Source organism: Hylobates moloch, unplaced genomic scaffold, assembly GCF_009828535.3.
Source record: "Hylobates moloch isolate HMO894 unplaced genomic scaffold, HMol_V3 SCAFFOLD_22, whole genome shotgun sequence".
NCBI lineage: Eukaryota > Metazoa > Chordata > Mammalia > Primates > Hylobatidae > Hylobates > Hylobates moloch.
This window is the reverse complement of record NW_026652297.1, coordinates 8,756,496-8,900,674: the sequence shown is the minus strand read 5'-3', so window position 1 is coordinate 8,900,674 and position 144,179 is coordinate 8,756,496. Positions and strand designations below refer to the sequence as shown.

The 144,179-nt window shown below is 43.6% G+C and overlaps 2 protein-coding genes across 4 annotated transcripts; both read left to right on the top strand.

Moving 5' to 3' along the window:
* The first annotated feature begins 60,555 nt into the window (after positions 1–60,555).
* On the top strand, positions 60,556–83,280 carry RNF7 (ring finger protein 7). Of its 3 annotated transcripts, none has more exons than XM_032143475.3 (3): positions 60,556–60,846; positions 65,609–65,656; positions 69,154–83,280. In XM_032143475.3, exons 1-3 carry the CDS (start codon positions 60,672–60,674, stop codon positions 69,243–69,245), a joined length of 315 nt encoding a protein of 104 aa, XP_031999366.1. In that variant the 5' UTR covers positions 60,556–60,671; the 3' UTR covers positions 69,246–83,280. The 3 variants fall into 3 exon arrangements, with proteins under 3 accessions (XP_031999366.1, XP_031999367.1, XP_031999365.1); XM_032143476.3 differs by lacking the exon at positions 69,154–83,280 and adding an exon at positions 67,211–67,748 and having other exon boundaries at positions 60,556–60,839; XM_032143474.2 differs by lacking the exon at positions 69,154–83,280 and adding an exon at positions 67,211–67,748.
* Positions 83,281–93,661: 10,381 nt separating this feature from the next.
* Positions 93,662–135,024, top strand: GRK7 (G protein-coupled receptor kinase 7). The gene is made up of 4 exons (XM_032143478.2): positions 93,662–94,898; positions 96,397–96,834; positions 124,311–124,585; positions 133,306–135,024. The coding sequence occupies exons 1-4, from the start codon at positions 94,287–94,289 to the stop codon at positions 133,640–133,642; spliced, it is 1,662 nt and encodes a 553-aa protein (XP_031999369.1). The 5' UTR covers positions 93,662–94,286; the 3' UTR covers positions 133,643–135,024.
* The last annotated feature ends 9,155 nt before the right edge of the window (positions 135,025–144,179 follow it).

Sequence of the window (144,179 nt, the reverse complement as noted above, 5' to 3'; positions counted from 1 at the left end):
CCTGACTGCGTGGAGTGCAAAGCCTGGCTTGCCTGCTCAGCCCTTCTCCTCCATTCCCCCTTTGATCTACATGGCTGCCCCTCCCGTTCCTTCCAGAGGGCCTGTTCTCACACCACTTCCCTGGAAGGGCCACCGGCCCCTCCTCCACATCTGGAAGGCCCAGCTTGAAGGTCAGCACTTCGGTAATCACTGCAGGACCTCTGCTCCCGGCACTCCAGCCACCCCCACTGACCCCTCCAAGTGAGGTCCTCCTTCTCTTGGCTGCTGATGTGTCCCTGCCGTGAGGTCAGACCTGCTCTCGCCCATGCCTCCCCTCCTGAGGCCGGCTCACTTGGAGTGAGACCAGCAATCAGAATGCTGACTCCAAAAGCACTGGGTTTCAGAAAATATTCTGATGTTTTATCTTTTCTGAGACTAAATCTAGGGCTTGGATGTGAGGGGGAAAGAGGAGAGGAGAGGTCAGCATTGAGATGAAATGGGTAACTTGGGAAGCGGGCACCTGACAGACCAGATGGGGGAGCCTGGCACCCCAAACACATCTGGGCCGGGCCCCAACTCTTCCCTTTGTACTCTGAACTTCCAGATCCCCAGCTGGGGCTCCCTCTCTCCTTTCCTTCCCCCAAGCCTCCTTCCACCCAGCACCTCCTCCACTCTGCCCTCCCTCATCCGCCTTCCCCAGTCTCTCTAATCCTTCTTCACGGTGCCTTTGCTGGGGTCCCTGCCATGTCTCCCTGCTCATCCCAATGGAGGACCTTCCCAGAAGCAGCCCTTTTGTGGTAAAATTGTTCCTAAGTCATTGTTTTAAAACTCCGGTTCTTATCATCAGCCTCCACTACTTAATTATAAGGGCTAATCATAACTTGTTCAAACCAGTCCCTTCAGCAATATTCGATTATTTTTTTCACTGCAATCACTGTCATAAATACAATTAACATCATGACCCCAGGTGTAAGTATCAGCATTCATCAGTACCACCATCAAGGCTGTTTTTGTTGGGTGGGTTGCTTAAGTGGGGTCTCCATTATGATTCTGAATATCATTAAAATAATGGTCTCATGAGGTAATCATTATTATTTTTACTCCATAAGAGGCACTCAGACAATTTCCCTTCTTTTCTATTTTGTTAAAGAAGAAAAAAGAGGCTGGGTGTGGTGGCTCATGTCTATAGTCCCAGAACTTTGGGAGGCTGAGGTGGGAGGGTTGCTTGAGGCCAGGAGTTTGAGACCAGCCTGGGCAACATGGTGAGACTCGTCTCTACAAAAAATTAAAAAATTAGCCAAGTGTGGTGTCACCCACCTGTAGTCCCAGCTACTCGGGAGGCTGAGGTAGGAGCTTGAGCCTGGGAGCTTGAGGCGCAGTAAGCTATGATCACCCCACTGTACTCCAGTCTGGGTGACAGAGTGAGGCTCTGTAGGAAGGAAGGAAGGAGAGAGGGAGGGAGGGAGGAAGGAAGGAAGGAAGGAAAGGAGGGAAGGGAAGGAGGGAGGAAGGAGAGTAGGAAGGAAAGAAGGAAGGAAGGAAGGGAGGGAGGGAGGGTGGGGAGGAAGGAAGGAAGGAGGGAAGGAAGGGCTGGTTGCAACTAATTAGATTGATTTTCTGACCCAATAACACTGGGTAACCTGCCAGAAAAATCTCTGCCCTATAGGACTTTTCATGGAGCTTTGTACATGGCTGGAACTTTATAAGTTTGTCTTTAATTACCACTTCAATGCACACTTGATCCAAAGTTAATACTACTTTTTTTTTTTTTTTTTTTTTTTGAGACAGGGTCTTGCTCTGTCACCCAGGCTGGAGTGCAGTTGCATGTCTTGGCTCACTGTAACCTCCTCCTCCCAGGTTCAAGCAGTTCTCTTGCCTCAGCCTCCTGAGTAGCTGGGACTACAGGCGTGCACCACCATGCCAGGCTAATTTTTGATCATGTTGTTCAGGCTGGTCTCGAACTCCTGACCTCTGGTGATCCGCCCACCTGGGCCACCCAAAGCGCTGGGATTACAGGCATGAGCCACCATGCCTGGCCCAACGTTAATACTATTTTAAATGCTCTTCTAATGTTGTTGTCTAATAAGAGTATTCCTTTTCCACATAGACTTCTCTTTATGATATCCACTGTGATGCTGTTTTTTTCTTATACTCCAGTTTATGCTTGTAAGACCTGATGACTCCCCACCAAGAATCCTACCAGTTTCCTTGGAACCTTTGCTCATAACCATTCAAGATGAGTGTTACACACTAGCAAAAGAGATTTGCATCTGGGGCCTTCAACTGAGCAACCCAGAGATTGCCAGACTTGTGAGTTATGGTTTTAAAAATATTTCTTCAAACCTTAAAATTGAATATAAGCATATTATATCATGTGTTCCGGCTGTATTTCATGTGGTTACTGACTGATATGCTACAAGGTTTTCTCTAAGACAAAACAAAAACCAACACTATATTTTAAGTTAAATATTTCAAACATAAAATTGGAGAAAATATTAGAACTGACATCCATGGACGCGTGACCCAAATGTAATATATTTTTTTAAAGGCACAAAATTTGCAGATATTGACAAATGTATTATTACATATGCATGCATGTGTTTACCTGCAAAAATGGAATTACACTGTGTGTATGATTTTGTGACTCACTCTTTTACTCTCATTATGTTGTCAAGATTTCTCCCTGTTTATAAATTTTGACTGCTATCATATCATACATAACCTTCATTCTTGAAAGATAGTTTTGCTGGATATATAATTATAGATTAACTTTTTTTTTTTTTTGAGACAGAGTCTCACTTTGTTGCCCAGGCTGAAGTGCAGTGGCATGATCTCAGCTCACTGCAACCTCCGCCTCCCAGGTTCAAGCAATTCTCCTGCCTCAGCCTCCCCAGTACCTGGGATTACAGGCACCCACCACCACACTTGGCTAATTTTTGTTGTGTTTTTTGTTTTGTTTTGCTTTTTTTGAGATGGAGCCTTGCTCTGTCACCCAGGTTGGAGTGCAGTGGTGTGATCTCGGCTTACTGCAACCTCTGCCTCCCAGGTTCAAGCGATTGTCCTGCCTCAGCCTCCCAAGTAGCTGGGACTACAGGCATGTGCCACCATGCCTGGCTAATTTTTGTGTTTTTAGTAGGGACGGAGTTTCGCCATGTTGGCCAGGCTCGTCTCGAACTCCTGACCTCAGGTGATCCACCCCCCTCGGCCTCCCAAAGTGCTGGGATTACAGGCATGAGCCACCACGTCCAGCCAATTTTTGTATTTTTAGTAGAGACAGAGTTTCACTATGTTGGCCAGACTGGTCTCAAACTCCCAACCTCAGGTGATCCATCCACCTCAGCACCCAGCAGATTAACTATTAAAAAAAAAAAAATTCTATTATTACTAGTGAGAAATCATATATAGGACTTTACTTCTGAAAAGGGCAAATCAGATAATTCACACCAACCCTTTCACTGAAGACACACACACACACACATACATACATACATACATACATACATACATATTAGGCAAGGAATCCAAGAGAGGCTGGGAGAAGACCCAGGGAGGAGAACAGAGGCAATTATCTCTACAAGCATTTGATTTGTTAGAAGGCAGCTGAGAAGCTGAGAAACTTAACAGAGCTTTTGACAATCTTTCCAATGCTAGGAGACACTGACTTTCCGGGGAAGCCCTAATAAACTTTCTTGTGCTTTGATTTGAGACCATGAAGGGCCATAGCCTAAGAACAAAGCCAAACTGCAGGTAGACAGGTCCTCAAGGGACTATAGATTGATTTCTGATAATCTCAAGTCCTGAAATTAGATTGAAGGAGCCTGGATTGCTGGTGCCCTCATGGGTCCAGAAGCATATGAAAATACCCCCTGAAAGACAATTATAATGTCTTATGCCTTAAATTACAAATTACACCTGTAAACAAGTTTGTTTTTCTGTTTGGGGTTTTGTTTGTTTGTTTGTTTGTTTGTTTTTGAGACAGAATCTCACTCCGTTGCCCAGGCTGGAGTGCAGTGGCATGATCTTGGCTCATTGCAGCCTCCACCTTCCAGGTTCAAGTGATTCCCCTGCCTAAGCCTCCCGAGTAGATGGGACCACAGGCGTGTGCCACCAAGCCCAGCTAACCTTTGGATTTTTAGTAGAGACAGGGTTTTGCCATTTTGGCTAGGCTGGTCTCGAACTCCTGACCTCAGGTGATCTGTCTGCCACGGCCTCCCAAAGTGCTGGGGTAACAGTCATGAACCACCACGCCCACCCTAAAATCTTAATAAATGGGTTTAACAGCATTTTTGATAGATATAGAGAGATAATTAGTAAAATAAGGACAGATCAGAAGAAAATATGAAGAAAGAATGAAGCATGAAATAACAAAAGAAAGAAAAGTCAGAAGAAAAGGTAAGAGACATAAGTAGATAAGCTGGTCACTGTGGCTTGTGCCTGTAATCCCAGCATTTTGGGAGGCCAAAGTGGGAGTAACACTTGATGCCATGAGTTTGAGACCTGCCTGAGCCACCATCATACCCGGCTAATTTTTGTATTTTTAGCAGAGACAGGGTTTCTCTACGCTGGCTGGGCTGGTCTCAAACTCCTGGACGGCAGCGATCCACGCATCTCAGCCTCCCAAAGTTGGGATTACAGGTGTGAGCCACCGCGCCCAGCCTGATCCCAAGAAATTTTGAAATTTGAGTATTTGTACATGTAACATTTTTATTACAGAGAAGTATAACAGGATTACCTATAAAATCTTTTTTTTTTTTTTTTTTTTGAGATGGAGTCTTGCTCTGTCGCCCAGGCTGGAGTGCAGTGGCATGATCTCGGCTCACTGCAAGCTCCACCTCCTGGGTTCACACCATTCTCCTGCCTCAGCCTCCCGAGTAGCTGGGACTACAGGCGCCCGCCACCATGCCCGGCTAATTTTTTGTATCTTTAGTAGAGATGGGGTTTCACCGTGTTAGCCAGGATGGTCTCGATCTCCTGACCTCGTGATCCGCCCGCCTCGGCCTCCCAAAGTGCTGGGATTTCAGGCGTGAGCCACCGCGCCTGGCCTATAAAATACTTTTTAATACAAGATCTTACAGAATAAATAGAATGGAAATATAAGTAAAACACAAGAAGAAAAGGGAATAATGTAAAAATGTCAATTGCTAAAGAAGAGTTTGCTCATGTTCTCTGTTGTTGTGATATTCTGGTAAGTGATGGTGAGTATCAAATGGTTTGGTTTATATTCTATTTGATACACTTAAGGGAATGATATAACAGATTTTATTTTTAAATGTCACTATTTGCCATATTCCAAAAATCTCTTTTGAAAATTTAAAAGTGATGATGGACTGGTCCCGGTGGTTCATGCCTGTAATCCCTGCACTTTGGGAGGCTGAGGCAGGCGGATCACCTGAGGTCGGGAGTTCAAGACCAGCCTGACCAACATGGAGAAACCCCATCTCTACTAAAAGTATAAAATTAGCTGGGCGTGGTGGCTCATGCCTGTAATCCCAGCTACTTGGGAGGCTGAGGCAGGAGAATCACTTGAACCCGGGAAGCAGAGGTGGCAGTGAGCGGAGATCGTGCCATTGCACTCCAGCCTGGGCAACAAGAACGAAACTCCGTCTCAAAAAAAAAAGTGATGATGAAAAACTTAGATACCAACCTAAAAATGTGCAAGATGGTCCATAAACTTTTTAATATTCCTCTATGTTATTATGAGAACAAAAATGTTTGAGACCACTGCTCTTTGAGGACCAAATGTTTGACCTCCTGTTCTGTGAGCTACTCCCAGGCCTCTCGGTAACTCTTCCTTCCGGCCAGAGTCAGCCACGGAGGCTTTCAGTTGATAACAACCCAAGGGGCCCAAATGCCTTAGGACCTAAAGACAAGTTTGTTTTCTTAATCATAATTACTTGTTACAGTGTAGAAATACAATTTTATTTGTTGTGTTTTGTTTTGTTTTGTTTTGTTTGAGATGGAGTCTCACTTTGTCACCCAAGCTGGAGTGCAGTCGGGCGATCTTGGCTCACTGCAATCTCCACCTCCTGGGTTCAAGCTATTCTCCGGCCTCAGTTTCCCAAGTAGCTGGGATTATAGGCATGAGCCACCATGCCCGGCTAATTTTTATATTTTTTTTAGTAGAGATGGGTTTTCACCATGTTGGCCAGGCTGATCTTGAACTCCTGACCTCAAATGATCCACCTGTCTTGGCCTCCCAAAATGCTGGGATCACAGGCTTGAGCTACCGTGCCCGGCCTGAAATACTTTTTAATACAAGATTTTGCAGAATAAGTAGAATTGAAATATAAGTAATATGTCAATTTTTACATTATTCCCTTGTGGGCAGGAAAGGGTGCAGGTGGGCAGGGAGGCCTGTTGGGTAGCCATTGACCTCTAGGAGAGAGCTGTCTACCCAGGGGAGACAAGGGCCATAGCAGGGAGGGCAGCAAGAAGCAGTCAGACTCTGCATTATCCCACTTCCTAACAGATTGGATGTAGGGTACAAGAGAAAGGAAGAGTCCAGAATGACTCCAGAGTGGTATGTTCTAATATGTTGCTTTAAACATGCCGAGAAAGAGTTCCTCTCTGCTACATTCTTACTAATTCCAGGGCTTTGGAGTCACTTTTATAGAGGGCAGCTTTGAAATGTAAAGAAGAAGCAACACGAGGCTGGCAGGATGGTTCTGGGGGCTCTACTTGGTTGCATGTTCACCCTGAGACTTTAAGGAAAGAAACACAAAAACCACAGGACCCAGCTGGGTGCAGTGGCTGACACCTGTAATCCCAGCACTTTGGGAGGCTGAGGCAGGCAGATCACTTGAGGTCAGGACTTTGAGACCAGCCCGGCCAACACGATGAAACCCCGTCTGTACTAAAAATACAAAAAATTAGCCGAGTGGGGTGGTGCACACGTGTAATTCCAGCTACTCTGGAGGTTAAGGTGGGAGGATCACTTGAACCCCCGAGGCGAGGGTGCAGTGAGCCGAGATGGTGCCATTGCACTCCAGCCTGGGCGACAGGGCAAGACTCCATCTCAAAAAAACAAAAAACAAAGAAAAAAAAACACAGGACTAAACTGAAGTGAATGTGATCTTGACAAGAGGTCAGCTCATTCTCTTTTGTGAGAAATATCTCTGCCTAAATTGAACATAAAATAAAGGCCGTAACCAACATCAAGGTGTGTCAGAAACCCATTCATTTTACTTTGAACAGGATGCTTTTTAAAAAGTCTTTTTTTTTCAACCAGCCAAACAGAGAGGAAGTTCAACTATGAACCAGATTACAAAATCGTCTGAGGCTGTAACAGTGAAAACTACTTCAGGGAGGAAAAAGAGAAAAAAAGGTATTTTTTCTGTTGTTGTTTCAACTGTTCCTTCCACTTCCCTCATCTTCTAAATCACTTCCTTCTTTCATGAGCTGTGTGTTTCACTACTAAGTAGTTGCACCAAACAGAGAAAAACTCGAGTGGAGAAAAAAGAACACTCAATGTCTTGTGACTTCATGTAAACCAAACACCAAATGGCTTTGCCACGGCCATCAGAGGAATTCATCTTTGACATGTTCAACATTCCAAAAAAAAAAAGTAATGGGGCCTCAGCTGGTTTGGGAATATCTCTGCAATGAACAGCCTGTGGAATCTGATCAATTCAGCTCACAGACTTCTATCCTATGATATTTACTTAGAATCAGCAATTGTGTAATCTAGAAGGAATTTTAAGAAATCAACCACTCCGTAACCTCTGAACTGGGTTAGACCATATGAGAAGCTATCTAAGTATTAAAGATGGACAGCTAAGCGTTAGGGACCCGAATTCTATCCCTGACGTTTCCACTCATGTCTGGCTCTCAGAATCCTCTTCTGCAAAATGAGAACTTTTCACTCACAGGATCCTAAATTCCACCCCAGCTTTACCATTTTGAAATTCTAAAGAGACAACGCAAGATTATCACTGCGTGATCATGAACACAGTCTTTGGGAAGCTCCGTGTGGAGGCTAATCTAAATTTGTGTTGTTCTGTTTTAGTCCGTTTCATGTTTTTCTCTACCATGAGTCTAGGGGAGGGCAACTGGCCCTTATAATGAAGCTTGTCACCTTTTGGCTTTCTCTTCTTCAATATTCATCTGTTTTTCTGCAGTCTTTTTCTGTCCTGGAAATTATCCTTATAACTCCTCCGTGAAATCTCATTGAATTAGAAAATTACAAATTCTTATGATCCAAAATGTCAAATGAAAATGTAAAGTAAGAAAATTCATCAGACTGGCCAGGTGTGGTGGCTCAAGCCTGTAATCCCAGCACTTTGGGAGGCCAAAGCGGCGGATAACCTGAGGTCAGGAGTTCGAGACCAGCCTGGCCAATATGGTGAAACCCCGTCTTTACTAAAAGAAATACAAAAAAAATTAGCTGGGCATACTGGCAGGTGCCTGTAATCCCAGCGACTCAGGAGGCTGAGGCAGGAGAATCACTTGAACTCAGAAGGCAGAGGTTGCGGTGAGCCAAGATTGCGCCACTGCACTCCAGCCTGAGTGACAAGAGCAAAACTCTATCTCAAAAAAAAAAAAAAGAAAATTCATCAGACTGTCTCTGTTATCTGATACTGGCTAATAAAGGCTATTAATATAGCTTTTCTACTGGGCAGAGCTAGTTTTGGAAAGTCTATTAAAGGAAGAAAAAAAAAAAAGAACAAAGTGAGGTTATCACTTGTTTTTGACAGTGTCTTAGTCAGTTTGGGCTGCCAGAATAGAATACAATAAAGTGAGTGGCTTAAATAGCAAACATTTATTCCCCACAGTTCCACAGGCTGAGAAGTCTAAGATGAAGGCACTGGAGGATTCAGAGTCTGGAGAGGGCTGCTTTATAGATGGCCATTTTTTTCCAGTGTTCTCTCATGATGGGAAGAAGGCTAGAGAGCTCCCTGGGATCTCTTTCCTAAAAGTACTGTGAACCCAGGAAATCTGAGACAGGTCTCAGTTAATTTAGAAAGTTTATTTTGTCAAGATTGGGGACTCCCCTAGACACAGACTCAGGAAGTCCAGACGACATGTGCCCAAGGCGATCAGGGCACAGCTTGGTTTTATACATTTAAGGAGACATGAGACATCAATCAATGTATGTAAGAAGTGCATTGGTTTGGTCTGAAAAGGCGGGACAAGTTAACTTGAAGCAAAGGCAGGAAGCGGGGAGGGAGCTTCCAGGTCACAGATAGGCAATACACAAACTGTTACATTCTTCTGAGTTTCTGCTTAGCCTTTCCAAAGGAGGCAAATCAGATATGCATCTATCTCAGTGAGCAGAGGAATGACTTTGAATAGAATGGGAGACACGTTTGCCCTAAGCGGTTTCCAGCTTGAGTTTTCCTTAGTGATTTTGGGGGCCCAAGATACTTTCCTTTCATAATACAAATCCCATTCAATGGGGGTTCTACCCTTATGACCTAATTATCTCCCAGAGGCCTACACTTCCTGATTCCATCACATCGGGGTTTAGGGTTTCAGCATATGAATTTTAGGGTGACACAAACATTTAGTCCATAACAGAGTTACCATTTGGAAATATGTTCAGCCAAAAATTCTTCCACAGGAGTTGGGATTCCTGTGAAGATGAGAATAATCAGCATCTCCAGGACAAGTGGCCCTGCACTGGGCTGGATGTCCTCAGAGGGGACAGGAACTCTGGATCGCCAATCCTAACTTGGAATCTAGGCTCAATATCTTTTACCAGAAAGTGGTAAAAGAACAAAGCAGCATCTAACTACATCACACTGTGCAGCTAACTCAGCACTGCAGATAAACCAACGGGTCAAGATCTGTTTGGGAGTTTCAAGCCTTCTGAAGGCTGGGGTCAGGCCCTGACTACTCATATTTCTTGAGCCTTCCTGATTTTAAAAACCAAAATTAATTAATGGCAAAGAAGGTTAAAATAAATAGCATATTTGAAGACTTTATGTTTGATGCAATAACTCTCCTAACACACATAAAATCCCAGCGAATGCCTGCATAACATCATTAGGCAACAGTACCAGAAGGTGACTGTGACCCTTTGTAAATGTGACTCTTCCTATGTGTCACACCCCTAGGGTAGCCCTTGCAGGTGTCAAACCCCCTTAGAAGGTGGATAGTTTGAGAGAAAAGTTAAAAAAAAAAAAAAAAAGAGCAATACAACTACTCATCCTTCCGCTTTTAAATAACAGCATTGTTGAGGCCTGTCACGTGTGTCCCTGTGAAGAGACCACCAACAGGCTTTGTGTGAGGAATAAAGCTTTTTAATCACCTGGGTGCAGGTGGGCTGATTCCAAAAAGAGAGTCAGCAAAAGGAGATAGGGGTGGGGCAGTTTTATAGGATTTGGGTAGGTAGCAGAAAATTAGTCAAAGGGGGTTGTTCTCTTGTGGGCAGGGGCGAGGATCACCAGGTGCTCAGTTGGGGAGCTTCTGAGCCAGGAGAAGGAATTTCACAAGGTAATATCATCAGTTACAGCAGGAACTGGCCATTTTCACTTCTTTTGTGGTTCTTCAGTTGCCTCAGGCCATCTGGATGTATACATGCAGGCTTGGGCTCAGAGGCCTGACATTCCTGTCTTCTTATATTAATAAGAAAAACAAAAGAAGATAGTGGTGAACTGTTGGGGCGGCAAAAATTTTGGGGGGTGGTATGGAGAGAGAATGGGCAATGTTTTTCAGGGCTGCTTCAAGCGGGACTGGGGTGGCGTGGGAACCCAGAGTGGGAGAGATTAAGCTGAAGGAAGATTTTGTGGTAAGGGGCGATATTGTGGGGTTGTTAGAAAGAGCATTTGTCATATAGAATGATTGGTGATGGCCTGGATACGGTTTTGTATGAATTGAGAAACTAAACGGAAGACACAAGATCCGAGTAAGAGAAGGAGAAAAACAGGTATTAAAGGATTAAGAATTGGGAGGACCCAGGACATTCAATTAGAGAGTGCCCAAGGGGGTTCAGCATAATTACTCGCTTGGCTGGTGAGTTTTTGGGCTCTATGCTTGAATTTTTTATGTTATCATATACCAGGCCAGATTGATTTAGGTTAAAACAACACACTTCATTTACAAATATGCAGAGTCCTCCTTTTTCAGCAGTGAGTAAGTCGAGGCCTATTCCTGTCTTCTTATATTTATAATAGGAAAAACAAAACAAAACGGTAGTGAAGTGTTGGTGTCATGAGGGGAACAGGAAGCTGTTCGGTCTATTTGCAAATTGAATTTTGTGAGTAGGGAAAACTAGTGTGCATGTGCCTGTCCAATTAGCAGGTAAACACATGTAGGTGGAGGAGCCACAGAGGAAGAAGAGACCTTTTGTAAGGCAAAACTGGAAATGTAAAATGAAAAGATGAGGAGAAAAACTGATCTTGAGGGACAGAAGTTGGAAGGCTAGCTGCTTCTTTAGTTACCTTATTAGCATAAGCATTGCCTTGAGCAATGGGATCTGATGCCTTTTGATGGCCCTTGCAGTGAATGACCCTAGCTTCCTTGCAAGTAGAGCAGCTTTAAGAAGAGTTTTTATTAAGGAGGCATTAATGATGGAGGACCCTTGTGTAGTGAGGAAATTTCTTTCTGCCCATATAACAGCATGGTGGTGCAGGATATGGAAGGCATATTTAGAGTCAGTATAAATATTGACACGTAGTCCCTTTGCAAGAGTGAGGGCCTGAGTCAAGGCAATGAGTTCAGCTTGCTGAGAGGTAGTGGAGCAGGGCAGAGCAGTAGCTTCAAGGATAGATGTGGAAGATACTATAGCATAGCCTGCCTTTGCTGGTGAGTGGCAACTGGGCCTGGAAGAACTATCATCAATAAACCAAGTGTGGTCTGGGTGGGGAACAGGAAAGAGGGAAATATGGGGAAACGGGGAGAATTAATGGTTTAGTTAGGAAGGCAAAACCAGGTATCCAAAGGTAAAACTACCTAACCATGCGTAGGAAGGAAAGGAGTTGTTTTGTAGAAGTGGTTGGGGTTTGGAAGATTAGTGAGACATGATCAGCAGGGAGAGAACACGTGTTTTTATGAAGAATTATGCCGAGATAGGTAATGGGTGAGGAAGAAATTTGGGCTTGACTGAAGTAATGGGGGCTGTCCCTGAAACCTTGCAGCAGTACAGCCCAGGTAAGTTGCTGAGGCTGATGGGTGTCAGGGTTAGTGAAAGTGAAGAGAGGCTGGGATGAAGGGTGCAAAGGAATAGTAAAGAAAGCATGTTTGAGATTCAGAACAGAATAATGGGTTGTGGAGGGAGGTATTGAGGATAGGAGAGTATATGGGTTTGGCACCATGGGGTGGATAGGCAAGACAATTTGGTTGATAAGGCGCAGATCCTGAACTAACCTGTAAGACTTGTCCAGTTTTTGGACAGGTAAAATGGGGGAATTGTAAGGAGAGTTTATAGGCTTTAGAAGCCCATGCTGTAGCAGGGGAGTGATAACAGGCTTTAACCTTTTTAAAGCCTGCTGTGGGATGGGATATTGGCGTTGAGTGGGGTAAGGGTGATTAGGTTTTAATGGGATGATAAGGGGTGCATGATTGGTCACCAAGGTAGGTGTAGAGGTATCTTATATTTGTGGATTAAGGTAGGGAGACACAAGGGGAGGCTGTGAAGGAGGCTTTGAACTGGGGAAAAGGGGAGCAATGAGGTGTGGCTGTAGCCCGGGAATAGTTAGGGAAGCAGATAATTTAGGTAAAATGTCTCCACCTAATAAGGGAGCTGGGCAGGTGGGGATAACTAAAAAGAAGTGCATAAAAGAATGTTGTCTAAGTTGGCACCAGAGTTGGGGAGTTTTAAGAGGTTTAGAAGCCTGGCCATCAATACCCACAACAGTTATGGAGGCAAGGGAAACAGGCCCTTGAAAAGAAGGTAATGTGGAGTGGGTAGCCTCGGTATTAATTAAGAAGGGGACGGACTTACCCTCCACTGTAAGAGTTACCCAAAGCATCTGTGATGGTCCAGGAGGCTTTGGAGGCGATCAGGCAGTGTCAGTCTTCAGCCACTAAGCCTAGAAGATCTGGGAAGGAGTTAGTCAGAGAGTCTTGGGCCAGAGATCCAGGGGCTCTGGGAGTGGCTGCCAGCTGAGTTGGACAGTCTGATTTCCAGTGGGGTCCCACACAGATGGGACATGGCTTAGGAGGAATCCCAGGCTGCGGGCATTCCTTGGCCCAGTGGCCAGATTTCCAGCACTTGAAGCAAGATCCTGGGGAAGGAGGTCCTGGAGGAACGCCTGGCCACTGCAGTTCAGGCATTTTGAAGTTCTTCTGTGCTGGAGATGTGGCTGGGGTTTCTCTCACAGCGGAGGCAAGTAATTGCAACTCTTTTCTATTATTGTACACCTTGAAAGCGAGGTTAATGAAGTCCTGTTGTGGGGTTTCAGGGCCAGAATCTAATTTTTAGAGCTTTTTCTAATGTCAAGAGCAGATTGGGTAATAAAATATATATTGAGAATAAGATGGCCTTTTGGCCCTTCTGCGTCTAGGGCGGTAAAGTGTCCAAGGGTTGTTGCCAAATGGGCCATGAACTGGGCTGGGTTTTTAAATTCGAAGAAAAAGAGCCTTAAACGCTAACTGATTTGGGAGAGGTCGGATAAAGAAAAAGGAGCATTAACCTTGACTATGCCTTCAGCTCCAGCCACCTCTTTAAGGGGAAATTTTGGGGCAGGTCGGGGAGGGCTAGTCATGGAATGAAACTGTAAGCCAGACAGGGTGGAGGAGGGGTGGTGATAAAAGAATTATAGGGTCAAGGAGCGGAGGCTGAGGAAGAATTGGGACCTGGCTCGGCCTGGCGAGGAGCAGCCTGGGGAGGAGGGGAGAGGTCAGATGGGTCCATAGAAAAGGAAAATTGAAAAGACTCAGCAATGCTTGGGGTTGGGACTGAGGGGACAGGTGGGAGGGAAAGAAGGAAGATTTGGGATGAGTCGCACTGGGCACAGAGACTAGGGAGAGACCGATGTGTAAAAGAATGCCTGGACGTCAGGCACCGCAGACCATTTGCCCATTTTACGACAAGAATTATCTAGATCTTGTAGGATGGAGAAATTGAAAGTGCCGTTTTGTGGCTATTTGGAACCATTGTCGAGTTTGTGTTGGGGTCAAGCGGTATTGTAGAAGAAAATAAGGCATTAAGGTTTTAGGTCAGGTGTGAGTTGAAGAGGTTTTAAGTTCTTGAGAACACAGGCTAAGGGAGAAGCAGGAGGAATGGAGGATGGAAGGTTGCCCATAGTGAAGGAGGCAAGCCCAGAGAAGAGAGGGTAGAGACACGGAGGGTGGGGGTACTTGCCCCCCAGGGGAGGTGGTGCTTTCCACCAAGGTGAAGGATCAAGGCAGGCATCCCCGCAGTGATCAGACACCTCTGAAATGTGGGTGAATAATCAAGCAGGCTTCCCCGCAGTGATTAAACACCAAGGGAAGACTGTCTTCCAGAGTCCGTGACTGATGCCAGAGTTTTGGGTTCACAGTTAAAATGTGTCTCCTCTGTCTCTACCAGAAAAGGAAAGGAACTGAAATTAAGGGAAGGGAGAGATTGAAGGGTGGTGCCAAAGTTGAAAGGAGAAAGAGGTTGAGGGATAATGAGAGAGGTTGGAGAAGAGAATAAAAAGAGGCTGCTTACCCGATTTAAAATTTGTGAGATGTTCCTCGGGCTGGTTGATCTGAGGACCCAAGGTCGTAGGTGGATCTTTCTCATGGAGCAAAGAGCAGGAGGACAGGGGATTGATCTCCCGAGGGAGATCCCCCGATCCGAGTCACCAAATGTCATGTGCGTTTGTGTGAAGAGACCACCAACAGGGTTTGTGTGAGCAATAAAGCTTTTTAATCATCTGGGTGCAGGTGGGTTGAGTCTGAAAAGAGAGTCAGTAAAGGGAGTTAGAGGTGGGACAGTTTTATAGGATTTGGGTAGCTTGGGCTCAGAGGCCTGACAAGGCCCAAGTTACAACAGTCCTTTCAGCTACTAATACTCCATTACAGACAGAGGAGGCAGCCCTGAGCTTACAAAATGATGGGTTTATATGGGGGAGAGAAACCCTGGGGTTGTTTTTTGGTTAACTCTGCCACATATCACCTTGTGACGGTTATGGTACCGGACGGTGTAGGTAAAGTTTGTTTATGCTTTCCATGACCTCCCCTTGTGCGGTCTGGATGGTTTGTAATTGGGGTTTGCTTTATAGCAGTAAGGCCTGATAGGTAAAGTCTGCTGGCTTCACCGTGGTGCCTAGATAAGGGCTTAGAAATGTAAAAAGGCTTGGGGGAAGGGGAGTGGTATTGGCAATACCAAGAAGCTTTTTTGGGGGCAGTTTGTCTCTAACATTCCAGCCTTTTAATAGGTAATAGAAGAGGGACGCCATTGTCATTTGGCTACTTCCTGCTGGGAAGGGGTGACGGTTATGGGGGAGGGCTGGACGGTAGGGACTGCTGTTCTTGGAGCTGTTGGCATTCCTGGAGCAGCGTCATATTTTGTATTGTCCAGCGGGTGAAGGCTGATACGGTCCTGTAAAAACTGGGTTAGAAGGCATAGGAGACAGGAGCCGAATGCTGGAAAGAGAAGAATGGTTATGGCTGGGCCTAGGAGGGGCATTAGCCATGGAAACCAGGTGCTAAAGGACCAGGAGGGCCACGCTGGCCACTGGGGGACATTTTTCTTAATTTTTTGTGTTCAGTCCTTTAGTCTTTTTACAGCATCTTGCACTAAGCCAGATTGATTAAGATAAAAGCAACACTGTTTATCTAGAAAAAGGTAGAATCCTCCTTTTTTGGCTGTGAGTAGGTTTAAGCCTCTGCAGTTTTGAAAAACTACCACTGCTAAAGAATCTGTCTGTGATTGGAGAGTTGTAATGGATTTGGCTATGTCTGCCAAGCTATTTGTGAGGTCTTTGGAGAGGGATTGGTAATAGGAAACGGAGGTGGCTAATCTCACAATCCCAGTTCCAACTCCTGTAGTTATTCCGAGGGCTACTAACAGAGGTGTGAGTTGTATAGCATGGTGGTGTCAGATAGGGGTATTAACTGGGATTGGTAGGGCCTGGTCTCCTGGGGCAATGTTGATTTTTGGCCTGAGGAAAACCAGGGTGCAGGTGCCTCTCCAGTTAGAGGGGAGGCAAATATAAGTTGAGGTACCACAGAGGAAAAGTCTGCCTTGGCTTGGTAGACAGAACTTGTGGCATATGCTGAAAAGATGTACTATTTTGTTATTTTCATGCATCCATACTTCTAGGGTCCCGGCTAGGGCTGCTGCTGTAAGTGGTTGTAAAGGGGTGTTCGGTTTGGGCTGGGAGGCTTTGGGGCTGTTTTTCCCCAGTGTGAGAGGAAGCATTTTGTGTTTACTAAGATTCATGTGGGAGTGTGGCTGGATGTTGGGATAAGGAGACAGTTGCGGGTGGGGGGTACAGGAATGGTGTGTGGAGAGGGGAGCCAAGGGAAGAAGGATAAACAGATGAGATGTTGGCCGTTGTAGTACTCTGAATTTTTGTTAATGAGGTGGGAGGTGTCAAGGGCTGGGGGGCTGGAGAAAGGAAGCCTGTCTTTATTGTTGGCAGCTTTGAGAGTAGTATGTTTGGTGGAAGGTTTGAGTTGTAAGTTATAGTTTCACAGTTTGGAATTTAGGTGGCTGAGGGGACTGCCAGAGGGTAGATGTCGCTGGATGCACAATGATGCTAGATAGGATAAGATTGTGTGGGTTTTATTCCTAATATGGGTTCCTAATGTGGGTTTTATTACGGCTGTGGCAGGGGGATAGGTTGGGGATAGGTTGTGTAAGTAAGGATGTAAGATTGTAACTGCCAGACCAAACTCGCTAGCTAACTGGGGGGAGATTTTTGTTAATGCCTGTATGTTGAGTTTGAGGGGGCTGTTAATGAGGATTTTAGGATGGTAGGTTACTTGGGTGGAAGTTCAGTTATAGGTTGAGGCAGGGATTATATTGTATGTTGTGGAGTGGAGGGATGCGCAGAACCAGAAGTCTCTTTCCAGGGAGGAACTGGAGTTTTTTAGTTTCTGTATAGGGGTTGTAGGTATTGGTTGGGCTGAAAGAAGGGTTGCAGTATTAATTATGGGACAGGTTAGAAAGGCAGAGAGTGAGCAGAAAAGTAAATAGTTTGATTTTGCCCGGAGTGAAGCCATAGAGAGAGCCTTGGAGGAAAAGTTCAGTTATCCACTCGAAAAAGGCTTCCAGAGTGTTTGTCCATGGGTGGAACCAGGAAATATTCTGTGACAGGCATGAAGGAAGAGAGTGAAGTGGCAGGACAGACAAAAGCAGGGCATCTAGGGAGGATGTGGGAATGCTTGTTTGTTAGTGATTGTGATTTTTGCTATAAGGATAACGATTAGGCAGAAGGCTAAAGTGAGGGAGACTTTTTGGCTGGTATTCCAACTGGAAGGAGTTACACTATATAATTTTACTGTAAACAATAGGGTAAGTAGTATAATAGATGGGGAATGGAGGCCTCCTTGAGAGGAGGTGGCAGAGCATATATGTCAGTTTGAAGTTACGTTTTTTAGTGAGGTGAATAGGTGAGGGGAGAAGAAATACGGGTGGAGGAGGAGATACAGGGGACGTGCATTAATATGGAAGGATTGGTGGAGAGATGTCAGGATTCTGTCGGTTTGGCACTGGGGTAGGACTAGCTTCTGGTCCTTAACTCTCCAGCCCCACTGGAGGAAGGCTCCTTGTTGTAATAATGAGGCTATTTCAGTGGAGGCGTATTGAGGTTGGATTGCAGGGGTAATGAGGAGGAGGGAGGCAGGAGCGGAAGAAAGGGAGGCTTCTTTTGCTGCTTTATCAGCCTTTCTGTTCCCTCTTGAGGCTTTATCTGTTCCTGTTTGATGTCCCTGAGAGTGTATAACTCCCACTTCAGTTAGGAGGTGTGCGGCCTGAAGGAGTTGGTAAATAAGGGGGCCGTTAGTAATGGGGGCCCCTTTGGCAGTAAGAAATTCTCTCTCATGCCAGATGGCAGTGTGAGAATGAAGAATGTGATATGCATATTTGGAGTCTGTGTAAATGTTGACTCGTTTGCCTTTGGAGAGGGTTAGGGCTCTGGTGAGAGCTATGAGTTCTGTTTTCTGAGAGGAGGTTCCTTAGCTTCGATTACTCAGTTAAGGGAAACAACCGCATACCCAACACTTTTTGGAGGGCCAGTGGGCCCAGAAGAGGAGCCATCTATAAATAGCTGGTCATTGGGGTTGGTGAAAGGCTGGGAGGAAATGTTTGGAAAGTGTGGCTGCGGGTGATCTAGGATGTCAGGGTAAGAATGAGTAGGAGAGAAAGAAGACACAGGGAGTAAGGATGATGGGTTGAGGGGAGCACTGTTGGCAAGACTGAATTTAGGATTTTTGATAAAGACAGCATGGAGTAATTGTATTTGGGAAGGAAGAAGGGAGCCTAACGCTCAGGGGGAGAGGAGATCCTGTACATTATGAGGACTGTAAATGGTGAGATTTTGACTGCATGTTAGTTTTTTGCTCTTTTAGAGTTAAAGTGGCCGCTGCTGCTAGCCTTTTAAGACAGATTGGCCATCCTCCGACTGTGTTGTTTAATCGTTTAGAGGGGTAGGCTACAGGGAGCAAAGAAAGTAGGATTTCTTTTTTGTTGTCCTAAGACACCGAGGGCTGTTCCTCAGCTTTTGGCAGTATAGATAGTGAAAGGTTGGGAGATATCAGGTAAGGACAGAGCTGGTGTAGGGACAAGAGTGGTTTGGAGTTTGTGGAAGCTGGGGAGTATGTCATGTGAGGGATTTAGGGGTTTATTGAGAGGATCTTTGGCCGCTTTATAGAGGGGGTGAACTAGGAAGCACAGTTGGGAATCCATATTTTAAAGAAGGCTGCTAACCCTAGGAAGGAAAGGATTTTGCTTTTGGAGGAGGAAGCGGGTAGCTGACCTATTAATGCTGCTTGGGCTGGCCTCATAGCCCAGGCCTCAGGGGAAAGTTGAATTTCTAAGTAGGTCACCTTGGAAGTGGAGAGTAGTGTAGAGTTTTGAAAGGATGTCTCTGCCTAGGAATGGAGTTGGGCATGAGGGCAGGACTAAGAGTGAGTGAAGGAAAAGGTGTGCAGGGAGCAGAAGGGTGGAGCGGGGCTCGGGGTTTGGAGACTTGTCCATCAATTCCTATAACAGAGAGCGGGGAGGACTCGGTGGGTCCTGAAAAATTAGGTAAAGCAGAGTAGGTTATCCCGGTATTAATTAGAAAAAACATACTAGCCTTCCTGCCACGATCAGGGTTACCCTTGGCTCAGATGAAGTGATGGTAGTTGCCAGGGTGTTCCAGGGCACCGTCAGTCTTCAGCGGCAAGGCCGATGAGATCCCAGTAGCAGGTTTTGGCCAGCTCAGGAAGAGATCGGGGTGGTCCTTGTGGGGGTTGCTCACAGTCCGACTTCCAGTGGGGTCCTCCGCAGAGGGGGCACAGCCTGGTGGGCTTAGCTGGTTTAGGGCATTGTCTGGACTAGCGGCCTTCACTGCCACACTTGAAACAGGTGCCAGGTGGAGGTGGATTGCTAAGAGGTTTCCGTCTGGAGCTGTGGCCCCATGGGCCTGCAGAGCCCCTGATGACAGAGGTAAGCTTTGAAACTCTGCCTGTTTTTGCCTTTTTTTCCTCATCATGATTGTTAAAGACTTTGAAGGCTAAATTAAGAAGGTGGGGTTTGAGGGTCATTGTGCTGAATATTGGTGGTTTTGGCTGGGGACTGCCTTTGCACCAGTAGGCTGGGCAGGAGCCTGGTGATGAATGGTATCAGCATGTGCCTGAGCTAGGGTCCAGAGACAGTCCCTGTCTTCTGCGGTGAGGGTGGAAGAAAGGATAACATAGAGGTCATGCCAGGTTAGTTCATAAGACTGGGTAAGGTACTGAAACTCCCTAATATAAGAGACAGGGTCCTCTGGAAATGAACTGAGTCTTTTGTTAATTAGAGAGAAATCAGTGAGGGAAAAGGGAACACGAATTTTATCAATACCTTCAGCTCTTGCTACTTCCTGGAGAGGAAGCAAGGGAGCTGGTTGCCGAGCATGTTGGGCCTGGGAACGGGTGAGGGGCGGAGACGGAGAAGACTCAGAGTCAGAAGCGGGGTGGTTAGAGAGTGGGGGAGAGAGGGATAGAGCCGGAGCGGGGACATACGGTGGAGGATTATGATGCTGTTGGGGAGGGGGAAAATCAGCGGTATCAAAGGAAGAGGAATCATCGGCTGGGGCTGTGGGAGTGCGGGCAGGAGGCGAGTCAGGTTTGGAGAGGGCGAGGAGAATTTGGAAAGTAGAACAGGACTGACAGAGGAAAGGGCGGCTATGGAGGGTGAAGAAATCCTGAACATAAGGAATTTCAGACCATTTCCCATTGCAATGGCAAAAGTTGTCTAAGTTTTTGAGCACGTCGGAATAGAAAGTGCCATTTTCGGGACATTAGGAGCCACGGTCCAATTTGTATTGAGGCCATGCAGTATTACAGTAAAAAATAAGCCTTTTAGGGCGGATTTCTGAACGGAGGCTGAGAGCCTTGAGACTGAGGAGCAGACGCCTAAGGAGGGTGGTCTTGGAAGTGGTAGACTGAGAGGCTCTCATAGTGAATGGAAGGGGGATGGGGTAGAGGAAAAAGAGACTGCTGGTGACAAGGATGGCAGGAGAGGGCGTCCCCTTTCCCGTGGAACTTGTCTGGAATTGAGGAGGTAATCGCCAAGTCAGGCTTCCCTGAAACGGAGGAACCAGAGGCCCGGAGGCCGGAGAAAACCCTTGGCCCAGCGCTGGGTCTTTTGGAAACGGAGAGACGGACAGTCAAGGGTTCTGGGGAATGGTAACCGTCTCTTTTTCATTCACCCTGGCAGAGGCTTTGATGGTGGATGAGGTTGCCAGCAATGGGAGATTCTAGGAGAGTCTCTGGGTCTTCGGCAGCTTCAGGGAAGGGGAAGTTGGCTTGAAGAGGGGTGATGGGGAGAGAGAGAGAGAGAGAAAGAGAGTCCCTGTCAGAGTCTATCCCCTTCCTGGGTTTTGGAACCAGAATGTAAGGTCAGCCGAGAGAAAGGACGAGAGAGAGACCCAAGTTCAGGCAAGTAAGTTTATTGAACCTGCCGGGTGCTCCATTACAGACAGAGGAGGCAGCCCTGAGCTTACAAAATGAAGGGTTTATATGGGGGAGAGAGACCCTGGGGTTGTTTGTTGGTTAACTCTGCCACATATCACCTTGTGACGTTTATGGTACCAAGGGTGTAGGTAAAGTTTGTTTATGCTTTCCATGACCTCCCCTTGTGCGGTCTGGATGGTTTGTAATTGGGGTTTGCTTTATAACAGTAAGGCCTGATAGGTAAAGGCTGCTGGCTTCACCGTGGTGCCTAGATAAGGGCTTAGAAATATAAAAAGGTTTGGAGGAAGGGGAGGGATGTTGGCGATACCAAGAAACTTTTTTGGGGTGATTTGTCTCTAACACCTCCCTAAATCATTTTATGAAGCCAGTATCACCCAAATACCAAAACCAGGAAAGGACATAACCAAAATAGAAAACTACAGACAAATATCCCTGATGAACATAGGTGCTAAAATCCTTAACAAAATACTAGCTAACTGAATCCAACAACATATCAAAAAGATAATCCACCATGATCAAGTGAGTTTCATACCAGGGATGCAGGGATGGTTTAACATATGGAAGTCAATAAATGTGATACATCACATAAACAGAATTAAAAACAAATCACATGATCATTTCAATAGATGCAGAAAAAGCATTTGACAAAATCCAGCATCCCTTTATCATTAAAACTCTCAGCAAGGTCAGCATACAAGGGACATACGTCAACATAATAAAAGCCATCTATGACAGACCCACAGCCAACCTAATGCTGAATGGGAAAAAGTTGAAAGCATTCCCTCTGAGAACTGGCACAAGAAAAGGTTGCCTACTCTCACCATTCCTTTTCAATATAGCACTGGAAGTCCTAGCCAGAGCAATCAGACAAGAGAAAGAAATAAAGGGCATCCAAATTGGTAAAGAGGAAGTTAAACTATTGCTGTTTGCTGATGATATCATTGTTTACCTAGAAAACCCTACAGACTCCTCCAGAAAGCTCCTAGAACTGATAAAAGAATTCAGCAAAGTTTCCAGATACAAAACTAATGTACACAAATCAGTAGCTCTTCTGTACACCAACAGCTACCAAGCTGAGAATCAAATCAAGAACCCAATCCCTTTTACAATAGCTGTAAAAAAAAAAATAAATGCTTAGGAATATACCTAACCAAGGAGGCAAAAGACCTCTACAAGGAAAAGTACAAAACACTGCTGAAAGAAATCACAGATGACACAAATAAATGGAAACACATCCCATGCTCATGGATAGGTAGAATCAATATTGTGAAAATGACTACTGCCAAAAGCAATCTACAAATTCAATGCAATTCCCATCAAAATACTGTCACAGAATTCAAAAAATCAAGTATAAAATTCATATGGAACCAAAAAAGAGCCTGCATAGCCAAAGCAAGGCTAAGCAAAAAGAACAAATCTGGAGGCATCACATTATCTGATTTCTTTTTTCTTTTTTCTTTTTTTTTTGAGACAGAGTCTTGCTCTGTCACCCAGGCTGGAGTGCAGTGGCATGATCTCGGCTCACCGCAACCTCTGCCTCCTGGGTTCAAGTGATTCTCCTGCCTCAGTCTCCCAAGTAGCTGGGACTACAGGCGCCCACCACCATGCCCGGATAATTTTTGTATTTTAGTAAAGATGGAGTTTCACCATGTTGGTCAGGCTGGTCTCAAACTCCTGATCTCTGGTGATCTGCCCGCCTTGGCTTCCCAAAGTGCTGGGATTACAGGCGTGAGCCACGGCACCCGGCCTGATTTCAAACTATACTATAAGGCCATAGCTACCAAAACAGCCGTGACTGGTATAAAATAGACACATAGACCAATGGAACAGAATAGAGAACCCAGAAATAAACCCAAATACTTACAGCCAACTGATCTTCAAGAAAGCAAACAGAAACATAAAGTGGGGAAAGGACACCCTTTTCAACAAATGGTGCTGGGATAATTGGCTAGCCACATGTAGCAGAATGCAACTGCATCCTCATCTCTCACCTTCTACAAAAATCAACTCAAGATGGATTAAGGACTTAAATCTAAGACCTGAAACTATAAAAATTCTAGAAGATAACATTGGGAAAACCTTCTAGACATTGGCTTAGGCAAGGATTTCATGACCAAGAACCCAAAAGCAAAGCAATGAAAACAAAGAGAAATAGCTGGGACTTAATTAAGCTAAAGAGCTTTTGCACGGCAAAAGGGACAGTCAGCAGAGTAAACAGGCAACCCATAGAGTGGGAAAAAATCTTCACAATCTATACATCTGACAAAGAACTAATATCCAGAATATACAACGAACTCAAACAAATCAACAAGAAAAAAATAAACAATCCCATCAGAAAGTAGGCTAGACATTCTCAAAAGAAGATATACAAATGGCCAACAGACATATGAAAAAATGCTCAACATCAGTAATGATCAGGGAAATGCAAATCAAAACCACAATATGATACCACCTTACTCCAGCAAGAATGGTCATAATAAAAAAGTAATAGATGTTGGTGTGGATGCAGTGAACAGGGAACACTCCTACACTGCTGGTGGGAATGTAAATGAGTACAATCACTATGGAAAACAGTGTGGAGATTCCTTAAAGAACTAAAAGTAGAACTACCATTTGATCCAGTAATCCCACTACTGGGTATCTACTCAGAGGAAAAGAAGTCATTATATGAAAAAGATGCTTGCACACGCATGTTTATAGCAGCACAATTCGCAATTGCAAAAACGTGGAACTAACCCAAATGCCCATCAATTACTGAAGGGATAAAGAAACTGTGGTGTATATATATGATGGAATACTACTCAGCTATAAAAAGGAATGAATTAATGGCATTCACAGCGACCTGGATGAGATTGGAGACTATTATTCTAAGCAAAGTAACTCAGGAATGGAAAACCAAACATCGTATGTTCTCAATCATAAGTGGGAGCTAAGTATGAGGATGCAAAGGCATAAGAATGACACAAGGGGCCGGGCACGGTGGCGCATACCTGTAATCCCAGCACTTTGGGAGCCTGAGGGGGATGGATCACCTGAGGTTGGAAGTTCAAGACCAGCCTGACCAACATGGAGAAACCCTGTCTCTACTAAAAATACAAAAAATTAGCTGGGCATGGTGGCGCATGCCTGTAATCCCAGCTACTTGGGAGGCTGAGGCAGGAGAATCGCTTGAACCCAGGAGGTAGAGGTTTCGGTGAGCCGACATCGCACCATTGCACTCTAGCCTGGCAACAAAAGCAAAACTCCGACTCGGAAAAAAAAAAAAAAGAATGACACAATGGACTTTGGAGACTTGGGGGAAAGGCTGAGAAGAGCATGAGGGATAAAAGACTACAAATAGGGTTCGGTGTATACTGCTCAGTTGATGGGTGTGCAGCAAAATCTCACAGATCACCACTAAATAACTTACTCATGTAACCAAACACCACCTATTCCCCAATAATCTATGGAAATAAAAAAAATTTTTTTTTCAAAGGAAAGACTTAGGTGAGGAAGAACTTAAGTGAGGAAGAAGGGCCTTAATGCAAGCCATGAGCCTGGAGGTTTAGGTAGAACAAGAGGATGAGGGGAGGGCGGCCCTTGGCAAGAGGGGAGGGTCATAGTAAGGAAGAATTTGCATGTCAGGTGGAGAGTTTGTACTTAACCTAGTAGACATTGGGAGCCATTAAAGTCCTTTGTTTCCCAAGGAATTCTTTGCCTCAAATCCTTTTGTATCTAATATTATACTTATTTTATAGCTTCCTTTCAGGGCAGACTAGTGTCATGCTTTCCAGAGTTTACAAAGCAAATTCAACAACAGCTTCCCACATTTGACAATTGTTTTTGCTATCATAAAGTGTTTGGGGGGTGAATTTGGTCTTCGGTAGAAGAGTTCTACTTGTTTCAAAGTAAAGGTTTAGATTGGTCTACATCAGCCTCCTGGGTGACAAGTCCAGATGGTTTCCATTTGGCTCTGACTGGAAACAGTCAAACGATTTCCATGCCGGCCTCTTTGTGGACAAGAGGCTTTTGGCCTGCTGCTTGGAAAGTTGTCCCCACAATGCCATTGAGGCAAAACCCCCCATTAGGAAACCCGATGCCTATTATTATTCCTCTCATTTGGAGTGATAAGAACATTTAGAGCAATACAAGAACTTGACAGCTTTACACTGAGCAACCATTTATATGTTAATTAAGGAAGCAAAATATCTTCTTTCTGTGTTTGCAGGAGTTAAAGATTTTTGTCCAAATCAGTCTTGCCTCAGTGCACCCCTGAAGATGAAGAGTTATTAGAACAAGGGTCCTCAAATTTGAGCAGCCTCAGAGGTACCCAGAGGGCTTGTTAAAACACAGATTGCTGGGCGCCACCCCCCAGGTTCTGAGTGAGTAGGTCTGAGCGAGGCTGGACAGTGTCCATTTCTATCCAGTTCCCAGGGTGCTGATGCTGCTGGTCCGAGGATCACGCTTTGAGAACCACTGTTTTGGACTTGAAAAAATCAGACTGTCTGCTCCTGATTTATTTTACACAATGAAGAAAATCAGAGAGCAGAACGAGGCTCTGAGATGCCTCTTCTCTGCCCTGAAAACCACAGAACAGACAAGACTCAGTCCCATTTCCCTTCTGGCTTCTCTGTCTTCTTCTATACTGTCTTCTATACTTTCTTCTTCTATACTCAGGGAAGCCACCTCTGAGCCCCATGGCTCTCTGTACCGTGGGGTTACAGGAACTAGGAATCATGGGCCTGGAAGTTGATCAGTGCTCGAGTGGATGATGTCTGGCTTGGTCTATGCCTAGTCATAAACCTGCGAGGTCCACAAAGAGCCAAAAGATAGCTGAAGACTGGAAGTCACTGTGAGGTCGTCAGGAATAGCCAACCTCAGTTTAGATGGTTTCTCTGAGCCCTATTCAGCCAGTGCTGCCTTGTTGCCTCAAGGCCCCCAAAGTTCTTGAAAGGCCCCGTGAGGACTTGGGGTATCCTGTGCCTGTTCACTCCCAGCCCAAGCCCCACAGACAACCTCCAGGGCTGTTTCAGTTTTGGAGGATTTAGGACAGGGAGAGCCAGTAAGTGACTTAGGCATGTACATGGGGCAAAAATCCAAGCATAAAATGGTATGTCCACAAACTTGGGATTGATCAGAACCTTACTACAGTACCATGCCACCCAAGTGGCAAATACACTTCCCCAAATAAGGCATCGTTGCTTATATCATAGCCACAGTCCACAGAAATACCAGTGGCATTAAAGGAATGCAAAGACCAAGTTCAAAAGTCAAGATGTAATCTTGAAAACAGCTTTATTAGTTCCAAAACAGGAAGTTGCCAGTTATAATCCTGCAATTACTTTATTTGGGGCTTCATCCTGGGGTGACAGCTAAACAATGGAAACCTTTATAGAAAGGTCCCAAGGCCCAAGGTGTGAATCATCAAACACTACATTTTGCCTTCTTAAGTCCTATTATCAAGCAAACAGTTTATGTTCTGGTTTATAAAACTAGGACTTACACAGGAAATTACACACGTTCCTTTTCAATGGAAAGAAGCTATTTTTAACAAGTTAAAAAAAATAATTCAACCACAAGGAGAAGGTCCTACCAGGGCCTGGCATCCACAGATGAACATTTGAGTAGTGGTTAATCTGAAGCCCCCCAGAATGTAGGATGCCCACCTGTTCTGGCGGTCCCAGAAGAGGCCAGCAAGTGAAGGATATGGAGAGCCTCTCTGGGGGATGCTGGTTCCATGAAAATTTACACTTGACCTTTGAGTACTGGCCCATTTAGGAAACAGGGCTCTCCTTGGAAGAAATGAGAAGAGGTTTGTCAGCTGCGTTAAGAGAGGAGGTTCCACGCAGACAGACCACATGAGAAAAGGCTCACAGGAGGAAGGTGCCTGGCGTATTAGGCATCTGGAGGGGTGACTTTCGCCGTAGAGTGGTCATTGGGAAAGAGGCTGGAAATGTGACTGAAGAGGGCAGTGGACCCACATGACTGAAAGCCATGAATGCTGAGTTCAGGAGTTAGATTTTCTCCTGTGTGCAAAGGGGGAGACATGATGGTTTTGAAGCAGGACAGTAGCATAGTGAGAACTGTGTTTTTGAAAAGCATCTTCGGCAGTTTTGCAGAATGTGCTTTAGAGTGAGGAATAGCTACAGGATAGGAGATTAGTTATGGGCTTTTTTTTTTTTAATTTAAATGCATTTTATTTTTAGACAACCTATGTGACATGTTTTTTTTTTGTTTTTTTTTTTCTTAAAAAAACAAGGCCTTCACTCCACATAAATCACAGTCAAAATAAATGAAGGGCCCATTTATCTTAAGACCTGGTGTTTTGTGGATGGCAAGCAGCAGCCATTTATGACGATAGGTGATATATTCAAAGTAATTGCCAAATCTGTTAATATTTACCCATTTCTAAACCATTGTTAAAGAAAATCATATACAGGGTCACACCATCCTCACGGTAGTTCAGTAGAGCAACCATGCCATCAGGATTCATGTTTTCATCAAAAAAGAACTGGTAGTTTTTGAAATTAGCAAGGATGTGCTTGATTTATTCTGCAGCCCTACCATAAAAGGTTTTGCTCTTTCTGATCTCTCTTCTTCAAGTTCGCCTTTCATTAATTTTGTGTCATCTTTAATGTACTTCTTTTTTTTGTTGTTTTCTTCTTGAGATAGGATCTCACTCTGTGGCCCAGGCTGGAGTGCAGTAGTGTGATCATGACTCACTGCAGCCTTCACCTCCTGGCCTCAAGCAATCCACCCACCTCAGCCTCCCAAGTAGTTGGGACCACAGATGTGACCACCATGGCCAGCTAATTTTTTTTTTTGTACAGACCAGGTCTCTTCACGTTGCTCACGCTGGTCTCAAACTGGTAGGCTTAAATGATCCTCTCACCTCAGCCTCCCAAAGTGCTGGAATTACAGGCATGAACCACCTTGCCCTGCTGATGTACTTGTAGGAATCCTTTGTGAAGCTGGTTTCCTGCAAGTGATGGTTCATGACAATATCAACACCAACGATGACTTTGGGTGCTTTGGATACCTTTGCCCTTGGGGCCTTCAGAGGAGGCATTTCCACCAATGAGCAAATCATCAGTGTTACCCTCTGTCCTGGTGATTATCTTCTCCTCCACTGTCAGGCACAGTCTATCCACAATCTCCCAGATCTCATCAATGTCAGAGGGCTTCTCATCGTGTCTGACGAGGTCCACTGAAGGACGAGGACAACTGCACTAGCTTAGCGGGATTCTGGAGCAGTGTCGGGAGTTGGGGATGAGAGGGGAGCAGTAGGAAAAGCAGGAAGCTTTTACGCTGGTTCAGGCAAGAGAAGATAAAGTGAGGCTGCAGTGATAGAAAGATGGAGTCTTGATTTATTTAGAAGGAAGTAGCCAGTTCAAAGAGGGTGGTGAGAAAGATTCTGAAGTCCAAGACACCTGGGGAAGCTTGGCAATTGACCAAAGAGAAAATGAGAGGAAGCCCAAGGCTGGGTGGGCCCATACTGGGTCTGTGGAGTGGCTGCCAGGGAAGGCGTGCCATTGTCCTCCTGATCCTCAGGGAGACAGTGGTAGAAGGAAGGACACTTGCACATGAAGTTTCTTCACCAGGTTGCTCCCATTTCAGTGTTTCAGTGACGTATGAAATCCAGAGATAACGCTGGCAAGTGAGGCACTAAAACTGTGTCCTACGTGCCTCTACCACCACTATTTCACAATGCTTCCCAGCTGTCCTCACAGTGCTTCTAAGGGATGGGTATTATGATCTCTATTTTGCCAGAGGAAATTTAGATTCAGAGAAGTCAAGTGACTTTCCAGGGAGTTTCATAGCATTTTCCGGAGAGGTTTTAAACCTGGAGATTCCGCACATCTGACTATACCACCCTGCCTCTTGGGCACAACCAGGCATAGCTATGCCACTGCTAAATTCTCCCAGACGGAGGGGGTAAATTAAAATGGTCGTTGTTGGTGAGCTTGTTTTTGTTTCAAAGTAAAGAAATGTAAGTTTAGGTAAAAATAGGTTACGGTGAATACAGCTGGAGTGTATCAAGTATTACCAAGGCCTGAGCACATACCCACCCTTACTCCAAGGAATTTGTTTTCAACCTAGGGAAAAGAATCCAGTTTTGCTGGAACTTTGGTTAAAGCCCTGGAGCAGGAAGTTCCTGTACTGAGCAATGCCAGCCTTCCTATTATCTAACAGGGCCACCGTAACTCATTAGAGGTCTAAATTCTGGAGAGTGGTTTAGACTAGCATTTTCCAAACTGGTTATTTTTCATGGACGGAGATGACATTGTGACCTGTCTTATCATCAGCTGGAGGGAGACTTTGTTTGTTTTTCCCATGGGAGTACACATTGGACCAGGCCAATCACAGGCCTGGAAGTCCCTTCCTCTCCAAGGGCACACGTTGGTGCCACACTGGCTAAGTTAGGGATGTAGACTGGCTAAGATGATGTATTTCCTTGCAAAGCTGGGCAGCTGTAAAGGAATTTAGCTTTTGGCTTTCAGCCTTGGCCCTATTGGTCACCACTGCTTTCTATCATGCCAGAAGGGGACAAAAAGAAATGGATGCCACATGTGATCAGTATCCACATCGTTCATCATTCTGGGCAGTCAACTTATGTTTTCAAATGCATTTTTCTTTGTGAAGAGATTTTACAAATAGAAAAATCATATTTCATCTTGTTCACGAGTGGTCTCAAAGCATTATTAGCAACACTGTATTTGGAAAAGCACTGAACAGTGAGATAAAGTTTCTGTAACACGATTGCACTTTACACTCTATTAGTCATTGATTCATTTGATTCATTGAACAAACATTTATTAAATACCTACCATGTGCCAGATACTATTCTAGTGTGAATAATGTAGCACTGTTATATCATTCATGACAGCTGTCGTTTGCTATCATTCCCATGCCTTACTTAGATGTAAGGATGAATGAGATTTAGACAAGTTAGGCTTACCCCTAATAAAACCAAAAGATGGGCCAGTGTTCATCCCTCCAACTGTATTCTAAAGGAAAATAAATCCTGCCTATTTCCTTTTTTTTTTTTTTTTTTTCAAGACAGAGTCTTGCTCTGTCATCCAGGCTATGCAGTGGTGCAGTCTCAGCTCACTGCAACGTTTGCCTCCCGGGTTCAAGCAATTCTCCTGTCTCAGCCTCCCAAGTAGCTGGAACTACAGGCACATGCCACAACACCCAGCTAATTTTTGTATTTTTAGTGGAGATAGGTTTCACCATGTTGGCCAGGCTGGTCTCAAACTCCTGACCTCAAGTGATCTGCCCTTCTTGGCCTCCCAAAGTGCTGGGATTACAGGCATGAGCCACCACGCCCAGCCAATCCTGTCTGTTTCATCCAACAACCCAGCAGATTAGATTCATGTCCAAAGAAACCAATCAAATCCTTTTTTTAAAAGCATACTTTCTACTCTTTTTCCCCAATCGGCAACCTAGGAAGGCCTGATGTCCAAATTTATCTCCTTTTCCTGAAAAGTAAGTTTTCCCTCCAGGCTTGAAAACTTATGCTTGATTATCCTTGACTCTGTTCTCTTCCTTGCTCTAACCACGCTAGTTAACATTCACTTAATGTCAGCTTCATAAGGGCAGGGATTTTTGTCTCTTTTGTTCTCTGTTGGGTCCCTAGCACCTACACCACTGCCTGACACATAATAGGAGCTCGAAAATAATTGCTAAATGCTGAAGGAATTCAAGCCTTGTCTAGCTCCAGGGTTAGGCTCACGATGGTGGACATGGTGGACAAAATTAGTGTATAGTTAAATGATCCTTTAAAATTCCGTAATTTGCCCACATATTACAACATCTAGGCATATTATCTCTGAGTCCCACACAGTTTCTTCCCCAGTTTTGGAACAGATCACTTGGTCTTTCTTCAGCTGGGTCCAGATGAAGTAGTTGGTTAGTGTTTAGGGGGCACATATAACTCTAAACACTTGTAGGCCCCCAGAAAAAGTTCGAACTTGGGACTGCCAATTCCGATTTCCCATCTCATACTTACTGAGTGGATGAGCCCGCATTATGCCTGTGATTATTTCTTTTCCTCCATTCCCTTCCTGTATTTTTCTTTGCCAAACTCCTAAACTTGAACTGACATAAATTAAACGTGGACCTGATGCTGTTTCCCAGCACTGACAATAGACTCTTTAAAAAAGCTGTGTCGACGACTGACAAGGGTGAACCAACCCCAGGATCCCTGAGCCCAGTCATGAATTCTACAAAGGCAGGATGGTTCTTTCTCCTTCAGATTTTCTCTTTTAAAGCTCAAAAAGGTAGCAGCTTTTCAGCCTCCTTTAAAGGGCTGAATTCCTTCATAAGAACTATCACTTCCCCTAGATCAGTGGGCAACTCATTCATCTTCTTCCAGGAAATTTCTAGATACATCAGTTTTCCTCTTCAAAGTAAAGACAACAATCTAAATCTTAGATGGAATTTCCTTTCATGCAAAGTAATTTTGGGCTTCTTGTTCTAAAGAAGGAAGGATGTACTGAGTATAAAACAAGGACTTTAAAAATTATATATACAGTATTTCCTTGACTATACTGCAAATGCATCTACTCACACAAGTCTAGTAAAGTACAATCTAAAAGAATAAAGTCAGCTTAGCTTGTGATAAACAGGGGAACTATTGTCTAAAAATAATAAAATACTCTGATTTTCTTGTAGAAATCAAGAAGAAAATTGAAGGTCTGATGGAAGCTGGTCCTTGGTTAGTGAAGTTGCATTTGGCAGATAATGGCATAGATGGAAAAGGGAAAGAAGGAGAAAATGGTTTATTGGAATTCATTCAAACTTTAACATGGTAAGTAGCAAGTTAAGAGGCTTTATTTGTTCACCTTTTAAAACTAAGTGAATTAAATCATGGGGATAATTATTTAACTGCACCTTTTTAGCAGTTTCCAGTGAGGTTTTTCAGCTCTGAGAACCAAGCAGTGACCCATCTTGGTCTTGGTACCTAACGTGGCAAACAGTTGTGTGTGGACCATAAAGCAGTCTCAAAGACCTCACTAGAAGCCCCATTTTAAAAAGTTGGCAACCAAGGAAAAACAGGAAGTATATGACCTCCCGATTTTTCTTTCTTAAAGTCAGGATATAATGTAAAATGTAATCAATGTGACCTGAGGAAGAAGGGCGGCCTACTCAGGAGTGAACACTCTTTTCTGTTTGATTACAAAGTTGTCCCAGCCTCCTCAGGCAGAAGGACACAGCTATTCTCAAAAGCTTCTCAAAAACAGGATAGTTCCTTGCCATGTTTGTCTTGAGAATCTTAGGCATTTCCCTGTCCAGGTCTACTGAGTCCACATCCTCAGTGCGCCAAATAGGATTTGCAGCTACTGTAGAAAAAGCTTGCTGGGTGGAGACAACTCCAAGATATATAGTTTCAGGTAGTCGATAGTGACAGCACCATGGGGACAGTCAAGGGCAACAGAACACAGCCAAGACTTGAGGCTTGAGGGCTTGATGGATGGCTACTTATTATTATTATTATTATTATTACTTTTATTTTTATTTTTGAGACACAGTCTTGCTCTGTTGCCCAGGCTGGAGTGCAGTAGTGCGATCTCTGCTCACTGCAACCTCCGCCTCCTTAGTTCAAGCAATTCTCCTGCGTCAGCCTCCTAAGTAGCGGGGACTACAGGCATGCGCCACCGCACACAGGTAATTTTTGTATTTTTAGTAGAGACGGAGTTTCACCATGTTGGCCAGGCTGGTCTCAAACTCCTGACCTCAAGTTATCTGCCCCTCTCGGCCTCCCAAAGTGCTGGGATTGCAGGCGTGAGCCACTGCGCCCGGTCTACTTATTATTTTAGAAGAAAAAGATTCCTTCTCTGTCTGGGCATGGTGGCTCATGCCTGTAATCCCAGCACTTTGGGAGGCCGAGGTGGGCAAATCACTTGAGGTAAGGAGTTTGAGACCAGCCTGCCCAACATGGTGAAACCCTGTCTCTAATAAAATACAAAAATATTAGCTGGGCATGGCGGCAGACACCTGTAATCCCAGCTACTCAGGAGGCTGAGACAGGAGAATCACTGAAACCCAGGAGGCAGAAGTTGCAGTGAGCCAAGATTGTGCCACTGCATTCCAGCCTGGGGAAAAGGAGACGAAAGAAAAGAAAGAAAGAAAGAGAGAGAGAGAAAGAAAGAAGGAAGGAAGGAAGGAAGGAAGGAAGGAAGGAAGGAAGGAAGAAGGAAAAGATTTTTCTCTAATATACTTATTCAGGAAGGATGGGAAGATTTTCAACTTTAATAGCTTCTCTGCTTTTTCTATAATAATCCTATTAATAAGCTTCATTTCATTGCCCTTTTAATACAATGCAGATTTAATATATTGCTGATATATTATGCTTTTAGTATATTGCTAAAATTTTGTTAAGGATTTTTGCATCTATGCTCATGAAGCATATTAGTCTGTACTTTTCTTTTCTTTTTTTTTTTTTTTTAGATGGAATCTCGCTCTGTTGCCTGGGCTGGAGTGCAATGGCACGATCTCAGCTCACTGCAACCTCTGCCTCCCGGGTTCAAGCGATTCTCCCACCTCTGCCTCCCGAGTAACTGAGACTACAGGTGCGGATCACCATGCCCGGCTAATTTTTTGTATTTTTAGCAGAGATGGGGTTTCACCATGTTGGCCAGGCTGTGATCTCAAATCATCTGCCCACCTCGGCCTCCCAAAGTTCTGGGATTACAGGTGTGAGCTACCATGCCCGGCTGTACTTTTCTTTTCTCATAACACCTTTGTCTGGCATTAAGATCAGGGTAATTCTAGCCTTACAGAATGAGCTAATAAGTTTGCCCCCCTCTTCTATTTTATGAAATAATTTGTGTAGCATTGGCATTATCTCACCCTTAAATATTTGGTAGAATTATCAGTGAAAACATCTGGACCTGGAGATTTCTTTATGGGAAGGTTTTTAACAACAAATTCAATTTTGTTTGTTTGTTTGTTTGTTTGAGACGGAGTCTCTCTCTGTCACCAGGCTGGAGTGTAGTGGTGCAATCTTGGGTCACTACAACCTCCACCTCCCGGGTTCAAGTAATTCTTCTGCCTCAGCCTCCTGAGTAGCTGGGACTACAGGCGCTTGCCTCCATGACCGGCTAATTTTTGTATTTTTAGTAGAGATGGAGTTTCACCATGTTGGCCAGGATGGTCTCGATCTCTTGACCTCGTAATCCACTGGCCTCGGCCTCCCAAAGTGCTGGGATTACAGGCATGAGCCACCGTGCCTGGCCTAAATTCAATTTCTTTAATAGGTATAAGGCTATCCTGGATATTTTATCTTGAGTAAAGCTTTAGTAGTTTGTGTCTTTCAAGAAATTTATTTCATCTAAATTGTCAGATTTATTGGCATAAAATTCTTCGTAATATTTTCTTATGATCCTTTTAATGTCTGTAGCATCTATAGTGATGTCTCCTTTTTCATTCTTGATGTTGATTACTTGTGTTTTATCTTTTTCTGATTGATCTGGTTAGAAATTTATTAATTTTATTGGTCTTCTCAACAAGCCACTCTTGATTTTCACTACTGTTTTTCTGTTTTTAACTTTATCGATTTCACCTCTTGTCTTTATTATTTCCTTTATAATAATAGGAATTATTATGCTTACCTTGGGTTTAATATGCTCTTCTCTTTCTAGATTATTAAAGTGAAAGCTTAAGTTATTGATTTTAAATCTTTTAATTTTTCTAGTATAAATGTTTATATTAGCACTAAGCACTCCTTTTATTGTATCCTACAAATTTTGATATGTTATATTTTCATTTCATTCAGTTCAAACTATTTTCTAATGTTCCTTTTCATTTATTCTCTAACCTATGGGTTATTTAGAACAGCTCTGTTTAGTTTCCACATATGTGTGTATTTTTTCAGATATCATTCTGTTTTAATTAAGAGATTAAGAATCTCTTGATTCTTAATTAAATTCTGCTGTGGTTGGAAAATATACCTGGTGCAATGGCATGACCTCGGCTCACTGCAACCTCTGTTTCCCCGGTTCAAGCGATTCTCCCATCTCCGCCTCCCAAGTAACTGGGACTACAGGTCCCATGCCTGGTGTGGTCATGTAGTCCCAGCTACTTGAGAGGCTGAGGTGGATGGATTGCCAGAGCTCAAGAGTTTGAGATCAGCCAGGGCAACATAGCAAGATCTCATCTCTAGGGGAAAAAAGAAACACACTTGTTTTCTTTCTTTTATGGCCCAGATCTGATCTATCTTGGTAAATGTTCCATATGCAAGAGAAAAGAACTGTATTCTGCTGTTACTGGATTGAATGTCCCATAAATGTCAATTAGGTCAAGTTGGTTGGCAGTGTTATTGAAGTCTTCTATATATGTACAAATTTTTACATGTTCAATCAATTATTGAGAGAGGGGAAAATTGTGATTTTGTTCATATCTCCTTGTAGTTTAATCAGTTTTTGCCTCATGTATTTTGAAGCTCTGTTTTTGGGTACATAAACATTTTTGATTGTTGTGCCTCTTGATGAATTGACACTCATCATTATGAAATGGTCTTCTTTATCCTTGGTAATGCTCCCTACTTTGATTGATATTAATATAGCCACTACAGGTTTTTTTAATGAATATTTACATAATATATCTCTTTTCATCCTTTGGTTTTAACCTATCTGTGTTTTTATATTAAAATTGGGTTTCTTATAGACAGCATATAGCCGAGACCTTCTTTTTTTATCCATTTGACAATCTTTGTATTTTAATTGTTTAGACCATGATATTTAATGTGATTATCTTTATGGTTTTGTTTTTGATCTATCATCTTGCAATTTGTTTTCTATTTGTCTCATCTGTTCTTTGTTCCTTTTAAACTAGTTTTCTGTTGCTTTTTGGATTAAGTAATGTTTATAATTCCATTTTTATATCTTTTATTGGCTCGTGTGCTACACCTCTTAGTCTTCTTTTTTCTAGTGGATGCTCTAGTGTTTACAGCCTTCATCTTTAACTTATTACAGTCTACCTTCAAATAATGTTATACTACTTCACTTATAGTATAAGAACCTTACAACAGTCTACTTCCATTCTCTTCCTATCCTTTGTGATTTTGTAGTCATTTATTTTACCTTTACAAGTGTTATAAATCCAAGGATACATTGTTATTATGTCAATCTTAAGCCGTTGTTTTTTTATAGGAGTTTTTTATGTTTATTCAAGTATTTACCATTTCTGGCATTCTTTATTCCTTTGGCTATATTCATATTTCTACATGATATAATATTCTTCTGTCTGAAGGACTTACTTTATACATTTCTTATAATCCTGGTCTGCTGGTGATGAATTATCTAAGCCTTTGTGTATCTAACAAGTCTATGCTGCCTTAATTTTTAAAGTGTTTTTTTTTTTTTGGCTAGATACAAAATATTTGCTTGACAGTTAATACTTTTTTTTTTTTTTTTTTTGAGATGGAGTCTCGCTCCTGTCACACAGGCTGGAGTGCAGTAGTGCAATCTCGGCTCACTACAACCTCCACCCCCTGAGTTCAAGCGATTCTCCTTCCTCAGCCTCTTGAGTAGCTGGGATTACAGGCATGTGCCACCACACCTGGCCAATTTTTGTATTTTTAGTAGAGACAGGGTTTCGCCATGTTGGCCAGACTGGTCTCGAACTCCTGACCTCAGGTGATCCACCTGCCCTGGCCTCCCAAAGTGCTAGGATTACAGGCGTGAGCCACCGCCCCCAGCAGACAGTTAATACTTTTAAGATGTTGCTCCACTATCTTCTGCTTGTATCGTTTCTGAAGAGACATCATTTTTATCTCTAATCTTTTGTACATAATTTGTTTTTATTTCTCTGTATGCTTTTTTTCTTCTTCTTTTTTGAGACAGAGTCTCACTGTCACCCAGGCTGGAGTTCAGTGACGTGATCTTGGCTCACTGTAACCTCTGCCTCCCTGGTTCATACAATTCTCATGCCTCAGCCTCCCAAGTAGCTGGGACTACAAGCGTGCAACCAATATGCCCAGCGAAATTTTTTTCGTATTTTTAGTAGAGATGAGGTTTCACCATGTTGCCCAGGCTAGTCTCAAACTCCTGGCCTCAAGTGATCCAACCACCTTAGCCTCCCAAAGCACTAGGATTACAGGTGTGAGCCACCGTGCCCAGCCTCTGCCTGCTTTTAAGATTTTCTTTTTATCACTGGTTTTCAGCAATTTAAGTATGACTTGCTTAGTGTGACTTTCTTCTTGTTTTTTTCAGATTGGAGTTTGTTGAACTTCTTAGATCTATGCATTTGCAGTTTTCATCAAATTTAGAAAATTTTAGACCACTTCTTTTCAAGTATTTTGTTTTTCTATCACTCCTGTCTTTTATCCTTCTGAAACTCTAATTACATATATGTTAGGCTACTTGATTTTGTCCCACAGCTAAATGATGTTGTATTCTTTTTTTTTTTTTTTTTTGGTCTTTTTTTCCTCTGCATTTCACTTTGGGTAGTTTCTGTTGCTATGTCTTCACATATTGTCTACAATGTCTACTATGCTGCAAAGTCCATCCAATGTATTTTTCTTATCTCAGACATTGTACTTTTTAATCTCTGAAAGTTCAATTTAAGTCTTTTCTCTTTTTTTTTTTTTTTGAGACAGAGTCTCACTCTATCACCCAGGCTGGAGTGCAGTGGCGTGATCTCAGCTCACTGCAATCTCCACCTCCCAGGTTCAAGCAATTCTCCTGCCTCAGCCTCCCAAATAGCTGGAATTAACAGGCACCTGCCACCATGCCTGGCTAATTTTTGTATTTTTAGTACAGACAGGGTTTCACCATGTTGGCCAGTCTGGTCTTGAGCTTCTGACCTCAGGTGAACTGCCCACCTTGGCCTCCCAAAGTGCTGAGATTACAGGTGTGAGCCACCACGCTGGCTCAATTTGAGTTTTTTTTATATCTTCCATTTCAGTCTTCTTCATGTTCATATTTTCCTCTGCCTTCTTGAATATATAGAGTATACTTAAACGTTTTAATATCTTTGACTATTAATTCTATCTTCAGTATCATTTTTGGATGTTTTGATTGATTAATATTTGTTCCCAGTTATGTCAGATTTTCCTACTTCTTTTTTTAATAGAGGCCAAACATGGTGAATTTATGTTATTGGGTGATGGATTTTTAAAATTCCTTTTTTATTCTTTTTAATATTTACAGGCTTGCCCTCTGATGCAGTTAATTTCTTGGCAATAGTTGGATCCTTTTGAGGCTTCTGGGGTGGATTGTTTGTTTGTTTGTTTGAGACTCTGTCACTCACATCACTGTGTCACCCAGGCTGGAGTGCAATGGCACAATCTCGGCTCACTGCAACCTCCGCCTCCCAGGTTCAAGCGATTCTCGTGCCTCAGTCTCCTGAGTAGTTGGGACTACAGACGCGTGCCACTATGCCTTGCTAATTTTTGTATTTTTAGTAGAGATGGGGTTTGTCCATGTTGCCCAGGCTGGTCTTGACTTCCTGGTCTCAAGTGATCTGCCTGCTTCAGCCTCCCAAACTGCTGGGATTACAGGCATGAGCCACCGCACTCGGCCAAGGCTTGTTTTAAAGCTTTGTTTGGACACATCCAGAACAGCTTTTACTCTAGGATTAATTTGGTCCCACTACTGAGGCAATATGCTTTTTAGCTCTCGATGCCTCTGTATTAGGAGGTTTTTACCCTCTGGCTGTTGGGAATATTATCTGTTCTCAGCCCTGTATGAGCTTCAGGGGTTGTTCCACCTGCCTGTCCTCTGAGTGTTTCCCTAGCCTTAGCACTTTCCTCAAAAGTGTACTCAACCAAAGTTTTAGGGTAAACTCTCTGGAAAAGGCACAGAACTCTCTCTTTCTATAAGGCCCTCTCCTTTCCAGAATTCTGTCCCGTAAATTCTAGCCACCTTTACCCAAACTCTGAAGTCTGTGTCTCAACTCAGTGAGGCCAACAGAATCTGATAGCCCTCCCTCTCCACAGTGCTGGGACCCGGAAAGGCTCTCCAGGCAGTTAAGTGGGGCACTCACAGGGCTCACCTTGTGTGTTCCCCTTCTCAGAGCTTGTTGTCCTATCCTGCCTATTGTCTGATAACTGAAAACCATTGTTCCATATATTTTCTCTGGTTTTTAAAATTTGATTTTGGGCAGAGGGTAAATCCAGTCCCTGTTACTCCATCAAAAGCAGAAGTCCTTGCATCACTTTGTGGTCACCTATAATGCAATAGATGCTGTGAGTGTAGGTTTGTTACTCCTCACACCAACTCTAAGTCATAAATATCATTACTCTCATTTTACAGATGAGGAAACTGAGATTCAAAATGGGTAAGTCACTTGCCCAGAAAGTCAGAGTTGTAACTGTAAAATTGGGTTTTAGGCCTGGCGTGGTGGCTCACACCTGTCATCCTAGCACTTTGAGAGGCCAAGGCAGGTGGATCACCTAAGGCCAGGAGTTCGAGACCAGCCTGGCCAACATAGTGAAACCCCATCTCTACTAAAAATACAAAAATTAGCCGGGTGTGGTGGCCCGCAACTGTAGTCCCAGCTACTCAGGAGACTAAGGCAGGAGAATCGCTTGAACCTGGGAGACGGAAGTTGCAGTGAGCTGAGATTGCACCACTGCACTCCAGCCTGGGCGACAGAGAGACTCCGTCTCAAAAAAAAAAAAAAAAAAAATGAGTTTTAAACCTGGGTCTTACTGACTCAAAGTCTAAGCCAAGTTCCTTGTTTGAAGCATCCCTACCCTCCCAGAACCCTGGAGTACTCCCATGTTCCCCTCTCCACCCAGCTCACCCTCATTTCACTCTGATGTTTCTTGTACCACTCCTGGCTCTCATTCATGATGAGTGCCACCTGCCTCCACTGACCATTGTAGCTAATATCCTTGGTTTTGCATTCCCTTTCAACTACTCCTACTCTAGCGACCTGAACGACTTGAACTCATAATGATAACTTAGTGCAAATTTAGCATCCATTTAACTTGACTAATTTAAATATTGTATCATTGAACTCTTCCCCACTTTTTCAGCCTCACCCTATCTCATGGGCAGCTGGTAGCTTTCTGATGTGACTTGTGCAGTCGACTGCATGCTCACCTCAAGCACAGCTACCCGTCTCCATTTCCACCTTCTCAGGTAAACCCCCACTCTCCTGCTGCGCCTCTCTGCAGTGCTGACAGGCTGTGCCCTAGAAGTAGAAGCACCGTCTTTGCAGCCCCAGCCCACCCTGGCAGGCCCCAGTCTGGGCCAGCTGTAGAGAGAGCTGGAGGATGATCACAGACTTCAGGAGGACTTCAGGGAACAGATTTGTAGCTCCTCACCTTTCATCACTGGGGGCTCTGAATATCTAGGAAGAGGAGCTCGGTGGATGCAAGAGAGCCGAGGGGATTGTCCAGGGGCTGTTAGCACAGTCAGTTCCTGGAGTCTGCTTGCCTGAATATACTTGGAATGGCTTATGCATATGCATTTATGTTGGGGTAAAGTTTGATGATGGAGAATAGAGGACACTAACCACTCACCTACCTACTAGCCCTGGTCACCCTTGGTACTACTTGGGTCTATCCCCACCTTCAGGTTAACTAGTCCAGGGACAAATGATACCAGGACTTTTGTTTGTGATGAGGCCTTACCGAGCTTTGCTGCTTAAGTCTACCCCTAAAGACAATACCAGTGACTTCTTTGAGCTTAAGGCAGGAGCCAAATGGCCCTGCTGGTTCCTCTTGTTATGAGCGAGGCCTCCCTCTGATCGGCACTCATCCAGCAGTGGTCTAAGGGGCTGGCAGAACAGTATAATTACTTAAGGCTGACCTTTTATCAGATTTTGCTTTTGGCTCTGACCACACAAAACATGACAGCAGAACTGGCCACAAAATTTGTGGGGATCCAGTGAAAAATGAAAATCTGTGAGCCTTTGTTCAAATATTATGAAGACTTTCATGATGACGGTAGCAGAGCACTAAACCAGGTGAGGGGACATTCAGAGCGCCAGGCTGTGTGTGACAGGGTGTGTGAATACCACTAACGATGTACGTTAGCACCAGGGATTCCTTTCCCTTGCTTTTTTTTCAGCTGATATAAAATATTTAAATCATTTTGGGCCAGGTGCGGTGGCTCACACCTGTAATCCCAGCACTTTGGGAGGCCACGGTGGGCACATCGCTTGAAGCTGGGAGTTCGAGATCAGCATGGCCAACATGGTGAAACCCCATCTCTACTGAAAATAAATGTAAAAAAAAATAGCTGGGAGTGGTGGCAGCCGCCTGTAATCCCAGCTACTTGGGAGAATGAAGCAGGCTTGAAGTATTGCTTGAACCTGGGAGGTGGAGGTTGCAATGAGCAGAGATCATGCCACTGCACTCCAGCCTGGGTGACAGAACGAGACTCTGTCTCAAGAAAAAAAAAATCATTTTGTCTCAAAAAAAAAATCATTTTGTCTTCTTTTGTAAAGTGTAGGAATTGACAACTGCTGGAGATGAATGTGTATTTTGGTATACTTGAATCATGCTTCATGGTTATCCTGAAGCACACTGGCTGGCTGCACAGCCCTGCTCCACAGTCTACTTGCAGTGTAACCCTAGGCAGGTTAAATCACTTCTCTTTACCTCAATTTCCTCATGTATAAAAATGGGGATAATAATAGTGCCTAACACAAGAGACTGTCATAGGATTAAATGAGATCATGTATGTAAGGTGCTAAATATAGCGGCCAGGGATCCAGCTAGCACCTTTGTACAAATTAGAAAAAGAGTCCCTTTGCACAGATGAATTAAAAAGGCACCACCTCTGGCCAATGAATCAGAGGAAGTTCCCCTTCCAGGTCCATGCTTTGGAGCCCAGCATTTGGCAAGCAGAACTCTGCTGGATTTCAGCCCCACTTATCTTCTCAGAAGGCACCTTGTGCAGGGCACAAGCACTTAACCATGTGGGTGGCCCTGGTCACAGCTGGCGTGTAGTGAATGCTCCATCAAACCTTAGCTCATGTGAGGCTTCACAGTGTGGTGGTGAGATCCACGGCCTCTGGAGTCTACCTAGATGTAGAATCGTTGAGTTATGAAGTTTGTCTTCCTCACTTCCTGCCCTCCTTCTATGGACCTTCTGTTCTGCCTCACATCCCTGTTGTTCACTCATTTTGTCTGAAGACACTGCACACAGCCAGGCAGTTCAGGAAGCCAAGGCTGGTCAAATGCTGACTAGGCCGACTGTTTCCTCAAGAGCAAGACCTTTGAGAGAGTCTGGCAGGACCATTCAGCTCTGGCCTTGCATTCCGGCTGCTGAATCAGTGGAAAACATATACAATGAGCGAGAAAGTAGCCTCATATTCAATGTGGACCCTAACTGAAATTTCATACCTGCAGCCAATGGTAAGAGCTTGAAACTGTTTTATTGATAGTCATATAACTTCTTTCAGAGCAGAGGCCATGTGTCAAACTTCTCTTAATCCCTGCAGTGCTAGGTACATAATATGCAGGTAATAAGTATGCACTCAATATACCATCATTGGCATTGCATTTGCAAAATGCTTTCATAGAAATGGCTTCATTCTGTTTTCACTACAACCTTATGAAATAGGCAGAACAGCCTTTTTCAGGCCAGTTTTATAGATGAAGGAGGTGAGGGCACATAGCCTGCCATCATCACATGATCTGACACATGATTTGACAAGGGGTCAAAGCTGACCAGGAGTCCAGGCCTTTGCCCAGATTTCTTATTCACTCATGACGCCAGAGAGTCCCAAAGACCAGTCAGCAGTCCAGTGCAAGGCCTGTACTTTAAGAAATTTCCCATGGTGGCACATGCCTGTAATTCTAGCTACTTGGGAGGCTGAGGCACAAGAATTGCTTAAATCAGGAGATGGAGATTGCAGTGAGCCAAGATTATGCCACTGCACCCCAGTCTGGGTGACGCAGTGAGACCCTGCCTCAAAAAAATTTTTTTTTTCAATAGTCCTCAAAGAAATTACAAATGTAATGACAGTACAGTTTACTATTCATAAAACTAAAGTTATTTGATTTAAAGAGCTATCCTTTGTTTTCAGACTATGCCCTTCCTAATTTGATGTAAAAACGTTTGCTCGTTTACACTGTTGATAGTTGTTATTTCTTGACATACTAAAAGTTGCCAAACCTTTGTCTGTCCCTCTAAACTTTTGGACATTTGCTGGTATGTATAATCTAAACCAGGAAGTCCTGCATCACATTATATCATACCATATCTTTTGAGTAAATAAACGAATGAAGGATTTAAAGCAACCAAAAATCCTTATTCTACCAACTTACCTAGGAGAAGTATCCAAACTAGAGAGAGTAGATTGGTAAAAATTGGTTTCGGGGTATCTTTGGTCTCACATTGGGCCAATACATCATCTTGGGTTTGGGGTTGGGGGAGGGGGTTTAAAAAGAGAGATCATTCTCCAAAATAACTAGATTGAGGTTCTTTGAGTAACAATGCTTGACACAATGCCTGTGTGTGTGTGTGTGTGTGTGTGTGTGTGTGTGTGTGTGTGTGTGTGATTTTCTTTTGACAGCCTCATCAAATACTCTGCCCACTTAAGGGAAATTGTTTCCCTTGGAAACAATGTTCTGGGAGAAATGGCTGCTGCTAACATACTTGAAGTGCTGAGAGCCAGAAAGACAGGTAGAGTGTTTTCAGATTACGTGTTTCCCCTCCACCTGCCCACAGCCACGCACTCCTAAACGCTGTACTACTCACAACTTGCTCCGCTGTTTTCATTTAAGTAACTGGCCCAATCTATGCAATGACCAGGAACACTGTCACAGGCCAGCCATCATTGTGTCAATTTTCCCAGTGATTTGTGCAGAGTTCAAGAATTTCTAGGATGTCATATGTAGCCTTCGATCTAAGTAATGCATGTTTTTAAAGGAAAATTTTCTCTATTGCTTTTTTTCTCTCTTGCTCCTCTCATCCTTGCCTGTTCTCGAAGAAATGCTTCTCCCACTCTCCATTCTCCTCTCAGCCCAACCTGCAAAGAGGTCTCCAGATATCAATTGGAAAACTCAAGTAACTCCCCCCCCCATAAGATTTTGATGTGCTTTCTGGATCGTCAAAGGATGATTAAATTGTGATTGGCATAGGGAGAGCAGTAAGTCTTTTATGATCCTGCAATCCTTTGAAAAGGAGAGAATCACATGTGGAAGGAGTTGGTTCCTATGGCCACTCCTGCCCTCTCCATCGCCAGCATGCATGACCGGAATTAATGACGGCTGCTTGCCCTGCTAATGCAGAGGAGGTGAAGAAATGTCATTTTAAATGAAGCTCAATGGAAGACTTCATAAACAGATTTGAAAATGCAAATTCAACCTTAAGAAAAGTAGAAAGAACTCTTGGTATGTTACTGGGCAGGTCAAGCAGAGAAAATTAAGCAGTCCAAGCCTCTGTCTCTACCATTTCCTCAGAATGGTCTTAGAGACATAGCATAATCATAGATTGCATTTTTCTTTTAATGCTCTAGAGTTTTAGATAAAAGAATTATAATGATATTACTGTATATTATATTGACATTTTTAAAACTGAAACTCCTACATTTTTAACAGCCAATCAAGTGATTCCATGATGTTTAAATTATCCCTTTGTTTTAGAGAAACAGAATATCTACTTTCTATTCCATTAGAGTTGAATTCAATTTCAGCAGAATTACTCTGTTAAATTTAGTTCAAATATAGCTTTAAGCTTGATAAACTGAAGGCAGGTTAATGCTTTCATTTTGTTTTTCCTGGCATCATAGTAACTTTTTCATTGTACATTCAGGGAGAAGACATTACAAGTCTGCAGGCAGTCTCATGACCATGACTGTAGTGAATGCTAATGACAGTCAGTCTCAGATGACTTGATGGAAAATGATTATCTCTGAGTACGTATTTGGAGCTGGAAAACATCATGCTTTGCTTAGTAAATGTTTTAATTTGCATAAATGAGAAGATAATTATGAAATATCCACCTGAAAATACAAATACTCATTTAGAAGGCATTAAAAAGTAATTTATACTTCAAGAAATAATTTTTTTCAAATATAGTAATATATATCATGAGTAGCCTTAATGCATCCCTCTCTTGAGCTGAAATAATTATGGTGTTTCTGATGGAACACTTCAATTGGATTGTTAGTTTGAACACGAAGAAGATTCCTCAAAACAGGGTTAACTGGTTGGGGTTTATAGGGAAAATATCTTCCCATTTAGCCCTAATGGCATCATTTTAAACATTAAAAGCAATTAGTAGTATTGCTGATTATAGAACTAATGTTCTTCAATTGATTGTTTCTTAACATTTGCAAGTTAACAAGCTAATTTCTAATTCTAATTCGTTCATGAAATCCAAATTAACAGCCTGAGGTCACTTACTTGGCTATCAAGGAGATCTTAATGACCTGCCTTTAATGATGGACCAGGCCCAATGAAATCTTCCTCAGAAACATTAGCAAGCTCATTTCATTAAAAAAAAAAAAATAGCTAGCGAAACAATAAGCTGTTATCCTGTCTTACTGCTTTTTCACTAACAAGAAAACAGAGTACTTAAGGAACATTTCATTTATTCATTCTTATTTCTTTCAATATACATTTGTTAAATGCCTGTCATGTACCAGGCCCTGTTCTAGACCTGCAGAGGAGAGTCATGAATTCCTGCCTTCATGAGGCATATATATGATTGTATATCTGATGGGGATCATACTTAGAGGAAAAATAAAGCAGGGTAAAGAGTGTGTCAGGGCATGGGGGTTGCCGTCTTAGTTAGGGTAGCTAGGGAAGGCTTTGCTGAGGAGGGACACTTGAGTAAAGACCTAAAGGAGTGATGGAGCAGGCCACGTGAATAGCTGAGAGATGAGCTTCTGGCTAGAAGGAACAGCAAGTGCCAAGGCCTTAAGGCAGGAGCCTCCTGGTGTGTTCAGTAAAGCAGCCAGCATGGCTGAATGGAGTGAGCTAGAATGGGAGAGTCAGAGGACAAACAATTTGAGATGCAAGTATGCAGAGCAGAAAGACTTCTAGACCCTTGTGAGGACTTTCAGGTGTAACTGTTGACATGGAAAGGCTTTTGAGAATGATAAACCTAGAAGTAACTTGATGTAACCCACGTTTTAACAGGATTGCTTCAGTTCTATGTTAAAAATAGACTATAGGGGACGCAAGGGCAGAACAAGGATTCTAGTTAGGGAGTTTTCTCTGGGAAAACTACACAGAGCCTTTCAGCAGACCCAGAACACCCAGCAAGGTGGAAAATGTGGGTTGGGGAGAAGCTACAAAGATGAGAATTAAGGAAAATTGTATACATCGAGCAGTTGAAACTCAGTCCTTACTACCACCCCAGGCTTGTCTGCCCTACTTCCAGAAGGCTGACAGCCATGTAGAAGATTGGGGTATTCCTTGAGAAATTGAATAGCCCTAGAAAAAGAAATTCTAGATGCTGACAACTGGCCATCTCCTCACCATTCAAAGAAGCCTAGCAGGTCAGCAAGCCCTGAACATACACGACAGCTGCCCATCAGCCTTTGTATGTCTTATGCTTCATTGTGAACAGATACCTGAGAACCTCCAGACACTTGAGGCAAGTCTCCAACACGAGAGACCAACCCTGAAACAGAGGGAATGAAGGAACCCTGAAGACACAGAAACAATGCATAAAACTAAAGAAAAACAAAAAAAGCTGTAACATTATAGCATTCTGAATGGAAGAAAAGATAAGGCATCCATAAAAAGGGAATGGGGTACTATGAAAAAAGAACAATTAGAAAATAAGAAAAAGTTTTTGGACAGTAAAAATGATAGACAAAATAAAATATTCTGGGGGAAAAAAAAGGGTAGACAGATAAAATCAAGAAAGTCAGCCCTCTGCTCCTCCAGTTCGACAGACAGCTGCATTTTCTCATGCAGCACCAGCTGTGCCCCTCAGACACCAGGGTGAAGGTGAAGGCCAGAATAAACAGATGTGTCCACAGTGGGCCCTGGTCACCAGGGCTGCTTTTAACTCTGGCACAGTGGATGTTGTCACCATCAATGACCCCTTCATTGACCACAACTACATGGCCTACATGTTCTAGTATGAGCATGTTCCAGTATGAACAAGGCCAAGTTCCACATGACCTCCAAGGAGTAAGACCCCTGGACCACCAGTCAGAGCAAAGAGGATGAGAGAGGCCCTCAGCTGCTGGGGAGTCCCTGCTGCACTCAGTCCCCCACCACACTGAGACTCCTCCCTCCTCGGTTTCCACACAGACCCCTGCAGAGGGAAGGGCTGGGGAACCCTGCTTTGTTGTGTACCATCAACAAAGTCACCTGTACTCAGCCCCCACCCCACCCCCCAAAAAAGAAAGAAAGCTTCAGAAGTGAAACAAAAGATAAGGAGATGAAAAATTGGTGAGAAAGTATAAGAGACAGAGGATCAACCTACGAACATCAGTGTCTAACTAAGAGTTTTCAGAAAGAGAAAACAGAGAAAAGTGAAGACAGGGAATTATCAAAGGAATAAATAAAGAACTTTCCCAGAACCAAGGAACATAAATCTGCATGTTGAAAGAGCCCATTGGGTGTCCAGCACAGGGAAATACAAAAAGTATATCATGATGGCATTCAGAACACTAGGAATAAAAAGGGGATCCTTACAACTAACTAAAAGAAAACAATTTGCATCCAAAGGACTGGGAATTAGAATGATATCAGACGTCGTAACTAGAAGCTAGGGGCAACAAAGTGCTACTGTGACAATTCTATGAGAAGTCTATACATTCCCAACTTCTAACCACGTATGAGGCCAAAATAAAGATGTTTTCAACATGCAAGCATTCCAAACATGTGCCTCCTCTGAGTCTATTCTTAGGAAACTTCCAAAGAACATGCTTGGGCAAAATGAGAAAATAAACCATGAAGACAGGCCAGGTGCAGTGGCTCATGCCAGTAATCCCTGCACTTTGGGAGGCTGAGGCAGGCGGATCACTTGAGGTCAGGAGTTCGAGACCAGCCTGGCCAACTTGGCGAAACCCCCTCTCTACTAAAAATACAAAATTAGCCAGGCATGATGGTAAACACCTGTAAGCCCAGCTACTCAGGAGGCTGAGGCAGGAGAATCACTTGAACTCAGGAGGTGGAGGTTGCAGTGAGCCGAGATTGCACCACTGCACTCCAGCCTGGGCGATAGAATGAGACTCTGTCTCAAAAAAATAAGTAAATAAAATAAAATAAACCACAAAGACAAAGAATGCCAAGTTCAGAAATCAGAAGGCCCAATACAGGACAGTAAAAAAGGGAGTCCCAGATGATGGTTGAGGTAAGCCCAAATTGGAGCAGAAAAGTAGAAGACTTTGGAAAGGAGAAAGACTTGGTTAAAAACTGAACTTATAGAGCATGTGAAATACTTAAGTATTTTGTCAACTGAGGTCAAGAGTTCAAGACCGGCCTCGCCAACATGATGAAACCCCCATCTCTACTAAAAATACAAAAATAAAAAATAAAAAATAAATACTTAGGTATTTTGAAAGAAATATTGATAAGTATATGAGAAATGACAGAAACCTGTCGGAAAATATTTAGAATAGGTACACAGAAAACTCTGCAAATGAAAAAACAGGCAATTATTAACTTAGACAAAAGATAGATATACAATGAAATATGTACAAAAATATACCAATGAATACACCAAGTGTTGGTTTAACTAAAAATTGTGATATATCTTTATTGGGAGGCTTGGTGAGAGGAAGTTACAAAAGTCAGTATGTAAAATTTTAAATGGAAATATCAAGAAATAATATAATAAACACTTTGTTTAAAATCAGGCAGTAAATATCATGAAAAACTGCTGAATAAGTTGAAAATGGCTGCCTCTGCAGAAGAGGACTTGGGGCCACGTGCAGTGGCCTACACCTGTAATCCCAGCACTTTGGGAGGCCAAGGTGGGAGGATCACTTGAGCTCAGGAGTTCGATACCAGCCTGGGCAACCTAGGGAGACCCCATCTCTAGAAGAAGAAGGAGAAGGAGGAGGAGGAGAAGGAGGAGGAGGAAGAGGAAGAAGAAGACAAGAAAAGAAAGAAGGAAGGAAGTAAGGACAGAAAGAGAGAAAGAGAAGAAAGAGAGAAAGAGAGAGAGAAAAGGAAGGAAAGAAGGAGGGAGGGAGGGAAGGAAGGAAGAAAAGAAAGAAAGAAAGAAAGAAAGAAAGAAAGAAAGAAAGAAAGAAAAGAAAGAAAGAAAAAATAAATTGGTCTGTTGCCCAGGCTGGAATCCAGTGGCATGATCTTAGCTCACTGTATCCTTGAACTTCTAGGATCAAGTGATCTTCCTACCTCAGCCTCCCAAGTAGTTAGGACTACAGGCATGTGCCACCATGCCTGGCTAATTTTAAATTTTTTGTAGAAGTTAGGTCTTGCCATTTTTCCCAGGCTGGTCTTGAACTCCTGAAACCCAAAGTGCTAGGATTGCAGGCATAAGCCACTAGCCACGGCACCCAGCCAAAAATATTTTTAAAGAGAGAATTGAAAAGTGCCTAGCTTTCTCACCATGTAATTTGCTGTTATATAACTCCAGGTCAATACCTAATGCTGGCTTAAATCATCTTAGTTTCCACAAAAGAAGAGGAAGTCTCATACACTTGGGGTATGCTTCATTGAAGAATGAGTAGAATTTTATAAGTGGAAAATAAGTAGAAAGGATGACCGAAAGTGTGGCATCCAGGAAACGTAATAGTCTTTTGTGAGCTTAGGTGACACATGAATCCTCTGAGGTCTCAGCTGGCCTCCATTCCACACTCCTGGCCCCATTTCAAATGGTCCGTAGCATATGAAACACCTCACGGCCTGCGCTGTGCTTCCCACACTTCCTCCTTGCCTCAGTGGTCAAGACTTTGACCTTTGTTTTCCTACTGAAGGCTTTGCCTTCCCCTGCTTTGGACCTGTCCTCTTTATATTTCTAACTCCGAGCTTTGTTTTTCTCCTTGACCATGATTTGTACCTGTTTCTGATTAAATATTGCATCATATAGAGATAGTGTTTGGCTACAGGTAACAGAACCCGCTACAGTGCCCTACACAGGTGGAAGAGGACTGGGCAGGTACAGCTACTGCACCACATCATCAATGTCCCAGATTCCTTCTCTCCTTCTCCACCATCGCCTCAGCAAGTGGCCCTTATCCTCATGGCTGCAAGGTGGCTGCCACACCTGTGACCTCTCATCTCCATTCCAGACCAGAAGAAGGAGAAGAAAGGACAAGGAGGAAGTGCTAGTATCTGATTTCTGGCCCATTCTTTTTTTTTTTTTTTTTTTTTTTTGTGAGACAGAGTTTCGCTCTTGTTGCCCAGGCTGGAGTGCAATGGTGTGATCTTGGCTCACTGCAACCTCCGCCTCCTGGGTTCAAGCAATTCTCCTGCCTCCCAAATACCTGGGATCACAGGCATGCACCACCACGCCTGGCTAATTTTGTATTTTTAGTAGAGACAGGGTTTCTCCACATTGGTTAGGGAGTCTCAAACTCCCAACCACAGGTGATCCGCCTGCCTCGGCCTCCCAAAGTGCTGGGATTACCACACCCGGCCTCAAGTTGTGACATTCTAAACCACATTGTCTTACACCTCCAGGTTCCTTTCCATATTCATCCACCTTGCCCTCCACTGCTCTTTCCTGTGCCCAGACTGATTTGATCTCATACCTGTACAACGATTTTCACACTTCAACCTCAATTTACCCTCTGGAGCTGAAATTCAGTACTATTTTCTAAAGTTCTTGTTTTTCCTCTCAACTGTATTTCTTGTTTTCCCTTCTACTTTTGGACTGTCCCTGGAGAAGCCTGGCCTCCAGAAACTGTAGTGTTAGGCACCTCCGGCCTTATAAGCAGGACCTGGCCGTATGGCTAAATGAGAAGCAGGAAGGAGGAGAAGGGAGAGTTCCATGAAAAAGAATATGGAGGAGGGGTTGACACAGGCTCTCTAATAACACATTAGGGATTTGGGTCTTTATTTTATAGGAAAATCAGTGAGAACTCTGGGTTTCAAGTGACACAAAACCAGTTCTAACTGACAAGTACAAAAGTAAATCTGTTGACTCCTGTAAGTCCAAGGTGCTTCTAGCTAAAAGTCCAGCTGGAATCAAGGGTTCACATAACGCCACCCACCTCCGTCTCCTGGGAGTTCTGCTGCTTTCTTGACTTGACTCTCAGGCAGGCTCTTTCCCACGTGGGGGCAAGTTGAGCAGCATTAGCCAGAGGGTTACATTCTGCCTGGTTAATAATCTCAAGGAGGAGCTCTTCTTTGGACTTGCACTGGACGACCATGAGTCACATGCACACCTGTTAACCAATCACTGTGCCAGGGAGATGAAATACACTAGACATCCCTGGGCTATGTGCATACCCTGGAGGGCAGGGGAGTGGAACCCTAAAACAAATTCAAGGTGCTGTTGCAGAAAGAAGCTCAAATGGAAGCTGGGTAGGCGGAAACAAGAGATGTCTACTAAAGAAAGAGGGCCAGTAATGGTGTTAGAGCTGGTAATGATAAGATCAGAATGTTGCTTTCAGATGATTAATCTGGAAGCAGGGTCCAGCATGGGCTTGGGGTTGGGGAAGTTTGGGATTAAGAAAACCAGTTAGGAGGCTACTCTATCATCCAGGTAAGAGACATGACAGTGAGAATGGGAAAGACAGGACAAGTGTAAGAAGTTACTTCAGAGGTAAATTAATTGTCAGCATCACTCGCACCAAGAAGGTATAAGGAAGAGGTATGAGGTCAGAGGAAAGTCGCTCCGCTAATAAGAATGTGGGAGAACGCCTCCCTCAGAAGCCTAAGACCCACTCCCTCTAATGTAGTTGTGAGATATCCTACCTATTTATGATTATGTTCTTTCCCCGTGCAGGTAAACTGCCAGTCTTAAAAATTACAGTCACTCCCCAAATCTCTTCAGATACCTTCAGATCAATTTGGAAAAATAGCAAGAAGTCTAATACTATCCGTAAAAAGAAGAAAAAGGTAAGTTCTTGGACGTCTGTGTCAGTGAGGAGCAGCCACCAGGGAGTGCTGTGTGGAGCCTGGGCCCTTGGGGCAGACGGCACCATCAGCTGCAGGTTTTGCATTTGATTATATGAGAATTTAGGTTCTCGCTCATGCTCCCCTAAACCATCATTCCAATCTGATGGATGATGATTGAACCAAGAGACAAGTACGTAAGAGAACAACAGTTTCCTCAAAGATTGGCACAGACTGGGCCTCACCTCTTTAATTCCCACCCCTACCCAAATCCTAGTTGCTGCTAGCCTGTTGTGGATCTGAAAAGATAAATTTACTTTTAAATTTACCTAAACTCTTTATGAAGGCTGTGCTACCTCTTAGGAGGTAATGCTTTATATGTGTTTATTCTCTACTGTAAGAAGTTGAACTCCCTTTTTTCTGTAATTTATGATTTCCTGTTTATTATTTCACAGACTAAAAACTGAATATGGGTGCTGTATTTCCATATGGATGTCATCTATTTCCATGGCCAAGCAGACATGCCTAGATAGATATTGCTTATTCTATAGTAATATTTTTCACTGTAACCAAGTCCCTTTCAAGTTCTCAAATTTGGTGATTATTGCATGAAAGTTTAAAGTCATATGATAATCCTGTCTTGTGATGATTACACTTGTCATTTTCTAAAATGTGGGTTTCACAAGTAGGCCTTAGTAAAAAAAGACTCAATTCTCTGAGGCTTCATCTTTCCTGCATATGAAATTTATAAGTTGAAGGAAGTCATACTTTTATCTAAGAAAGAAAGAATCCTCTTTCATAAACATACCTATAGTTGGGAACAATAAGAATGCTTGGAAATAATAACCACTTCCTAAAAGACACCATCCCTAAAAATGAGGATCCTCCCTAAATGAGGAAACTTTTTTTTTTTTTAAGACAGGGTCTTGCTCTGTTGCCCAGGCTGGAGTGCAATGGCGCAATCTTGGCTCACTGCAACCTCTGCCTCCTGGGTTCAAGCGATTCTCCTGCCTCAGCCTCCTGAGTAGCTGGGATTATAGGCGCGCACCACCACGCCCAGCTGATTTTTTGTATTATTAGTCGAGACAGGGTTTCACCATGTTGGCCAGGCTGGTGTCGAACTCCTGATCTCAGGTGATCCACCTGCCTTGGCCTCCCAAAGTGCTGGGATTACAGGCGTGAGCCACAGCGCCCGGCCACATGAGGAAACTTTTAATCCCTCTGCCCCACCATGAAGATGCCACATAGCCCCGTGAGAAATGGAAGAGGTGTGGTTGATTGATGTACAGATGACAGTGGGTGAGTTGGGTTTTATATGCCACAACAATATGGTGCAGGATGAAGAGCATGGCCTGGGCAGTTAGATGAACCTGAAGTCTCTATGGAGGAACCGCCGCTTTCCAGGTACCGAGCCTGGGCAAGTCGGTTCACCTCCTGCTCCTCAGTTTCCTCTTATGTAAGATATAGTTAAGAGTAGCAGGGCTGGGTGCAATGATTCATGCCTGTAATCCCAGCAATTTGGGAGGCTGAGACAAAAGGATCTCTTGAGGCCAGGACTTCAAGACCAGCCTGGGCAACATAGTGAGACCCCCTATCTCTACAAAAAATTTAAAAATTAGCCAGCTGTGGTGGCATGTGCCCATAGGCCTCGATATTTGAGAGGCTGAGGCAGGAGGATTGCTTAAGCCCAGGAGGATAACGCTTCACTGAGCTGTAATTGCACCACTGCACTCCAGTCTGGGTAAGAAAGTAAGATCCTATCTCAAAAAAAAAAAAACAGAGTAGCGCCTATCTCAATTGGTGAGCATTGAATGAGACCACACATGTCAAGCACTTTAGAACAATGCCTTGTTCATATTATACACTAAAAAATAAATATGAGTGGCTCTTATTATTGCTGCTGTTATTGTGGATGTTAGAATTGAGTGGTTCCCGTTATTTCGCCTATGACAACCACACGAGAAACAGGAAAGAAATGAAAAAAAGGAGACTTCAGACCTCTTCACTTTGAAGTAAAAATAAAAAACAAAAACTTCATTAATTCTACCTACAAATTTAACAAGTGCTAGCAAATTTGTGGAATCAAACTAACTGTAGGGTAAGAATGGTATAGTAAATTAGCTCCACTCTCCAGGGTCTTAGGATCTAGCTAAGAAGACAAGATCTTCGGCCAGGCGCGGTGGCCCACACCTGTAATCCCAGCATTTTGGGAAGCTGAGGCGGGTGGATCACCTGAGGTCAGGAGTTCAACACCAGGCCTGGCCAACATGGTGAACCCCCGTCTTTACTAATAATACAAAAATTAGCCAGGCGTGGTGGCACATGCCTGTAATACCAGCTACTCGGGAGGCTTAGGCAGGAGAATCACTTGAATCCGGGAGGCGGAAGTTGCAGTGAGCCGAGATCATGCCATTGCACTCCAGCCTGGGTGACTAGAGCAAAACTCTGTCTCCAAAAAAAAAAAGACAAGATTTTCTTGCATTAAAAGTGAACAACAATAAAGTATATGAGTTGGAAAAATATGTGTCATTAAGCAGGATAAGAAGCCGTAGAGTAACAAGATCAATGTAACAAACTTACCAGAACTGATGTATCACATATCACCATCCTGGCCAACATGGTGAAACCCTGTCTCTACTAAAAATACAAAAACTAGCTGGTCGTGGTGGCGCATGCCTGTAATCTCAGCTACTCAGGGGGCTGAGGCAGGAGAATCGCTTGAACCAGGGAGTTGGAGGTTGCAGTGAGCTGAGATCATGCCACTGCACTCCAGCCTGGCGAAAGAGCGAGACTCCATCAAAAAAAAAAAAAAAAAAAGAAATGAAAATAAAATTTAAAAAGACCTTTTTTGAAATTTGCCACACATATCTACTGGGTAGGAGTGTAAAATCAGAATATCCCTTTAGCGGGTCTTTTGGCAGTGTTTATTAAAATGAAAAATACATAGCTTTCGACTCGGCCATTCTACTTTTAGAAATTTGTTTACTGTCACATGCGTGCAAGGAAATATGTATGAGGATGTTCACTGCAGCACTCTTTATTTTAATGGGAAATAACTAAATTTTTCTTAAAGAGTTTCAGGGGAGTAAATCACAGTAAATGTATGTGGTAGAATACTATGCAGCCATTGAAAGAATAATGTGGATAAGTAAGTGCTTATATGGAAAAGTATCCAAGTAACACCATTTTTAAAAACAGGTGAGAGAATAGTATATGTGAAAAATTCATACAAAAATGAATTGACATAGTATAATCCAGCAATTTCACTTGTGTGTACATCTAAAAGAATTGAATGTAGCGTCATTAAGAGATATTTGAACACCATGTTCAAAGCAGCATCATTTACAATAAATCAAAGGTGGAAGTAGCCCAAATGTCCATGGAGAGATGACTGAATAAATTAAATGTGATCTATACATAAAATGGAATATTACTTGGCCTTAAAAATGAAGGAAATTCTGACACATGCTACAACATGGAAAAACCTTTAAGGATATTATGCTAAGTAAATAAGTCAGTCACAAAAAGACAAATACTGCATGCCTCCACTTAGATACAGTAGTCAAAATCAGAGACGGAAAGTAGAATGGTGGTTGGGAGGACATGTGAGGAGGGAGTTATTGTTTAATAGGTACAGAGTTTCAGTTTTGCAAGATGAAAAAGTTCTGGAGATTGTTTGCACAACACTGTGAACATACTAAACACTACTGAACTGTACAGTTAAAATGGTTAAGATGGTAAATGTTATGCAAATTTTACCACAATTTTTAAAAATTTTTAAATTGATGCATTGTGTGTCTGCTTGTACATATACAGGAATTTCTGGAGAGTCCATTAATGGTACTTGGGTTTTTATTGTATTCCTGTTTTACCGTTTTTATCATTTGTGAGCTGCCAATTTTTAAAAACTTAAAATTGTTCCATAAATTATGATGAGCTTGTGAAACATCTGTAACAGCACTCTTTGCTTGCTGTGTGACCTGGTGCCGAAAGTGTAGAAGAAGCACAGTAAATGCTGTGATTTCCTGGGAGGACATGAATATGTAGTGGCAGAGTGGCCAGTGAGAACACAAAGATGACTACATTTTTTTCTAAGCACAGAGGGCAATCCAGCTGAAGAAGGTAGGGGAAGTTCTGTCCAATTTCAGAACTGTTAACATGTGAGGAAAAGACAGTCCATGGGACACTTGGATGACTGTGCAGACCAATCTCACCAGAATCCTGCAGAGGGGTGCTGGGGATGGCCTTGACAGGTAGGTTGGGGCCATATTGTGGCAAGACTTAAATGAACAATCAGGACATTTAGATTTTGTTCTGATGATAATGTGGAGCTTTGGAACATTTTGAGCAGGAGAGTGTCAGGAGGTAGGAAAATTAACCAGGCATGTTAGATTGAATGGCAGTTAGACTGGGGAGGAAAGGCTGGGAAGAAGTCAGGACACTGTAATCCAGAAGCAGGGTGATGAGGTTAAGACTCCACAATAGGGAATGGAAAATTTGGTTGATTCTAGAAATTTCTAAAGAATGAACAGATAATTATGTATGAAGGGCTAGTAAGGGAAAGAGTCAGCAGCGACTGTGGTTTCAGACCAGGACAGTTATACCTAGGAGAGAATTACATCTCAAGCAGAGAAAGGGAATTGAAAGAAAGCTAAATTTTGCAAGAAAGGAAATGAACTCCCTTTCACCTGTCGAGTTTGAAGCAACAAAGAGCCATTCAAGCAGATGTCACCAATATCTAATAGAAAAACTCAGCAAATTTCAAAAAAGAGACAAAAGCATACACACAGTGCTATACTCCTCCACACCTGCAGCTCAAGAAGACTCAATGTGGAGCAATTGTAGACAAATGGATTAAAATCGATCCCCAAAACTCTACTTTCTCAGGAAAGTCACCAGGTTTCTAAAGAAGGCATCATGAGATTTAGGCATGGGTTTTTCTATTTCATTTTTCATCTATTCTGAAATATTCTACATCACTTCTTTTTTTACATCCGAAATTGATTTACGTCACACAATTGATGATTGATGTCTTAAAATTAATGAAATATAATGTTGGGAGGATTTAAGGAACTCTCCAACAAAGGCTGATTGCCTTGGTCAAATGTATGCTTTCAGTATGGGGTGGGGGTGTGTGTGTGTGTTGGGGGAGTGGGGTGGCAGGACTAATGATTTCCGGCCATAGCACCTTCACCTAAGACCAAGACAGGCAAATGAACTGGAGGGTTCCATCTGACCAAAGAAGACCAGAAAATGCTCAGAGACCTATGGACATGAACACAATTATTTCCAAGAAAAAAGATGAGCCATAACTCTTGTCTGACAAGTGTGATGGAGAGCAGACTTGCTTAGAAGGGCATTCCCAGGAGGAGATAGCGTATACATTTCGGGCTAGCTTTGATCTCTAGCCTCTAGGAACGATTTTCTTGCTTTGTCATTATGGTTCCAAACACTGTTCCCTTTGAGGAAACTACTCCAGCTCAACAAGCAAATGTCATCAGATTTGTTTTTGTGTTTCTTTCTTTCCCTAGTACAGGAAAGAAGTCCAGAATATGCCACTATAGCATAAGGATTATTTTGAGCTAAAGGCATTTGAGAATCAGTGGATGCAGAAAGAGTTGTTTTATTTTATTTTAATTTTTTCCCTGAACTTACCTGCCTAAAAGCAATGCCTCTCAAAAGAATTCAACTGTCTTAAATTCCTTCCCAGGAATTTCAAAACCAAGGAAGATTGACCCTATCATTAGAAACAAGAAGCTGGTACTCGGATAATAAATCACCTAATAGACTTTGTCACAAAACTATCATATCTCCCATCTATTCTCCCAAAGGCCTGTTTATCTTTTCTGAATGTTATTTCCCAGAAGTGCCCTTTCTCCTTCTCCCTTTCCTTTATTTAGACAGTATATAAGCCCCAAATTCTAATTGCTCCTTGAGTCATAACTTTCTGTGAACTCTGACTGCTTCAGTGAATAAAAATCTATCTTTTCTCCTGCTAAGCTGAGTTTTGTTGGTTTAATTTGCAATCCCCCGAATACTGAACCTAAGAGGGTAGAGTGAAAGTTTTACCTCCCTGGCAACAGGAAAACTTATTTTGTTAAAGATGAATGGCACAGAAGGGGGAAATGATGGTCGGAGTGAGGACCAAAGAAATAACAAAAATGTCCACTTGTACTGAGACAACTTTTTCCTAAATATTTACTAGTTAGTCCTTAAATATTTTGCTTAAGAGAAGTCCTCAAAATGAAAGAAACTACATCTTCAATGTACTGAGCAGAAGGAATGGAGACTGTGCAGCTGAGGAAGCCAGGCCTGAAAAATAAGTGTGGGTTGTGTCGCCACACACCAAGGACTGGTGAGAGGAACAACGCACAGCGGTGGAGCGGGAACTGAGCAGGCCATGAGGAGGACAGATATTTGTTTTGCTGCATTCAAGGCCGCCTATAGTTCCTGCCCTTTGGGTGCTCATGATGGCAGACAAGCCCTCATGAAGGTGAACCAAAGAAGGGTAATCACAGGGGACCCGTTGGCCCCGCCACGCCTGAACAGCTACTGCAACCTGAACTTTCTGCCTCACTCCTGCTTTCCCTTCTCCCCATGCATGCTTGCTTGTTGCACTGAACTCTGGCGCATCACTCATTCCTGTTCTTTTGTAAGGAGAAAAAGTTCTCCTGACATGCAATGTGTCAAAACCGTACTCATCTCCTCCACCTGCATTCCCACTTCCCGCCCCTATGCTCCTTCCTGGCTTCTTTTTTAAATTTCATTGCAGCAGACACCTCTCTTCAGATTTCATGCCTCAGCAATGGCACATACCATTCCTCCAGCGAAACCATTCTTTTCCTTTTCACCATTTCATCCTTTTGTCTTTCAAACTTCTCACCAACTCGGTGCGTTTTGTCCTCCTCTAGTGCCAGCCTTCCTTCTTTGTTAGATACCTAGCATTTACAGCAATCTCTAGGTAGATGTGTGGTCGTTCAGTAAGAAGAGAACACGTTTTGTGTGCTCACTCCAATGGGTGTCTGGCTTATAAAGTAGGTGTGGTCCAATTCCTGTCTGCTGCCACCGTTGTGCCCTGCTCTGGTCAACAGCTCAGAGAGGTTTGCTCTCTCCACTGGCCCTGAAGGCCTCCCATGTTCCCCCAGTTCAAACTTCACCTCTCTCATGAGGCTTTCCCTCACTGCATCCTGTATCCTCACAGCCCTTAACACACCACTCAACAAATATGCATTTACATCTAACCAAATGTGACCCTGTGTCCATATTTATGTTTCTATATATTAACGCATTCTTGTTTCCCCTGCCAGGCTCCATTAGTCTGGTTAGCTTTTGCCCATGTATCAGGAGATGAGGGGATGGGGAGAGGCTCAGAATCCAAACTTGACAGAGTAGGTGTCCGCCACTAGGTGATGGTGGGGTCAGGCATCTCCTTAGGCTGTCTGTGCTTCTGTTTTCTTTTCAGCAGAGATACCTGCTTTCTTGGAAACACATGTGATGGTCAGCTAGCCGTAGAAGCACTACTGTAATAACGATGTGATCTTTGTCATTTCACTTTTTCGGACCTCACTAGTCCTACATATAAAAAGAGGAAGTTAAACTAGCTCAAATGTACTGAGCAGAAGGAATGGAGATTGTGCAGCTGAGGGAGCGGGGCCTGAAAAATAAGTGTGGGTTGTGTCGCCACACACCGGGACTCCTGGGATCCTGACCTCTTTTAGGGGTCAAAAGAGGGCAAACTAGTTGCTTAACAATATTTAGAGCTATTTCTCTTTTCACTCTCATTCTACGAGTGTACACCGGAGTTTCCAGCAACTACATGGTATGTGAAGTCATCCCTCTAATGATAACCTGTAATGAGGTTATTACTGTGATTTTTAATGAATACATTTTAAAATGTTTTAATTTCTTAAAAAGCAAACATTAATCTCTATATATGTGTGTATACATATACAGGAAATGTATGAATATATATGCATTGTATATATGAATATACATATATGCATTGTATATATGAACATACATATATGCATTGTATATATGAACATACATATATTCATTGTAACTATTCATTGTATATATGTATATACATATATTCATTGTATGTATGTATATACATATATTCATTGTATGTATATATATATTCATACATGTGTGTATATATATATATTTATACATTTCCTACATAAATAAAAGTTCTTTAATGTACTAATAATTTTTAAGTGAAAAGGAGCCCTGAGACCAAAATGTTTGAGAATCACTGAACCAGATTTCTAGATCTTTAAGATCATTAATTCACTCAACAAATAATTGTGCCTCCTGTGGCCAGGCATTTTGTAGATACCGAGGATAACGTGGTGGTAACAACATGTTCCCTGCTCTGATAGAGTTTTACATTTGGGAGGGAAGAGACAAACGAATAAATTAACAAGGAGAGCAGTAGGTTTAATGAAGCCATAAAGCAGGACACATATTCCTGCACAATCTGTGCGCGTGCTCAGACATAACACCCCACAGCGCAGCAGGCAGATTCAGCGGCGTCGCCCCGGAAGAGCCCGAGCCCTCTCAGTTGCCCTAGGACGGCGAGGGCGGGGCCTGCTCGCCCTCCGGCGCTGGCGTCAGGTGACGTCACTGGGCCGCGCCAGCCAATCGTGGGCAGCCGGGGTCTAGGCATCATGGTGGCTGGCGGCCTGCGGGTGGCGCTGTGGCCCGTCGGGCGGCCCCACAGAGCCGCCCTAGCCTCCCGCCTTCCCCAAGCCAACGTCTCCGCCGTCGGTTCCGCGGCGCCGCCATGGCCGACGTGGAAGACGGAGAGGAAACCTGCGCCCTGGCCTCTCACTCCGGGAGCTCAGGCTCCAAGTCGGGAGGCGACAAGATGTTCTCCCTCAAGAAGTGGAACGCGGTGGCCATGTGGAGCTGGGACGTGGAGTGCGATACGTGCGCCATCTGCAGGGTCCAGGTGATGGGTAAGCGCTGCACGCGAGGCCAGGGCCGCGCTGCGGCCTCCGGGAGCCGACTTCGGGGTTGGGAAGGGACGGGCGTCCGCCAGAAGCCTCGGAAAGTGCCCCGCCTGGGAGAGTGGGTGGAGGTCGCCCTGCCCCGGCGCCGGAGGAACGCGGAACCACACTCCTGCTGCGGCTCCTGAGGGCTGCGGCCGCCGCCTGGGGCTGCGGGGTTGTGCAACAGGCGCCTGGCGCCGGGTGGTTGGTGTCCTAGGGAGAGAGACGGGCAATAAACGGAGGTAAACAAGGTAATTTCAGGTAGTGATGGGTGTGACCAAGAAAGTAAAACCGGGTGATTGTTGGGAACTAGCCGGAAACACTTCGGTTTGTGTGGCCAGCCCCAGCCCCTGCTCTAAAAGCTCGTCACAAGGTGGTCAGGGTAAAGGCCGTGATTCAGCAGTGAACTTTAATAGTCTTGGTCACCACGAAAGTGATGGTCCGGAGTCATCTTCCACAAAACGACACCCTTAGTTCTTCTCGAGGGACGCAGGAAAGTGTTCACAGCCATTGCATTTCCGGATTAGCTTACCGCCGCTCTTCGAATGGTTTTTAAATCCGGATTGATCTAAGACGGGTCAGATAGCACTAGCGTGGCTTGAAGGGGACAGTGTGGTTCAAGAATATCTAAGTTTCGTGGAAGCTGAAGAATTGTAAGCCCTTTTTTCAGAAACGTAAAACTTCACCTCCATCACACCCCCTCTCCATATCGGATGCCATTTCCTGGAGAAGATACTGTGCTGCTCTGAGTCATGCCTTTGTGGAGAACCCTCTTACAGATATGTCTTCTTTCTGTGATATTTTGAGTTAAAATATTAGACCAAGCGAAACTTTTCAGAACAGCTTAATCTTGTTATATTGTATATGGTTCTAAGATCTCAGACCACTTTGAAAAGCAGGTGCTACTTAAATGCAAGTTGTATTTTCAGATAGGGCATTTAAAATTACTATGAGAGCATCTTCAGTGGAGTTCTTTATTGAGGGTAGTTAAAGAAAACGGACATTTCTGTCGTTTGAAAACTGTGACTTGTCTTGAAAAATGAGAGAATTGGAGAACATAAAGAGAATTGCTCACCTTAAGGGGGGTGAGACTTTAAACATACCTGAATCAAGAGATTTCTCAGTTTATGCTCTTTTGTCTTTTATTCCTAAAGGCTTGTTTCAAAGAGGGTTTAAAACAATTGGATTCAGATATTTTTATCTCTTTCTTTTGAAAGACCTTGATATTAGACATGACCCACTTATTTTACATGGATCACTTGAGCCCAGGAGTTTGAGAACAGCCTAGGCAACATCGCAAGACCCTGTCTGTACAATTAAAAATAAAATAAAAAAACTGACCAGGCATGGTGGCCTCCAGCTACTCTGGAGGCTGAGGTGGGAGGATCCCTTGAGCCCAGGAGGTCGAGGCTACAGTGAGCCTTGTTCCTGCCACTGCCACTATACTCCAGCTTGGGTGACAGAATGAGACCCTGTCTCAGCAACAAACAAAACGCATTAGGCTTTAAAAGTATCTAGTTTATTTGCCAGCAATACAGCTGTCCCTGCCCCCACTTAGGAATCATAATTTCCAGTTTGGGAAGCATTTTTAACTGATCCAGGAGACCCTTTTTTTTTTTTTTAAGACAAGTTTTGCTAAACATTTTATCTCCTAAATAAGTTTCCTTTAGTTTAAAGGAAACTAAGCTTTCACTTAGTTCCCTTCCAGTTTAAAAATAATGTTCCCAAAGGGTATTTTCAAAAGATTTATCTCCCAAAAAGCTATTTCCTCCCCAAAGGAAAAACATTTTTAAAGAGTAAGTGGAAATGTATAACCTGAAATAATGATTGAAACTTGGCAACAAATAAACTTTACTGAGAGATTTTAATGTAGGTCAAAGTATAGGCTATAAATGACACATTTCATCATAAACTTTCTAATTATAGCAGGTATTCTGCTACTACAGGGTCAGTCTTGCGTATTTACAACAGCTGTACTTTGGGTTCAGGAAAGTATTCTAGGCTAGACCTTTGTATTTTGTTTATGAGGTGTTAAAACCCACTTAGAGGTCAGGTGACAGCAGAAGGAAATTTTTTTTTCCAGACTTCTAGTCCTTACCCTAGCATCATTCTAAAAGGTGTTATTGTACTCCTTAGAAATGTACTGTTCTAGATTCTAGGAAGATCATTAAAGCAATTTTTCATCTTTTATCTGAAACTTTAGGAATTTGTGTAGATTTGGGTCAGTTTTGATAATCTACATCAGAGCTCTAAGTGTAATTTAGAGATTCCTAGATTCAGCAACAAGAACCCACTTAGTTCCCTTTCTTTAGTATTTGGAATTTATCTCACACACTTGTGATTTATTATACTTTCTGCTCCCAAGACTTGCCTGTCAGCCCATTCTGATATGGATAACACTCTCATCTTGGTTTCCACTCTCCTCCCTTCATTCAGAAAGGAGTGATGATTGCACAGTGAGCAAGTGCTGATGAAAAGGGGAATAGGTTTGCTAGTACAGCCAGTTATAATAGCCAGAGTAACCCTTCATGACTGTATCACCTTGGATATTTCACATAACTTTTTGGAGCCTTATTTTCCTAATTTGTAAAGAGGCAGTTGGGATCACCAACCTTAATATTAAAATTCTGTGATTGCACAGAACTAGCGCCAGATTCAGGTAGGATGTCTTCACTGTTATATCACAACCCTCATGATATTTAGTTGTTGTCTACGTCCCCATTTGCTGGTGAGCCCCTTGAGACCCAGCCTTGGTCATTTTGGTGTCCCCAGTGCATAACTCCTTGCACAGAGGAGATAGTAATTGTGGGATTGAAGAAAACCTCAGGAGGCAGTGGTTGTTTTTAATCCACACTGAAGAGACTAGGGCAGTGGTGTTTTTTTAAGGGTAAGAGCATGTGGCGAGGAGCAAACAAATGCCTGAGCAGAATCCAATATAAGAAGAGAAGCAGGCTTCACCTTCACCGTGTTTCTATTTTTACAGGATTATTTTTCCCCTATTTATGTTAAAAGCTATTTTCTGTTGGTTCGAACTTCCTTTTACCCAACTGTGACTCCTCTTCCAGCTAGCGAATGAGTCCATTTTTGGTCCCTAAAATATTCTATATTACTTTTTTCATTAAGCTGATAGTATTCCAAATTGAATTTTGGAAACTTCTAGTACAGCCTTTAGGATCTCATTTTTAGTATTTACACCTACTCCACTATATTAGAAGTTACTATAAGCTCACTGGGCATGCTCATGGGCAGTTTATTTTCAAGACATCCTTTTAAATAACCCATACATATAATGTTAGTATTTGTTTATATATATATCAAGAAATTCTAGAAGGATACCCAAGAAACCAGTAATAAAGTAATTTATTAAAATACTTTACCATTGTTGGGTAAATGCTTTGGGCTCAGACTTATCTGTAAAGGAAGTATTTTCTTTGTTTTTTTTTTTTTTTAAACTTTTATTTTAGGTTCAGGGTTACAAGTACAGGGTTGTTACATAGGTAAACTTGTGTCACAAGGGTTTGTTGTTTATGGCTTCATGAAACGAACCTTATGTCACAAGATTTGTTGCACAGATTATTTCATCACCCAGGTATTAAGCCTAGTACCCGTTAGTTATTTTTCCTGATCCTCTCCACCCTCCACCCTCCACCCTCCGAAAGGCCCCAGTGTGTGTTGTTCCCTGCTATGTGTCCATGTATTCTCATCATTTAGCTCCCAAGCATTTTCTTACAAAGAAAAAACCTGAAGTGTTTAGGGATATCTAGTATTTACTTATTTTATCTGTAAAATTCTCACCAGTTTGTATCATCCCCACTTAATATATAAATACCTCACAGTATTGTCCGTTTTTTATAGATGAGGGAATTGGAGTTTGTAATTGGTCCGAGGCCATGAACCTAATAAATGCCAGTGAAATGGGATTTGACTGTAGATCTGGCTCCACAGCCCTTGCTTTCCCCTCTGTGTCTCACTGGCTTCTCACCAGCCTTGTCTGAATGACCATCAGTAGCAACCTATTGGAAGCATACAAAGCAGTTCATTTTAGAGGAACTCTGAAGTGTCTTAGGGTAGAAAGTAAAAAGTTACTTCTTATGAGTTACTGAAGGAAAGCTTCTGTCAGTAAGTATGGATGACTTCAAAAAACTTGTTTATGAAAGAATCAATTTTTTTAATTTAATTTTTATATAAGTTATATATTCACACAGTTCAGAAATTGAGGAAGGTATGTATATTACCTGGAAGAGGAGTAAAAACTCTCCTTCCCATTCCAAACCCTCCCAGTAAACTTTATTATTAGTTCCTTGGGTATCCTAGTGTTTCTTGATGTATGTATAAACAAATGCTAACATATATATATGTTTTATTTAAAGGGTGTCTTGAAAATAAACTGCCCATGAGCATGCCCAGTAAGGGTATAGTAACTTTGAATATAATGGAGTGTGGCATATTTTTCTCTAGTAGTTTTCTCTATTGGCACTGTCAAGACATCTTTTCATCAGAGCTTATAAAAATAGAGGATTTGTTAACCCTTGTGAAATTGCTCCTGGTTATTATTAGTAGAATGCCTTGTACTTTATTCCTCTTTAAGTAGTTATGTTCAGATGAGAAATTAATAGTATGAGTCTTTATTGCCATCTCTAACCCTTAGGGCTTTTGACTTTGAAGTGTCTGGTTTTTAGAAATTGTATTCTGAGCATCAGAATGAGAATTGCTATTTGTTTACTTTTAGATGCCTGTCTTAGATGTCAAGCTGAAAACAAACAAGAGGACTGTGTTGGTATGTTGTAATTTCGTTCTCTTGCTTTTTCAACTGAAGGTTTTCTCTCAGTAGGGATGTTTGAATTTGAAATTAAGATTGACTTTATCAATACACAAAAATAAACTGTAAAGCAGTGATCCATTATTAATATAAAATATGTTGGTTCTCGAAAGAGTTTAATGGAATGAACCTGCAAATCCTTTTATTGCCATAATTAAGAAGAATTGGTTATATATTCCAGACATGGTCATAATAAACATTTTGGTAATCAAAAATTAAATATTTTCTATTAAGAAAATTATAAAATCAGAAATTTGTCAAAACATTATTTGAATTTTGGCTGTTATAGGTCACTTTTGGTTCTAATAATGCATTTCACTTTTCAATATTGTTATAATACAGTATTTAACTTTAAAACCAGAGTAGAAAAATTCTAAGTCTCAAGTATGTTTTTGGAATGTGGTTTGTGTATCAAATTTTCTTTAGAGTCTTAGACTACGAAAGTTGTCGTAGGCTAAATGTTTTAGGCAGTTTAAAGATTTTTATGCCCTAGTTCTTGAGGTGATCAAGTCTAGATTGCTATATAAACATGTTTATAGATTTTCTTAGAATAAAAGATTGGCTTTGTATTTTGTGTTTGCATGGTGTACATAGAACACAAATACATGGTGTACACAGAACTTAATATTGATTCTTGCAGTTTTGATCCAGTTCTTCCTCCTGAAACGCTTAGAATGTTTCACCCTTGCTTCCTACCCCCTGTAGCCAATTTTCATAGGAATTCTTTTCTTTTTTTCTGCCTTATTTCTTTCATTTAATCTTTTTCTCTTGTCATATAGCTCAGTTGATCAAGCAAGGGACAGATGAATCCCAAATTTGAGATTGCATTCTAGATTGTGGATGATTTCCCTTGTTTTAAAGTTTTTCTTTCATGCTGCTTGTTTAAAAAGTATAAATTTGGGAATCATGAGGGGCAGGCCACTTTCTTTGATCACAGAGAGACTTCTCTCTCCAACCAGCCACTTTGAAAAGTTCATCATCATATGAGGAATTGCACTGCTTATGGATGACTTAACACAGTTCATCACTTCTAGAAAACAGCTCAGCTCAGATGCACAACTGAATGTTTAGAAGCCTACTGCATACTAAAAACATTTACAACTCATTCTGTCTTGGTAAATAAAAATTGGAAGGACATTTTTCCATAAAATAAAGCCCAGAAGATCTCTCAGGTCAGTGCATGACTGAGAAGGTCAGATCTAAGGAAGGTTCAAGTCCTTTCATCTCCTAACTTCAAGAAGACAGCATGTGGAGCTGTGTAGGAACTAGGGGTCATCACATCACCCGTAGATTCTAGAACAGGGATGGAAAGGCTCTCAAACAGTGACTTATGTCTCTGTGTAACTTACACATTTTAAGTTTCTGTCTCTTTATACATAGAAAAACATTATTTTGGCCAATTAACTATCTTTTTTTCAAGATTATTATTTGTAATATAAAATAAGCTATAATTTTGAGTTCAGTATTTAAATTGAAATATGTAATGTCAGCTCTTCTTTTTCTTTCTTTTAGTGGTCTGGGGAGAATGTAATCATTCCTTCCACAACTGCTGCATGTCCCTGTGGGTGAAACAGAACAATCGCTGCCCTCTCTGCCAGCAGGACTGGGTGGTCCAAAGAATCGGCAAATGAGAGTGGTTAGAAGGCTTAGTGCAGTTGTTCAGAGCCCTGGTGGATCTTGTAATCCAGTGCCCTACAAAAGCTAGAACACTCCAGGGGATGAATTCTTCAAATAGGAACCGTTGGATCTGTGGTCCTTTGGGACTCATCAAAGCCTTGGTTTAGCATTTTGTCAGTTTTATCTTCAGAAATTCTCTGCGATTAAGAAAATTTATTAAAGATGGTCCTTCCTACCTCTGTGGTGTGTGTCGCGCACACAGCTTAGAAGTGCTATAAAAAAGGAAAAAGTTCCAAACTGAATCACCTTTATAATTTACCCATTTCTATACAGCAGGCAGCGGAAGCAGTTTCAGAGAACTTTTTGCATGCTTACGGCTGATCAGTTAAAAAAGAATGTTACAGTAACAAATAAAGTACAGTTTAAAACCCAACTCTTACTCTTAATTTGTTCCTAATAGGTATTTTTGGCAGGGAGAGGGAGCAGTCCATGAGATCTTTATGTGATACGAGGATTTTAAGTTTGGGCCAGTGAACAGGGTAAATAAAATTTAACTTTTGGGCATATGGAATTTTGATTGCCTTTAAAGTTACTATTCTCTATCATTGATTCATCAAGAAAACCTAGATCTGCACTCACCTCACTGTTCAATCATTGAGTAGTAAAGGACAGAAGTATTTTCTAGTTCTGGTCAGATGATGTAATTTTTTTTTTTTTTTTTTTTGAGGTGAAGTCTTGTTCTGCTACCCAGGCTAGAGTGCAGTGGCATGATGTCAGCTCACTGCAACCTCCGCCTCCCAGGTTCAAGTGATTCTCCTGCCTCAGCCTCCCAAGTAGCTGGGATTACAGGCGTGTGCCACCACACCCGGCTAATTTTTGTATTTTTAGTAGAGACGGGATTTCCCCACGTTGGCCAGGCTGGTCTCGAACGCCTGACCTCAGGTGATTCACCTGGCCTCCCAAAGTGCTGGGATTACAGGTGTGGGCCACTGTGCCCGGCCCAGATGATATAATTTAACTGTATTTTAGGTAACATGTTAATGAGGGAAAATGTTTACCAGTGTAGCATTGGATCAAAAAGTTTATCACACAATGTTTTAATAAATGGTTTATTCTGCTTACCTTATTTGAATTGTCATTATAATTTTATGTGCAACCGTAAACTTAATAAACTAATTTGTCAAGTAAATAATTTGAAAAAATTTATATTCATTTGTGCTTTCATTTGACAGTAATAAAATTTAAGGTTTATTACCTGGAAACAGTGCAAGAAAATACTAAACTTTATCAAACTGATTCACACTGAGGGGAGGTTATTTTGTAACAAATAATGGACCACAAGTTCATTTTGGATTCTTCTGTAGTAGAGGCTACTGATATGAATTTAAGAAAAAACCTTAGAGTCTTAACTTTTCACATCTGCAGATTAAGTTTGCCATTCTGAATTTTTAAATCTAAGGGATGTGGATACATGGAATGTTTAAAAAGGTAACAATTAGAATAAAAAATTAAAATTACGTATGCTTTTATATGGGTTACTTTTTATTGATCACATTTCTCTGGAAATTTTTGCTTTATATTTTTTCACAGTTGTCTTTCCAGCTACTGAAAAAATTATACAAATATCTTTTACCATTTAAATGGTTATCATTGTGCAGTGAACTGTTTTAGTAACTTTCTGTTTGACCTTTTTAGAAGGTTGCATCCTTAAAATGTGAACCAGATACATGGCTTTGCATTGAAGAGGAAAGCAGTAGAATGTCAGGTTACTTTAGGCAGTGTGACAATATATAAATGAAATGTGGAGGATGGTGATAACGATTTGATTTTCCACACAGCAAAACCACAGTCCTGCCACCTAACAAAGCCCTGTTTATGCTACACACCAGCATCTGAGGGAAGAGGAGGCACTGTGACAAAGCAGCGCTGATGCTGCCCAGCCTGCGATGATTACAGCTCATCTGCACAGCCATCTGAAAGTTTAATACATATTCATCAGAGGGAACATGCTGGGACAATTTTGGGTTCCAACACAAAAGTTAAGCATCAAACAGGTTTTTCTTTCCATTTGATTAAATGATGCTGATTTTATTTTATTCTTGCATTAGAAACAAAGATTAGTTATCTTTTGCTATTTAATTTTCCATCTATGCAAATTGTGTTATTACAGCTGACCGCTATCAGTAAATCTTAACTCTGTTGGTCCCATTGCTTCCTTTTTTATAAAAATACTGTGTCCCCCTTTACTGTCGTGAAGTGAAATTCATAAATATATTTCCTACACATAGAATTTAAATGTATATAATTGTTATATGATGATAGAACTAAAAAGAACTTGTAATTCAGTTGTATTTCAATATAGAAATGCTTGGACATGGCCGGGCACGTTGGCTCACGCTGTAATCCAAGCACTTTGGGATGCCAAGGTGGGCGGATCACCTGAGGTCAGGCGTTCCAGACCAGCCTAGCCAACATGGTGAAATCCCGTCTCTAACAAAAATTGGCCGGGCGTGGTAGCAGGTGCCTGTAATCCCAGCTACTTGGGAGGCTGAAGCAGTAGAATCACTTGAACCCAGGAGGCAGAGATTGCAGTGAGCCGAGATCGCACCACTGCACTCCAGCCTGGGCAATGAGTGAAACTGTCTCAAAAAAAAAGAAACACTAAAGTAACTGTAAGAAAAAGCACTTTGCTGCTTTTTAAGTTATTGCCATGGAGCCAGGCACGGTGGTGCACACCTGTAGTCTCAGCTACTCTGAAGGCTGAGGTGGAAGGATTGCTTGAGCCTAGAAGTTTGAGGCTGCAGTATACCATGATCATGCCTGTAAATAGCCACCACACTTCAACCTGGGCAACATGGCGAGACCTTGTCTCCAAAATAAATAAATAAGTTATTGCCACGGGGTAGTGTGGAGAAATGAACGTTTAATGCTCTGCAATGAAAAGGAGAAAATTTCAGTGTTTAGTAAGCCCTTGTTTGTATTTATTTATTTTTTAGAGACAGAGTTTCACTCTTGTTACCCAGGGTGGAATGCAGTGGCGCAATCTTGGCTCACTGCAACCTCCACCTCCCGGGTTCAAGTGATTCTCCTGCCTCAGCCTCCTGAGTAGCTGGGATTACAGGCATGCGCCACCACGCCCAGCTAATTTGTTGTATTTAGTAGAGACAGCGTTTCACCATATTGGTCAGGCTGGTTTTGAACTCCTGACCTCAGGTAATCCACCCGCCTCGGCCTCCCAAAGTGCTAGAATTATAGGCATGAGCCATTACACTGGGCCCAGCCCTTGTTTTTTAAAAAAAATTTAAAGAATAAAATATTACTGATTTGGCTATAAGGAAAATTAGAATTAAAGTACAAATATATTTTAAATTTTAATCTATTTTGTATTGAACATTCGAATAGTATAACAAAATACTGAAAAATGTTTGCATGGAAGTTCCTGTTTTCCATCTTTAAGTCATTCCATTTCTGCCATCATTAGGTTTTGTTCAGCAAAATATGTCTTACAGGGAAAGTATTTTCTTTGCATTTTAATACTCTCACTTAGTGGCAGTACAGCCAGGATACCCGGATTTGAATCCTAGCTCCACCATTTATTTGTGTGATTTTAGGCAAGTTACTTCACCTCTCCATACCTCAATTTCTTCATGTGCAAGGTAGATAATAATAACTATAATAATTCTTGGCTGGGCGTGGTGGCTCATGCCTGTAATCCCAGCACTTTGGGAGGCCAAGGCAGGAGGATTGCTTGAGCCCAGGAGTTTGAGACCAGCCTGGGCAACATAGTGAGACCTCGTCTCTACAGAAGATAAAAACAAAATTAGTGGATGTGGTGGTGTGCACCTGTAATTCTAGCTACTCAGAAGGCTGAGGTGGGAGGATCGCTTAAGCCCAGGAGGTCAAGGCTGCAGTGAGCCATGATCACGCCACTGTACTCCATCCTGGGTGACAGAGCAGGACCCTGTCTCAAATAGTAATAATAATACTTACCTCTTTAGTTTTTTTTTGAGGATTGAGGACTAACTATATAAATTTAGAACAGTATCTAGCACATGGTTAAGTGCAACTGTTATTGTTCCATTGTAGTCACTTTTAGAAGCACTTTTAATAGAAGTGTTACTTTAATATGTTTTCAGTTATGAAATAAAATACTCCTAACTATTCTCAATAAAAATTTTGCAAGAAAAAATTGTTGTGAACATGATTAGATTACTTGTAGCACTGTTTTTGTGAACAATGGTAGTAAGACCTCAATAACTTGCCTGTTTTTCTAATCAGTCAACATGATTTTCAGATTTTATTTTTAAATTTTTATTTTATATTTCTTACGACAGGGTCTCTCTCTGTCTCCAAGATTGGGGTGCAATGGCATGATCACAGCTCACTGCAGCCTCAACTTCCCAGGCTCAAGCAATCCTCCCACCTCAGCCTCCCGAGCAGCTGGAACCACAGTTGCACACTACTACACCCAGCTAATTTTTTATTTTTTGTAGAGATGGGGTTTCCCTTTGTTGCCCAGGCTGGAGCTGAACTCCTGAGTTCTCAAGCGATTTTCCTGCCTCAGCCTCCTAAAGTGCTGGGATTACAGGCATGAGCCACCATACCCAGCCAAGATTTTATATTAAGAAAAGGTTTTAGTGAGGTCTCATTTTAATTTTAGGTTTTCCATCTTGGTAGAAATATCTTGCAGTGAGCCGAGATCGCGCCACTGCACCCCAGCCTGGGCGACAGAGCAAGACTCTGTCTCAAAAAAAACAAAAAAAAAGAAATATGAATATAAAAATAAATTTTTTGCCTAGTTGATTTTGGGACTCTTCATATGCTTAGAAAATTAACCTTTTTCTATTAGGCTGGCACAAAAGTAATTGCGGTTTTTTTGCCATTAAAAGTAATGGCATAAACCATTACTTCTGTTGTTAAAACCCTCAATTTTCATTTTCATAGCCTTTCAGAGTGAGAGTAAGCTTTGCAATCAACCTGCTGCTTTCTCTTATCTGTACACTTGATAAATCTGAGTCAGTGGTTGGAACGGCATCTGCTTTTCCTGTATTGGTTACAAGCAAGCACTTTGCCTGGGTGAGTGTAGCTGCAGTATAGCATAGAATTAAGACTACAGTTTCAGAGTCAGCCCAGCTTGAAATGTTGACTCTATCATTTACTAGCTGTGTGACCTTGCACAAAATCCTTAACTTCTCTGTGCCTGTTTCCTCAACTAAAATGGGATAACATTGTTATCTACCTCATAGAGTTGTTATGAAGATTAAATAAATGCATTTTAACTGCAAGAACAGTGCTTGAAACAGCACTCAACAAATGTCAGCCATTATTATCAATCACTACTGATGCTGGTAATCTGTTTGCCTTAATTATAGTATTGCCTTTAAGAAAGGAAAATTGTTTGCAGAGATACTTCTTGTAAGAATTATGATGTGTGTGTGCAGCTACAACCTGTAAAAAAATTGCCAACAGAGTTTTCGGGAGAGTGGTTTATAACCTTTTTTTTTTTTTTTAACTACCCCAACACATTCCGATCAGCAACAATGGGTTCTCCCACAGTGGTTCCCAAAGAAGTGTGTGTGTACCAAGCAGGGCAGGGAATAGAGTTAGAGAAAACTGCTCAAGTGAGTGCAGTGGCACACACCTGCAGTCTCAGCTATTTGGGAGGCTGAGGCAGGAGGATTGCTTGAGGCCAGGAGTTTAAGGCTGTAGTGTGTGATGGTCATGCCTGTGAATAGCTACTGCACTCCAGGCTGGGCAACACAGTGAGACTCCATTTCAAAACAAAACAAAAAGAAAAAAAAACTGCCCAGATGAAAATCTTGCTCAGAAACTCTTTAAACTATTTCAGCACAGGTGAAATGTTCTGTGCTGTTTGCGTTTTATCCGAGCCTCTAAGGAGATGCCTACCAACTATGTAAATGTATTGGGACTTAAACTCTATAGTAGTCATTTTTATACCTTCATTGTAAATTAACCTCTGCCATACTAACTCTAGCTCTGCTTTTTCTACTTTTACAGAAATTATACATTTTTAATATTATATATTTATAATTAAAGTTTATTGCATGCCTGCTATATATGGAGCTTCACCATAATGACAGAGAATTTTAATAAAAATAACTCTTCTCTCTTCAGAGACTACAGGGTCTGTTAGGGAATGTTAGCTTTACAACAGAATTGTAAAGTATAAAGTGTTGAACCTTCTAAGAGAAGTAGAAGAGAGAAACTATATTCTACTACAGCATTACACCGTATGTGACTACAAGAACCATTTCTTGTGTGGATTATAAAAACCTGTTTCTATTTTATTTAACAACATGTGGTTAAGTGGTATGTGTGGGGTATGGGGGGTCTGCCCACTGACAAAAAGACCCTATTAAGGAAGAAAATAACATAATCATTTCTTTATGTGTATAGATCTGTGTTGTCTAATAGTATAGCTACTAGCCACATGTAGCTATGTAAAATTTAACTAATTACAATGAAATTAAAAGTTCAGTCCCATGGTTATACTAGCCACATTTCAAGGGCTCAGTAGTCACATATAGATAGTGGCTTCCATATTGGATATTACAGAACAGAATATTCCCTTCAGTGAAGAAAATTCTATTGGACAGCACAATGTCGATGATCCATTCTATCAGAATTTCAGAATCATGGACACCTCAGTGATATATCAAAATGTGTTTTAAGTGACCTTCTGCATACCTTCAAAAGATTATCTTGAAACTAGGATATTGAACATGAGCCTTACTTTACTAATTACATCTTATCCTTAAAAGGAAAGAAGTATATGTTTTTAAATCTTTAGCTGCCAAATTCACTGGACCTGGAGAAAAAAAAATACAAAAATTCCAAATTATATGAAAAACCTCAATGTTTACTATCAAAAGGGATTGTTGACATAGTTTCCCATTCTTTAGATTTTGTAAGAATTTCTTCAGTTTGCAAAATGACAATATTTTAAGCTATAAATTCATGTAGCTGCTTTTGTGTCTTTAATAGATGTATAGCACTGGTTCTCAACCAGGGGTGATTTTTGCCTCACAGAGGACATTGGGCGATGTCTGGAGACATTTGTGGATGGCCACAACGGAGTGGAGGTGCTACCAGGATCTAGTGGGTAGAGGCCAGGGATGCTGCTAAACATCCACAAGGCATAGGACAGCCCCACAACAAAGAACTGTCAGGCCCCAAAATGTCATCAGCAGTGAGGTTGAGAAGCCCTGATTAATAATAACTTATATACATTTTGATAATATTTTTGGGAAGTTAGAATTCCCTACTAGAAATTTGCTAAAATATGGCCATTGATAATAATCAAACGTGTATAGCCCTTATTATGCATCAAATTCTTTTCTAAGAACTTTACATATATTAACTCACTTAATCCTTGCAAAAACCCTTTCTATTATTATCAACTCTTTCTACAGCTAAGGCAATGTAGGCACCAAGAGGTTACATAACCTGCTGCTATGGACCAAATTGTGTCTTCCCAAAATTCAGATGTCGAAGTCCTAACCCCCAATGTGATTATATTTTGAGGCAGTTGGTGGCTTTATAAGAAGAGAATGAGAGGGATATCTCACTTTTCTTGAACATACCCAAGAAAACTATGTAGGGATACAGTGAGAAGGCAGCTATCTGCCACCCCAGGAGAGAGCACTCCCCAGCCATCAACCCTGCTGGCACCTTGATGTTAGACTTGCCAGCCTCCCAAATTGTGAGAAAATACATTTCTGTTGTTTCAGCCACAAAACCCAGTCTATGGCATTTTGTTTGGCAGCCCAAGCTGACTAATACCTGCCTAAGATGACACTGGCGGAAGGAAAATAGTCTGAATGCAGGCAGTCTGGCTCTGGAATCCACATTCTTCACCACTTGCTTAACACTGTCTCAGTAGGATACCTTCTCTGAATGTATTTTCCTCCAAAATTGCTTTTTTAAAGTTTGTTCACATATTTCAGTTTTTAGTTCTGTAAAGCTACAAACAAACTTCATTTATAGAGATATTTTAGAGCTGTATATTTTGTTTTCAACTATTAGCCAAACCATTTCGTGGTGTTCTATACAATTTTTTTGTGTTTTAGTACAGTGGTTCCCAAATTCTTTGGCACCAGGGACAAATTTCATGGAAGACAATTTTTCCACAGTGGGCTGGAAGATGGTTTGGGGATGAAATTGTTCCACCTCAGATCTTCAGGCATTAGATTCTCATAAGGAGCACCCAACCTAGATCCCTCACATGCACAGTTCACAATAGGGGATGTTGCAGAAAGTCAGGAACCCCAAACGGAGGGACTGGCTGAAGCCATGGCAGAAGAACATACATTGTGAAGATTTCATGGACATTTATTAGTTCTCCAAATTAATACTTTTATAATTTCTTACACCTGTCTTTACTGCAGTCTCTGAACATAAATTGTGAAGATTTCATGGACACTTATCACTTCCCCGATCAATACCCTTGTGATTTTCTATGCCTGTCTTTAATCTCCTAATCCTGTCATCTTCGTAAGCTGAGGAGGATGTATGTCGCCTCAGGACCCTGTGATGATTGTGTTAACTGCACAAATTGTTTGTGGAGCATGTGTGTTTGAACAATATGAAATCTGGGCACCTTGAAAAAAGAACAGGATAACAGCAATGTTCAGGGAACAAGAGAGAGAACCTTAAACTCTGACTGCTGGTGAGCTGGGCGGAACAGAGCCATATTTCTCTTCTTTCAAAAGCAAATGGGAGAAATATTGCTGAATTCTTTTTCTCAGCAAGAAACATCCCTGAGAAAGAGAATGGATCTCTGAGGGGGGGCCTCTGAAATGGCTGCTGCAGGGGTTGGATGTCTTTTATGGTCGAAGCTGTAGGGATGAAATAAGCCCCAGTCTCCCGTAGCGCTCCCAGGCTTATTAGGATGAGGAAATTCCTGCCTAATAAATTTTGATCAGACTGGTTGTCTGCTCTCAAAGCTTGTCTCCTGATGTTATCAATGACAATGCATGCCCGAAACTTCACTAGCAATTTTAAAGATGTTATCAATGACAATGCCTGCCCGAAACTTCACTAGCAATTTTAATTTCGCCCCTGTCCTGTGGTCCTGTGATCTCGCCCTTCCTCAATTTGCCTTGTGATATCTTATTACCTTGTGAAGCACGTAATCTCTGTGACCCACACCCTATTTGTGCACTCCCTCCCCTTTTGAAAATCACTAATAAAAACTTGCTGGTTTTACGGCTTGGGGGCTCATGGAACCTGCCAACATGTGATGTCTCCCCCGGACACCCAGCTTTAAAATTTCTCTCTTTTATACTCTGTCCCTTTATTTCTCAGACCAGCTGACACTTAGGGAATATAGAAAAGAACCTACGTGAAATAATCGGGGGTGAATTTCACCCGATATCTGGCTGAATTTCCCCCGATAGGGTTGGCGCTCCTATGAGAATCTAATGCTGCCGCTGACCTGACAGGAGGCGGAGCTCAGGCAGTACTGCTTGCTCACTGCTCCGCTCCTGCTGTGAAGCCCAGTTACTAACAGGCCAAGGACTGGTACTAGTCTGTGGCCCAGGCATTGGGGACCCCTGTTTTATTATACTGCTGTCATATCTGATCTAAATGCAAATGTTCATATGCTAAAAAGGGAATTTATGTTTGTTTTAAAACACTAAGAGCATATGAAGATATCATTGGTAAAAAATAGTATATTAAAATAATTGGTACAGTTTTCATAAATGCTAAAACAATATTGGAGCAGATTATTACTAACATTTATCAATAGTTTCAAATTTGGTTCCAAGAGCAGATAACGTGGTGAAAGTGTTAAGCCCTTCTGCTCATGCAGAAGTATAATGATATCTCAATCCTGGGGGTTCCTTGAAAAATCAATTACGTCTTTGATAAAGCCAGGTTTAATAAAGAGATAATGGTGCATAATATAAGAAGTTAATTTTGTGTTTGGTATGGTATCTTCTTTCAAACACTAGTCAATCAGCTGGCAATACACTTGGCAACAAATAACAGAAAACCTCTGCTGCTTAAACAGATAGGGGTGTTACTGTCCCGCACAATAAGAAGTTCAGGGCTGGTACAGCAGGTCAGTGGTGCCATCAGAAACCAGGCTTTCTGCTGTCTGCTCTTGACCATGTCAGAGTGATGGCTCATTCTCCTGCCCTCTCTCTCATGTTCCCAAGATGAATGCTGTACTTTCAGACAGGCCTCATATTTATGTTCTTGGGAAAAAGGATTTTTTTTTTCTTCAACAAGACATTGACTTGAACTCGGTGAAGGGCTCCCCTCACCAGTGCCTTTTTTTTTTGTCTTTTTTTAGACAAGGTCTCACTCTGTCACCCAGGCAGGAGTGCAGTGGTGCGATCTCTGCTCACTGCAACCTACACCTCTACCTCCTGGGTTCGAGTGATTCTTGTGCCTCAGCCTCCTGAGTAACTGGGATTACAGGTGCATGCCTCCCCGGTGTCTTTAGTCTGTAGCTCACTGGCCAGAATTATGTCACATGGGAAAAATCAGAGATGAGGTTTTTGGTTTTCCAGCTTTCACAGTAGAGGAAGAAAAGGAAAAGAATAATTGGGAATGGATGTTGAATGACTCCACCTATATTATCAGCCACAATTGATATTAACAATTAACAATTGCTGATACTTTGGTAGTTGCTGCTACATATAATTTCTTTTCAGAGCCTCTTAGAATTGGAATCTTAGAGATTGTTTATTCTCTGATATGACATCTTCATGTTTATATTTTTGAATATGCCAAATTGTAAAGCAAAGTTTTTTTTAATGGGCTTTTAAATGGACACGTCCATTATGACACAAATTTGGATAGTCCTTAAATAAAATTATACATCTCAAAATATAACTACATATGGAAAAAATATGATGTTACATAAGCTGTAACACCACTTTCAGGTATTTTCCAAACTCGAATTTTATGCCGAGGTTCTAGAGAGTACCTGTTCTCTGTATTTTGAAACTCTGAATAGAAATAGCATGTGGAGGCTTTTACAAATAAAATGGTTGCTTGTATACTTGTCCTGACAAATTTAAACTGTTTGGAAAGCTGTAAATCCAATGTTCTTAGCCAGGTGCGGGGGCTTACACCTATAATCCTAGCTACTCAGGAGGCTCTGGTGGAAGGATCACTTGAGGCCAGGAGTTTGAGACAAGCTTGGGCAACATAGGGAGACCCTGTCCCCATCTCTAAAAATGAACGAATGAATGACTGAATCTAATGCTCTTACCCAGCAATTTTATTTCTACCACTGCTGCCTCAATGTCTCTACAACATTTAGCTTCTCTATTAAAGAATGCAGTCAGTCAGCAGAATACTGCCTGAGAGGGCCATATCCTCAACAAGATTTCTTAAAGAGCTGGATATTGGGCAAAAGAATTGAAAAGATGTTTCACAAAAGAAGAAGTCTAAATAGGCAGTTGGCACCTGAAAATGTATGTGCCCATTATGCCTCATCAGAAAATCAAATTAAAATCACAATGAAACACCACTATATACCACCCTAGAATAGCTCAGATTAAAAAGACTGATAACACTAAGTCTTGATGAAGACATAGAGGAATTGGAACTCTTTCATTCATTGCTGGCAGGAATGAAATATGGAATAACGACTTTGGAAAACAGGCAGTTATTTTTAAAACTTAAATATATACTTACCCTATGATCTCTTCTACCCTATCATCTATTCTTAGGTATTTGCTCAAGAAAAATGAAAATACACATCCACAAAAAGACTTACAAAACAATCTTCAAAGCTGCTTTTTAAAATGTTCATATTTATAATAATAGCCCCAACCTGGAAACAACCCAAACGTTCATCAACAGAATAATGACATATTCATAGAATGGAACACTACTCAGCAGTTAAAAAAAAAATGGTGGCAAGCACAGTGTCTCACATCTGTAATCCCAAGCACTTTGAGAGGCCAAGGTGGGCAGATCACTTGAGGTCAGGAGTTCAAGACCAGCCCAGCTAACATGGTAAAACCTCATCTGTACTAAAAATACAAAAATTAGCCAGGTGTGGTGGTGCATGCCTGTGATCCTAGCTACTCAAGAGGCTGAGGCAAGAGAATCGCTTGAACCCAGGAGGTGTGGGTTGCAGTGAGCTGAGATCGTGCTACTGCACTCCAGCCTGGGCGACAGAGTAAGACTCCATCTCAAAACGAAAAAAAATGGGGGGTGGGGCTGGGAACAACTGATGCAGGTGATAGCATGGCTGAATCTTTATAATCTTTAGATTACGTTGAGCAAAAGAATCCAGGCACAAAAGACTACTTAGCTGTATGATTCTGCTCTCATGAAGTTTGAGAACAGGTAAAATCTATAGGGATCAAAATCAGAATGATTGCCTCTCAGCGAGGAGTATTGACTGGAAAAGGGCATGGAAAAGCTTTCAGCAGTGAGGGAAATGTTCCCTCTCTTGATCTGAGTGACGATTACATGAATGTATACATTTTACAAAACTCATTAAAGTGCACATGTAGGATGTGTACATTTTACTCTATGTGAAACTAACCCGAATATTTTTTAAAAAAGAAAGAGACGGCAATTATTATTTAAGACCATAACCAACACCCTTTTACATTTGCTACTAAATGGAAAATATAAGAAAATGCATTAATGGTGTTCCATTTGTCTTATTGTTCAACTCTTCAAGAAATCATTCAAATCAAAATAATTGTGTTTCTCATCCTGTTCTGGTCCCCTGTGGAGGTAACCTGAGAAAGCTCCTTGGAGTTCATTAGAAGGGCCACACTTTCAAGAAGTTTCTCAAAACTCAGGAGAAAAAAGTAATGGAAGAAGTGATTTTTTTAAGGGAAAAAGTTTTATTAATTCCATCTCTCTTCTAGAATATTTTTCAGGGTTTTAAATGTACAAAGTCTTGGAGCTACCCCCAATTATAAGATGAAAATTTTAGTGTAGCCTGAAATTCCTCACTGAACTCTGAACTCTCACTTTTCTGACAATACGCTTAGATCTTCTTAAGGATGAAAAATATGGGCTTGGATTCTTCCCATACCTCACACTTCAAATAGCCCTTGATGACCCTGAGGCCGTAGTGCTGTGTTTCGGTCAAACAACAGCCCAGAACCGAAGTTTTGTGAGGTGCATAAGTCACTCTATTAAAGCACAGGAGTTCTGGAGTCCTCCCAACTTCACCATTCCCTGCTGTTAGGTCCTTAAGGTGAATGCAAAGTGAAAGGAGCAACTTTCAAAGTTCTTGCTGTAGTCTCCACCCTTAGCTCTCAAACCCACCAACTAACCCAGCAAAGTCTGGGGGGCCTCAGATCAGCCCAACCCTCTGCCAGCTCCGCCTTCACAGACGAGGGATCAGGGCCCCAGTGCTGTGCCTAAGACCTCCTTTAACTCAGCAGTAGCCCAGTGGAAGCTGCAGGATCCCGAATCCAGATCCACTGTGTGTGGCAAGACCAGCACCCCTCCCTGCCCCCAACACTGTCCACCACCATCTGCTTTGAGTCCAGCAATCTCATCCTGCCCCTTTATTCTAGTTAGATACCTCAACACAAGAAACCCAGTTTTCCAGCTCAACTCACATTCTCCTAACTCTAATTCCAAGTAGGTCTTTACATTCCCTTTTATTCCTGCAACTCCCACCCCTTCCTGACTTCTGAAACTGGTCCTCTGTGCCCTCCAATATTTACACCAACAAAATTTCCACCATCCTCTTCCCTTCCCTACAAATTCCCTCCATTTTGTTTTCCCTAAAACCTGGTTCTCCCCTGAGGACACTGTTTCTTCTGCAACACTTCTGCTCCCCTCATCCAACTGGACCTGGCAGCATGCAAGACGTCTTCATTTCTCTTCATTGCTGCTCTCCCTCCTTCCCTAAAAACACCCAGCTTTGAATCTCACGTCACTGGACTCCAGCAATCACTGTGTCTTCTTGCAGCCCCACAAATCACTCCCTGAGTTGCTAGCTCCCAGCTCTCCATCACTACTCTTGATAATTCTTGGTGATTTCAATACCCACATAGCTGATGCTTCTCATACCCTGGCCTCCCCATCCCCTGATCTCATCTCCAGTGATGTGCTCTCCACTCCTGCCTTGACTGCCACTCACTCCAGTGGCCACACCCTTAAGCAAGACTCCTCAAGAGTAGCTTACACTAGCTGCCTCCAATTCATTGATTCTCTGTTGAACTGACTCTCATAAGGTTTTCATCCCACCACTTCCTAGAAACTGCTCTTGTCAAGCATCCGCATGACCTCCAAGTTGTTAAATTCACTGACCAATTCTCAGTCCTTATCCCACTGACCTCTCAGCAGCATTTGCCATAGTTGATCACTCTTTCCTCCTTGATACTCTTTCTTCCCTTGATATCCAGGATCCACATGCTGTCTCTCCTAATACCCCACTGCCCTCACCTCCTCAAACTCTAGGGCTCAGTCCTTAGATTTCCCCTCCCTCACCCCAGAGTGATCACACCCAGTCCTGTGGCTGTAAAGGCCATTTATATCTGGGGTGACTCCCACTGAGTATCTCCAGCCCAGGCCTCTCCTGTGGGTTCCAGACCCATAGATCTTGTAGACTACTCAAGATCTCCATTTGGCTGTCTCCCCGGCAGGTCAAATTCAACACGTACAAGACTGAGCTCTTGATCTTCCTGACACCCTGCTCCTCCAGAGGATTTCCCACCCTGTTTATGAGAAATTCATCCCTCCAGTTACTCAGGCCCAAAACCTTGGAATCACCCTTGCTCCTTTTCTTTCTGTCACACCCACAATCCATCCATAAGCAAACTATCTTCCCCCTCCCCTGATTTCTCACCAGGTTTACTGCAGCAGCCTCCAGACTGGTTTTTCTGTTTTAACCCTTGCCCTCTTCTGTCTGTGATCCTGTTAAAATGTCCATCTGATTGTTGAAAACTTCCAGTGGCTTTCCATCTCACTCAGAAGGAAAACCTAACTTCTTGCAGTGATTCGTACGGCCTCACTGCTCTGCTCTGTTTCCTCCCTGAGGACATTTCCTGCTGCGGGCCCCTCACTCTGGGCCACCCACACTGGCCTTCTTGCTGTTTCTCAAGCTCACCAGGCTTTGAGCCAGCTGTTCCTTCTTCCCTAAGTGCTCCACCCTCAGGTAGTCATACGGCTCACGCCCTTACCTTCAGGAGGTCTCGACTCGCATCATTTTCTCAATGCAGTCTTGCCTGACCACCTATTTAAAAGCGAAGCCTTCTCCCTGGTGTATCTCAGCACCTCCCTTCTCCTTCCCTGCTTGATTTTTCTTCACAGCACTTACCACCATCTGTGGTGGGCTGGAAAACATGGCCACAGTATTTTGCAGCTACTCCTATCACTCTGGGCTAGGCTTATGACCAGTAGAATGTGGCAGAAGTAACGGTGTACCAGCTCCAGAGCCTAGAACTGAAGACATCTTGCAGCTTCTGCCTTCACCCTTTTGGAAAAATGCCCTGAGGCCATCATGCTTTGAGGAAGCCCAGGAGGAAAGACTGCAGAGAGGCTCAACCACCTCGGCTCTCCCAGCTGAGCTCAGCCGCCCACCGATCCCCCAGCTGAATGCAACCATAAGAGCAAGCCCAGGTGAGACCAGCAAAGAGCTGCCCAATCAAAGCAAATCTGTATATTTGTGGGATAAATGCATAGAATGAATAGACAAATGAAAGATAGGCCAGAGCTTTGTGTGGATTTTAGTTAATATGATTTAGTACGCAGTCCTACTTTACGAATTCTCTTTTATACATCAAAGTTATTACTTGCAATGTGCTATCAGGTATGAGGTGTTTAAGTGTCACCAACCGAATCTGATGTTGCATTTTCTTTACCATAGCATATGTCAAGGGTCAGGCCCACACTGTATATGGAAATAAGACTTTCATCTCATTTGCAAATGACTATAATGTTACTATTGTTTAACAAAGTTGGGGTGTTTAAATATTTTAAAATATTCTTTAACATAACTTCTCTACCCCACCAGTGGACATCTAACTGGGGTCTACATGCTTAACTTAATTTTTTCTTTTTGGTTACAGGATGCCACCGGCCAATTTTTTTTATAATTTCCTTTTCTCTCCATCCGTTATTTTTTCTCCATGAATGTGAAAGCAGACTCACCAAAATTTCTAGTAAATACTTAGTACTCCTTCATTCCAGAATACAAAGTCTTTTATGTTCTACTAAAAATAACTTTGACTTTTATCCACTTGTTTAATTCATTATTATAACCATAACACTTTTTTTCAAATAATTCCCACATTTTCCCCACATATCAAATCTATGTTTTGTGGAATGTCTTTTGCTTTTTTGTTTGCTAACATTGCATTGTTTGCTCTTCTCTAATAATCTGTGTCTTCTAATAAAATCTCTTACTTTGCAGAGCATTGCTTAGCGGATTTTTAAAATCTCATTGTGTGAACACATACAGTTCATTTGTATATCTGCCATAATCCATTTCCAGATGGAATCTCTCTCAGGAAGTATTTTCTATTTCCTTCAGATATACCAATTACTTCATTTTCTCTCTTAGCTACTGTGACTCCTTAAGAAGAATATCTTCTGTTATGAGAATGCAGTCATTATTAAAACAATTAGAGTCTTGTTTAGAGAGGAAGATGTTTATGTCATGCCAGATTATAGCCTAAGATTCAATATTTATGAACTTAATTTATTATAGAAATGAGGAGTTTTAAGCAAGCATACAGATTCTTTCACCCCTATAAAAGCATGTGCAACTTCGCCTATCTTAAGTAGCCTCAAAAGCAAAATTTTTCACCTTCTATTCTTGGTATGACATGTAAGGAAGGTCAGGCTTCCTGTTGATAAAAAGATTTCTCCTTCAGATGCACAATGATTGTTTCATTATCAATTGGAACCGAGCTGAACTGAATGCTTAGTTTTATACTATGATACCATGCAAGGCTTATAACTAAAAATCTGTTGGTTTTGTTTTTTGTTTTTTTGTTTTTTTTAGACAGGGTCTCCTTCGCACTGTCACCCAGGCTGGAGTGCAATGGCGTGACCTCAGCTCACTCCAGCCTCCAATCCCCAGCCCAAGCAATCCTCCTACCTCAGCCTCCTGATTAGCTGGGACTATAGCCATGGGCCACCATGCCCAGATTTTTTTTGTATTTTTAGTAGAGACAGGGTTTTGCTGTGTTGCCCAGACTAGTCTCAAACTCCTGACCTCAAGCGATCCATCCACCTTGGCCTCCCAAAGTACTGGGATTACAGGCATGAGCCACCACGCCCAGCAGAAAAGTCTGCTATTTTAAAGAGAAACAGAGGACAAGAATCATTTGTAAATATCTCAGCTTTCTCCTTTGTGTGTCACACTAGATTCTTTTACCCCCAAGCTTCTCTATGCCACAGGGACAATGCTGAGTGAAAAGTACCCTGAATGGACTATGAGACCCTAAGTTCCTAGTCTAAACCCAGCATCTAAGTTTCTTCTGGTCTGTTTTCTTCATGTACAGGAAGAGCTTAGACTAAGTACACACTATGATAATATCCATTCTATTTAACTCTGTGATTATTGGATAATTGGAGTTAATAGGAAAGTGAGTGGTTTTCACCTGACATTTCCTGAAAGTTAGAAAATGAATTGTTCCCTCCTCTATGTTCCCCTTGGATTTGGTGCCTACCTGTGGACCGGCCTCTAACCACACTGTGTCACGGTTATCATGGTAAATGGGGCCACCACACATAGACCCCTTGCAACAGACCCACCCTCTTGTGCTGTCTGAAGAGCTGCCCTTCATCCTAAGGCCAATCCTTCCCCTGTGCTTTGAACATGCCTCGTCTGTCTCCTCCGGACACGTACGAAAAAAAAAATTTAACCTTGCCCTCTATTCGGGACCCTTCGTCCCTTCCTGTTAGCCTTTTTTTTTTTTTTTTTGAGACGGAGTCTCACTCTGTTCCCCAGGAGTGCAATGATGCAATCTCGGCTCGCTGCAGACTCAGCCTCAGCCTCTGCCTCCCGGGTTCCAGCGATTCTCCTGCCTCAGCCTCCCAGGCAGCTGGGATTACAGGCACCCACCACCACGCCTGGCTAATTTTTTTGTATTTTTAGTAGAGATGGGGTTTCACCATGTTGGCTGGGCTGGTCTCGAACTCCTGACCTCAGGTGGTCCACCCACCTTGGCCTCCCAAAGTGCTAGGATTACAGGCATGAGCCACCGCCCCTGGCACTTGTCAGCTTTTAACAAGCACAAACACTACCATTAATTTTTTCTCCCTTCTCTCGCAACCCCTCCAGCTGCCCATCATATGTCTCTCCCTTTTCATGGCCAAAGTTCTGTGGCTGCAGCCTTCACTTCTCCGTCTTCCTTCCCTCCTCAACCCTCTCCAGTCAGGCTGAGAGTCCTACGCCAGGAGCCAGTGGTTTCCATCCATCCTCCTTTCTTTCTCCTCATCATCTCAGCCTCTCAGCAGCATTCGATGCAGTTGGCCACTCTCTCCTTGGCTTTTGTGGCACCACACTTTCCTGCTTCTCTCCAGCTTCCCTTCTCATTCCTTCCCAGCCTCCCTTACAGGCTCATCCTCTGAATGATAAACGTTGAATGACCTCAAGGCTCAGTCCTTGTCCCTCTTCCAGTCTCACTCCCTTCTCTCTCCCAGGTGGGTTCTTCAATGCCTACATCAATTATCACCTACTCCCCTGTGGCTCCCAAACATGCCTTTCCCGCCAGACCTCTCCTCTGAACTCCAGACCCTTCTATCCCACTGCCCACCTAACATCACTACGGGGACATCTCCCAGGCACCCCAAATTCTGCATGTTCCAAACTGAACACCTTCTTCCAGGTTTTCCCTGTCTTGGTGAATGACATAACCATCCTCTAGCTCTCCTAAGCCCGGATTCACCCCTTCATTTCTACCTCACCCTCCATAATCATCAACTCCTGACCATTTTGCCTCCTGAATAGCTGAAGATTCCTTCTGCTTTGTTCCGTCTTGACAGCCAGCATCATGACTCACCGGGCTGCTGCAGTAACCTCTCTTCTGGACTTCCTGCACCCACTCTATTCATTAAGCAGCAGCCAGTGGTGTCTTTGAAACACAAATATATCCACATCATATGGCTAAACACTCTAGTGGTCTCCCATTGTTCCTAAGAGAGAGGTCAAATCCTTAAAAGGATGGCCTAACTGATAATGGTACAGGAGTTGGTCATCATCCTGTTTGTTCTCAGACACTTTCTCTGACTTTGGCCTTCTCTGATCTGTATCTCCAGGGGCTCACCCCATGCAAGCTCTGCAAGTGACATTTCCCCGCCTCCCTTGCCCTCTGGCTTCTGGCCAGGCTCTGCTAATGAGGAAAGACACCAGGGCATCTCTCCCCATCTCGCTCAGCCTCGTGTGTGACCTCTGGGAGTGGCTGCATCTCCGATCTTTCAGCTCCCATGTGACAGCCTCTCCTGCAGTCCCAGCTCCTACCAGACAGCTCCTGTATTACTTTCCTGTGGCTGCCATAATGAATTATCACAAAGTATTTTTGAAAAACCAACAAGCTTTTGTTTGTTTATTTGTTTTGAGACAGAGCCTTGTCCTATCACCCAGGCTGGAGTGCAGTGGCGCAATCTTGGCCCACTGCAACTTCTGCCTCCTGGGTTCAAGCCATTCTCCTGCCTCAGCCTCCCGAGTAGCTGGGATTACAACCGCCCGCTACCATGCCCAGCTAATTTTTGTATTTTTAGTAAAGATGGGGTTTCACCATGTTGGCCAGACTGATCTCAAGTGATCTGCCTGCCTTGGCCTCCCAAAGTGCTGGAATTACAGCGTGGTTAAAGGCTGTTCTAGAGGTAGGTATCAAATCCAAGGGGCACATAGAGGAGGGAACAATTCATTTTCCAGCTTTCAGGAAATGTCCGTTGAAAACCACTCACTTTCCTATTAACTCCAATTATCCAATAATCACAGAGTTTATAAAATATGTGTTACCTTAGTGTTTACCTAATCTAAACTATTACTGTACATGAAGAAAACAGACCAGAAAAAAATGTAAGTGCTAGATTTCGACTAGGAGCCACTACACCTGGCCAACAAGGTATTTTTGATTACTTCAAATTATTAAAAGTGTGGCCAGCTGTTGCTGGGAAGGTAAAGACCCTTTTGCTGTACTTTCCAGTAGAGGGCTTTTACTGAAAGAAAAAAGAAAAAAAAAAAGACACCTTTGCTGTGGAAGGATTCAAATCAGATGTTGCCAAAAGAAGGCATATAAATGGCCAACAAGCTTACAAAAAATACTCATCACCACTAATGATCAGAGAAATGTAGATTACAGAATGAGATACCACCTCACGCCAGTCAGAATGGCTACTGTTAAAAAGTTAAAAAACAACAAATGTTGGTGAGGATGTTGAAGAAGGGAATGCTTATACACTTTTGAGGAGAATGTAAATTAGTACAAACTATATGGAAAACAGTATGGAGACCAGGCATGGTGCTCACACCTGTAATCTCAGCCCTTTGGGAGGCTGAGGTGGGAGGATCACTTGAAACCAAAGAGGTCAAGGCTGGCTGCAGTAAGCCGTGATCACACCACTGCACTCCAGCCTGGGTGACTGAGTGAGACCCAGTCTCGAAAAAAAAAAAAAAGTCAAAACCAGTATGGAGAACTGCCATTTGGTCCAGCAATCCCACTATTGGCTATCTCCTCAAAGGAAAAGAAATCATTATATTAAAAAGATAACTGCACACATATGTTTATCACAGCACTATTCACAATAGCAAAGACATGGAATCAAACTAAGTATTCGCCAGTGGGTGACTGGGTGAAGAAAATGTGTGTGTGTGTGTGCACGTGTGTGTGTATACATATCCATACATGGAATACTACTCAGCCATAAAAAATAGTGGAATCGTTTTCATCAATGTGGATGGAACTGGAAGCCATTATTATGTAAGTGAAACATCTCAGAAAGAGAAAGTCAAATACAGCCTGTACTCTCTCAATAATCAGTAACTAAATAATGTGTACATATGTACTTAGAGTGTCGAATAATAAACACTAGAGTCTAGGAAGGATGGGAGGGTAGGAAGGTGGGAGCAGGGGTAAGGGATAAGGAATTCATGTGTGTAATGTACATTATTCAAGTGATGGCTACACTAAATGCTTAGACTTTATCGTTATGTAATATAGCCACATGACAAAGCTGGACTTGTACCCCCTAAATCTATTTTTTTTTTTTTTTTGAGACTGAGTGTTGCTTTGTCACCCAGGCTGGAGAGCAGTGGCACAATCTAAGCTCACTGTAATCTCTGCCTCCTGGGTTCAAGCAATTCTTCTGTCTCAGCCTCCCGAGTAGCTGGGATTACAGGCACCCGCCACCATGCCTGGCTAATTTTTGTATTTTTAGTAGACACAGGGTTTCACCATGTTGGTCAGGCTGGTCTCAAACTCCTGACCTCAGGTGATCCACCCGTCTAGGCCTCCCAAAAGTGCTGGGATTACAGGTATGAGCCACTGCACCCAACCCCTAAATCTATTTTTAAACAACAACAACAACAAAAGTTGTTGAACAATCAACAGCTTGAAGCTAAGGAACAACCTGGATTCTTTGGGTATTTTGTTTTATTTTATTTAATTAATTGATTTATTTTTCCTGAGACAGAATCTTGCTGTCACCCAGGCTAGAGTGCAGTGGCACTATCTCAGCTCACTGCAACCTCCACCTCCTGGGTTTAAGCAATTCTCCTGCCTCAGCCTCCCAAGTATCTGGGATTACAGGCATGCACCACCATGCGCGGCTAATTTTTGTATTTTTAGTAGAGATGAGGTTTCACCATATTGGCCAGGCTGGTCTCGAACTCCTGACCGCGTGATCCGCCCACCTCACCCTCCCAAAGTGCTGGGATTACAGGCGTGAGCCACTGTGTCTGGCCTCTTTGGGTATTTTAATGCTAATGTATTAGTCTTCTTCAGAACTTACACTGCTCAAAATAGCTTCTCTGTGTTTCTAAGACCATATAGCACTGCACTATATTACTTCCTAATTCTTGATCTTCAAATAGATATGCTATTGGACCATGCAGAGAATTGTGCATTTTAAAGGATGGTGAGTTTCTTATTAGAAACTTAGCTTTACTATTTTCCTTAAACAGTTAATCTGAGGATGTATTTTCAGAGAGAAAACTTTAAAATTGAGAACATGTACACCATTAATAATGCTTTAAATGATGCAAAGGGTAATGAAAGACCCGGGCAAGGGCCTTTTTTTCTTTTCCCTAGGTTACAAAATGCGTCCTAAAAATACTAAAATATTTAAATTGCTTTCTACTGTCATAAAAGTTATGATTTTCCATTCAAAATGAAACATCCCTTAATCTAAAATAAAAGTTGAGGCCGGGCGCAGTGGCTCACGCCTGTAATCCCAGCACTTTGGGAGGCTGAGGCAGGCAAATCACTTGAGGTTAGGAGGAGTTCAAGACCAGCCTAGCCAACAAGGTGAGACCCCATCTCTACTAAAAATACAAAAATTAGCTGGGTGCATTGGCATATGCCTGTAATCCCAGCTACTTGGGAGGCTGATGTACGAGAATTGCTTGAACCTGGGAGGCGGAGGTTGCAGTGAACTAAGATCATGCCACTGCACTCCAGCCTGGCCAACAGAGTGAGACTTTGTCTAAAAAAAAAAAAAAAAGTTGAAAAAATGAAATAAAAATAAAGAAATATATCCTCTTTTCATATGACAGAGGTTGGTCTTCTTTTTGTGGTAGAATATAGTAAATTATTGAGTTACAATAGTGTGTTAGAAATCTTGCATGATATTTAATAAATCTGACCTCCCTGTCTTCTGGCTGCATGGGGCATCACAACTTTCCAAGGTCATGTGCAAATGCTGAATTGGCTGCTGTATACTAGGTGTGCATGGGACACAGGAACCCATCTTCTTCTACATCGCTTAGGCCTTTCTCCCCTCCAATCTGCATATTAGAAAAGCAGAATTTTGGACTAAATTTTGATGATTGATGGTCATGATTTATTATTATTATTATTATTTATTACTATTATTATTTTGAGATGGAGTCTTGCTCTGTCGCCCAGGCTGGAGTGCAGTGGCACTATCTCAGCTCACTGCAAGCTCCACCTCCCAGGGTTTCACCGTGTTAGCCAGGATGGTCTCGATCTCCTGACCTCGTGGTCTGCCCACCTCGGCCTCCCAAAGTGCTGGGATTACAGGCATGAGCCACCACACCCGGCCTGACGGTCATGACTTAAAAGCTAATACTTTTTGATCACTTCTTTGTGCCAGGCATTGGCATTTAATTCTCTCAAAGCTTACCCAAGAATCAACATTTATTACCTGTTTTATAAATGATGAAACTAAGGCTCAGAGAAGTTAAGTAACTTGCTGAAAGTCACACAGCTAGGACTTGCTAAAGCCAGGATTCACATTTCCCAAGCAGTGCTGGACTTAGTGCTGGTAACTGTTGGGCTGCATCTCCAACCCCCGGTTTCTGGTACGTTTCCCCACTTGGTGCAAGGGATGCTGATTGTGCCCAGCACTTTTGGCAACGTGTGTGCTCTGCTTCTAATGTAAGAATTCAATGCTGTTCTTTAATTGAACCTATAATTACTGTTTCATTAAGTTGGGAAAATCTCTGGATCCTATTGTTAGCAATCACAGAAAGTGTTCCAACTGGGCGTGGCAGCTCATATCTGTAATATCAGCACTTTCAGAAGCCGAAGCAGGTGCACTACGTGAGGCCAGGAGTTCGAGACCAGCCTGGGCAACATGTCTCCACTAAAAATACAAAAATTAGCCAGGTGTGGTGGTGCACGCCTGTAGTCCCAGCAAATCGGGAGGCTGAGGTGGGAGGATCCCTTGAGCCCGGGAGGTTGAGGCTGCAGTGAGCTGAGATTGAGCCACTGCACACTAGCCTGGGCAACAGAGTGAGACCCTGTCTCAAAAAAGAAAAAAAAGAAAAAGGAAAGAAAAAGAAAGTGTTTCATTTTCAATAGACCTTCAAGCAGTTCATAGCATACATGTTCACCAGTGAAAGCATGTTTTTCCCCAGTGATAAGCTTAAATATCTCTGTGATATCAATGCTACCATTTTCTCAAGGTTCTACCCTGCTAGGCTGCCACCACATTCCTAAGAACCGCGGGGAAAAGTCTTTGAAGTCCTTGAAGCCAGGAGTTTGAGATCAGCCTGGCAACATGGCAAAACCCTGTCTCTGCTAAAAATACAAAAATAAGCTGGGCGTGGTGGCGGACTCCTGTAGCCCCAGCTACTTGAGAGGCTGAGGCAGGAGAATTGCCTGAACCCAGGAGGCGGAAGCTGCAGTGAACCGAGATCGACAGAGTGAGACTCTGTCTCAAAACATATAATAATAATAATAATCGTCATCATCATCATCATCATCATCATCTGGTGACAACAAGTTTAAATAATATTTGACACAAAATATAGAAGTTATAAAATGATAATATGGTACCTACCATTATTTTTAAAGTTTTGCTCACCTGACAATACAGCGAAAAATCAGTCTGAGAATTTCTTTGGAGGAGCAAAAAGTAGCACATGTGGCTACTTAGCATTTGAAATTTGGCTGGTTTGAATTGAAATGTGTTGTAAGCGTAATGTACAAACCGGATTCTGCGAACTCAGGACACACACAAACAAAAGAACGTAAAATATCCCATTGGCAACTTTTACATCAATTACATGTTGGAATGATAATATTTTGGATATACTGAGCTAACTAAAATATAACTATTAAAGTTAATTTTGCCTGTTTCTTTTATCATATTAATGTGGTTGCTAGAAAATTTTTAATTACATATGTGGCTTCATATTTTCTACTGGACAGTACTGGGTTAAGTGATTACTTAGGGATAAAAGAAAGTATTCACGTGAGTGCAATCAAGCAGTTCATAGCATACATGTTCACCAGTGAAAGCATTTTTTTCCCCCAGTGATAAGCTTAAATATCTCTGTGATATTGGCCAGGCACGGTGGCTCACGCCTGTAATCCCAGCACTTTGGGAGGCCAAGACGGGCAGATCATGAGGTTAGGAGATCGAGACCATCCTGGCTATCACAGTGAAACCCCGTCTCTACTAAACAAAATACAAAAAATTAGCCGGGCGTGGTGGCAGGCGCCTGTAGTCCCAGCTACTCGGGAGGCTGAGGCAGGAGAATGGCGTGAGCCCAGGAGGCGGAGCTTGCAGTGAGCCGAGATTGCGCCACTGCACTCCAGCCTGGGCGACAGAGCGAGACTCCGTCTCAAAATATATATATATATATAATATAATATATATATTATATAATATATATATTTTATATATATATCTGTGATATCAATGCTACCATTTTTTCAAGGTTCTACCTTGCTAGGCTGCCACTACATTCCTAAGAACCACGGGAAAAGGCATTTGCTCCTCCGAAGAAATTCTCAGACCAATTTGTCACTACTGAACAATGTGGACCGGGGTAACATATAAAGAACAGAAGAGTATCCAACATTTCCCATGTTGGTTTCAAAGCAGACAGCATGGTTCAGAGCAGCGGGCTCCGGTGCAGATCGCCCATCTCCACGGCAGAGGTGATCGTTTCCAGCGCAGCGGTGCAAAGCCAAAGGGCACCCACGAGTTCATTACATAATTCCTGGTAGCATGAGGCCAAGTGTGTATCTGCTCTAGGGGAACAGTCGGAGGCTCTGACAGGCAGAGCAAGGCGGTCATGACTATGTTTTCACAAAGTGTATGCTAGCGGTTGTTTGTTTAGAAAAAGACTGACCAGCTTTTTTTCCCCTCCTTCTCCCTCTCTCTTTTTTTCCCTTGTAAACACTTTGGCATAATACTGAATGACTTTGTTTTTAAGCTGCCTTAGCCTTGCTTTGTGAAGAAAAAGCCTGAGTATCCTTTCCCTGTGGGACACAGGTTGTTATTTTTGGAGCAGAAGTTCTTAGCCTGATCTCTGTCTAGATCAATTTCTGTCTTGAGGCCGAGGTCTGTGACAGCTCCCAGCGTCCTCCGTGGAAGGAAGCTTCCTCGCTTGGTGGGGCGCATAGGCAAAGATGTCGAGGGGCCACGTCTGAAACTTCACTGCTCTTGGCTCCACGTGAAGGCTCCTTGGCATTTGGAGTCTGCTCGTTAGATTGTACCCTTGGAACAGTCGCGACCGCATGCCGTGAGTGGCATGCTTTCTGTCTTTGGGATCATGGAAAATCCTTGTCTCATTCAGAGCCCAGACACTCCAGGCCAACTCCCTTCATTTCAGGAATATGGCTTTTTCTGCTTATACTGCTTCATGGTACGTTTTGGGTGGAGATGGCCCCCTCTTTTAACCGAAGGTACTCCAAGTCACAGACTCCTCAGAGCTAAGAAAGCTGGAGGATTTCTGCAAGCTGTTCAGGGTGCATCTGCCCTGGCCAACAATGGAGTCCTTAGGGCCTCTGGGAACACATCTTGGGACTCAAAGCTCACGACATCCCCTCTGTAACCTGCTCTTCGTGTCAGGCTGCTAGACCCTGGGAGGAAACTGCTCTGACTTCTCACAGTTCCTCTGCCTGACCTGCTACTCCTAGGAGTTTACATAGCTTGAGCCTGGTAGGAAACAAGTAAAATTAGAAACAGATTACTGCATCAGCAACAAATTAGATGACAACGGTATGATCACTTCCTTGGAACACGGTTCTAGGTAGATATTCAGGATACAGGGCTATGTGGAGAAAGACCTTAAGATGAAGGGACCAGTCGGGGAGGTGGCCCCGGCAGGTGTCCCAGCGGCTTTTGCCTTGGCAGGTGGGAGCATGACCTGTCGTGTGTAGTTCCTGGCGGGCTATACATAGCCAGTCAAAGCTGCTTACAAGAGAAACCTCTTTCACACCCTCCACGGGTCCCACCCACAGGCCACAGGACTCACTGTAAATCCCCTGGACGTTGTCTCACCCGGGAAGGGAAAGCAGCCAGCAGCCCTCCAGCCCTCTTGTGCTTTCCCTGGGAGTACGCCCCGTGCTCAGCCATGGTGGACATGGGGGCCCTGGACAACCTGATCGCCAACACCGCCTACCTGCAGGCCCGGAAGCCCTCGGACTGCGACAGCAAAGAGCTGCAGCGGCGGCGGCGTAGCCTGGCCCTGCCCGGGCTGCAGGGCTGCGCGGAGCTCCGCCAGAAGCTGTCCCTGAACTTCCACAGCCTGTGTGAGCAGCAGCCCATTGGTCGCCGCCTCTTCCGTGACTTCCTAGCCACAGTGCCCACGTTCCGCGAGGCGGCGACCTTCCTAGAGGACGTGCAGAACTGGGAGCTGGCCGAGGAGGGACCCACCAAGGACAGCGCGCTGCAGGGGCTGGTGGCCACTTGTGCGAGTGCCCCTGCCCCGGGGAACCCGCGTCCTTTCCTCAGCCAGGCCGTGGCCACCAAGTGCCAAGCAGCCACCGCTGAGGAAGAGCGAGTGGCCGCGGTGACTCTGGCCAGGGCTGAGACCATGGCCTTCTTGCAAGAGCAGCCCTTCAAGGATTTCCTGACCAGCCCCTTCTACGACAAGTTTCTGCAGTGGAAACTCTTTGAGATGCAACCAGTGTCAGACAAGTACTTCACTGAGTTCAGAGTGCTGGGGAAAGGTGGTTTCGGGGAGGTAAGTGTCTCCCAGTAGCCAGGCTAGAAGGTGAAGCATAGAGCATGAAAGGGGGTAATGTTGCCTTTCTTTTTTAAAATCTCAATTACTTAGAACTAATTTCAGGACCACACGTGGAGGATTTCTAGCCCCATCTCCCCAGCCCCCTTCTTTGTGTGTGCCATGGTGTGAAAGAAAACACAAATGGCATGAGAGAGACAAGCAAAATTTAGACTTGGCCAAGACTCTGTCATGGGTCTCTATCAAGAACGTGCTGAGATGCCCGGACACTTCAGAGAATGATAGCAATGTGTGACAGAAGATCTCCGTTTCCCCTAAATTGTGATAATGAAGGTACTTCAAGAAAAACGGATATTTAAGAAAACACTCTAACTAGCTGGGTGTGGTGGCATGCCTGTAATCCCAGCTACTCGGGAGGCTGAGGCAGGAGAATCACTCGAGCCTGGGAGGTGGAGGTTGCAGTGAGCCGAGATCATGCCACTGCACTCCAGCCTGGGCGACAGAGTGAGACTGTCTCTCAAAAAAAAAAAAAAAAAAAAAAAAAAAAAAAGGAGGAAAGAAAGAAAACACTTATCTTGAAATAAAGTTGAGAACCTGTTTTGTACCACTGTTGTGCCCAGCTTTCTGTTTTTAAATAATACAAAATATTTCAGATAAAATTTGCTTGATAAAAAACTAACCATAAACCGTTTTAAAATGTACAATGCAGTGGTACTTTGCACATATGCAGTGCTGGGTAAGCAACACCTCAATCTAGATCCGAGACACTCTCATCACCCCTGTGCCCATTAACAGTGCCTCCCCATCCCTCTCCTCCTCCAGCCCTGACAACCACTAGTCCGCTTTCTGTCTCTAGGGATTTGCCTATTCTGGATGTTTCACACAATATGTGACCTTTTGTGTCTGGCTTCTTTCACTCATTAGAATGTTTTGGGGGTTCATTCACACTGTAGCATGTGTCAGTACTCCATTCCTTTTTATGGCTGCATAGTATTCCATTGTATGGATATACTACACTTCATGTAGCCATTCATCTGTCGATGGACACTTGGGTTATTTTCACCTTTTGGCTATTGTGTGTGGTGCTGCTATTGATGCACAAGTATTTGTTTGAATACTTGTTTTCATTTCTCTTGGGTTTATGGCCAGGAGTGGAATTGCTAGGTCATATAGTGATATTATGTTTAACTTTTTAAGGAGCCACCAAACTTTCCACACTTTTTATTCCCACCAGCAGTGCTTAAAGGTTTCAATTTCTCCACATCCTTGCCAACACTTGACATTTTCCTGTATTTTTTTAATGAAGGCCTGCCTAGTGAGGTGAAGGAGTATCTCACTGTAGTCCCCACTTTTTCTTGAGAACACTTCTTACTTACAGCTTTTCCTTTCTCCAATGCCTGACATCTTCCCCCCCAACTCCTCCTTTATCATCTTCTCTCCACCTCTCTGCAGTACCATCTACTTCTACCTCTTTCTCTTCTTTTCTTTCTCCTTTAAGGTATGTGCCGTCCAGGTGAAAAACACTGGGAAGATGTATGCCTGTAAGAAACTGGACAAGAAGCGGCTGAAGAAGAAAGGTGGCGAGAAGATGGCTCTCTTGGAAAAGGAAATCTTGGAGAAGGTCAGCAGCCCTTTCATTGTCTCTCTGGCCTATGCCTTTGACAGCAAGACCCATCTCTGCCTTGTCATGAGCCTGATGAATGGGGGAGACCTCAAGTTCCACATCTACAATGTGGGCACACGTGGCCTGGACATGAGCCGGGTGATCTTTTACTCAGCCCAGATAGCCTGTGGGATGCTGCACCTCCATGAACTCGGCATCGTCTACCGGGACATGAAGCCTGAGAACGTGCTTCTGGATGACCTCGGCAACTGCAGGTTATCTGACCTGGGGCTGGCCGTGGAGATGAAGGGTGACAAGCCCATCACCCAGAGGGTGAGTGACTCTCCACCTGCCCCAAGTGCAGGGCACAGAGTTGGAAAGGAGGGGAGAGGGCTTTTCTATTCCCAGGGCAAATAGAGCCTTGGACTTAATTCTTTTGGTTTTTTTTCCTAAAGCGCTTATGTTGTCATCTTGCCTTAAGAGGAGTGGTGTAAGAGGATTAGCTTCATTGGCTATTCGAGGGCTCCTTTGCTCTCCTCTCACAGCGGATGGGGGAGCCTCCTTTGTGAGTTGGGAATGGCCTGTGCTTTCGTGATGAGATGGAAAGAGCTCAATCCATAGTCAGGGTCCAGGTGTGTCCCATCAATAACCACCTCTATGGTGCTGTGTTCCTGAGCCAATAGAGCCTTGGTTTCCTTTTCTGGAAAATGAAGGGACTGGACCCTAAAATTCCATGATCCTAGGAGGTAAACTTTAATCAGATAAGAAAAAGAATAATCCGGCTGGGTGTGATGGCTCACGCCTGTAATCCCAACATTCTGGGGAGGCCGAGGCAGGTGGATCTCCTGAGGTCAGGGGTTTGAGACCAGCCTGGCCAACATGGTGAAACCCCATCTCTAGTAAAAATATAAAAATTAGCCAGGCGTGATGACAGGCGCCTGTAATTCCAGCTACTCGGGAGGTTGAGGCAGGAGAATTGCTTGAACCTGGGAGGCGGAGTTTGCAGTGAGCCGAGATCACGCCACTGCACTCCAGCCTGATCAACAGAGCGAGACTCTGTTTCAAAAAAACAAAAAAAAAGAAAAGAAAAAAAAGAAAGAAAGAAGGAAAAAGAATGATCCTCTCGCACCTAGAACATTAAAAGTAAAATATCCTCTTTCCTGTTTAGTGTGGAAGAGGCAAATGTTTTGCATTGGATGAAGATGAAATTTTAAATGAAAATATATAGAAGAAAACAAAGGCAACTGATGTTTATTTTAATCAGTTTGGTTCAAAGTGACTTGCTGAAAATTCTTTGGTTAAAAAGGGAATTATAATTAAGCGATTATGTTAGGTGAACAATGGAAAATCTCTGGAATTCTAACATCTTTACCTCTGAGTCTCTGTGCACAAAGGTGGGAGATTCCACAGCAAGACAAGGGCTCAAACCTGGCTCTTAAATGCTTACTTAAAACCTTATTTTTGTACAGTTTTCAGCCTACAGGGCCCAAAGGAAATGAGAAAAATCATGGCCAGTTTGGGAAACTGCTGTGGTGATTTTATGTGGCTGTAATGGAAGGGATGTTGACAAGACTGAAGGGCTGGGCTTCCACAGGTGCTGGAATGCCTTCGTTTAGGGGAAGAGGGGCTCTTGAAAGGTTTTAAGAAGGGAAATGACACGATTAGATTTCTGTCTTAAAAAGACCAATGCAGCAACAATTTGGAAGGTAGATGGTAGGTGGGGAAGTTAGCAAGGGGGCTAAGGTAGTGAGTGGCCCAGGCGAGAGATAATGGGGGTCTGTACAGGACAGTGGGATTGAAGAAGTGGGAGCAAACTGGAGCTTTTGGAAAGAGATCTGATGGGACTTCAGGACCAGCTGGGTATGGGGGTGAGGGGAAAATGAGCGTCTCTAGATCCAGTGGCCAGAAGGAAGAGCAGATTTGTAGGCAAGCTGGCAAATTTAATTGTGATTATGTTGTCTATGAGGTTCCTGTAGAATGGCCAGGCAGAGATGTTCACTGGGCATTTAGACCTATAGGCCTGGTGCTGTGGAGAAAGACCTGGGATAGACGTGGGGATTTGGAGTCATCATGGTTTGGGAAGCAGAGGGCACTGCTGAGTCACTGGGAAAGAGTGGGGGAAGAAGACCAGGAACAGATGCTGAAAAACACCACATGTAGGGGGTATAGAAGAAAAGGGGCCCTGAAGAGGCTTAAGAAGTAGGAGGCTACTTGGGAGGCTGAGGCAGGAGAATGGCATGAATCCGGGAGGAGGAGCTTGCACTGAGCCGAGATCACGCCACTGCACTCCAGCCTGGGCTACAAAGCAAGACTCCATCTCAAAAAAAAAAAAGAAGAAGAAGAAGTAGGAGGAAAGGCAGAAGTGATATAGTCACAGGAGCTGTATCAGTTAAGAGCTGGGTTTCAGGGGCATATCCTAGAAAACCCCAAATAACAACAGATTAAACAAGACAGAGGTTTATTTTTCTTATGTAACAGGGTGTGGAAATAAGCACTTGCCAGCATTAGTTCAGCAGCTGCAGGATAACGGGATCTGCATCTTTATCATTCTAGCCTTTTCCATGTGTTGCAAGATGGCTGCTGTAGCCCCAGCCATCAGGGCCATGTTCCAGGCAGGAGAAAAGAGGAAGGGTCAGGAGTAAATGGGCATGCATGCAGCAATTCAGTGTGGCCCCCTTTAGGAGCTTTCCTTGAAGCTCCATCCAACAGCTTTCGCTTAGATATCATTAGCTGGGACTGTGATCTAGCCACCCCTAGCTACAGGGGAAGCTGACAAATGACAATCTTGAAAATTCTTTGGTTAAAAAGGGAATTACAATTAAGCTATTATAATTACTGAATTATATCTGGGCTGAGTAGAAGATCACCCGGCTCATGTCCAGGCCGTGTGTGCCCACGTTTTGGATGTGGAACTTGGGGCAGGGGTGAAGGAGGGGGTTCTAGTTAGTAAGGATGAAGGAAGGCTGGATATTGAGCAGGTAACTAGCAGCCTCTGCCACAGGAGCCAAAGAAGAGGATTTCAGGGAGGAGAGTGTGGTCAAAGTGTCAAGTGCTGCAAAGAGGTAACGCCGCCTGTGGGATTCGGCAATTAGGAAATCAGTGTAAGGGAATGGTGAGGTCTCAGCTCAGACTCTGGAGGTTGGATTGATCTAGAATTAGGGAATGAGACTCTGGAAAGGGGAGACTGGTCCCTAGAAGGGGATACAGTGGGGAAATGGAGTTTTGAAATGGGGAGGGCAGAGCGGGTTTATGTGCTGAAGCAAAAGCCAGCAGGGAAGATGTTGATCCCGTGGGAAGGAAAGACAGTAGATGATGGAAGAGAATGTGGGAGGAGCTGAAGTAACACTGTCTCCTCCGTGGGCGGGAAGGAGGAGCAGGCCAGGGAGGTGACAGAGCGTTTGCCTCCTTGGGACACTCCTATGAACACAGGAACGCTGTGAATCGTGGATCCATGTCCGCCTAGGCTGGAGAAAACTGAAGTGCAGCACTTCACAGTTTGGCATTTGTATCGTCCATTGTGCCGAGCAGGAGCATTCGTTCTGAGTCGCCCATGGACATATATCACACGAGTTGTTGCTATATCTCAACCTCGCTGGAGGCTTAGGGGACACATAGAACTTTGGCTCACTCCAGTCTCCCTTCTCAGTCTCCTCGGGCTCTGTTCATGGGCCACGGCCATTTGGAAGGATGGCTCCTTCCGTGGCTCCCAGGTGCAGCTCTCTGGCTCGTGTGGAACCTGCAGGAAGCTTTCTGTGCCTCCCCAGGGCTGTCCACTACCAGGAACGTACTTAGTAGAGAGGTTCACTGCCTACAGACCTTTGGCCCTTTTACCTCTGTGTCCCTCTCTGTCCCGTGAGACCACACTTCAGGGTTTAGGCCACTTGCCTCATCCAAGAAGCTTTATGCCCCAGTTTCCGGGCCTGCCACGGAAGCCCAGGGGACCATCAGGAAGGGTGAGGGGAGAGAGAAGGAGAGCAAGATCGAAAGCCATGAAAAACAAAGAGAGGAGAAAGGAAGGCCTCCTTTCTTCACTGTTTACCCTTCTACACAGCTAAGTAAACCCCCTTAGTTTCCTATTCATTGCAGCTCCCACACATATAACTGGGCTCACAAGTAGATTGTAAGGTCATTATATTCACAACTTTTCACGGAAGAAAAAGACAGCTCATAGTTACAGGGCTTCTGTAACCACTAATATTCAGCTGTGATGTCAAGATACTATGTTAGAGAATTACTGTGAACATTAATTCCGTGGTTTGAATGAGTCCTCAAAATTTGATGTATTGGAAACTTAATCTCCAAAGTGGCAGTGTTGGAGAGGTGGGGCCTTTAAGAGGTGAGTGGATCATGAGGACTCTGCTGTTGTGAAGAGATTAATGGATTAATGGGTTATCACAGGAGTGGAACTGGTAGCTTTATAAGAAGAGAAAGAAAGACCTGAGCTAGCACATCAGCACACTCAGCCCCACGCGATGCCCTAAGCCATCTCAGTACTCCTCAGAGAGTTCCCGCCAGCAAGAAGGCTCTCATCCTCTCACCAGACATGGCCCCCCAACCTTCCTTTCCTTATAAAATAATTTCCTTATAAAATACTCAGTCTCAGATATTCTGTTATAAGCAACAGAAAACAAGTTAGGACCGAAGAGGTAACAAGGAAAAATCACCCTGATGATGGAGGTTGAACCCTGCATTGAGTCTCAGCAGTTCTTCCAGAAAAGTTAAGGCATCGTGGCTTTGAAAATTTGGCTAGTTTCTTCTCATTCCGAGACTCATTTAGTCTTATATAAGTTGGGATTTCTTTCTGCTAAATATAATAGAATACCAGATTTTGGTATAGATTTGACAGTTCAGCAATTTCACGGACAAGACCTCTGTTAAAAATCTCCTGACTTGGGCTGGGTGTGGTGGCTCAGGCCTGTAATCCCAGCACTTTGGGCCCTGGAGGACAAGACCAGTGTGAGAACCCCATCTCTTAAAAAAATTTTTGTTTGTTTGTTTTAGGCTGGGCGTGGTGGCTCACACCTGTAATCCCACACTTTGGGAGGCCAAGGCAGGTGGATCCCCTGAGGTCAGGAGTTCGAGACCGCCTGGCCAACATGTTGAAACTCTGTCTCTACTAAAAATACAAAAATTAGCCAGGCGTGGTGGTGGGCACCTGTAATCCCAGCTACTTGGGAGGCTGAGGTAGGAGATCATTTGAACCTGGGAGGTGGATGTTGCAGTGAGCCAAGATCATACCACTGCACTCCAGCCTGGATGAAAGAGAAAGAGTAGTCTGTCTCAAAAAAAAAAAAAAATTGTTTTAAACTTAGCCAGGTGTGGCGATGCATGCCTGTGGTCCCAGCTACTTGGGAGGCTGAGGTGGGAGGATTGCTTGAGCTCAGAAGTTCAAGGCTTCAGTGAGCTATGATCATGCCACTGCACTCCAGCCTGGGTGACAGAACAATACCCTGTCTCAAAAAAAAAAAAAAAAAAGAATCTCTTGGCCTTTTCCTCCTTGTCACAAGTGGCTGTTGCAACCCCAAACATTGAGTCTGCATTCCAGGAGAAGAAAAAAGAGGAGACAAGAGCAACATCCACAGATATCTGCTTACAGCCCATCAGCCAGGACCATGTCACATGTTCACTTCTAGCAGCAAAGGAGGCTGAAAAATAGAGTATTTCATTTTCCAGCCTCTGTTTTGGGGGACGTTAAAGGAGAGGAGGAGTGAGATTAGGTGTTGGATGAGCTGACAGCATCTGCCACACCAGGCCCCAGGAAAAAATATTGATGAGGATTAGGAAATCAAATTCAGATTCATTACTTTTACAGACATTGGAACTAGAGAATGATTGTGACAATGGTATGGTAGACAGAATTCTAAGATGGTCGCCGATCAATGACCCTTGCTTGCCCTTGTATAATGCCCTCCCCTTGAGTGTAGACAAGACCCATGAGTATGATGAGAGATCACTGCCTGGCTGGGCGCGGTGGCTCACGCTTGTAATCCCAGCACTTTGGGAGGCCGAGGCGGGCGGATCAGGAGGTCAGGAGATGGAGACCACAGTGAAATCCCGTCTAACCGTTGGGGCCTGTATCCCACTATCGGAGAGGTGAGGAGAATGGTGAACCGGAGGCAGAGTTGCATGTCCAAGAGATATCACTGCCATGGTTGTGTTATGTTACAGGGCAAAAGGGACTTCAGAGTTTTAATTAAGGTTACTAGTGGCCGGGCGCAGTGGCTCATGCCTGTAATCCCAGCACTTTGGGAGGCTGAGGCAGGCAGATCATGATGTCAGGAGATCAAGACCATCCTGGCTAACACAGTGAAACCTGGTCTCTACTAAAAATACAAAAAATTAGCTGGGCGTGGTGCCGTGTGCCTGTAGTCCCAGCTACTTGGGAGGCTGAGGCAGGAGAATCGCTTGAACTCGGGAGGCAGAGGTTGCAGTGAGCCAAGATCACGCCACTGCACTCCAGCCAGGGCCACAGAGTAAGACTCTCCGGGGGAAAAAAAAAAAGTTACTAGTTAGTTGACTTTGAATTCATCAAAAGAGATATTATCCAGGTGGGCCTGACCTCATCACACCAGTCCTTTCAACGTGGTTATAGAGGCTAGAGACAGCAGAAGTCAGAAATGCAAAGCACAGAGGGCCTCTGTGCACCCTGCTGGCTTTGAAGATGGAGGAGCAAGGTATGTAGGTGGACTCTAGGCACTCAGAGCTGCCTCTCCCTGACAGCCAGCAAGGAAACAGGGGCCTCCTTTCTACAGCCAGAGTGAACTGAATTCTGCCATCACCACATACGCTTGGAAGAGGACCTTGGGCTCCAGATCAGAATGTAGCCTGACCAACATCTCCATTTTACTAGCCTTGTGAGACCCTGACCAAAGAGCCCTGCCATGCTGTGCCAGAACTTCTGATCTACGGAGCTGCAAGCTAATAAGTGAACTGTTTTAAGTTACTAAGTTTGTGGTAATTTGTTACACATCAGTAGAAAACTCATACAAATAGTTAATAAAGGAAGGTAGCCAGGGAAATATTGTAGGGTAGCATCAAAATTAGTGGAGAAGGGCTGGGTGCTGTGGCTGACGCCTATAATCCCAGCACTTTGGGAGGCTGAGGTGGGTGGATCACCTGAGGTCAGGAGCTTGAGACCAGCCTGGCCAACATGGTGAAACCCCATCTCTACTAAAAATACAAAAATTAGCCAGATATGATGGCAGGCACCTGTAATCCCAGCTACTCAAGTGGCTGAGGCAGAATTGCTTGAATTTGGGAGGCAGACGTTGCAGTGAGGTGAGATCGCGCCACTGCACTTCAGCCTGGGCATCAGAGAGAGACTCTGCCTCAAAAAAAAAAAAAAAAAAAAAAAATTAATAGAGAAGATATCAAGGTGCTGGACATTGTTAGAGGGATAATATTTTCCTTTCTCACAGGGATCGGAATACCTACCACCAGTCAGATGCTATGACTCACTCCTGTAATCCCAACACTTTGGGAAGCCAAGGTGGGAGAATTTCTTGAGGCCAGGAGTTTGAGACCAGTCTAGGCAACATAGCAGACCTTGTCTCTTAAAAAAAAAAAAAAATTACCTGGGCATGATGGTATGCACCTTAGTAATCCCAGCTACTCAGGAGGCTGAGGCAGGAGGATTGCTTGAGCCTTGGAGTTTGAGGCTGCAGGTAGCCGTGATCACACCACTGCACTCCAGCCTGAGTGACAGAGCAAGACCTTGTCTCTAAACAAACAAACAAACAAACAAAAAACAAGAACAAAAACAAATAATACCTACGGCCTATTTTAATAGAACTGGAGGCTGTAATTGAATTTAGAACTCTGGACATGATTCTTCCAAGTGGGTAACTCTTCCCTGGGTATGAGCTGTGCCTCCCTGGGGGGACACAGGCCCTTTCTCGCCACTGAAGGACACTGGGTGAAGTACTTTGGATGTTGTTCAATAGGCAGTAGGGAGCCATTGAAGGTTTTTGAACAACAAAGTGCCATGACCAGAGTGATTCCTTAGGAAGATGATTCTGACACTACTTCAAATGAAAGAGAAGAAGACTAGGGCTGGGGAGAAACAGGAACCCGCAAAGAGCTACTGTAATAATCCGCACATGAGGTAATGCGGGCCTGAGGCTGGGTCCTGGGCTCTAAACAGAGCTCAGCCCCCTGGCCTCTTACCCGGGTTCCATCAAGATCCAGACCTTTACCTGCTTCTCTTAAAATGGGGCTGTCCTCAGTGGAGGGCTAGGGGACACAGAACCGCTTCTAGAACACAGTGACTTCTGCCCCATGGGGTCTCCCGGCAGCTGGCAGCTAGGTATTGACTCCGGGAGGTGCTTCAAGGGTGGAAAGGAGCAGGTCTGCCCAGGTTTGAGAAAGACTGAGGCAGACACACAAGGAGAGGCCGGGGCTGAAGAGCATTGGCCTGAGAGGCTGAAACCTGAGTTCTCGTCCCAGCTTCATCACTCATTCACCATGTCTGCCCTCTCAGATGGGCCTTAAGATGTCTCTGCAATTGCTACCACTTTTGAGTCTAAGAGATAGTCTTTGAATTATCCGGAGGAAAGAAGTTTGCTGGTTTGAGACAAAGTCTCATTCTGTCGCCCAGGCTGGAGTGCAGTGGCATGGTCTCGGCTCACTGAAACCTCCACCTCTCAGGTTCAAGCACTACCACGCCTGGCTGAGGTTCAAGTGCCACCATGCCTGGCTAATTTTTGTAGTTTTAGTAGAGATGGGATTTCACCATGTTGGCCAAGCTAGTCTTGAACTCTTGGCCTCATGTGATCAACTCGCCTCAGCCTCCCAAAGTACTGGGATTGCAGGTGTGAGCCACTGCACCTGGCCTAGGAGGAAAGAAGTTTTAAACTCAAAAGATGAACAGATAGAGTAGGTTATTGTGATTTACTGGACCATCAATCATAGTTCTTATGGGACAGAACTGTGTTACTGAAGAAAAATGAAATTAACGGTTTACATAACTAGGAAGCCCTGGCCTGATCCAGGCGTCTGAGCAGTGTCCCTGGGAGTCTCTGTCTCTGTTTCCCAGCTTCGCTCTTCCCTGTGTTGCCCTCACTCTCAGGCGGGTACTCCCTGCACGGCAGCCACCAGCCACTCCACACACTTCCTACCAACTGAACCGCTCCCACAGAGGGAAAACGTTTCTTTATGAGTAGAAGTTCCCTCACAGTTCCCAGAGAGGGCGCTCACTGGACAACTCAGGTCACATGTCCAACCACAACCAATCCCATTGGCTGAGACTAGATCACTGCCTGTCCCAGGAGCCAGAGGAAGGTCTGTCCCACGTAAATCTCATGGATCGAGAGGAGAAGAACGTGTTCTCCACAGGAAAATCACAATGCGAAAGATGGAGACTGGATGCCAAATGGGCAAAAAACCAAAAACAAAACCATGGAGGCCCCTAATAACTGCTGTTACCTCAATGGTTTGAAAAGTTTAGAACCTTTCTGACCCCTTAATCACAGGATGATGGGACCTAAGAGTTCCAAGTAGGTAACTCTTTTCTACATATGAGCTGAACCTCTTGGGACTCTTTACAAAAAGATTCTGAGTTGGGTACTGTTCTTAGCTCCATTGTACAGGTAGGGAAATTGAGACCCAAAGTCACAGTACTAGTAAGTGATATGATTCCAGGCACATCAGATTTAAAAGCGCTCACAGTTTTGACTCCACCTTATTGAGTTCGTGCACATGGCAACATATAGCCTTATTTTTTTTGTTTGTTTGTTTGAGACAGAGTCTCGCTCTGTAGCCCAGGCGGGAGTGCAGTGGCACGATCTCAGCTCACTGCAACCTCCGTCTCCCAGGTTCAAGCGATTCTCCCGCCTCAACCTCCCGCGTAGCTGGGATTACAAGCGCATGCTACCACGCCCAGCTAATTTGTTGTATTTCTAGTAGAGACGGGGTTTCACCGAGTTAGCCAGGGTGGTCTTGATCTCCTGACCTCATGATCTGCATGCCTCAGCCTCCCAAAGTGCTGGGATTACAGGCGTGAGCCACCGTACCCAACCAGCATTATGGTTTTTAATGCTATAAAAGGCCTTTCACTTAGTAAGACTCAGACAGAATAAGTGCATGTGATGACATTAGCATATCTTCCCAGTCTGGTCTGATATGGACACCAACCACAAGCCTAGCTGAAGCTCTGAGAAAGGAAGACTTCAGAAAAGGATCAGCCCCACCTACACAGGGAATGATGGCCATTAATATTTCAAAGCCAGCTTCTTACCCCTAGGTGCAGTACAATTAAACATGTCCCAGCCACTGTCTACATGCACTTTTTTTTTTTTAGAAGGAGTCTTGCTCTGTAGCCTAGGGTGGAGTGCAATGGCACAATCTTGGCTCACTAAGACCTCTACCTCCGGGGTTCAAGTAATTCTCATGCCTCAGCCTCCGGAGTAGCTGTCATTACAGGCACCCACCACCACACTCCGCTAATTTGTGTATTTTTAGTAGAGTCGGGGTTTCACCTTGTTGGCCAGGCTGGTCTGGAACTCCTGACCTCAGGTGATCTGCCCACCTCGGCCTCTCAAAGTGCTGGGATTACAGGCGTGAGCCACCGCGCCCTGTCAACATGCACTTTTAATAAATGTGATAAGCACTTCTGCCTGTGCTCAGTTGACATCTACATGCACACAGTGAAACTAGTTTGTATCATTATAAAAGATTCCAAGTAAATATAATAGGAATATTGAGGAGTGAGGATCATGCTTGCACTTTTTAAATTCAGAATTCTATTTGGTGGGCAGTGACCTTCAGGTATTATGCAATATGAGTCTTTAAAATTTGCTATTTTGTTAGGAATGGGAATGAGGTTAGAATAGTGACCCAGAAGCTTGTTGCATGTTTAGATACCTGGTCCTGCCTTGAAGTCTCTGACCAGCTCCTCACCTTCAGAGGGATAATGGGAGACAGAGGTTTGGTATTGTATTTATTTTGAAGCATCTATTGTACCAAATACAATGCTAGAGACATACTGGAAAGGTGATTTTTTTTTTTTTGAGACGGAATCTCGCTCTGTCACCCAGGCTGGAGTGCAGTGGCGCGATCTCAGCTCACTGCAAGCTCCGCCTCCCGGGTTCACGCCATTCTCCTGCCTCAGCCTCCCAAGTAGCTGGGACTACAGGCGCCCGCCACTGCACCCAGCTAATTTTTTGTATTTTTTAGTAGAGACGGAGTTTCACCGTGGTCTTGATCTCCTGACCTCGTGATCCGCCCACCTCAGCCTCCCAAAGTGCTGGGATTACAGGCGTGAGCCACCGCGCCCAGCTGGAAAGGTGATTTTTAAAAGACCTCTGAACATGTTTCCTTGGGAGCTAATGCCTCCATATGTCACAACCATCATGACCATGCCCCCAAGTTTTTTTCTTTAAGTGCTCACTTCTGAGATCTAGCTTAAGGAAGACACACAGGAGAGGCATTCTGGTCACATGAGGCATGAAGTCATGGTCACGCTTTGGCCTGACCAAAAGGATTACCACCAGCATTGACCACATTTAATTCCTACTAACTTTTGACCCCTACAGAAATTTGAAATCTATTCTTAAATTATTTACCACTACCAAGGGCATTCAAAAATATTCATTACAGTCTGTAATTACTTTTAACATTCCTTCATCCAAAAGGCATGTCTTTATTCATTCACTCACTCATTCACTTGTTTATTCAACTTACATGTATCAAGTGTTTCCCACATGCCAGGACTGTCCTAAATGTGAGGGATAGCCAGGTGCAGTGGCTCATGCCTGTAATCCCAGCACTTTGGGAGGCCAAGATGGGCAGATCACTTGAGGTCAGGAGTTTCAGACCAGCCTGGCCAACATGGTGAAAACCTGTATCTACTAAAAATACAAAAATTAGCTGGGTGCGGTGGTGGGCGCCTGTAATCCCAGCTACTTGGGAGGCTGAGGTAGGAGAATCGCTTGAACCTGGGAGGCGGAGGTTGTAGTGAGCCGAAATCACACCATTGCACTCCAGCCTGGGAGACAGATCGAGACTCCATCTAAAAAAAAAAAAAAAAAAAAAAAAAAAAATTGAAGGATAGAAGGAAGAGCAGAAAATGGACATGATTCTTCCCTTCATGAAGCTTACAGTCTAGTGGGGGAGATAGAACTTAATAAACATTCAGACCAGGCATGGTGGCTCATGCCTGTAATCCCAGCACTTTGGGAGGCCGAGGCGGACAGATCACTTGAGGTCAAGAGTTCGAGACCAGCCTGGCCAACCTGGTGAAACCCTGTCTCTACTAAAAATACAAAAAATTAGCTGGGCATTGTAGCACATGCCTGTAGTCCCAGCTACTTGGGAGGCTGAGGCAGAAGAATCGCTTGAACCCAAGAGATGGAGGTTGCAGTGAGTGGAGATCATACCACTGTACTCCAACCTGGGCAACAGAGCAAGATTTTGTCTCAAAAAGGAACTTAATAATCATTCAAATAAGTATTAAATATCACTTATGATAAATGCTGGGAAGACATGGTACATTGGGCTCTCCAAGGAGGATTTGACTTAACATGTGAAAATCAAAAAGTAAACCATATGGGAAATTCAACTTACATGATACTAGAAGGAAAGGAATTCACTCAGCAAAGAGGTTCTGGTGATGTCTCAGATGGGGCTCCCTGGAAACAGACTCTGAGATAGATTTACGCATGGCAGATATTGGGGAGCTATGATATTGTGAAATATGTATTTGGTCTTCATCCCATTTTCTGGCATACAACTCCTAAAGTCCTTGGAATCTTCAAAATGAAAAGCATCTTTTTGTATATTAATGAGTTGACTGATGGCTGGCAGCCCCTAGGAAGGTGCAGGATGGAGACTGGTCACCAGAAAAGCCAAGGTAGGATTAGAGGGTTAGGACTTTCAGCCTATCCCCCAATGTCCAATGATTTTATCAATCTTGCCTGTGTACTGAAGCCTCCATAAAAACCCAAAAGGGCAGGGTTCAGATAGCTTCCTGATAGCCAAACACGTGGAGGCTTCCAGGAAGATGAACAAGAACACATCCACGTGCTGGGAGTGTGGCTCGCCCCAGCTCCACGGGGACAGAAGCTTCTGAACTTGGGACCCCTTCCAGACTTGGTCCTGTATGACTCATTTGGCTGCTTATTTATGTCATTTAAAATATCCCTTATAACAAACCAGAAAACATAAGTGTTTCCCTGGATTCTGTGAGCTGCTGTGGCAAATTAATTGAACCCAAAGAGAGGTTTATGGGAACCTCAATTTATAGCTGGTGGGTCAGAAGTTTTGGAGGCCTGGACTTGCCATTGACATTCAAAGTCTGGAGGCAGCCTTGGGGACTGAGCCCTCACCCTGTGGGACCTGGCACCATCTCCAGGAGATACTGTCATAATGGATTTGAATTAGAGGACATCCAGTTGGCATCTGCTGCAGAACGGATTGCTGGCTGGTTTGTGTTTTGAGAGTATTGTGGGAGAAACTGAGTTTGTTTCTTCTACTCAGGAGTGCTCTCCTGAGATGCAGCCATGAGGAGGCAGGACTGGGCAGAGAGAGCCTCACCCCCAGTGCGGCAGGCGGTGAGGACTAAGACCTCAGCCATCCTTCAGGGAGCTCTGGAGTTGGGATGACTCTTCTGAGTTGTCCCAAATTGAGGTGGGGTCCAGACTTGTGTATCCCTAAGGATGCAGTCAGTGACTGTGAGTAGCTGCCGGAAGGGGGCGGAAGCCTGGGATGCCGTCCCTGCTGCAGAGCGCAGTTCCCGGGGAGGGGTGCAGCTGTGAGCCATCAGCAAGCAGTGGCCCCAGCCAGGCATGGCTACATAAATTTGGGGGCTCACTGTGAAATAACAATATAGGGCCTCTTCTTCAAATATCAAGAAAAAGCCTCCTTTTCTGCTCTATTTTTCAACCAGCCATGGGGTTTGGATTTGCTATTTAATGTCATACTTCCCCAGGCTCTGGGATACTCAAAGAGTGAGTAGAGACCCTCACAGACACCCAGGGCTCCATCCCACGGCTGGATCTGAGGAAGCAGGTGCCTGACCCCAGCCCTCCCTGCACCTGAGTCCAGGCCCCTACCAGGCAGAAAGTGGCAATAGTCACTGGGTGGGGGTGGGGGTAGAAGTGGGAGGTGGGGAAGCAGACAGCCATGAACCCATCTGTGGGAGGCAAGCAGGTGGCAGGAGGGGGACTGTGTGAGCTGAGGCTCCAAGTACGGCTGCACTGGCTTATTGGACTTCACTTAAAAGACACAGATTCAAAGATAAATGATTACAAACAGCACTAAACCCCAGTAAAGGTGTGCCTCTGAGCATACCTTCCTGTCCAAGGGCACTGGAAACTGGCCTGGCCCCAGCAGCTGGAGGGCGGGGGCCAAGAACCTGAAGAGGGGATTGGAGCAAAGTACCATCGTAGCCCCCACAGGTGGGGAAGAACATTTCAGGCCATGGGATAGTCTGGGCAAGTATCTCTTGCTTTAGGGGAAATGAAAAGGAAGCCAGGAAATGAAAAGCACATCGTAAGAGAAAATGTGGTTCAAATGAAGATGGAGAGGTGGCAGGGGCCAGACGGAACCTGGCATTACAGGCCATGTTAAGGACTTTGGGTGATCATCTCTGATCACTGGAAAAGCTGTGGCAGGGTTTCATGAAGGGGACAACATGTTTCAAATTTTGTTTTGAAAAGATTACCCCAGATGAAGTGAAACAGATTCGAGGAGATTCAAGTAGTTTGTGGTCTTTGTAATCCAGGTAAGAAGTGATGGGGCTCAGACCACAGAAGGAGTAGTGGAGACAGAATGCAGTGGATGAATTGGGGCGATATAATATTTCAGAGTGAATAGGCCTCAGTGATGGTTTGGATACGGGGTTAAGGGAGATGGGGTGTCAAGAATGATTTGTTAGATAAGGCTGTGTCACAAGCACAGACTTAGACCCTGAGTACTAAACAGGGAACCAGGCAAACAAAGACCCTGAATACTAAACAGGGAACCAGGCAAACAAATGCCTGCCTTCATGAAGTTCCAGGAGAGGAAAGGGATGGACGAGGACGTGGGCAGTGCTAATACGGTGTGATCAGGGTTGTCTGAGCCGGGTACATAGGAAGGGCACTCAGCCCAACATGAGTACCTGGAGTCACAGGGTCAGGAAGCGCTTCCAAGAGGAAGGGACAACCAAGTTAAGACTTAAAAGACATGAAGCCAGACAGGTAAAGAGGAAGGAGCATGCGCTAGGTAAAGGGATCAGCAGAGCTCAATAGTCTTCAACGGGGGGTGATTTTGCCAGACTTCCTGGGGATATTTGGCAATGTCTGGAGACAGTTTTGGTTGTCATGACTGGAGAACTGCTACCAGCATCTAGTGGGTAGAGGCCAGGGATAGTGCCAAACATCTTACAATGAATAGCACAGCCCCCGACACAAAGCTTATTCAGCCCACAACATCCACAGTGCCACAGTTGAAAACCCTGGCATAAAGTCCTTGCAGCACAAGGCCTGGGGCTCAGTCACAGAACAGAGTGGCTTGGCAGCTGGCTGGAGTGTGGAGTCATGAGGTGGGAGGTGTGACAAATGACACAAATAGAGAGTTTAGCAGACACGAGGCCCTAGGGGCTGGAGGAGTTGGACAAGGGGAGTTTGAACCTATTGGCAAGGGTGCTGGGGAACCGATGAAAGGTTTTCAGCAGGGGAGTGACAAAATCAATCTTGGGGCCAGGCGTGGTGGCTAATGCCTGTAATCTCAGCATTTTGGGAGGCCAAGGCACAAGGATCACTTGAGCCCAGCAGATGGAGACCAGCCTGGGCAACAAAGGGAGACTCTGCTCTATGTTAAAACAAAAAAATAGCCTTGGAATTACAATCAAAGAGAAGGAGTTAGAATGAGCACAGCAAGGCTGGGAGGGAAGCAGAGGACTCAGGGAAGTGTGGGCTTGCACATTGTCTAATGGAGTCACAGGAGTAAGGAGAGGCTGGGCCAGGGGGTCTGCAGGATGTGGCAGGAGGGGGCTGTCATGTGAGATGATACAGTTCAGGGACCTAATGGTTGCTGCATCATCTAATCTAATATAGACACATGCTAGAAGCTCAGAGCATTCATTTAGATCATGCGCAGCTGATGAAATATGGTCCTGCAGGTCGAGATAGGAGCTTGAGCATTTGAATCCTGGTTCTGCCACTTACTCTGGCTGCTGTGTACATATGTGCAGGCTGACTCCCTGCATGGGAGAGTGGGGGCTGACGTCACACGGGAAGCTGGTTTGCTCCACGCACCAAGACGTTTGGAGTGCCTTCTAATTGGCGCAGACGTGCGCATGGGCTGGCCACAGCCCTGCACATGACCTTAGGCAAGTCAGACTGCTTCTCTGAGCCTGCTTAATACTGCCCGCCTTTAGCGTTGATGAGAAGATTAAGAAACAAAGTAGATGAATGCCTGCCCGAGGGTCAGCCACTTGGTAGGCACTCAAGAAATGATTGTACAAGAAGCTCCAGACCTTCAGTCACAATCCCCGCTGCTGCAATTGTTTCTGCCTCATCTGACAGGCACTGTAGTTGCTCAGGTGACCTCTGCAGCTGTGCTTTGTTCTCTGCGAGGCACAGGGAGCCAGCGGGACCCCAAGGCTGCAGCAGTGGGCAGTGGCTGAGCAGCTTGCATCTGGGTTGAGCCAAGCAGACACTCACAGTTGTCTTGCTTCCTCACAGCTGTGTGGGGTTTCATTTGTGGTTTTCTTCTGAGCATCTTAGAGGCACCGTGGAAAGTATGCCTCAGCCTGCCGCCAGAGAGATTCACAACACATGAAACCACTGAAGAACACGCTCAAGTGAAAGAATGGGAACTATGGATCTCTGACTATGTGCCAGACCCTGCCTTTCGGTCTGATGGAGTCTTGTGTAGCTGTCCTGCCTGAGACAACCAGAACCCAGGCATGGTAACAACAGCCGCTAATACCTACTGTGGTAGCAGGCCTGCTGAGCGCCAGGTTTTGGGTGGACACCCAATCTGTTTTATCGTTTTAATCTTCATCACAGTCCCATAAGGCAAGAACTGTTGAGGCTCAGAGGGGCTGAGTAAGCGGCTGTGGGTGACCAACTTATAACTGGTAGAGCTGGGATCTGAACTACAGCAAACCAACGCCAGTGTGGGAGCCATTTCACCTCAGACTCTATCCCTGCAAAAAGCGTTATTGCGAGGGCCCCTCTTTTGGGCTCCCTGTGTGGGCTCTCTGAAATGGGTGTCCTTCCAGGGGTGTCAGCGAGAGCAGGAAGCCGCCTCTGATGGGATGCGCCCTCCCCGCCCAGGAAGTGGCGGCAGAAAGCGGGCTCTGCGAAGCCAGGGGCAGGAACGGCCTCCGCGCGACACTGCGGCGCTCCTGATTCTGCGACCTGGGGCCGAGCACGCGGGGCGGGCGGAGCCTCGAGCTAAGTCCCCTGGGGTCCCAGGGCCGCATTCCTCCGAGGTCTGCAAAGGCCACTGCTTAAAGGCGCAGAGGAGCAGCTGGGAACGAGAACAAAGCGGCCAGGCCCCCCTCGGAGGAAGGAAGGAGCGAGCCCCAGGAAACAGCTGACAGCGCTAAGCTCAGCTTGTTTTTTTCCTCTGCTCAACAGTTCTCCTGCCACGGCAAACAAAAGATGTACATTCTGATTCCCTCTTCTGTTTGGATTGTGCTGTCGACTGGATCTGGTTTGTGATGAGCTGGGGGAAGAGGCATCCGCGGGCGGTTTCTGGCTCGGCGTGCCAGTGTGCTGGGCCTCGCCGGGATCGCGGAGCTTCCTCTCCCGCTCCTTTCTCCCCGCCTGCGTCGCTAATCCAGCCTGGCCCGGCCACCCCAAGGGCCCACACGGCCGTTTCTTTTGATAGTGGAATTGGAGGTTGCCAAGTTTTCAGATTTAATGGGAACTGGAGGGTTGCTCGTGTCCTTGACCTTGAAGGACCTGCGCACACTCATACTTTTTCATGGACTTGTAAAACTGTTAAGATGTGAACTGTGCCCTCTCAGCTCCACCAGAAGCCCCTCCCTGTTCTCTGCACTGCGAAGGTCACAATCTGGTTCCTGGTTGTCCAGAGCCACACTGGGACTCTGTCCAGGGCCAGCCTGGGCCCTGCCAGTTCGGTTGAGAGTGACAGCTACAGGGTCAATGGAAGAAGCCAGCACCCAACAGCAAGAACAATGTAGGGGGTATCTGGACGGGCTTGGGATCTTAATCCCACCTTAAGGTGTCTACCTTCCCCAATGTCTGGACACCTGTAGGTGACAGACGGCCCTGATGGGACTAAGCTTGAGATTACTGTACTAGAAGGACTTCCCGCTGCCCCTGAGGGGATGGGAGAGGAGCACTGGCACTGCCAGGCATCCTAAACCCCGTGAGGTCTGTTGCTCGATGTCGCCCAATGCTGGGTATACTTGGTTTTTGCCTGACCAGGTGTTGACTGTGTGGGTCTGGAAAGGGCACCATAAAACCCAAAGTAAAATAAGGTAAAACCCAGAAAAGGACAAAACACACACACAAACACACACACACACCCCTTCACTAAGAGGTGCTGACACTCAGGCAATCCCTACAGCCCTGGGCATGGCGGTTCTGGTCCCATGCACTGAAGGAGACCGTTCTGATGCCGCTGAGACAGAGGCGCAGGGCCCTGTGTAACTGCAGGAGTTAAACCGAGCCGTAAGAGGTCAGCGTGGTTGGACCTGCTCCACACTGCTTGGCGCGTTCTCTCCTCCCACCCTACTCTGAGGAGGCAGTTCACATGCAGAAGACAAATGGCATAAAGGGCAGGCAATTAATTTTTTCAGCTGGAGGCTGCAATGGAATGTGGGTGCTTTAAAGTCTGGCGTGCGCCTCTAATTCCATTCTCCTCAGTGAAATACCTCCGCTCTTCAAGGAGGTGGTGCCCTTCAAAGTTCCATGGCTGACATTTTCTGTCTTTAGGACCAAGAGGTGAATTTAGTCCTGAAAATTATTTGGAATGAATCTAAGGCCTTCCTGCATGCTGTCTCGTGCTCTTTCCACTACACCAGGGGGGCTACAGTGCTGTAAAGATGGCAGGCCAATTCTTTACTTATTTCCTTGGGGGAGGTGGTTGCAGAGCATGGCCCAGGGTCTGGTCCCATCTCCCAGAACCCTCTGCTGTGTGGAGCAGCCGAGCCAGCCTGAAACAGGCAAAGAATGGAGAATTCACTGGGATAAGGGGAAGGGAAACATCTTTAGCAAGAATGCTAAAGATCAAGGACTTAGTACTGGGCAAATGGGGAGAGGGAAGAAGGGGACTCTACAAGGGAGAAAAGAAATCCTGAAGGGAACTTGGAGGGGTAGGAAAAAGTCACTTCACGTACTTCCATAGAGGCGGAATAATGTAGTAGTGAAAAGTGCCGGTCAGGGCAGGCATGGTGGGTCACGCCTGTAATCCCAGCCCTTTGGGAGGCTGTGGCGGGTGGATCACAGGAGGTCGGGAGTTCGAGACCAGCCTAGCTAACATGGTGAAACCCTGTCTCTACTAAAAATACAAAATTAGCCGGGCGTGGTGGTGGGCGCCTGTAATCCCAGCTACTCAGGAGGCTGAGGCAGGAGAATCACTGGAACCTGGGAGGCAGATGTTGCAGTGAACCAAGATCGTGCCGCTGCACTCCAGCCTGGGTGACAGAGTGAGGCTCGGTCTCAAAAAAAAGAAAGTGCAGCCTGTGTGTGATTCTTAGGTTGGTGATCTTAGGCAAGATTTAACCTCTCTATGGTTCAGTTTCCTGATCTGCAAAATGGACACTATCTCATAGGGTTATTATGGAGATCAAATGAGGAATTCACATACAGCACTATAGAAAATATTTAGCATGGAATAAGCACTCAATAATGTTTTCCATTATTATTTCCAATTTTTCTCTCAGCATGTGTTTCACAATCCTTTGTTCATGGCAAGGTATGTTGTCCGCTTTCACCCTACACCTTCTACTGAGCAACTTAGGTTTATCCAGTATCCTCATTAGTAACTTTAATCCTTAACGTCACTCACCTTTGAAATGTGCTCATTGGACCGGTGCCACACAGAGCAAGCTCACAATAAATGTCGCTGAATAGAACTTACTGACTGCCACTGACTTAACTTCATTTGGATGTTGTTTATAGTCTTTCTTTATGCCTCTGCCACCCCAGCAGAGTCACAAAGAACCAGATAGAAGCAGGACCCAAGAACATGAGGCCCAAAGGAGAGATGCGGGAAGTGAAATATTATATTCAGGGAGACCCTCAGCTCCTTCCCATCTCAGTTCCCCAAATGAGAGCAGGCAGGCTGATACTTCTCAGGTGGGGTATGGAGATATCCCACCTGATCACTCTCATCAGTTGATAAGCTGGACTCCACATAGTTTATAGTCAGCTTTTTGGTGCTTCACTCTTAAATATGAATGAATAGACAAAGATCAGTTGTCATTTGCAAAAAAAAAAAAAAAAAAAACTCTTCAAAATGAAAGACAGAACCAAGACAGTCAGAGGAAAAGAACTTGTAGAAAACAGGAACGATTCAGGGAATAGAAGAGACTATTTTTTAAAACTTGTAATTATTATCTTTTGAGATTAAAGAGAAGATAAGGCCTCCATGAAACAAGAACAAATGCTATAAATCAAGGAACATTCAGAGAACAACAAGGACATTTGGAAATAAAAAATATGTAAATACATTTGCAGAAAAACATGGACAAATCTTAAAGATATGTTAAATACAATAAGTCGGACACGAAAGAATACGTACTATACAATTCCATTTATACAACATTCAAGGACAGACAAAACTAATCTATAGTAACAGAAATCAGGAAGTGTTTGCCTGAGAAGTGGGGAGGACTGACTGGCAAAGGGCACAAGAGAACTTTCTGGACACAGAAATGTTTTATATCTTCTTTGGATGGTATTTATGAGGGTGTATTTAATTATTAAAATTCATTGAGCTGAATATCTAAGAACTGTACACATTATCGTATATTAATTATGTATCAACAAAATCATATTGGCAAAAATGAAAAGTTCAGTAGAAGAATTAAGCCTCTATGTCTAGCCATCAGTTTACAAGAAATGCAAAGAACAGAGGAACATGTTAAATGACACCACAGGAATGCAGTCAGCAAAATCTGACTGTGGGAAACTAGTTTCGCCCCTTTTTTCCAACAAAAATTTGCTATATGGGGAAAAGAGAGGAGGAGCCTATAAAAGATATTTAAGAGACAATCACTGTATAAACCACAATACATTGTATGAACCACATTTGATCCAAATTTAAACAAAAGTGTAATGATTGTTTAAGTGATTGTATGATTTAAGTTTAAATTTTACTTTTAAAAGTTTATAGGACAGTTGGGGTACAAATATGTCCAGATAATATTAAATAATTATTCTTATTTTTTAAAAGAGATAGTTATTGTAGTGCTTTGTTTTAGTGTGTTTTCTAAGTGACCTTATCTTTTAGAGATTCACAGTGAAATACAAATGATGCATGACTGGAATAGTCAGGAGAAGTGGGAAGGGACATAGATGAGACAATATTGGCCATGTGTGGGTAATTGTTGAAGCCAGGTGAAGACTACTTTGGGTTTATTATTCTACCTCTGTTTTGTATATATTTGAAGTTTCCCGTAATAAAATACTTTTTTAAAAATAGAAGAATTGGGAAAAAAATGGGGGAAGTCTCCCCCTATGCCCCTCAAAAAGAAATAAGAGACAGGAGTGGACATTAGGAGCAACAGGTAAGAAACATAAAGGATAAGATCAATATTTCTGAAAAAAAGACGAGACAAAATGCAAGGGAGAAAATGATCAAAGAAATACTATGAGAAGCTGGATGTGGTGGCTCCTGCCTTAATCCCAGCACTTCGAGAGGCCAAGGCAGGAGCACCCCAGAACTAGCCTGGGAAACGAGAGAGACCCCATCTGTACCAAAGAAAAAAAAAATTAACCAGGCATGGTGGTGTGCACCTGTGTTTCCAGCTACTCAGGAGGCTGAAGTGGGAAGATTGCTTGAGCCTGGAAGGTGGAAGCTGCAGTGAGCCACAATTGAACCACTGCACTTCCAACCTGGGTGACAGACTGCAACTCTCTTTCTCTCTTTCTCTGACACACACACACACACACACACACACACACACACACACACTATGAGATAATTTCCCAGTATAGACAGCCATTGGTTTCTGGATTGAGGGGCCAGCTGATAGCCATGATAGCCAGCACCATGGATGAAAAAAGCCCACATCAAAGTATGTCCTTGAGAAATTTCATCATATTGGTGTACTGGACCACAAACCTCACGCAGCTTCCTACATTCCCTCTACTGCCTCCTTTTCTCTCCCTCTTGGACCGTTCTCTGTCAGCAGCACATCTAGGCTGCGTTGCCCCTCCACTTTCAGAACTGGATGAAACATCATCCTGTGGGGTATGGAGCCTTATTTCCTGGGCAGCTGCTAATCAACTGGATGACATGGCCAGCAATATAGCTCTTCGGATAATCCTTGAGCAATGGAAACGGGAGATGGGAAGGACTGGGCAGCTGCATCCCCCTCATCCACTCTCTCCTGTGCTTCCTCCTGGTGCCTCTTCCAGAAGACTCCCTTGTACCTGATGAACCAGCAACCAGCTTGGCATCGCATCCCCCTTCCCTCACTCTCCTTTTCCCTTCTGCATATTCTATTATAAAATCTTCCAAGCAAACAGCAAAGTTGAAAGAATTTCACACGAGCACCTTTGAAATACCCATTACCTAGAGTTTATCATTGACATTTTTAACAGCTTTATTGAGATATAATTTAAGTACCATAAAAACCATTCATTTAAAGTGTACTGGCTGGGCGCGGTGGCTCACGCCTGTAATCCCAGCACTTTGGAAGGCCAAGGAGGATGGATCACCTGAGGTCAGGAGTTTAAGACCAGCCTGGCCAACATGGTGAAACCCTGTCTCTACTGAAAAAAAAAAAAAAAATAGCCGAGCATGGTGGTGCACGCTTGTAGTCCCAGCTATTCAGGAGCTGAGGCAGGAGAATCGCTTGAACCCTCGAGGTGGAGGCTACAGTGAGCCAAGATCATGCCACTGCACTCCAGATGGCGACAGATGTCTCAAAAAAAAAAGTACTGGTTTTTAGTATATTTACAGAGATGTGCAAACATTACCGCAATCAATTTTAAAACATTTTCTTCTCCCCTAAAAGAAATCCCATATCCTTTAGCAGTCACTTCCATTACTCTGCTCTTCCACCCCTAAGCAACCATTCATCTATTTTCTGTCTCTATGGAATTGCCTGTATTAGACACCTCATATAAATGGAATCATGCAATACATGGTCATTTGTGACCAGCTTCTTCCATTTAGCCTGTTTTCAAGGTTCACCCATGTTGAAGCATGTATCAGTACTTCATTCGTTTCTTCCCCACTCTCCCCTCCCCCAAGACGGAGTCTTGCTCTGTCATTCAGGCTGGGGTGCAATGGCACCATTTCGGCTCACTGCAACCTCTGCCTCCCAGGTTCAAGCGATTCTCCTGTCTCAGCCTCCCAAGCAGCTGGGATTACAGGCGCACCCGGCTATTTTTTGTATTTTTGGTAGAGACGGGTTTTCACCATGTTGACCAGGCTGGTCTCTAACTCCTGACCTGGTGATCCGCCCGCCTCAGCCTCACAAAGTGCTGGGATTACAGGCGTGAGCCACCACTGCCAGCTAGTACTTCATTCCTTTCTATGGCCAAATAATATTCCTTGTATATATCATTAACATTTTACTAGATTTGCTTTATCAAATGTCCATCTATCTATCCATCCTCTCCATCCATCCATTTAATCAATCTTACATCTTTTATTTATTTTCGAGTAAACTCACTTCTGTTTTTTCCAAGCCTTTGCACCTTCAGCTTGCACACCTCTCAAATAAAGCTCATATCACTGTCCTGTGTGCAAAGGAGGCTGGGAGAGATGTTGTCTTTAGTCATCTGGCATTTTATGATAGAGGGAGGCAAAGGAAAAGGGAGACTGGGAATAGATTCTGCTACCTTAGCATACAGTTTCTCAATCCCATCTCCCCTCCCTCCATGGCAACCCCCAGATCATGTATTCTAGAAACACCAAATTCCTTAAAGCTCCCTCAATATCTTATACTTTTTCTGAGTCCATCTCTTGTACATGCTTATTACCTGGATAGCCTTCTAGGTGTTTCCCTCATATCCAGCCAGCTGTGGCTCTTCAGTGAAGTATTCTCAACACATACACACATACACACACTCACATAACACACACATACACACACATACACACATACACATACATACACACACTCACATACACACACACACATACACACACTCATACATACACACACTCACATACACACACATACACACACTCACATAACACACACACATACACACATACACGTACATACACACATACACACTCACACACATACATACACACTCATACATACACACACTCACATACACACATACACATACACACATGCTCTCATACACACATGCACATTCACACATACACTCAACCTCACATACACATACCTATGCACACTCACATGCACACATACACACACATACACGCACACATACACACATGCACATACACGCTCACATACACACTCACATGCACACATACACATACACACTCATACATACACACACACTCACATCACACATACACATACACATATATACACACACTCACACACACATACATACACACTCATACATATACACACACTCACATACACACTCATACATACACACACACTCACATCACACATACACATACACATATATACACACACTCACACACACATACATACACACACACATACACACATGCACATACACGCTCACATACACACTCACATGCACACATACACATACACACTCTCATACACATATGCTCACGTACACTCATGCACATTAAACACATACACACGCTCACACACATATGCATACTCACATACACATACACTCACATACACACACACCACACTCACATACACACACAACCACTTGCACACACACGTACACTCACACACACTCATACACCCACACATACATACACACATACCCCCACTCACATACACACACACACACACATACACACACATATGCACATACACTCACATACACACACAATCACATACACACACAATCAGATACACACACATGCACACACTGACCCCATGGGCCGCCCTGCACGTGCTCCGCACTCTATTCAATCAACCTTCTGACCTGTCTGTCTCTACCAGTCTCTAAATCCTCAAGGGCAAGGGCCAGGCCTTACAGGTCTCGGTATCCCTGGAACTCATTGCAGGGCATGACTCAACAAATGTTTTCTGCGTAGTGAATGGAAAACATCTAGTCACCGTCTTTGTCGTTATTTATTTAAAAACATGGCATACACCAGGGGAGGCCCTGTGATAAGTGCCTGGATTTGGAGACAAAGATGAGTAAGACTGTATCCTGGGCCTCAGAGGTGACTACAGGACTCTTTTGTCTGGACAAATGCAAAACTGGACAAGATGCCAGGGCAACAGATGTAAACCGGGACTGTCCCAAGCGAACCGGAACATATGGTCACCCAAATTATATACCAGCTTCTCTGAAAACAGCAGTGCCATGCTGACTCATGCACAGCCCGTTAGACCCTAGTCACTTCCAGAACTTTCTTGTTCAGGCCACTCTTCATTAGTACTTGGATTGTTTATGTTTTTTCTTGTTGTGATCCATGTAGAAATTATCCATGAAATTTCATATTTCTAAAGCATTACATTAAAAAATACTTAAGCAACTAGAAATAAAACACCTAATGCACAGCTCAACATTTTCTAATGTTTTCTTCGTAGAGATGGGGTCTCACAAAGTTACCCAGGCTGGAGCGCTGTGGCTCGTCTATTGCACTACAGCCTCGAACTCCTTGGCTGAAGGGATCCTCCCATTTCAGCCTTTTGAGTAGCTGAGGCTACAGGCAGACACCACTGCATCCAACCTTTCCTGAAGTACTGAAATGCATAGTTGTAATCAGTGGGTGACAATCATTACATATATAAATTCCTTGGTATTAACAATAGACTCTGGTTTATCATCTTATTGATGGGCCTTTGGGTGTTTCCAGCTCGTGACTATTCTGAGTTAATGAAGTTATGAACATCTCAATATAGATTCCTTTTTCTTTCTTCTGAGTCTCTTCTTTGAGGTACATACTCCAAAGTTAAATAATCTGGTTGAAAGACAGGAACAATTTGTTACCTTTTGTTTCCCATTGCTCTCTGTCATATTGCTCTCCGAAAAGTCCAAGTTGGCCAGGCACGGTGGCTCACACCTGTAATCTCAGCATTTTGGGAGGCAGAGGCGGGAGGATCACTTGAGGTCAGGGGTTCAAGACCAGCCTGGCCAACATGGTGAAACCCCATCTCCATAAAAAATATAAAAATTAGCTAGGCGTGGTGGCAGGTGCCTGTAATCCCAGCTACCTGGGAGGCTGAGGCAGGAGAACGGCTTGAACCTAGGAGGTAGAGGTTGCAGTGAGCTGAGATCAGAACACTGCATTCCAGCCTGGGTGACACAATAAGACTCCATCTCAAAAAAAAAAATTTTATATATATATATATATATATATATATATACCTTAAAATTGCAAGGTGTGTTGTAGATTTCATTAAATATTTGTTGAGTAAATACATGTATTAAAATCAATGCAGCCAAAATAAATAAATAAAAAATAAATAAATAAATGTTGGTTGCATCATGAAACTACATTGAATCAGAAGGTTGCTTAATGCATGTGGAATTTGAGCAAAGGAAGGACAAAAAAAAAAATCAGTGCAGCCATAAAAAGACATTGCATGATTCCACTTATATGAGGTACCTAGAGTAGTAAAATTCATAGAGAGAGAAAGTGAAATGGTGGTTGCCTGGGGTTGAGGGGAGGAGGAATGGCAAGTCATTTAATGAGTGTAAATTATCAGTTTTACAAGATGAGTAGTTCTGGAGATTGGTTGCACAACAGTGAGAATGTACTTAACACTACTAAACTTACACTGCAAAATGATTTAGATAGTAAATTTTATGTATAATTTACCATAGATATAAGTATATATAAATATATATGTATTATATATAGAAATAAATATGTATGTATGTATATATGTAAAGTGAATATGTATATATATTTAATCTAATGATCATTTGGGATATATTGTCAGTAGAAGTGTGCCTATAATACATAATCATGCATGTAAAATGAAATTTCATGTGTGTGTGGAATTTCCCCAATTAAAATGACAGTGTTAATTATTCAGTGCAGAGACAGGCAGAGGTGTGTGATGTTAATGTTATTACATAGCACATAGAGTAAGAAACATCATAGACTAGACAATATATGAACATTTAATATTAGTAATAAAGTGCTCAACCTTAAAAAATCATATGCATCTACTTTTCTATTATCTGTGAATTTTAAAAAAGGCAGAGCTTAGGGGATCTTACAGACATCCACTTGAAGTTTTCATCTTAAAGATGAGGTGATGAGCCTAAGAGAGGTAACAGATTTTCCCACGTCAAGAGCAGCTACGGCTTCCCTTTTCATGATGACCTTAGCCACCAGCTCTTTATCTCACTGGCCAAAATGGATCGCAAGGCCTCCCCTGGCTGCACCCAAAGCTTCTGGGAAAGCAGCACAAAGAATAGGTTAGACACATTGCCACCCCAAACAAATTAGGGTTCCCTCAATAAGGGAAGAAAAGGAGAATGTGTATTAGGTAGGCAGTCAGCAGTGTCTGCTACACTCAACTTAGTGTCTTTGTTCTGTGTTGTCTTGTTTTTTTGTTTGGGATGTTACAGGCTGGAACCAATGGTTACATGGCTCCTGAGATCCTAATGGAAAAGGTAAGTTATTCCTATCCTGTGGACTGGTTTGCCATGGGATGCAGCATTTATGAAATGGTTGCTGGACGAACACCATTCAAAGATTACAAGGAAAAGGTCAGTAAAGAGGATCTAAAGCAAAGAACTCTGCAAGACGAGGTCAAATTCCAGCACGATAACTTCACAGAGGAAGCAAAAGATATTTGCAGGCTCTTCTTGGCTAAGAAACCAGAGCAACGCTTAGGAAGCAGGTAAACTAGCATGTAACAGAGAGGATTGCTGACACCAGTATTGTCCACAGGGATTAGGAGAATACTTTTGATTTGTGGCAAAGTCTTGGAATTAAGTATTATGACTTTCTTATTTTTATTTGCGTATTATATGGTTAAATATTTCTAATACTTTCAAACACTATTAGCACTTTCTATGGAACAATCTCCAAGATGTATTTTAAGGTGGAAAAGTGAGGTGCAAAGCAGCTTGCATTAAAAAAAGAAAAAAGAATACATAATTCAAATAGTTGTATAGAATATTTCAAGGAATTTATAGGATTGGTTATGTCAGATGAAGGGGAATTGGGGGCTGGGGATGGGGATGCAAATAAGAATTTTTACTTTATCACCTTAGTTTCTTTTGCATCTGAACCATGTTGAGTAAATAAATATATTAAAATCACATGCAGCCATAAAACAAAACAAATATTGCGTGATTCCAGTTATATGAGGTACCTAGAGTAGTCAAATTCATAGAGACAGAAAGTAGAAGGCCGGGCAGGGTGGCTCATGCCTGTAATGCCAGTACTTTGGGAGGCCGAGGCAGGTGGATCACGAGGTCAGGAGTTCAAGACCAGCCTGGCCAAGATGGTGAAACCCCATCTCTAATAAAACTACAAAAATTAGCCCGGAACAGTGGCAGGTGCCTGTAATCCCAACACTCGGGAGGCTGAGGCAGGAGAATCACTTGAACCCAGGCAGCAGAGGTTGCAGTGAGCTGAGATCGAGCCACTGCACTCCAGCCTGGGTGACAGAGCGAGACTCCATTTCAAAAAAAAAAGAAAGTAAGTAAGTAGAACGGCAGTTTCCAGGGATTAAGGGGAGGAGAAATAGGAAGTTGTCTAATGAGTATAAATTATCTGTTTTACAAGATGAAGAGTTCTGGAGATTGGTTGCATAACAATGTAGTGTGAATGTACTTAACACTGTTACATTATCTATTCAAAAATAATTAAAATAGGCTGGGCACAGTGGCTCACTCCTGTGAGCCAGGCATGGTGGCTCACGCCAGCAGTTTGGGAGGTTGAGGTGGCAGATCACCTGAGGCTAGGAGTTTGGCCAGCCTGGCCAACATATGGTGAAACCCCATGTCTACCAAAAATACAAAAAAATAGCCAGGAGTGGTGGCAGCCGCCTGTAATCCCAGATAATCGGGAGGCTAAGGCAAGAGAATCACTTGAACCCAGGAGGCGGAGGTTGCAGTGACTCGAGATCGTGCCACTGCACTCCAGCCTGGGCAACAGAGCAAGACTCCGTCTCAAAATAATAATAATAATAATAATAATAATAATAATAATAATAATAACATAAAACTACCAGTACTGATAGTCATAGCTCTGGAAAATTCTGTTCCTTTCAAATGTCTCCCGTAGGATATCATCAGTCCTTCAAAAAATATTTATGATGTTGCCAACTGTTAAAATTGAAGCCAAGTTTCATTGTTTATGATAGAATAAGAAGATCAAGCTATTTTAGAAGGCCGGGCACAGTGGTCATGCCTGTAATCTTAAAACTTTGGAAGGCCAAGGTGGGAGGATTGCTTGAGCCCAGGAGTTCAAGACCAGCATAAGCAACATAGAGAGACCGTGCCTCTACGGAAAATACAAATAATAGCCAGGTGTAGAAGTGCATGCCTGTAGTCCCAGCTGCTCAAGAGGCTGAGGTGGGAGGATCACTTGAGCCCAGGAGCTCAAGGCTACAGTGAGCTATGATCATGCCACTGTACTCCAGCATGGGTGACAGAGCAAGACCCTGTCTCTAAAAAAAAGATACTATAGAAGAAAAAAAGAAGTGAAAGTTGGCCTGTGAAAAGGCCCTTGGCAGTGAGTGACTGTGTTGTGTAGGGAGGAAATCAGGAGCTTTAGATTCACAGACACAGATTCATGTCCCAACTCTGCTATAGACTGGTCATTTTACCTCAAGGAATTGAATTACTTTCCTTGAGTCTCAATATCCTCATATATAAAATGGGGGCGGTTGTGGGTGTGATGGTTAATTTTATGTGTCAACTTGGTTAGGCCACAGTACTCAGATATTTGGTCAAATATGATTGAGATATTTCTGGGCAGATTTTTAGATGAGATTAACATTTAAATCAGTAGACTTTGAGTAAAGTAGATTACCGTCCATAATGTGGATAGGCCTGATGCAATCAGTTGTAAGCCTTAATAAGAAAAGACTGACTTCCCCAGAAGAAATGGTAATTCTGCCAGCAAACCACCTTTGGGGTCAAACTGCAATCCTTCCCTGGGTTTCCAGCCTGCTAAACTACCCTGCAGACTTTGGATTTACAAAGCCCTAAATTAAATCAATCTCAATCTCTCTCTCCCCCCCCTTTTCTCTCTCTCTCTCCCCATCCCTCCTTCCCTTCCTCTCTCTCCCTCTCTCTCTCTCTCTCCCTCTCAGAGAGAGATTTATATGTGTACACTCACACATTGTCAGGGAGGAAATGCATTCTCTACCCTCTTACCCTCTTACATTCAGTTATTGGAGACCTACAAATCATTTATTATTATTATTAGTTTTTGAGACAGAGTCTTGCTCTGCTGCCCAGACTGGAGTGCAATGGCACAATCTTGGCTCACGGCAATCTCTCGGCCTCCCAGTTTCAAGCAATTCTTCCACCTTGGCCTCCCGAGTAGCTGGGATTCCAGGCTCCCACCACCACACCCAGCTAATTTTTGTATTTTTAGTAGAGACGGGGTTTCACCATGTTGGCCAGGATGGTCTCGATCCCACACACTTCACACACAGTTCTGTTGGCCAGAACTAGTCCTCGGGTCCTGCCTATGGGTGAGGGCGCTGACTAGTGTCTTCTGCGTGCCCAGGAGTGCAAATCAAATGGGATATGGTGACCACTGACAATCACTAGCAATCTCTCCCCTCATGGTCTTCAAGTTCAGTGAGTATCCGAAGGTGCGGGAGCAGTGGCTAAGTCAGGAGGAAAGTCTCTTTAGATGACTTCCCTGAAAGGAACAACACCCACTTGGATACCTCATTTCCCACGTTTGATTTAAAATCTATCTTGGCCAGGCGCGGTGGCTTATACCTGTAATCCCAGCACTTTGGGAGGCCGAGGCAGTTGAGTCACCTGAGGTCAGGAGTTCGAGACCAACTTGGCCAACATGATGAAACCCCGTCTCTACTAAAAAAAATACAAAAAACTAGCCGGGTGCAGTGGCGGGCGCCTGTAAATCCCAGCTACTCAGGAGGCTGAGGCAGGGGAATAGCTTGAACCCTGGAGGCGGAGGTTGAAGTCAGCCAAGATCGCACCACTGCCCTCCAGCCTGGGCAATAAGAGCAAAACTCTGTCTCAAAAAAAAATTTAAAAATAAAAATAAAACAAAATATATCTTAATACTCTATAAGCAGACTTTGGGTTTACAAAATGAAATATTAACAAACTTCATGAAAATGCTACCTTAAAGCACTGTAAACACCACTTTAAAGCACACTGGTCACTGCCTGAAGCTGCTTCCTTAAGCAAAGCCTTTTTAATAAAGCATCTGTTGTTGTGACTGTTTTGAGTAAGACTGTTTACAACATTAGAGGAAAGGCATATAAAAAACAGCTGTTCAGTGAAACAGAAAATCTTCCAACTTTTTTTTTTCTTACGGCCTCTATAATTGCAGAATCTTCCAACACTTTTATTTCAACTCTTTATATTTTTTAAAAATTTAATCAGATGAGATCATGTTGGATTAATGTAGTGGGCATCCTCCAAGCCAAGGCAAATGCCTCAACAGCATGTTACACAGCAGAGTCCAAATGCTCCCTCCCTATTGCCTTCTTAAGCATTTGAAATGAATTAAAAACCCCTCTCCTTTAGACATCACTGAAAAGGATTACCTTCTTTGCCTTTATGGGTCTGGGAGTTAATTTTGCAGAGAAGCCAAAAGCTTTTCTGAGCATCTCCAGGGGCTCCAGATGGGATCAACTACAGGGTCTTCCAATAAAATAAATGCTGAAGACCACTTCAGTTTTTGCAGGTTTTATTCTGGTCAGGCAGTGCAGCAGAACAACAGCAAATAATCGTGAAAGTCTCTGACTTAAGTGCTTCTCCAACAAACAATTTTATGCCAATACCTACTGTTCTTGGCAGACCAAATTCCCTTGTGGGCCCCATGTATAGGCGGGTGGTATCTTTGCTTCATTGACTATTATAAGAAAATCCATTTTAATCTCTGTGTGGGGTTCCATAGTACGAGAGCCTCTGTTAATGCTCTGAAATATATTCCACTCCAACGAGCAGAATTCCTCCCTGCAGCTGCCTCTTTGGCTGTTGCAAAAGATACGGCCTCCAGCAACAGCCTTTCCTATTTGTTCAAAGTGTACCACACAATGATGGGCCGAAAGAGCCCTGCGCAGAACTGCCAGGGAAAGATGCAAGAGTGAAATAATCAGCCTGCTATTTTAATGACGGAACTGTGGTGAGAGTTGCTAATGCAGAAGATCAAAGACATCATCTTTGTGGTGGCCCAGCCACAAGAACAAGGAATAGAGATTGGAAAGCCCAGTCTTCACTGGTAGCAGCAGCACCCACAGACATTTCTTGGGAAAAGGTACACAAGGCATGAATCCTGCCCTCTAGGGGCATCTAGTTGGGTTGTTGTTGAAGAACATAAAGGAAATCTCAGAGTGACCCATGGTTTCCTTGTCTTTTATAATTAGTTGCAAAAGGGCTGCAGTCAGCCACCCTGATGGACAAACCAAGGCTCCCTGGGCGTGGTGTGCTTGAGATGCCATGTGAGAACTGTTCATCCTGATGTAAAGACTGGTCTGGCAAGTCTCCTGAGTTACCAAGCTCCTGGGCATCTCTATTTACTCATGTGAAAGCTGCTTAGACTGAGTTTTAAGGGGCCTTTTGACCCCTGACACAGTGTGTTCTATTCATGCCCCCCAGTGGTCATGGAAGTGATGCAAGACCTTCCCTGTGGCACCTAGTCCCATTCCAACGCCTTCGTTCTCTTTGAGACATGCAGGTCTGGGGCTCATTCCTGATCTATGTGGATGGCATTCTAGCTCTATCCTTCTGCCATGTTTAAAAATCCAACTGATACCTTTAAAAGGTGAATGTTTCTGTGTAAATTATACCTCAATAACCTGACTTTTAAACAATCTGGTTTTTTCTTTGTTTGTTTGTTTGTTTTGTTTTATGAGAGAGTCTTGTTCTGTCACCCAGGCTGGACTGCAATGGCCCGATCTCGGCTCACTGCAACCTTTGCCTCCCAGGTTCAAGAAATTCTCCTCTCTCAGCCTCCCAAGTAACTGAGTTTATAGGCATGTGCCACCACGCCTGACTAATTTTTGTGTTTTTTAGTAGAGACAGGGTTTCACCATGTTGGCCAGGCTGGTCTCAAACTCCTGGCCTCAGGAGATCCACCCGCTTTGGCCTCCCAAAGTGCTGGGATTACAGGTGTGAGCCACTGTGCCTGGCCTAAAAATCTATTCTGAAGCTTCCATTTATCTCGGTGACTCTCCCTCAAGGCTCTTAACCTACAAGATGTAAACCACACAGACACTGGGGCAGTCGGTTCTGGTATATGGCAAGCCTGCATTTTCTTTCTTTCAGTTGGTGGAGACTTGGTGGCTTTTAGAAAAGACACCCCTTGTAGCACCTTCTGATCCAGGTCTCCATACACAGTGGGAAAAGTCCAAGAAGTTCCAGATAGACCTTTCTGGAAGTGGGTAGGGCTGGGTCACAGAACAAGAACCCAGGGAATCACTGGATCATCAGATGCCTCCAATTAAGTTTCTCTTTTCATAATAAAATTTAATTATAAATTTTCCTTTGAAAAAGTCACCTATTTACTCTGGCTTCCTCAGATGCACGGTTATTCATCAATGCAGAAGCACATAAAGGAGTCAAAAATACAGGACTTAGAGACAGGGCTGTTTTACTGGTTGAATGTAACAATATAAGTGAAGAGCTGAATGTTGGGTTAACTGAGAGTAGGCCCTGAATAAATGTCAGTTATCCTCATTCTTGTTATTAGTTGTGCCATTATTGGGTGTTGCCTTTAGTCATCTTGCTGGGCAGAGTCTGTTGTTGTTATCATCTGACATAGTGGGGAATCTCTGAAAGGAATATATGGGGCAAGCTCTCAATCCTTTCCCAAAAAGCTTTTTGATATCTTGAATGGAAAATGTAAAGGAGAGACCATGAATATGATTAATTTCTATTAAGGTTGACTTATGGCAGAAACTGACTTCTTCTAAAAGGAAGACATTTCTTTAAAAAAATATTTTATTTTAGATTCAGGGAGTGTATGTGCAGGTTTGTTACAAAGACATATTGTGTAATGCTGAGGTTTTGGATGCAATTGAATCTATCCGCACGTAGTGAGCATAGTACTCAATAGGTAGTTTTTCAACCCTTGCCACACCCCCAAAACATCTAGTAGTCCCCTGTGTCTGTTGTTCCCGTCTTTATGTCCATGTTTACCCAATGTTTAGCTCCCATTTATAAGTGAAAACATGCGGTACTTGGTTTTCTGTTTCTATGTTAGTTCACTTAAGAAAATGGTCTCCAGCTGCTTCTATGTTGCTGCAAAGAACATGATTTCATTCTTTTTATGGCTGCATATTATTCCATATTGTGTATGTACCACACTTTCTTTATTCAATCCACCATTTATGGACTCCTTAGTTGATTCCGTGTCTTTGCTATTGTGAATGGTGCTGTGATGAACATATGAGTGTATGTCTTTTTGGTAGAACAATTTATTTCCCTTTGGGTATATACCAGTAATAGGATTGCTGGGTCAAATGGTAGTTCTATTTTTAGTTCTTTGAGAACTCTCCAAACTGCTTTCCAGAATGGCTGAACTAATTTACCCTCCCATCAACAATGTGTAAGCGTTCTCTTTTCTCTGCAGCCCCTCCAATGTCTGTTTTTGTTTGTTTGTTTGGTTTGTTGGTTGGTGTTTTTTTTTAGAGGTGGAATCTCGCTCTGTCGCCCAGGCTGGAGTGCAGTGGCACAATCTTGGCTCACTGCAATCTCTGCCTCCTGGGTTCAAGCAATTCTCTTGCCTCAGCCTCCTGAGTAGCTGGGACTACAGGCACACGCTGTCACACCTATCTAATTTTTTGTATTTTAGTAGAGATGGGGTTTCACCATGTTGCCCAGGCTGGTCTCAAACTCCTGAGCTCAGGCAATCTGCCTGCCTTGGCCTCTCAAAGTGCTAGGATTACAGGCATGAGCCACCATGTCTGGCTGTTTTTTGTTTTTGTTTTTGTTTTTTAACTTCTTAGTAATAGCTATTCTGGCTGGTATGAGATGGTATCTCATTGTGGTTTTAATTTATTTTTATCTGATGATTAGTGATAATGAGCATTTTTTCATATGTTTGTTGTCCACTTGTATGTGGAAGATGTTTATTAATCAGACCAGGAAATATATTCACATTTTTTAAAAGAAAAAAATCGTTTTGAATCTGATGCCACAAAACAGCCCACTTTTTATTTTGTTGCAACCTAGATTTAAGAGTAACCAAGAGGAGTGTGGTAGGCAGCCCCTAAGATGGCTCCCAATGATCCCCACATCCTGGCATTCATACTCATGTATAATCCCTTTGCCTTAAGTGTGGTCTTCCTTCAATAAGAAATAGAATATGGCAGAAGTGATGAGATGTCACTTCTAAGATTAGGTTATTAAAAAAAACTATGGCTTCTATTTTGAGCAGTGTGTGTGTGTGTGTGTGTGTGTGTGTGTGTGTGTGATCACTGGTCTTGGGAAAGCCAGCTGCAATGTTTTAAGACAGCCCTGTGGAGGCTCATGTGATAAGGGATGGAGGCTTGACAATAACCACATGAGTGAGCTCTGAAGCAAATCCCCCAGCCTCAGCTGAGCCTTCAGATGAGACCACCATCTCAGCCAGCAGCTTTACGGCAACCTCACAAGAGACTCTGAGACAGAGACACCCAGTTAGGCCATGTCCAGATTCTTGACCCTCAGAAGCTGTGAGATAATAAATGTTTGTTGTTTTAAGGCACTAAATTTTGGGGCAATTTGTTACACAGCAATAGGTAACTAAATTAATAGTAGAGGTTACACAGTTGGGAACATACTTTTTTCTTTAGATACTCTAATTATTTCTAGCATAGAGATGGAGTGTTTGATAATAATAATCATAGTCTTGAGTACTAAATTTATACTACTGCAAATTACTAACAGATTTTGTTAAGTCTTTAAAGAAATAACACCAAGATTATTGTGGCAGTTGGGGAGGTAAGTGGGGCTTGTAGAAATCATATCATATTACCAATAAAGGGATATGAGTGCTGCCTTTTAAAATGGGAGTGGTGGTTGTGTGGGACAGAGATATGCTTAACTTGTTCTGTGTGACCCTGAAGAGGCAATGACTGGAAGCTGCAGGCAAGCAGGTGTGTTTCTACAGAACTTTCCTAGTATTTCCATGAAACACCAAGAATAAAAGTCATGTCCAGAGCTTCACTGTTTAAAAATTGCATCTACAGGTGAAAGCTGTCTGCAAATAATGAGAATGCTACTGTCTACTTATACGGGAATTTGGAGTGATTTCAAAAGTTATTATTTTTCAGTTATTCTTTATGTCATTGTATTGTCTTTGCAATTAAAATAATGTAAGAAAAGAATGCTACACACTTTGTATTGTTAGAACATGTCCCATTTTGGTTTGTTAACTCTGTCTCAGGCTGATCATCTCCTTTCTTCACAGAGAAAAGTCTGATGATCCCAGGAAACATCATTTCTTTAAAACGATCAACTTTCCTCGCCTGGAAGCCGGCCTAATCGAACCCCCATTTGTGCCAGACCCTTCGGTGGTTTATGCCAAAGACATCGCTGAAATTGATGATTTCTCTGAGGTTCGGGGGGTGGAATTTGATGACAAAGATAAGCAGTTCTTCAAAAACTTTGCAACAGGTGCTGTCCCTATAGCATGGCAGGAAGAAATTATAGAAACGGGACTGTTTGAGGAACTGAATGACCCCAACAGACCTACAGGTTGCGGGGAGGGTAATTCATCCAAGTCTGGCGTGTGTTTGTTATTGTAAATTGCTCTCTTTACCAAACAGGCGGCAGGAGTCTCGGCTGACATAATCCTCGAATGTTCCCAACACGTGGAAATCTGTGGAATGAGGGCTAATCAGTTAGGAGGGACATCACAACCACAAAACAATTCAAAGGACAGGCAAGCTCACTACTGGGACACATTTTATTTTCTTTCTCCTTCTTTCTTCATAAACATGAGTAAAGTCTCAGTTTTCACTGAGGGCTGGGAAAAGGAACACTCAGGTTTATTTTGATAAACTGAAAGCATCAGCCTTTTACCATCATGTCCCTGTGTATTACGCAAAGTCCTAGGAACAGAGAATGGAACTTTGTGGTGTGCCCAGAAAATGAGCGTTTGCAATTCTTAGTAAATAATCATTTTAGTTTTTCTTTGTTTATATCTTTTTTTCCCTTCATCTTTCTTCTGCTTCTATACTTATAAAAAGGATTTTGAAGCTGGAAACAAATGTTCCTGACATTCTCCCCCTAAAAAGGAGTGGATTACAATATTTTGGCAATGTTCTACATCACAGAATAATTTTCAATTTCACTGACAGTTTCTTTTGCAATTTTGTGGAAATAACTTACTATCATAATGTTGAAGCATTTTAAATGTAAACATCCATGACGTCTGTGAATTAAAGCATTCCGTAAATTTAGTTGAGTCCTTTAAGTAATATGGTACAAATTGCTTAAAGTTGCACTACCATATGCCATCGGTTCCCAAACTCTGCTGAACTTTGGAATCATCTAGGGATCTTTTAAAAAACTAATGCCTGACTCCCATCCATAGACATTCTGATCCCCACTCCCAGGTATGGGAATAGCTTGACCATTTAGAATTCCAGAAGCTCCCCAGGTGATTCTAATGTGCAGCAGAGTTTGGCAGGCACTGCCATGCATATTTGAATGTTACTCCATTCGATCTTATTTTGGTTGCTCAAAACTTCAATCATACATTTTGATGGCAACTTTTCAAATGTCCCCAAAGCATGTCATTTTAGAAATTGCAGTATAAATGAAACAAGACAATCTATTCATCTTATAGCTTCTCCTGTCCTTGCACACTTTAGTTTTTCACACATATCTTGGGAGCTCGGTCCCTTGGCTATTTCAAGGCCTGAAGGAGACCTATGGGCTTAGAAATTGAGTTGAACAGGCCAGGTGCGGTGGCTCATGCCTGCAATTCCAGCACTTTGGGAGGCCAAGGCGATGGATCACAAGGTCAGGGGCTCAAGACCAGCCTGGCCAACATGTTGTAAACCCTGTTTCTACTACAAATACAAAAATTAGCCTGGTGTGGTGGTGTGCTTCTGTAATCCCAGTTACCCGGGAGGCTGAGGCAGGAGAATTGCTTGAACCCAGGAGGCGGAGGTTGTAGTGAGCCAAGATCGCACCATTGCACTCCAGCCTGGGCAGCAAGAGCAAGACTCCATCTCAAAAAAAAAAAACAAACAAAACAAAACAAAAACAGAAAAGAAATTGAATTGAAAAAATAGTAGCCCTCATTTCAAGTGGCTGCTCAGCCAACACTGTATGGTAGAATTAGCACTTCTCAAAAGCACAGCCAAGGTGAGAATTCTACAGCTGCGAAAAAATATTTGGGATACAAATATAAAGCTCAAAAAAAAAAAAAAAGAAAAGAAAAGACAGGATGCTTATTTTTTAAAAGTTAAAATGTCCTTATGTTTTAATAGAAAAGCTCATTAAACATAATGAAATGTCAGGGGAAACAAAGACATACGTGAGTTAAATATTTAGATGAAGAAGAATCAGGGAGAAGTCATTTTTATTCTTCCAGTTTATCAGGGATTATTTTGAATGTTTGTTTCTCAAAGGAGGAGATGGAGTTAATAAACCGCTGGAAGGGGCTGAAGATATGAATGATGTTTTTATAGGAAATAGTATGAAGTTATTAATTTTACCTTTGCAAGCCACAAAGGGTTAAAAATTGTTCTCAATTTTTTATTTTTAGTTTTAATTTTTGTAGATATGGGGTCTCACTATGTTGCCGAGGCAGGTCTTTTGAACTCCTGGCCTCAAGTGATCCTTCCGCCTCAGCCTCCCAAAGTGCTGGGATTACAGGTGTGAGACACTGTACCCAGCCTCAATTTTTTGTTTTAAATATAATTTTTTTTTTTTTTTTGGAGACAGAGCTTTGCTCTTGTTGCCCAGGCTGGAGTGCAATGGTGCAATCTCAGCTCACTGCAACCTCCACCTCCCGAGTTCAAGTGATTCTCCTGCCTCAGCCTCCCAAGTAGCTGAGATTACAGGAGGCTGCCACCACACCGGCCAATTTTTTGTGTTTTCAGTAGAGATGGGGTTTCACCATGTTGGCCAGGCTGGTCTCGAACTTCTGACCTCCTGTGACCCATCCGCCTTGGCCTCCCAAAATGCTGGGATTACAGGTGTGAGCCACCATGCCCGGCCTGAATATAAATTTTAACATGTTTCTCATTTAGGTAATCAGGCATAAATATGAAATAATTCAACAATTTTTGCTTCTTAGAAATTGCAAGGCATGTCTTTTGAAATCATTAAAGTCTACCAGATGGACCAGGTTTGGTGGTGCACGCCTGTAATCTCAGCACCTTGGGAGGCCAAGGCAAGAGGATCACTTGAGCCCAGGAGCTCAAGATCAGCCTGGGCAAAACCCTGTCTCTGAAAACAATACAAAAATTAGCCAAGCATGCTGGCATATGCCTGTAGTCCCAGCTACTCGGGAGGCTGAGGCAGGAGGATTGACTGAGCCCAGGAGGCTGCAGTGAGCCATGATCACACCACTGGCACTCCAGCGTGGGTAACAGAGCAAGACCTTATCTCAAAAGTAAATAAATTAATTAAAGTCTACTAGATCAATTTCTAAATATCACTATACTGCATGTATCATTAGGGCAGTTTAATAAGACAATTTATGTAAATTGTTCAGACAGTAAAATGTGATGAAAACTAATGAGCACAAATAATCCTTGCTTCTTAAATTGTTTTTCTTGGCAGTTATAAATTTTTTTTTTTTTTTTTTTTGAGACAGAGACTTGCTCTGTCACCCAGGCTGGAGTGCGATAGTGCTTCTCAGCTCACTGCAACCTCTGCCTCCCGGGTTCAAGTGATTCTTCTGCCTCAGCTGGGACTACAGGCACGCACCACCACACCTAGCTAATTTTTGTATTTTTAGTAGAGACGGGGTTTCACCATGTTGGCCAGGCTGGTCTCAAACTTCTGACCTCAAGTGATTTGCCCACCTGGGCCTCCCAAAGTGCTGGGATTACAGGCATGAGCCACTGCGCCCAGCCATAAATCTTAAAAGGGAAAAAATGATACAAAGTACATAAGGAAAAAAGATAAGCATAACAAGTATTTTTTTACCTGGAAGACTGACCATATTAGCTATTTAGATTATTAAAAAATAAATTGGCCAGCATGGTGGCTTACATCTGTAACCATAGCACTTTGGGAAGCCAAGGCAGGCGGATCATGAGATCAGGAGTTCGAGACCAGCCTGGCCAACATGGTGAAACCCCGTCTCTACTAAACATACAAAAAAAAAAAAAAAAAAAGCCAGACGCAATGGTGGGTACCTGTAATTCCAACTACTCAGGAGACTGAGGCAGGAGAATCACTTTAATCTGGGAGGTGAGGTTGCAGTGAGCCAAGATCATGCCATTGCACTCCAGCCTGGGCAGCATAGCAAGACTCCATCTCAAAAAATAAATAAATAAAAATAAAAATAAAAGAGACACTGAATTTTCTTGAGTCATCTGGGAAAAATCATTGCAGTTATTCAGACTTATTTGTTCTTTCTTTCTTTCTTTTTTTTTTTTTTTGGAGACAGAGTCTCACTCTGTCGCCCAGGCTGGAGTGCAGTGGTGTGATCTCAGCTTGCTGCAACCTCCACCTCCCGGGTTCAAGCGATTCTCCTGCCTCAGTCTCCTGAGTAGTTGGGATTACTGGTGCCCACCGCCACGCCCAGGGAATTTTTGTATTTTTGGTACAGATGTGGTTTCACCATGTTGGTCAGACTGGTCTCAAACTTCTGACCTTGTGATCCACCCACCTCAGCCTCCCAAAGTGCTGGGATTACAGGCACTCTGAGCCACCATGCCTGGCCTGTTATGTCAATAAATATTGGCGCCTGCCACGTGCCAGGCTCCATGATGGTTCTGAGACATGTGCTGGGTTTTGTCTCTTTGGGATTTTTAGGTTGCAAACTGTTTTTATTCCCCCTGTGTACCAGTAAATCTTTACATCTCTCTGCGTGAAGATGAATTTTGTACTTTCCATTTTTTCCGATGTTTTCTGCACTGAGCATTTATTTATTTTTTTAATTAGGAAAAAACATATCATTTAAAGCCAGGCAAGACCCATCATCATTGGAGGTGGTGTGTGACACATGCACAAGCTGGCTCTGGCAATAACCACCCCCCCAGAGAACCTGCCCCTTCTCCCCAGAGGGCATCAGCCTGAGTATAGGAGTAAGGCCGCGAGTCTGGGCCCAAGCCAGCAGCCTCTCTGGACAGAGCCAGCAATTGGTGCCTGAGACTGGGCCAGGTCAGTGGTTCCACAATCTAGACCATTAACTGTCTGGTCAGGGGTGGAATTTTTACCAAAACTCAGAGAAATGAAAGAAAGGATAATGCAGCAAGATTTCATATGCTATTCACTTTAAAATATGAGTAGTTAAAATGTGTTCTTTCATGAGGTAGTTATATTTGACAAAAGTAAACCCTAGAGACCCTATAACTATCCTCAAAATTTTATTTTGAAATTTTACCCATAAGATCTTAAAATCTAGGAACCCCTGGGCTGGATGACCTTGAATGACCTTCCAATTGTAGGGAAACATTTGTGTTTCGATGGAAAACCATGCATTGTCTAGAGAAGGCTCTACAACTTTTTCTGTAAAAGACCAGATAGTGGCCAGGTGCGGTGGCTCACTCCTGTAATCCCAGCACTTTGGGAGTCCGAGACAGGCGGATCACAAGGTCAGGAGATCGAGACCATCCTGGCTAACACGATGAAACCCCGTCTCTACTAAAAATACAAAAAAAAAAAAAATTAGCCGGGTGTGGTGGCAGGTGCATGTAGTCCCAGCTACTCAAGAGGCTGAGGCAGGAGAATGGCCTGAACCCGGGAGGCAGAGCTTGCCATGAGCTGAGATCGCGCCACTGCACTCCAGCCTGGGCCACAGAGCGAGACTCTGTCTCAAAAAAAAAAAAGACCAGGTAGTAAACATTTTAGACTTTGCAGATGCATCTTCTTAACTCTGTCTTTGTCTTGTGAAAGCAACCATATATAAGTGTTCCAATAAAACTTTATTGACTGGGCACAGTGGCTCAAGCCTGTAATCCCAACACTTTGGGAGGCTGAGGCGGGTGTATGCTTTGAGCCCAGGAGTTTCAGAGACCAGCCTGGGCAACATGGTGAAACCCTGTCTCTACCAAAAATACAAACATTAGCTAGGCGTGGGCATGGTGGCATATGCCTATAGTCTCAGCTATTCCAGCCTGGGCAACAGAGTGAAACCCTGCCTCAATAAAAGAAAACAAACTTTATTTACAAAAACAGGCAGAAGGGCTAGATTTGACCACAAGCAGTTTGCTGATTCTAGTCATAAATTAACTCTTATTATTAAACTGACTGGGTTATCTGATTGTGTGTGTGTGTGTGTGTGTGGTCACTTCTTTATTTTTGATACAAATGTACATGACACATGTCTTGACAGTCACCCCACCCAGCACCACACAGGTAGGGCCTGGCTCCCGGGGAAGAGGCAGGGTGGGAAGAGAGCTGGTGGGTGCTGCTGTCTGCCTCTCGAGCCTTCCCAGTCTGCAGCCAGGTTGCCAGGCCTCCAGAGGGTGGGACCACAGCAGGTGCAGGTAGTGATGGTGGGTGCTGGCCTCCCGGGGGTTATGGGGAGGGGACTCAGCTCCACAGCCACCAGCTGAGTCGGGGATCCTGGGAGAGCCAGCCCCAGGGTCAGGTGCTCAGTCCTCCACCCTGGCCAGCACACATTCCCCCTCCACAGGGGAGCAGGAGGAGAGATGGAGGGAAGTGGTTTTCAATTTAAGTTCATAGGGAAGGGACATGAGCAGGGGAGGGATCAGGGAGGGAGTGGACAGGATCAAAGCTGGCTACCCGGGCAGTCCCTGGTTGTAGGTGGGGAAGGAAAGCTAACCCCCACGCTGGTCTCCTCACCCCTCAAAACTGCAGATGGACCAGGCCTCTGGAACGGCACTGCCGCCCGCACACTCAGCTGGCACGCAGGGACACTTAGGTACAACAAAGTTAAAATTAAGGGGTGGGGAAGAAAGAAAAAAAAAAGACTTTCCAGTGCTTGCTGCTGGGGACCCCAGCACACAGGTTGGGCCTGTGCCTTAGGCAGGGGCCCTTTGGCATTAAAGGAGAGCAGCAAGCGGCTTGTGGCTACAGGGCGAGGGCATCAATGGAGACTAGGAGAAAAGGAGGGGATGCCCTGCTCAGCCCCTGATAGGGTTGAACTGGCTCATGGGGGTGGAGCATGTGTAGGGAGAGCTGCCCCACTTGGAGTGTCCCCACCCGCCCCTTTGCTGAGGGTGCCCAAGAGGGGGAGGGGCTGGGAGTGATGCCTTGCAGGCCCCTGCTCACTAGGAGGGAGGAGCGGGGGATGTGTATGGAATATGGGGGACAGAAGCTCCTGCCACCCCACCTCCCCATCTTTCGGGGCTCAACGGGGGTGGGCACCAGGACACTTGGCTGCCGGGGTGTGGGTTATCCGATTCTAAGGGAGCTATTCTACAACTCCATAAATTATAGGTAACTAATGGGAACTTAAAATGATTCTCATCTATAGACATGCAAATGACCCCTTTGCCTCTGTCTTAGTGTGTTTGGGCTACCATAAGAAAGTGCCACACACTGAGTGGCTTAAACACCTGAAATTTATTTTTTCACTGTTCTAGAGGCTTGAAGTCTGAGATCAAGGTGCTGTCTGGGTTGATTTCCTCCAAGGCCTCATTCTTTGGCTTATAGATGGCTGTCCTCTCTGTGTCTTCTCATGGTCTTCCCACTGTATGTGTCAAACTCAAACTTTTCTTATAAAGGAATCAGTGATACTGGATCAGGACCCACCCTAATGACCTACACATTCTGAAGTACTGGGCGTTAGGACTTCAACATATGAATTTTGGGTAACACAATTCAGCCCATGACACCTCCAAGCCAGTTTTGTATCCATTTGCTCATTCATTTCAACATTCCTTTACTCCATATAAATTTGTGCTTTTTTTTTTTTTACTTACCTGAACTTATTGTAACATCTTACCAGTTTCCTCATTATAGAGTTAAATAAAATCTTTAACATGTGTTCATTTTTATTTCTGTATGACAATCATGATTTTACCATTTTTTTCTTTGAGGTTATCCATTAATATAACCCAGAATGTCACAATGAGATAAAAGAACTTGCGGCTTATTTTAGAAATTCTGGTTCCAGAAGCAAAAGTTCTCTGCAAGAGCCCGCTCTCCTTTTGTTCTCTTATGAAACACATATCAGACAGAAGAACCCCTAAACAGAGGGCTGGTTGGGGTGGTGGCAACCCCAGAAGGCAGCTAGCATTTCCTTGGGAGTTTGGTTGAGGGGCATGGGGCCAGCTGACTATTGTGTAATTTTAAACCAGTTCACCCCGCCCTGCCTCTCCCATCTGCATTGCACTGCCAGCTGTCATGTCCATTCCTGCTACCAGGAGAAGCTGTTGGAGAGGGAGGGAGGAGAAAGCCAGGAGCCAAAACAACCAGGGAAAGCTTCAGCGGTTCACCTGCTAGTTGTGCAGAGTGCTGAGCCTCAGGGGCCATCAGTGCAAATGTGCATTCCAGAGGCACACCCAAAGCAGGCACCGCTTTAGTCCCTGTACTAACAACTCCCCTCTGAGGGTTGCCAGATAAAATGCAGGATATCCAGTCAAGTCTGAATTGCAAATAAACAAAGAAAAATTGTTTTCTTGTATAAGTATGTCCCAAATGTTTCACGAGACATAGTAAAAAATTGTCTGTAGTACATGAGAATAGATAATTGATGAAGAATTGTCTGTGGTGATGATTAGTTAAAATGCTGTGAAACTCCTGCACACACACTCAGGGCCCCACATGGGTTATGTTATGTGCATCCGAATCTGACATGAATCTGTCAAATCTGTCCTCAGATACAGCTTCTGGATATTTTTCGCAGCAAGTCCATGTGCGTGTTCTCACCTAAAGATTGTTGGCTGGTTGGTGCTGTCAATATCACCACTACTATCAGTAATAATAATAACACAAGAAAAGCTTCCATTTAGTGAGCACATACTATGTGCCAGGCACTGTCACTTTTTGTGAATTACTTCCAATGTTCACAACGATCCTGTCAAGTAGGTATTATCATCTGCACATTATAGATGAAGAATGGAAACTCCAGAAGTTAACTGACCTGCCCAAGGATACAGTAAGTGTTGAGTTAACCCAGGTTTATTTGACAACACTTAGCAAAGAGGTCACTGGTTTCCCAAAGTAGGAACTGCTTCTGTTCCTATTCCCTAAAATGTCTCCTATGGGGCTTAGAAAGAGGTAGTGAGCTAAGCCCATGGAAGAAACAATTTTTGAAAAATATATTTTAATCCCTGAATGGACTGGCAGGGCTGGGATGACAGTGAGGCACCTAGGGCACAATATTTAAGGTAGCACTCCCTCTCAGGGTCGTGTGAGTGCAATGGCAAAATCTGCACAAACCAGACAGTGCAAGCATCCTTAAATTTTGCACCTTAGAATCCTCACTCCACTCACCCTAATTCTGGTGCAAGATTTTCCAGAATTGGTCCAGAATTGTTGTAGATGACAGAAATAAAGCGCAAGACAAACCAAGCCTACTCTGAATATGTCCCCCCACCCCTCCCCCCACCCCCCCAGATTATTGGATATTTTACATTTCACCCTATGGCTGGATATCCTTATTAGCCAATTTGGATCTATACTTTTTCTTGATTCTCTTGTTACCTTTTAATTGATGCAGGGACCAAGTGGCACAATGTCCTAGGGGTATTTAGGAACCAAACTTCAGTTTCCTCTCCTCCTTTAGTCTGTAGAAGAATTTCTCCAAGGTTTATGCTTTAGAATCCTTGCTTTTCACTGTAAAATTAGGACTCGTGAGCCCCTTATTACCTCTCCCTAAAAGTGGAAAGTTACAGCCAGGCTACAAGACACAACCAGATTGGATCTTGGTGAATGCTGTTTTAACAAATGCCAGTGGAATGAGTGGGAGAAGGCTAATCTGGCGCATGTCATAACCAGTAAGGCGGCAGACAATGGAGAAAGCAGCTCAACCAAACAAACATTCAGATGCCCTTGTCTGCACCTTGCTTCCAGGGAGCGGTGTGCCCTCCAGGCTTGGCCTCTGCTTGGTTGTGTTCTAGGGCAAGGCCCATAAAACAGCACAGCAGACACTGTGATGCAGAGCTTTGTCCAGACATGTGGATTTTTCAACATCATTATACCTTTTCACGTCTTCGTCAGCAACATTTACTGTTACAGTTCCATGTTTGATCAATTCTCACTTAGTTCTTTTTTTTTTTTTTTTTTTCTGGAGATGAGTCTTGCTCTGTCACCCAGGCTGGTGTGCAGTGGCATGATCTCAGCTCATGCAACCTCCACCTCCTGGGTTCAAGCAATTCTCCTTCCTAAGCCTCCCAAGTAGCTGGGACTTCAGGTGCCCAACACCACACCCAGCTCTCAGTCACTTAGTTCTGACATGCAGTTTGTGGACTATCTGGTCACCTTGACTCTCCCCTCCACAGCTCATTTTTGGTGATTTTGTCATTCACTGTGCCCCACTCCATTGTGTGTAGAGATGGAGAAAGGAAGAAAAAGAAATGCATCCGTTTGATTTTGGAACAGGAATTTAAGAAGGTCAAAGTCATTAACTGAAATCTGGATACTCTAAGAACTTACATAACATATTCTGCCTACCTTCTCTCGCCCTCTTTCTTTTCTTTTTTCTTTCTCTTTCTTTTCTTTCTTTCCTTCTTCCTTTCTCTTTCTTTTTTTCCTTCCTTCCTTCCTTCTTTCTTTTTCTTTCTTTCTTTCTTCTTTTTTTTCATAGCCATAGACTAATTAGCTCAGCTAATGTGCCTTGGACATTGCAACGAGTTGACCATTTTCCTTCTGTGTAACACTCACATCACACAGGAGCAGATCACCTCCATCAACCTTTCACATTCCCTTCATAGTAAATGTCTGGCCAGTAAAAGTTACTATGAGGCCAGCGTGGCTTCACACAGGAAAGAAGGAAGGACAGTAGGAAAGATTGATGAGCAAAATGGAGTTCTGACTCAAAGAGGGGACTGTGACCATGCTGAAGATTTAATTTGGAAGAGATTCCAGAAAGAGTGTGTTTGACGAGTTTTTCTCTGTCATGGAAGAGGTGGCTTCTCCTTTGCTTGGCCCCACTGTGCTGGAGCTGATTGTGCTCACCTCTTCTGGACTCCACATTCGGATTGACACCATATCGACAGCTTGAAACAGACACAGTGGGTG

Bases quoted from the DNA above. Each gene is read 5' to 3' on its own strand.
- RNF7 (XM_032143474.2), top strand. From the start codon at position 60,672: ATGGCCGACGTGGAAGACGGAGAGGAAACCTGCGCCCTGGCCTCTCAC. The intron at 60,847-65,608 runs GTAAGCGCTGCA...GTTTACTTTTAG, and splicing joins CTGCAGGGTCCAGGTGATGG to ATGCCTGTCTTAGATGTCAA. The intron at 65,657-67,210 runs GTATGTTGTAAT...TCTTTCTTTTAG, and splicing joins CAAACAAGAGGACTGTGTTG to TGGTCTGGGGAGAATGTAAT.
- GRK7 (XM_032143478.2), top strand. From the start codon at position 94,287: ATGGTGGACATGGGGGCCCTGGACAACCTGATCGCCAACACCGCCTAC. The intron at 94,899-96,396 runs GTAAGTGTCTCC...TTCTCCTTTAAG, and splicing joins GGAAAGGTGGTTTCGGGGAG to GTATGTGCCGTCCAGGTGAA. The intron at 96,835-124,310 runs GTGAGTGACTCT...GGGATGTTACAG, and splicing joins ACAAGCCCATCACCCAGAGG to GCTGGAACCAATGGTTACAT.